The 128,998-nt window shown below is 38.8% G+C and overlaps 9 protein-coding genes across 10 annotated transcripts in view; 6 read left to right on the top strand and 3 right to left on the bottom strand.

Annotated features, from left to right (window-relative positions):
- Positions 1–2,581, top strand: part of LOC140311772 (uncharacterized) — a 6,845-nt gene extending 4,264 nt beyond the window's left edge. The window contains exons 5-6 of the mRNA XM_072389284.1: positions 741–787; positions 883–2,581. Of these exons, the coding sequence (XP_072245385.1) occupies positions 741–787; positions 883–1,038 (203 nt within the window). The 3' untranslated portion in view covers positions 1,039–2,581. The remainder of the gene's footprint in view (positions 1–740; positions 788–882) is intronic.
- A 10,929-nt stretch (positions 2,582–13,510) lies between these two features.
- On the top strand, positions 13,511–25,916 carry il12rb1 (interleukin 12 receptor subunit beta 1). The gene is made up of 15 exons (XM_072388787.1): positions 13,511–13,719; positions 14,309–14,432; positions 15,928–16,094; positions 16,196–16,353; positions 16,437–16,473; positions 17,485–17,607; positions 18,153–18,229; positions 18,594–18,822; positions 18,922–19,100; positions 19,286–19,376; positions 20,161–20,316; positions 20,425–20,580; positions 20,736–20,805; positions 21,140–21,215; positions 25,350–25,916. The coding sequence occupies exons 1-15, from the start codon at positions 13,614–13,616 to the stop codon at positions 25,647–25,649; spliced, it is 2,049 nt and encodes a 682-aa protein (XP_072244888.1). The 5' UTR covers positions 13,511–13,613; the 3' UTR covers positions 25,650–25,916.
- A 1,147-nt stretch (positions 25,917–27,063) lies between these two features.
- Positions 27,064–32,725, top strand: klhl26 (kelch-like family member 26). 2 transcript variants are annotated; one of them, XM_072389282.1, is made up of 3 exons: positions 27,064–27,311; positions 29,294–29,476; positions 29,878–32,725. In XM_072389282.1, the coding sequence occupies exons 1-3, from the start codon at positions 27,262–27,264 to the stop codon at positions 31,457–31,459; spliced, it is 1,815 nt and encodes a 604-aa protein (XP_072245383.1). In that variant the 5' UTR covers positions 27,064–27,261; the 3' UTR covers positions 31,460–32,725. The 2 variants fall into 2 exon arrangements, with proteins under 2 accessions (XP_072245383.1, XP_072245384.1); XM_072389283.1 differs by lacking the exon at positions 29,294–29,476.
- Positions 32,726–33,626: 901 nt separating this feature from the next.
- crtc1b (CREB regulated transcription coactivator 1b) lies at positions 33,627–48,555 on the top strand. The gene is made up of 14 exons (XM_072389281.1): positions 33,627–33,780; positions 36,673–36,789; positions 37,309–37,434; positions 37,881–37,942; positions 38,218–38,312; positions 38,813–38,898; positions 38,980–39,023; positions 39,531–39,754; positions 40,964–41,115; positions 41,252–41,482; positions 41,962–42,048; positions 43,693–43,779; positions 43,866–44,040; positions 44,935–48,555. The coding sequence occupies exons 1-14, from the start codon at positions 33,655–33,657 to the stop codon at positions 45,144–45,146; spliced, it is 1,824 nt and encodes a 607-aa protein (XP_072245382.1). The 5' UTR covers positions 33,627–33,654; the 3' UTR covers positions 45,147–48,555.
- Positions 48,556–52,215: 3,660 nt separating this feature from the next.
- On the bottom strand, positions 52,216–64,354 carry comp (cartilage oligomeric matrix protein). Its single transcript, XM_072389280.1, has 19 exons — positions 64,199–64,354; positions 60,881–60,954; positions 60,634–60,685; positions 60,161–60,315; positions 58,942–59,079; positions 58,614–58,691; positions 57,715–57,867; positions 57,422–57,526; positions 57,079–57,186; positions 56,841–57,000; positions 56,420–56,538; positions 55,573–55,625; positions 55,300–55,493; positions 55,032–55,210; positions 54,901–54,949; positions 54,225–54,421; positions 53,362–53,534; positions 52,727–52,866; positions 52,216–52,518 (listed from the first exon to the last, which is right to left on the bottom strand). The coding sequence occupies exons 1-19, from the start codon at positions 64,263–64,265 to the stop codon at positions 52,460–52,462; spliced, it is 2,253 nt and encodes a 750-aa protein (XP_072245381.1). The 5' UTR covers positions 64,266–64,354; the 3' UTR covers positions 52,216–52,459.
- A 2,973-nt stretch (positions 64,355–67,327) lies between these two features.
- tmem38a (transmembrane protein 38A) lies at positions 67,328–76,899 on the bottom strand. Its single transcript, XM_072389279.1, has 6 exons — positions 76,399–76,899; positions 73,234–73,390; positions 72,533–72,717; positions 70,675–70,762; positions 69,116–69,233; positions 67,328–68,062 (listed from the first exon to the last, which is right to left on the bottom strand). The coding sequence occupies exons 1-6, from the start codon at positions 76,523–76,525 to the stop codon at positions 67,856–67,858; spliced, it is 882 nt and encodes a 293-aa protein (XP_072245380.1). The 5' UTR covers positions 76,526–76,899; the 3' UTR covers positions 67,328–67,855.
- Positions 76,900–78,068: 1,169 nt separating this feature from the next.
- Positions 78,069–80,125, top strand: smim7 (small integral membrane protein 7). The gene is made up of 5 exons (XM_072389278.1): positions 78,069–78,164; positions 78,392–78,433; positions 78,512–78,564; positions 79,057–79,147; positions 79,614–80,125. The coding sequence occupies exons 1-5, from the start codon at positions 78,139–78,141 to the stop codon at positions 79,627–79,629; spliced, it is 228 nt and encodes a 75-aa protein (XP_072245379.1). The 5' UTR covers positions 78,069–78,138; the 3' UTR covers positions 79,630–80,125.
- Positions 80,126–80,483: 358 nt separating this feature from the next.
- LOC140311765 (uncharacterized) lies at positions 80,484–93,524 on the bottom strand. The gene is made up of 16 exons (XM_072389277.1): positions 93,389–93,524; positions 88,545–89,172; positions 88,025–88,127; positions 87,583–87,638; positions 87,386–87,423; positions 87,151–87,185; positions 86,426–86,558; positions 86,136–86,298; positions 83,916–84,066; positions 83,727–83,743; positions 82,714–82,774; positions 82,423–82,465; positions 82,048–82,210; positions 81,540–81,573; positions 81,109–81,146; positions 80,484–80,975 (listed from the first exon to the last, which is right to left on the bottom strand). The coding sequence occupies exons 1-16, from the start codon at positions 93,389–93,391 to the stop codon at positions 80,947–80,949; spliced, it is 1,695 nt and encodes a 564-aa protein (XP_072245378.1). The 5' UTR covers positions 93,392–93,524; the 3' UTR covers positions 80,484–80,946.
- A 28,468-nt stretch (positions 93,525–121,992) lies between these two features.
- On the top strand, positions 121,993–125,085 carry LOC140311763 (prostaglandin E2 receptor EP4 subtype-like). The gene is made up of 2 exons (XM_072389275.1): positions 121,993–122,943; positions 123,510–125,085. Exons 1-2 carry the CDS (start codon positions 122,056–122,058, stop codon positions 123,834–123,836), a joined length of 1,215 nt encoding a protein of 404 aa, XP_072245376.1. The 5' UTR covers positions 121,993–122,055; the 3' UTR covers positions 123,837–125,085.
- Positions 125,086–128,998: the final 3,913 nt, after the last annotated feature.

Genomic DNA, 128,998 nt, shown 5'->3' with positions numbered 1-128,998 from the left:
CTTCCCTCAGCTCATGCAAATGTAATCGGGCCTACTATCATTGTGACATGGGTGGAAAAAAGCTCACTTGCACTATTTTATCATGAGCCTGTTTTCACATCAGAGGCCAACCCCTCTCGCCTACTTTGAGTGGGAGCCCTAAGTCCCGCTGACCTCAGAAACCAACTTTGATGATTTCCCGTATGTGAATACACATGCAAGCTTTTTGCTGACTGTGCACTCCTTTGACGCTCCATTAAGAGCAGGTCCAATCATTGACATAAACCCAACACAAATCTCCTTTATTGTCTCGAAGTTCCTTGTTTATATCCTACTAATCTTGAAGATCTGTACAGTTTGAGTTTGCTAGTGTGCCCCCTGGTGGAATCCTCCAGTTACAGTTGTGTTACTTAGAGAGACAACAATGAAGACAGTTGCATGAGTTTAAAACAAACAAACAAACAAAAAAGATCAGCCTAAGGCAGGATTCACACAGATGCCGTGCATATTCAACTGTGGGCGGGTCTGACGGTTGGAGTTGTTGCATCAGTCACAAAATCAGCTACACCATCAATCAAATCATTTGCTTGGGTAATGCCTCTGTAGTCGCTTGAAAAAGTTGAACAATTCTCAAGCTCTGCTCGCAAAGTGAAGAAATAAAAGCAAATTAACAAGAAATTAAAAATGCTCTTCATTGCAAAAATGTATGTGCTGTGTTGATCCCCTTACTCAGTGTATCACCTGTTGCACTTCTCATACAGATCAACAAGAAGAAGAACCACAAAGAAATTCAAATCCCACAGTGCAGGTACGCACATTTCTCCATCTTTACAGACATGTGTGGATACAAACATGTAAAAAAACAGCACAGACCCCACAGTCTAACTCTCATTGCACTTGTAGGAATCTATTGAGGACTCCATTCACGTTCCTAGACCCTCGCTGGTCTACAGTGTGCTGGACTTCCCCAAAAGACCTCCGGCAGTTGTGGAGTTTCATCCCAGTGAAACAGAATATGCCTCTGTCAGCTACCTCCCAGAAAAAAACCCACAAATGTGACTCATACCTGAAAGTACGCTTTATCACTTTCAGTCACAGTTTAACACATGGACACATTTAGTCTAAAAATATATTTCTTGTAAGTATGATTAAGTCTGAGTTGAGAATCCTTTCAGGCTGTAGGTATTTTGCAATATTCTAGGAAGAAATTAGTATAGGGAATCAGAGTTGATGTCTGCATGGGTAAAAAGTATCTCATTTGTTTTGTCTTTGTTCTTTCTATTTCAAGAGCATTTGCCTACTAAACTCCTGATGATAACCGGTGACATTTTAATCTCTAAGTAACAAGACCCACTTCAATGAAAATCTTGTTTTTCCTATCTTGGTTTTGACATGCTAAATGATGTGAGCACATGCTAAAGAGAGTTTAGGCAGAGTCAAAGACAAGCAGCTGTTCATAAGTCTGTGTATACTAGATAAGGCAACAATGTTGAAACTCAGTACTTCTGGATATAGTGAACCATGCCATATACATTCAGAAAATGTAAAAATGAATAACAATTTCTGAAAAAAGAAACAGGACAAGGAAGAAAAGTAATAAAACCAGTATAAACAGGCAGTGGTAAGGGGATTACTAACCATTGGTTGACCATTAGTTCACTTAAACCCAAAGTTTAAGTCCTGCTCTGTGGCGGGATTAATTTCTGAATCAGGAATGACTAAGTTTTGAACTTCACTTTAATGGCATATGAGTGTTTCTTCATATACTCTTTTTTTTTTAACAAATGCCTGTTAGCTATTATTAAACTCCCTCTTAGTTTCATGTTTAGTTACATCTTTTCTGTCGCTGTTTCCATCGGTCTATCATCATAGTTTCGACCGTTCACCTTTTTTTAACCAACAAAACTGAGAGACTGACGTGAAACGAAAGTTTTGGCAACGAAATTTTGTGTGTTGTGACAGATCGATCTGTCAGGTCAAAAGTACTGTACGTCACAGTAGTGATTTCCGTTGTTTATCTGCATTTTACACATACAGATACTATCTGACACTATCTCACTGCACAATCTTAAAAGTTCTCTGTTTGCTGGTGCTTACTTACGTTTTTGATAGATTAGTCGAATAGACTCGTACTGATTCAGTTTTAATTGTTATTGTGTGTTAAAATTGTGTGATGCAGTCACACTCACCAAACTCTTAGTGGAAAACAAGCAGGTTGACTATACAGCCGGATGTTTCTCATTACTCAGGAAGAAGAGCAACTAACTAAGCTAGTAAATCATGTCTGTGGCTTTTGAAACGAGTGGTCTCGGTGGCACGCAGCCAAACTCAGACTGAAGATTCTTCTCGACTTTGAAAAGCACGTTGGTAAAATAGGTAGATTTTTATGCCATCTAGATCTAAACATCTATCACAAATCACGTTAGATTTCTTCTTCTGTCACCTCTTACTAATTTCTACTGAGCTGCACCTGTCACTGAATATTGTAGGTGTGAAGTTATTTCTGTGTGTAGATAATGTCTTGTTCATGGTTATAAGGTATGTGAGTGTTATGTGAGTAAGACAAGAAGATACATCGTATGTGTTTCATAGTTTGTTTTTGTTGTGACATGCTCAGTTTATGAGATTGTGAAATAAAGCTGCTTTTTCCACTTCTGTCTGCGTCATTATTTGTCCCTTTAATTATACCTCCACTCATTATTTTTCCATGTAACAGTTGCTCAAACAAAGTAATCTTGTTCATGTGCATATTTTTTAAGATAGTCATTTCTAAGTAATGCAGCTCTGATGTCATTGAGCCTTTGTTGTTGACATTTAAACCATGTCGAACAGAAGCACTGGTTTCAGTGCATCAGTGGGGCGTACCCTTGTAAATCTCCTATTAGCCCATTCACTGTTCTGTGCAGCATGCATGATGTTGTCTCTGAGATGAAATATACTGCTGCAGGTAAAGATGCTTGTTCAGCTGATAATAAACTGAATAACCGCTTTCAAGTTGACATAGAGCCCAACACATTAAGAAAATATAAAAACAGATGGAGGTGGCAGCATCATGGTGTGGAGGTGCTACCCAGCTGGAAGTGAGGGAAGGGTAAATGTAATCCTGCCTTGGAAGTGCCTTCTCTTCTAGTTACTACGTTCTACATGTCAGGACATCATAAAAACTCATCTGGTCCCCACTGGATCATTGACTTTGGTAAATAACACCTGTGAAGCAGTAAGGCTGAACTTAATTTTTCACACACTGCTTCTGCATTATGGCTAAGTTAAACAGTGACACAGTGTGAGTAAAATCTGATTTTGTTCATCTGAGGTTGTATTTACCTAATTTAAAGACCTGGGAAAGATGGGGTGACTTTTTTTTATGTCCCGAGTAACGTTTAGGGCATTGAAAGGCAGCATTTTATGCCAAGCCAGGATGTTTTCCTAACCCTAACCCTTGATTTGTTTCCAAGACTGAGCCAAACAGTGAGTGAGAGAGAAATACTGGTCTCACTCTGGACAAAAGTCTCTTGACTTCATTCAGTTTGCTCGTGCATATTGCCAGATCAGTTTCAAGACATGACAAAAGACTAAATGGAACATTTTTAAATTATGTTGGTCAGTGGAAACATAGCAACATAAATTGAAACTTTACTTATGAAGGTTATAATCTGTTACCGCTCCAAAAGAGTCTTCTATAAAGTACAGGATGAATTGTCAGAGAACTTCTGTAAATGACATATTTTCAGTTTGATTTGTCAAGACAGCTAGAGGAAACAACAGAAAATGTATGCATTGAAATTACATTCAAACAAAATGTGAAGAGCTGTCAATGCTGTCTGGATCCAGTGTAGAGCAGTGCAACATTTTTCCAATGCACAGTGGTTATCAAGCATGCATATGAATTAACAGGCAAAATTAGTCTGTGAGTGAAAGAGGGACTTTTGCAGCAACCTCAGTTTAACAGAACAATCAGATATATTTGTGTCTGCTCAGCATTTTAGGAGAAAAGGCTCCAGAGAGACCTGATGAAAAGGCTCCAGAGACCTGCTCATAACCTGCAGCCTCCCACTTATTTGAGGTAAAGACTTTGTTTTCTGCTTGTATGCATGTTTGCTGCTGCACTCTGTAGCAAATAATGTGCCTGCAGTTTGCAAACACAACGCCTACCTATCTTGTATCAATGTTTGTTATAGACAAACAAAACCTCACTTTTCCACAAATGAAATGCTGTGCTGTTGCATCCTCTAGCCGAGCAATATTCAAATTATGTATGCATGAGGCAGTGACAGACGGACACACGCTTACTTATTATTGAGGGTAATTAAATAGTATATCTTGTGCATGTCATGAAGTTGATGCTTTTTTCCTGTTTTTTCCCCTGAAGGACACTGCATTACAAGTTTTTTTTTGCACAAACAAAAAAACTGAAATAATTGTTTTACCCACATTTGTACTCTAATGCAATGGTCACATGACCACAATAGAGTAGACTTGCTTTAGTGGTTTAATTTTGCATATACTTTCCCAAAATACCAAATACTGATGACATCGGTTTAATGCCTTCTTTCATGTAAGACAAACTTTTACTATATTAACATTAGTTTTCAAAGAAATGCTTCAGTACGTCCTGAATAAAGACATTTGAATACTGAAAGAAATGATTTTAAAGATAGTACGAACTATCTACTACATGTGTCCATGTATGCATACATAATCTTTTCAGATAATGGGAAATATATCATATAACAAATCATGTTCAGATGATGGACTATTAGATACAGTTTGTTCAATAACTTCATATTTGATAGCATTTGATGCTGACGTATGATAAGCTTTAACACATAGCCCAATACTTCTTGGCCACTACTATTCTGCAGTCAAAATAGTTTTGTTCACCAAGTTTGACATTTTCTTCTTACGAAGGGCAGCACATTCCACTTTTTTTCTTAATCAAGTGCCAGCATGTATTTGTATAACCTTGCTAATACCAGGTTTTGCCTTAATTTTTGGTGACAAAAAAATTCAAGAAAGTACTGGAACTCTTCCTCCTGGTCCACATTAATTCAGTTGATTTTTAAGAGGCATCTTTTTAAGAGGCATCTCTATGATGAAAATATCTTGTTGTATTGGTGCATTATCCTACATAAAGTAGACTATGGACTCGTTATCACCCATTGAGTGTTGATGACCACGCTCATCCCTTTAACACCACAGGGGACTATTCCTCCAGTCTACAAAGAAGAGCTTTCCCACACAGTTACATCAAATGCACCTAAATTGATGATACAAGGCAAGGTGAACCTATACTACTGTGTTGTTCACGCCAAATTCTGAACACCTGAATGTCACAAAAGGAAGTCTGTCCAGCTCTGATGTGTTTGTCCACTGTAGAGTGGTGGAGTGGCACCTACAGCAGAATGGACCTCTGCTATTGCTCAGCTTCAAGGCTCCCTATCTTCTGCTGTTAAAAATGCCCTTTTGCATACTTTGGTTGCAACAAGTGGTTATTTGAGTGATATCTGCCTTTCTATCAGCTAAAACCAGTCTGGACATTGTTCTTTACCGTCTCTTGTCAACATGGCGTTTGACCAATCTAAAATGCTCATACCAGCATTTCTTCTAACAACAGCCATGCGACATTCAGACACCTATCTTCCCCACTTTTATGCGTAGTTTGCAGATTATTATATGCCTAAATGCACTGAGTCTCAGCCTGTGACTGGTTAATGAGATAATTGCTTTACAGAGCAGCTGAGAATGTTAATTATAAAGTGCTAGGAGAGCATGTTCCAGTAAATATTGTTGAAGATTAATAGATTCAATTGATACATCATTACATGCAGTAAAATGTGAGTAATACAATATGAGCGAAATGTGCCACGTGACAGATATATTTCATGATTAAATAAGTTTGACATGCAACAATTGTCACCACAGAAATGTATCAGCTGTAATAAAAGCTCTGAGTGTTGATGTGATATGAGTAGAAATGTCAGTTAGTACTCAGTTAGTAATTGAGATGGACCCCCTGTAGCTGCTCATGTGTGAACAGAGGACAAATGTACAGTAATGTGCGGGATATTTAGAAGCCTGAAGTAGAGAGAGCAGCTTGCATTCCCCAATAATCAGTTATTCTAATCATCATCATCATCAGCTTAACTAGCCTGAGGTTTATTGTTGACTGAAACAAACCACAGTTTGGGTTGAAACCAGAGTACTGTGACTAACTCTTCTCAGTACGAAAGTTTGATAATCACATAATCACATTGGCAGTGACCTGTAGGTGTGAACCTGACATAGATGCTGTTTTCAGCTTCACATTGGCAGAAAGCGTTATGAGTTGTCTGAATCGAACAATGGAAAAGTTTCAGAAGTCAACACGGAAAATACATGTAATTGTTTTTAGCTCATGTTCCACGCATTGTTTGAAATATTTTATACACCTTAATATACTTTTTCCCTCTTCAGAGCACATTCTCATGAACTGAAAGCATGAGTGATTGATCACTGTAGAGACAAAAAACCCTGCACCTGGTGTGCTTTTTCCTACCAAAACCAGAGTCTTTGCATATCTGAACACAACCAGAAGGAAACTCAACTTTTTAAAAAATGTACTCACCAAAAATCTCTGTAAACATAATATTCTTCAGTTGAAAAAACAAGAAGCCTAGACTCTTGGCCTCTGAAGCTCATTTTATCCTTGAACAAAGATAAGTTCTTGCAGGTTGTTTTTGCACATATTTCTCCATCAGTCTTAGACACTAACTAACTCAACAGATTGTTAGTTCTTCATGCAAAATGACCTCAGTTGCAAGATGAAGGCAATTTTTCTTGCATGCACTGCTGACCTCATAAAAGGCAGAAGAGCAATCGCCAAAGCATAAAATTTGATTCGAGATCTTTGTCACCAACGTTTTTCCACAAGGCGTTGCATTACGGTTAAACATTTTTGTTTGGTTTTGTTTCTCACCTCTGAGATAATGCCCACAATTAATTTCCTGCAGTTTATTAAAGAAGATATTAATCTTATAAATGAAAAAATTAACGGAAAATTTGTCTGTTTGTCTGCCCAACATGTTCTGTGGAACTTTCTTCGTATATCAAGTGTATTACCTTGAAACTTTAACTTCTTTGCTCAGTGGAATTTCCAACTTATCCTTTTCTGGTATCTGTTGTACAGAATATTTAGTAGAAAATTCCATCCATTTTCTATACCCCCTTAAGACAGTTTAAGGTTGCAGGTTGAGCTGTAGCCTATCCCAGCGGCCTTTGGCGAGAGGCAGTGTGCACCCTGGATGGATCTACCACAGGGCCATGGTCTGGTATATGCATAAGAGAATTTAAAGTAGAGTCATTATTTTGTCCTGCTTTTCTCTTGTCACAGGTTCCTCTTTCACCTTTCACTGCCTATTCTTTTGTTTTCTTACCATCCTGTTTGCAAATTCAATAAACCTCCTTTTGCTCCAGAGTCCTCTAACTTAAACCTACCCTGCAGTAATTCCAATCTGACTAATCTTCTGCTTTTTTTTTGTTTGCCTGCTCCGTTGTGCTTTGTTTACCTGATATTCCTGCCTACTTGTTCCACCTAAGCCTGTCAACTGACTGCACATCTGATCCCTCCAGTCTTACCTCTCAGCTTCTACTCGCTGCCGAGCTGACCTTCCCAATGAGGGTCAAAAACGTCCCAGACAACATGTTTCAATGTCAACATATTTTAGTGTCAAGCCAGCACTCTCAAACTCCTAATTGTTTAATGGTTATAAAACTTAATGTCCAAGTTTTATAATTTGGGGAAGTCAGCTATTGCACAATAGACATTTAGATGATACAGTATGTCCAAAACTGAAGGTAAGACTGCCCTCTGCTGGCAGTGAGACACAGCATCGAGTGCGAGCCCCAGAAATGGTCCCACAAAGTGGCAGCCTCTTCACATCTCAAATGTCCCTTCTTCACATTTTAGGCAAAACCACAGAGCAGAAACAGTTTTACTACAGTGATGTGATAAAGTAGAGTAAGGAAGAAAACTAGGTGTAAAGGCAAATTATTTGCTGCTTAATGATGAAAATGTGACCATTTCAAAAGTAGGAAAACATGAATAAGGGATTTTAATTTTTTTTTAATGCAGTCTTTTGTTTTATTTGTAATAAAATAAATAGATACAATTATGGACACAGTGTGAAATAAAATCACATATCAGCAAGATATGCTATTCTGCACCACTAATTCTATTACTTGATGGTTTTGAAGAAATTCTGTTCTACTTCCAGACAAAACAAATCAGCTATTCCATCCAACCACGTGTTGGGCAACCTGTGTTACAAAAAGTAATAAAGTTATTCTTCTAGTAATTTGAAGGGTGAAACCAGAAAGATTGGCTAAATAACCTCAATAAAGAGTTGTTGTGCTGTTGTCTTTTCAAGTGCTGACAGAAGACCAAAGCTGAGGGGTCACAAACAAGAACTTTATTAGGAAGGTGGAGAGTGTTGTGGAGAAAAACCAGAGCAGTCGTACTTGTCTGAGCTCTTTATTCAGAGCATGTTTATCAAAACTTTCAATCTCTGCTGATAACAGAGAAAATGTTCTGATCACTGTCTTTGAATTGGGTATACGTATAACAATATCTCCAGCCAGTTGTCAGCCCTACCTACAGCCATTTGTTCCCAAAACATCCATCTCAGACGCTCAGACATCTCAAAGAATCCATCATCAGAATCAGAATCAGAATCACTTGCTCTTCCATCTTAGGTCATAATCTTACCCAGGAAGCACTTAGATTAGATTCTCAGTTACAGCCTGTTCAGTATGTTATCAACTTTCATCTGTTTCAGCAGCCATGAGAAGAACAGCTTGGTGTGGAAAGAGGTTTCTCTCTGGTGTATGAAGAGATCCAGAACTTTACTCAGTTTGCTCTGTTTTTGTCATGTCTGTTATTGAACTGACATTTGAGCACAGAAGCCCTGCTCAGAAGCAGACAGGACTCATGCTGCTTGAACAAATACATCAGAGGTGCTACCTGCACAGTAGATCTTTAGATTACCATTGGATGTCAACAAATGCACTACTGAATGTAAATTTAGTCGAGATTATGAGTACAAATTTGCACTCAAGTACAAAACTAATGCTCTTGGTATGAAATCTTTATTTCTATATTTGTCAGTTTCTTATTTCAATATTTCATTGAAGTAAATGAGACATAATTATGGAAATGGAAAGCTATGATATGAAATCTATAACACAGATTTCTCTTGCATACATTTGCAGTCGTGTCTGCATCAATTATTTTATTTTGTTTATTGTTTTGACCATTATACGACCATCCTGTTGCTGCCTTCAAGATTTAGCATGCGTACTTCTCATTATTGTAACTCCTAAATGATTGGTGAAATCAAAATAATTTTTACAATTTCTGAAAGTCCAAAAGCTTTCTAATGATTTATGGTATGCTACACTCGAAATTACAGTAAGGATATGCTGAACGATGGAAGCTAATCATTGGTCGTAAGAGGATTGTTTTTGCAGTAGCGCCCCCACCAGCAGGTGGTGCCCTAGGCTGGATTTGAGGGAATGACAAACAAGTCCTTGCAAAGCAATGCTCTGCATTTGTGTCTATTACACATTTCATTTTCTTTTCTTTAAGTGTTTTTCATAAATTAAGTGCAAGTAAAATTGTCCAGTTGACAGTGACTGTCAATAATTGACCTGCTTTACCTTAAACACATAGAGACACCTAAAGTTTGTGGCTTAGTCAGTTTATATTTTGTGAATATTAAAGACCTTTTTGAAATGAAAGTTATTTGGTACGAAACTGCATAAATGGGAAATGCGAAAAGAATGGGGATGTTACCATTTGGTGGTGGTGGAGATAAGAGGATCCAAATGTAATACAGTAAACTGGAGACTTAACTTGAAGTTAATTTGAAAACTGACACCAATATGTGGCAGAGCTGGAAAACCATGAACTAAACTGTGAAAACAAAAAATAAACACATAAACTTGGCAGGATGTTTGGAGATTCAGGATCAGGGATCTCTTAGAAGAGAGACCTGGGCCTCCTCGGACAGCGGAGCAGGAACAGAGTGGAGAGGAGCATCCTTCTCCGGGATTCCCATGGGAACATGGACTGGCGATGCGGGTGCTGATGATGCAGAAGCGACAGGTGCCTACACAGGCGACTTTGACCAGGGCTGACTTTTTGATGGTGCCTTGAGGGAAGCACAAGGAGCTATGTCCAGCTGGACCTCCCTGGGAGCCACATCCGAATGCATACAGACAAGGGAGCCAGGCAATGAGGAATCAGGAGAGTCAGGCTGTGAGGTGACTGAGAAGCAGAACAGGAAGGAGATTGTGGCTGGCTCTGCATTGAACATCTCTGCTAAAACGACACTCTACCCTAGCTTCCACCTCCGCCACACCCAGAAAAGAGAGAAGTCATGGTCTGATGCGCAGCACCTCCATAAGCTCACCTGCCACCCTTAGTTATGTCCATGGTTAAGAGGGTCCATCCAAGCGGTCATAAAAAGCTTTCACAGCCACACGCACTGTTTGAAAGTCCACCCTTGATAGCTGATCTACTGGGTCCATGTCTGGTCAGATCCTACAGTTTGGTGGTGGAGGAGAGAAGAAGACCCGAATGCAGAACAGAATGGAGGTGGCTGGACACTTAAATTGAGGTTGTCACAGCTAGGTGCCTAGCAGACTCACAAAAAGACCTAGGAGCAGACGCAGACACCGGGAGTTTAGAGTTTATTTTCAGGTAGGCGATGTTGGAAGCCAAATGAAGGATCTGGGTAATTGGGGAACTCTAAGAGTGCAGGGAGACGTTAGTGTGAATCTGATAGAGTGATTTGTCCACACAAAGGTAATGATCTGTTCTCACGGAGTCCAGCTGGGAATCCAGAGTGGAGGGGAGGATCCTGGCTGTGTTGCAGGGGTTCTAAATCAGTGGCAGGGAGAGCAGGCAGGTGTCAAGGAATCCAACCGTGAATGCTAAGTCCTTTGCATGGGAATCCAGAGTGAGGAGAATGATGACGGAATCGGCACTGAAGACAACAGGAAGGCAAGGTAAGTACTGAAACCTGAAACACAGGAGTCGGCCTAATTACCACTGGTGAAGTGAAACAATCTGGTGAAGAGTGGTTGTTCCAGCAGATCCTTAAAATCGTGTCTTGATGAGGACATACGAGGAACAGGTGTGAAGGCAGGAGCAATCCAGACTCTGTCCTGGACTTCCTGGAAACCTGTTCAGCCCCGCCTAAGAACCTGAAACTACAAGATAGCCAAGTATGATTGTGACAGAGGTTTATTTGAAAACTGAAAACAAAAAACATGGCAGCGCCCGAAAACCGTGAACTAAACTGTGAAAACAAAAACTAAATACAAAGCAAGATGGCGAAAACATGCAAGCTATGAACAGACTACAGAGAATTGCTTACAAGATTATAACGGTGAGGATCTGACAATGAACACTGATAACCAAAGAGCATAAATACTGTGGGGAACTGATGAGTAAGTGACTGCAGTTGAGACTAATTGGCAAAAGGTGAGTGTGGAGCAGAGGACCAAACAGGGGAACTGAGGAAAACTACTTGTGAAGTACTGAATTAGAAACTAAACTGAGCTGAGGCAAGACAAAACTAAGAAAATAAACAAAAGCAACAATAACTGTGTTATAATAACTAAGCAACTATAACTATCTTCAGAGGTCTTTCATTTTACTCCATTGGTCCTAAAGCCTACTATCTTCATGACTTTTTATTTAACTTCATGGCCACTACCTCTGCACTACCTTTACATTGTATCCTCCCAATGCCATCATGAAAGCGCACATTCGTGTGTTGTAAAAGGTACATGCAATGAACGTGCAATGATAACCATTCCCAGAAATACCCAATCAATCTAATCAAGGTTACATACAGAGCATACATGAGCATGCATGATTATTCTTAATTCAGAACCGTTCCAGAGGATATGCATAAAGTAATCATTATGTCTCCAGGGCTCATTCTCAACATAAAAACAAAGACAAACTATGAAAGTAACTATGAAGAAAAAGACAAATCAAGACTATACACAAACATAATAAATACTAATTTAAATGATTAACTCAGGAACACCAACAAGAAAACAGAATAAAAAACCACAGAAAAACCAGGACAAAAAACCCCAAAAATTCATGAACCCTAACAGAGGATGCAAGGTAGTTAATGTTACACATTATGTTCTTTGTGCAGCTTTGAACTATTCTAGCATGTTGGAGATTGAAGAGCATAATCTGACATCACAAGCCAAAAGCCTCTATTTTCTAGTCCATACCTAAAGGTTACCCCTCAAGGGTGATTCATTTATTTACTCTAGAAGGTGAAGATTTTCAGCGTCCAAAAGGTTTGGTTTCAGTGTCTCTGTATGGATTATAGGCGCAATTGCAGGAAAATGTGTGGTCATTAACATACCTATTTGTGTTCACACCAGACCCAAGTCCAGCCAAGTAATGTTATAGCGTGAAAGTGTTAGCATATCTCATAAATGAAATAAAACAGCTGTCATATCACACATAACACACATTTCATGTAGTTGTCAGACTGCATGTAATACAGCATTCTAACCTCTCATAATTCTTTGTGAGGATTTTGTAGCTTGTTACACAACACAGTAACAGAGTGTGTTCAGTCAGAGGCTTCTTCAGCTCCGCTGCAACACAGAACAGTATAGGAGATCATTGCTTTCAGCAGCAATAACCACACACAACAATTGCTTATAATGAATAACAATTCTTTTAAAAAGTACTGCAACATTATACTTTCTCTTTAGGATTATTAAAGAAGTTTTCATTGATTTAAATATAATTTATTTTTCACTTAATTTTGTTAAAAGTAAAGACCTGAGAATGACCCTGCGTCATGAGCTCTGATGTGAAAATACTCATATGACTTGTATTCCTCTCCTGCTGCTTGTAGGTACAGTTTTTTACAAGATGCCTTCATAAGTTGTATTGAGGGGTATGAACAAATTACCTGTATGGCTGTATGGATTAGAGGGTTTGTTGGTTTGGAACTTTAAAATCAAATGTAATACATTAAACATGTATGAGGCAAAAACAACATAGGACATAGACAGAGTCAGTAGGATAGGATTTAGTATGAAAATAATTAGAGACACATTTACTTATAAAACCACTGATTTATATAGAAAGTCAAACATCAAGGAGAATTATACAAAATCTGTTTGATGCGGTTGATTTATGTGGTTTTTACTAACTAAGAACATTTAAGAAAAGTCAGTACTTTTCCCCTCCTCTTTCAAACTCATAATGTGTGAGAAAGGCTCTCTGTTGACACATTACACTACATGTAGGTGTCTGTATTCATTTGCTGTAGTTTCCTCCAAAGTTTATTGATAGGGAGCATGAAGAAGAAAAATGACTGTGGGGAAATGAGCACAAAAGAACTCAACAAACTACTTCAAAGAGTTGCATATAGAATTTCTGTTGTGTCTGACAGTCGGTATGACGAAGACAACCCCCACCCCTGTCACTTCTGGTTTTGGTGCAGCTCACACAAGCAGACACATTTGAAACTCCAGTGACATTTCTGAGAAAGACAATTGAGTTACATGAAGACAGGCTGACTACATCGACTCTCTTACACTGAATAATGATTGTTTTTCTCAATTTTCTACTAAACTTGAAGGAAACTCTTAGGTGCTGGAACGCACCACATGGATTTTTTATGTTTATGTTCCTCACAACTATCAGCAAAGGTAAAAATGTGTGAAAACCATTTAACTTGGATTATTTCTTAAAGTTTTTCTTCTCTTAAAAGGACATTTTGGTTTAAGTTAATCATTTTAAAAGTGTCATCATATTAAAAGTTGTATGAAAGTGACTGAAAAAAAATTCAAGGAAAATGTGAGCCGCAAAACTTTGGTTCGCTTATCAGCATTTAGTGGTTTCCACTTGCAGGTGACATCCGCAGTGCGCTGTCTGTGCAGCTTTAGTGAAGCACCACAATTTACAGTTACGCTGATGTTTAACTTGATGGCAAGTCACTGTTCTACAAACAGTACAGCATGTATTGAGAGGTCAGGATTGCTCCAATCACATCAGAATGCCAGAAGGTTATTGTTTATTAGTGCCATCTTGTATTACGAAGTGCGTCAAGTTTAACTAGGATAGAAGAAAAAAATTAAATATGGGTTCAGTTTAGATGTAGGTTGACGATTGGGGTTGGGGGGAACACTGATGCACAACATTTGTTAATCAAATCAAAGAGTCAATTTTCGAAAGTATTTCAAACTGAAAAAAATCAGGAATGACATCAATTTCTAAATGTGTATTTTTTTCCCTAAGGGTCAACCTGCGAGGCTCCTTCCAGTCCTCAGTGCTTCAGACAAGATGTTCAGGCGTCTGTTTACATTTGTGAATGGGGCTTTGAGACGAACGAGAGTGATGTGACATTTGATCTTTACTTTAAGTGAGTAATGCTCTGTGTTTCAGTTATTCGGTGAATATCTTCACTTCATAATTGGAAAATATTCATTCATTTCCTGTAAAAAAACAAATAAATAGAACACTTTGAAAATAAATTCCCATCAGTGCTCTAAACACTATAAAATGGATGATAGATCATCACATCTGTGCTGGCTTCACTTTTGTATAAACATAATTTGTTATCTGGACAGAAATAAGAGAGGAGATAATAATTGGTTTTGAGTACACAGTTCTTATGAGTTATAAATAGGACCACAATGAGGTTGAATAGCTTTATAATGAACAGTATAGTAATTATGGCACTTGTACTATTATATTTTCCTTTATATGATGTATGATGATCTGATAATTTTGTGGCAGTTAAGCTGAATTGTCTGCAGTAACTTTTACAGAGGACTAGGAACCAAAACTAAACAAACTGGGGTGGATATACAGTATTTTACCCCCAGATTAGCTTGTTAAATTCTTTACTTTAATGTGGAAGACCACACCTTCAATGAATTGTGCAAGACTTGAGATATTCAAATGGACAGTATGATGCTAATGAGAAGTGCAGCAGAACTGTGGTGTATGGGAAGCTTGTCGAAGATAAACCATCTGCACAGCTTGTAGATTTCCCGCAAGAGAGAAAAAAGATACTCAGAGGAAAAGAGGAGGAAAGGGAAGGTATTATTATTTCCATTCAATACAATAATACTTGGCCTTTCATGACCAGTTCAGCAAGCAAATACATCTGTAATGTACAAATGAAAAGGCTCACACCTGAGCATAGCCTTGTCGGAAAATGCCACATTGACAGATTTTTTGAGAGCAGCTGAAGCGTACTTCCTCCTTTTTACTGTGGTTGTCCTTTTTTTCCCTTCATACTGTCAGTTGCGGGATCAAAAAAATACCTTAGCTCAAGGTGTGAGGTGTGTTTCATATATCACTGACAACACAATCATTGTGTGTTGGAATTTAACATTTTTTTGCACTTTTCTTAAACGTTAACTTGACCTCTGACATCCCACCTCTGTACAGATATTGTGAAATGGTTCACTGTGAATGGTATAGAGTGCACACGTGTTGTTTATGAAGATGACAACCTAAGTTAAAAATGATTTGCACAAAACTCGTCCTAATGTGGCAGGATTTCTTGTACATTTGGGATTCTAAGTTCAACCTCTGTTGGATTTATGTGCAAGAACTTATATTGTGCACCTTTACTTGTGAAATATATATTCTTGCTCTCCTGTTTTATTTTTTTCATGCATCTGTGGACTAATTAGACAAATCACAGTTGGATAGATTCTCTGAAAAAAAAGTTCCTGGGACTGTAACTACTGTGTATTATTGGTCAAAATGCAGCTTTAGTATGAGACGTAAACACCGACACTTTGTCACTGGCTTCACTTTTTAAACATGGAAACATGGAAGTGGCTGTCTTCTTTTGCTGCCACTTTCACTGCATTCATATCTGTCTACATTTTTCTTGGTAGTGACTCTACTGTTATTGAGAGTAAATGTGAGAAACTCAGGGAGAAACACTGTGAGATCCTCGAGGAAAACCTGATAGTCGGTAATAATGTGGACTTTTGGGTTCAAGCTAATGTTGGAAACTCCAGCTGCACATCAACCAGGCGGACCAGTATACTCAAGAATACAGGTAATGGATGCTGCTCCATGGTCGCACTTTTCACGTTTTTTTAAAATGTTGCACGATAATAAAAAATGTATGTTAAGCTATTTAAAATATTTTCTTGACAGTTAAGTATGAAGCACCCCAAAATATTTTGTTGTCATGGTTAAGAAACAACCTCAGCTTAAGATGGCCAGCTGCAGAAAAGAATCCATCTTTGGCAGATGTCCGGTTTCGACGATATGAGCATCCAACAGAATCTTGGGAAAAAGTGCGCACAACTGCTGTTTGAACACCAAATTTTATATCTGAACATTTATTTGTTGACTGACTTGTTAACTATCTAAATGAATATCTTCACTGTTTTTTCAGATGTCAAAAAATACCACTTATGAGGCTTCCACGTGTGAGTAGACTTAAGTCCAATATTCTTTTAATTAAAGTCTTTCAATCACTTTTTTTTCATGTTTGCTGTGGGTGATATATATATGTCTGTGTGTGTGTGTGTGTGTGTGCTGTGCTGTCAATATATCTTCTTTTGAGACATGCCGTCAAGTTCCATTAAGTGCCAACCAAAAATGGTTCAACCAGCAATTGAGTAATGGGTCCCCAAAGTTCACAGATGCATGTGTCAAGTGGAACATAGTTGTTTTGGTCCTCTCCATGAGAAGAACTATGCAGTTGCTGAAAATGTTGTTTAAACTGTAGAACAGCCGTGTTGCAACACACTCTGACCCAGTTCCTGTAGCAGTCTGGTGCAAAAGTGGCACAACTCATAACCACATTACCCATTATGCCAATATCTTCAAAGTAAATGCCTGGCTGGCAGAGTAACAATGAAAAGAAAAATCCATAGAAATAACATACAGAGCAATGTGATTAAAAAGTTTTGATCTCTTGACAGCTCCAGTTTATACTTCACATTTTTGCAATATTCTGTTACCAAGTGAAACCTGACAAAATCACACATTAACCACATTAATTTTCACGTCAGAGTTTATTTAAAGATAACTGCCAACATATTGTAGCCTCTCTGTCTTGCTGACATGTTTGGAGTTCTTTTCACCTTGTTATTGTTACATCAGCATCTCTCAAAAAATGGTGTCATGGATGTTTTTTCCACCCCCTTCGCTGCACATAGTTATGGTGTAAGCATCATCATATGAGCACAGGATAACCAGAGAAAGCGTTTCTGTTACTCTCCTAGTTAGGTATTAAGAGAACTGACTGTCTGTGCGAATGGTAATATCAGAGGTGTTAAATGGGATTAATCTTTGTGTCAGTAACATGAATCATTTTGGAACACACACTGACAAGCAACTTTTCTTGTTATTCATAAATGTGCAAGGCATTTAAGTAAAACATACTTTTAGGTTTGTAAATAATGTTTTTCTTTTCTTTTTTTTCAACTGTACAGATGAGATAATCATTGAGAATCTTCTGAAGCATTCAGCTTACCAGGTTCAGATCAGACAACAGTCCACCAAGGCCAAAAGCCCCCTGTGGAGCAACTGGTCTTCAGTTATTATTGTTCCTGCAGGTAAACTCCTGTCATTTATGTAATCAAATGGATGGATGTTCCACTCAGGACTTTAAGCTTATTGCGCTACTGTAAATTATCATAAGACACACAAACATACACAAAAGTCATATTTAACCATTTCAAAACTACATAGATACAAATGTTAGTATGCAGTCATCCCTGTCTGAACTGTGATATCTAATCTGTGCACACCATCAGTGAATTGGTCCACACTTATATAACAAAGCACATTACATGCATATCACTTACACCTATTCACACACAGAGATAGCACTTTTTATTGTATCTATGTACTCTAATTGTGATTATGCAGTGCTGTTTTCACTACAATCACACACTGATGAACATATTGTGGGCAATGTGGGGTTTAATGTCTTGTCGAAGGAGACTTCGACACATGGAAATGTTCTGGATTAAACCCGCAATCTTCCAGTTGGAAGACAACTACTCTAACTGCAATTTTTGAATATACAAACTCCACCTGGAAACCACAGGAATGTCAAAAGTTAAGAGTCTGTAAACATTTTGTGTTTTTACCACAGGACTTGGACATAAACCTGAGGTAACCAACACAATAAGATCTGGAAATTACACGCGAGAAGTGGTGCTAAACTGGAAAGTGAGTGAGAAATATAGCTCGGGCAAACCAGTCAAGTGCATAGACACCAGAAATTCTACTATGATATGAAATGCAGAGAAATTCACCCTGCAGAGATTGGCATAGTATGAACACGGTTGAGCTCATGTCCCACACTGAAGGTTTTAGTACTCAAAACTGCAAATATATGCACATGGACAGACCCTTACACCTGCCCCTTCAAGACCCTCCGTCATTGTCTTATATTGGGGTTTATTATTAGTATTTATCTGCTCACACCAGAACAGTCCTGAGCATATAATAGTTGTGTACAATATTAAGTATTTCTTAGTGTTGTTGCCTCAGTTGGCTGTTTGTCTGAACTCAACTCTATTTTGCATTTCAGTCAATGCCACATGCAGCAGCAGTCACAGGTGTGATGTACAGCATTAACGACACACAAACCTTGCATGCATGTCCTTGTGAGGAGCATGAACATGTCACCAACACAACTAATTACACCATTTATGTGTCACACTCGGCTGTCAACATCACCGTCATTGCCAGAAATGCAGCAGGACAGTCTCCACCAGTCATCATACAAGTACCAGCTGCAACTGCTGCTGATTTAAAAAGTAGGTCCAAGTGTGTGTACGTGAGTGTTTGAGTGTGATAGAACCTGCATATTCCCTTAAATAAACTATAAATGTTGTTATTTCTGTTTTCTCCGACAGTTTGCGACAAAACATTACTGGAAACGAAAAGATTAAAGAAGGGAACGTGCCTTGAATTGTACGAGCTTCAAGATGCAGATTTAAAACCAGAAAATGTGATTATCTTAACAGCAAAGAACAAGAAAAGGATGCTCCAAAAAAAGAGTAAGCTGAGTCCTATGTTCTTTTACACTTCTTTTGTGACACAAAACTAATCCTTGTCAAGTGTTTGCACCAAATTTAACAGATGATTTCCTGACACAAAAATAATGACACAAATATTTTATATTCATGCCACCGCAATAAAAAAGACAATAATAATATTAATAAAATATGTCACACAAGGGGCCAAAACACACTTTCTGTTTCTGTTACAGACATGAAGGACTACATCCGCTACCTTTACTTTGAACACAAATGTCATCGTGGGAAACCACAGACTGTTAAAATGTGCCTCTTTTATAGGAAGGAGGGGGGTAAGTGTCTTCAAATGAGCTGTCTCTACAGTTAGATGTCCAGGGTCTCCGTAGACTCAATCTTTCAACTCGAATTAACAATCAGGTGTACATACTTATTTTCACTGTACCCCAAAACGAATGAGTGTGCAAAGAAGTGTTTTAAGTAATTACAAATTACTTTGGTAGCTACAGGAACCTGAAATACAATTACTAGATACATTTTTTTTGCAGAATCTTTGGCATCCATGACAGCAATAAAATGTTTCTTGTAGCCATCTAGAAGCTTCTTGCACCTGACTGCTTTTAGTTTCTGTCATTCTTTCATTTGAACGTTGTACAATCTCTTTAGAAATAACTTTTGAAATGGCAGATTTCTCCGTGGATTTTAAGAAAGGCAAAAGAAATGCACCAAAACCCCAGTTTTCAGACACTGGCTGACACATTTTGCTTGAAAAGGCCTTAGCCCTGACATACTTGGTAGTATGTGAGCTCTTTTGTTCAAATAGACCATTTTGTACTTTTCTGTGAACTATGGTGTCCTCCTTGACCATTGCTATCTTAAAGCCAAAGAAGAAAAGGCGAGACCAGCTTAAAAAGTCATGGAGTGACAGAGGCACAGAGCATTCCCGTAACCATAGAACCTCACTCTCATTGCTGACCATCAGCACACGATCTAAGAAGAGAGGGGGAGCTATACTGCTGAGGAGTACATCATAGTCTGTGTCTCTGCATACTGTCGATGGATATGATATATATATATATACATATACATATATTGAGATATTTTTCTTATCCAATTCAGTGCCAAACAGAAAACCTCAGGACTTCAAAGTTTCTGATGAAATGCAGACTTCTGTTGACCTTTCCTGGAAAGCAATTCCATATGAGCACCAGCAAGGCTTCCTCACACACTACAACCTGTGCAAGGTGAAAATCAGCTCACAAAATGAGTCAGAAGGTATCAAAGGCGCTGTGCAAATTTTTTGGTATTTTTCTTTTTGAAAATTTATTTTTACAACATTTTATAGTAACATGTTTATAAGAGTGTTTACTGTCATTTGTTCAGAGTGCTTCAACATATCAACATCAGTGACACATCACCATCTGGCAAATTTGACTCCGGCATCCATATACAACATCAAGCTAGCTGGAGTGACACGAGTGGGGAAAGGACCTTTAGCCTCAGAAATCGTCAACACGTTGCGAGAGAAGCCTGCAAATGGTACCAGACCTACAGAATCAGTTCTCATGTTGAAATTATTGATTTGTTCAAATTAATACAAGTCACTTAAGCAGTTTTCTTGTTTCCTTTTTTAAAACTAAATCATCTCTTCTTTTTTCTTATTACTCTTTCTTCTTTTTTTCCTCTAAAATCAGTGTGGTTGAGTTTAGGGTTGCTGTTTGTCTTTTTCTTACTCTCAACAATGTTCAACTTTATCGTGAAAAGGTGAGTGATGCCTCTTTTATGATTCAAAAGTTTTGGAAGACCTCATTAATAAACCAGCAATCTACTGTATGCACATGTATCACATTCTGACGACTCAGTTTTGGTTGAACAATGTTCACTTTATCCATAAATTGGGTTCACATAATAATGATGCACCGAATTTCCCTACACACTACACTATACGCTGAATTTTTTTGGATGCATCCTTTCTATTGTGCTAAAGCAAATGAATAATTTATGCGATTGTTACAGAGTGTGCGCTTCTTGGCGGTGTAGTCTAAGACAAACCCAAGTAGCTCTTTTGTGAATATTTTCATCTCTGTCCTGATATTAGAATAAAAACAAAGATCCTCCCTCCTGTGCCAACACCTGTGATTCCAGATTTCACCACCTCGAAACCAGACAGTAAGGTAAAAGACTACATTTGATTTGGAGCTTTTATTGATTTGGGACTCTTTTGTTTTGTTTTTACCTTTCTGTAAAACTCCAGCAGTTGAATGCTTCTTTATTTATACACTACAAAAGTTCCCTGTAGAATAACATATATAAATATGTTTTTGTTTTCATGATTCTAAATATCCTGTATAGCAAGTTCCACAGTTTACTTTGCATGTCAGGACAAAACTAGATCATGAAAAAGTTAATCTGATCTCTGCCGGTCTTATAAGACATCAAGAAAAACTCCAGGTAACTTAATCAGTGAGGTGACTGAGAGCTCTAAAGTCACTGCAACAAAAAAAATATGAAGTTCTCATAGATTAACTTGCCAAAAGGGCAGCAATTTTAGCACTACTTCATAAGCCTCAGTGCTTATGTAGATAACCACTACAAACCCAGTGGTAGATCACCACTGATATGTAGAGATCGTGCTCTGATGGCCATTCTCAGTAGCTAGGGTGAGTCCAAACATGGAGGGATCCTTGACAAAAATCTGCTGCATAGTGGAGCTAGTCATGGTTAACCTCACAAGACTTGCTTCCGACTAGTCTCTGACTTAACTTCTGTGGCTGACCTAAAACTCCATCTTAAATGGCAGCTCACAGACACTTCCCATTCAGTTTGAAAAGTCTTAAGGATCTGCCAGGAAGAATTAGATAAAACATTCTAAGCTGTTTTTACTGCTAAAGGTGCTACAAAGTATTGCATTGACTCAATACTTTTGTAAATGACTTAAATGATTGTAAGTGTTTTTGTTATGGCCCTCTGCATACCCTTTAGCAGTGCAGGAATCAACAGTTGCATGGGTCTCTTTACCATAATTGACACCACCTCTGTAGGGCGTGGGTGTCATGCATCCTATGATTTGCAGAGGGGTTTCTCCAGTCTTGATTTCTGAGCATATTATTACTTCATCCAAACATTTTAATCTTGATTTAATTATATTATGACATATCACACTGTGTCATTATTTACTTAACAAAAACTAAGCCAAAATGCAGAAGCAATGTGTGAAAAACTAAGTCCATCCCATGATTCAGTCACTTGTAGAATCACCTTTAGCAATAACAAATATTGATATAACTGTATGATCTTATCAGTCTCTTACATTGTTGAGGAGGAATTTTGGCCCGCTGAACTTCACAACGTAACTTCAGTTCTTGAGCTTTGCAGACTTTCATTAACAAGCAGCTCTCCTCAGGTTCCATCACAGCATTTCAATCAGATTGATATCTGGACTTTGACTGGATCTTAACAACACCTTGATTCTTTCCTTTTTCAGTTAATATGTTGTACATTTGCTGTTGGGATTGTTGCTCTGTTGCAAGACCCATTTTCAGTCAAGTCACAGTCAGTCACTTTCTGTCCGACAGATGTCGTCACATTTGCCTCTAGAATACTTTGGTATGCAGAGGAGTTCACGGCAGCAAATTGTTCAGGTCCAGTAGCTACAAAACAAGCCCAAATCATCAGCCCTCCACCACTGTAGTTGACAGTTGATATGAGGTGTTTGTGCTGATACGTTGTGTTTGTTTTTTTTCAAACATGCTGCTGCGCATTATGACCAAACATCTCCCATTTGGTTGTATCTGTCTAAAGGACATTCTTTCAGAAGACTTGTGGTTTGTTCAGATGTAACTTTGCAAATCTTAAGTGGTACTGCCGTGTCCTTTTTCGAGAGAAGAAGCTTTTGCCCGGAACCCCTCCAAGCAAGCCATACGTGTTCAGACCTTTTCTAATTGTCCCGAACTTTAACATTTAACTTGCTAAATGAGGACCGTAGAGTCTGAGGTGTAGCTCTTGGGGGTTTTTGCAGTTTCTCAGAGCACGGTCTGAGATAAACTTAAGCTTGGGGTGAACTTGCTGGGATGTCCGCTCTTGTGAAGACTGACACCTGTCTTCAGGGTTTTCCACTTGAGAATATTCTTGTTCACCGTAGAATGATTGACTCTAAATTGTCTGTAAATGGCCTTGTAACCCTTCCCAGAATGATGTGCAGCAGCAGTTGATTCTCTAAGATCATTGCTGATGTCTTTCCTCCTTGGTATTGTGTTAACAAACACTGCAAAAAAAATCTATTTTTATAGAGGCTCACACTGATAAAGGGCATTTGATTAGCAGCACCTGGCTGCTACATACCCTTTTTTTTTTTATTCCTATGGAAGCAGTAAGGGTGGAAAAAAAGAATGACATAGTAAAATATGTCACATATTATTGTTTATCTTAGGTTGTATTTACCAAATTTTAAGACCTGGTATGGACTAGATAGTTTTTTTGTTTGTTTTTTAGATTATGTCCTGACACGTAAAACCATAGAATTGAAAGGGAGAGCACTTTCTTTTTGACAAGACTGTATTTTCAGTTGGATGTTGATTTGAATATGTGTGTGTTTGGTAAGTGGAGGTGTTACAGTGTTACTCAAAAATGGAAAATACGTTGGAAGGGAAGCAGTTGGTATGACTGGATGTCTTAAACTGTTTTCTCCCCCCTGGAAAGCAGTTGAATTGAAGGAGAGTCCCGACCCAATCAGGTGATGTGAGATAAAGCAAAAAGACAATATAAAAGAGCCCCAAACCTTTCATTTGACTCTATAGCAGGACTATGATTGAATCTGAAGACACAGTAAACTGAATGTATAATAAATACGTCCAGTGGTTCAATTAATTGGTTTTCTTAGGAAAGTGCAGATTTTTTTGGATGACAAAATGTCATGTCATGTGTATGTTTCGTTAAAGAGAGACAGCCATCTATGTCATATGCTGTTGCAATGATTGAGCAAAAGAGTAAATAAATGAACACTTCAACAGGTTTTGAAATTGTAATAAAATGAGCAGTAATCTCTGAGACGCTGTGGTTGTGTCTGCTGAGGATGTTGATTGGCAGGTCTCAGATCAGCTTAAATGAACGACCGAGCATTTAACAGAACCAAACAAGCTCGCAGTTTACACTCCTGTGCCGGGCAAGTCCTGTCGGTGGACTATAGCGGGGAGAAAGAGTATGTAGTAGTAACAGCGGTTTATCCATCCATGTCACCAGAGCAAGCTGTACTAGAGCCACGTCCCTGAACAGGAGGGTATTGATGGTGTTCCTCAGCTCTCTGTGACTGTAACTTATAACCAAATCAGTGCAGTGAGCGAACCAGAGTTAAAAATGAGTCCACAGTGTTGAATTGGAAATTTTCTTAAGTGAGTCTTAAGGACAAGAGCAGTCTGCAGAGTGAGAGACAAAGGGCTGCATGTAGTCTTTTCACATATGAGCTAGGTAAGATAACACAATGGTAAAAGACCTTGTTATAAAAGTGGTTTTGTTCACACAGTGTTCTTCGCTGAGCTGAGATAATCGCTGACCAAACAAGTTGACCCAATAACAGGATAAGATACATCTATATGTCCCTATCTATTGAGCTAAAGTCATGAATGTTGAATACACATTGTGTAACTCCTGTAAGTGTTTGTGCATTCTGTCAGCTAACAACTGTCAAGCGTGATGGTTGTGTAAAGTAGGTGCGTAGACCTCAAGCATTTGAAGTGCTCCATTTCTGCAGCACTCTATGAAATTCATTAATTTCTTCCTCATCTTCCTCTGCAGTTTCAGCAGATAGCCCAAGCTGTTCTGCAGATTCTGGCATCCAGGAATGACAAGTTTGTTACGAAGAGGAAAATAGTTAGCAGGCTAGTTATCAGATATGAGGCTAGATTGCACTGATGGCCTGTTAAAGATGAAGGGATTTTAGAGGACCTGTTTATGACATTACAGGCAGATACGTTTTAAATCCCTCATGCGTCACAAGATTGGGAGTTCTGATCAAACAATGAACAGAAAAAGAACAAAATACTCTTCAACAGACTATCTACACAATTCAGTACAACATAATTCTCTGTTTTTTGTTATTATTTTGCCACACATTTGGCCACATGTTTCCAAGCAAATCTCTGAATTAGCTTTTGCCTGAGTTTAATACAAACAACTGCTATTTCTCTCCTGTCTCAAACCCATCATTAACATTTAACTATATGTCTGGAATTTCACAGTAGGCCTACATTGCAGTTTTTTTCTCCATAAATCAGAACCCTGACTCTGTTTTTTGGTAATGTAACCGACAACAGGAGATGTGGGAGAGGAAAGAGGAAGTGCATGAAATAACGCTGCATCGGCTGCTGCCAGAGAGGAAGTCTGATTCGGAAGAGGCCACCATCCTCAAAAGGGAGAGGGACGGTGAGACTGACACAGACCTGGAGAATGAGAGGAGTGACTCAGAAGAACCTAGTGATGAATGTGTGAGTCCTGACTCAGACCAAGTACTGGAAAAAGAAGAGATGACGGACTTTGAGCAGGTGGACACGGAGCTCGCCATGCTGACATACAGGAATGGTTTGGTGTTTGATGTGAAGATGATCTCATCTTGACCAGACCAACGTTTTTACTGCCTCACAGCACATAACTGTGCAAACACGCAGAAATGTGTTGTTCTTATAGTTTTCTAATTTGAACAACATCTGCAAAACAATCTTTTTTAATTTAACCAGTATTTTATTTTTACTGATCATGTATTTTTATATGTAATTTGCCAGTTACACGGACGTGAAAAGTGTAGCTACCGTCTGCTTTAAATGTTTTTGTAGATGGAAATGATTTTGTTGGCTAAACTGACATAATTCTTAACATGGGAAACGTTTTGCCCATTATAGGTCAGTTGAGTGCAAAACAAACAATTGAAAAAAAAATCAGGGTGATGATTGAGGAAAAACAAAGAGGAGCCTGGCGTGAGGTAACCAAGTCACAGAAAGTGGTAAAAAAAACAAAACACAAAAAACATCCATTGACCTTAAAAAGCTTGCCTGTGCCAAGTAAGAAACTGGATTACTCATTACCAAAGAAACTTCTGTCAAGTTTTGACCCATCTTGTTCACTCTGAAATGTGTCCTGTTGATTTCAAAGAAGTGAAGACCTTTTTCCAGCTCACCACCACAATGCAGTTTAGTTTCTTTACGTAGTAAATGCCTTTCAGCTGGTTCCTATTTTGATATCTCAGCAGACTCAACTCAGCATGGACGTCATCCTGTTGTATCACATACACCTGTAGTGTTTACCTCTTACGGCATCAAATTCAAAATGTCTGTTTTTACCACAGACAGGAGGCCAGTACATGTGACAAACAATGCCTGGTTACAATATAGGTATTTTGTTTGTGCATATATGAACAATAAGCATTGTATAGTATACACACATAGTCTAGGATCTGTTTTCTTTTAATGCCTTGCCTGTATCAAATTCAAAATGAGCTTTTTCCTGCTAATTTGTATTTCAGTATGTGTCTTTGTATTATTTTCAAATTGATATATGTTTCCTGGGCCGAAGTAGCCTGTCTTTGTGATGGTACGGGGGAAGAAAAAAATTAGATGACATGCATTAAGGGCCTCTTTACATGGGGTACACAAGAGCAAGTTGAGCTGCCAAGCATCCCTTTGCATTCTGTTAATAAGCAGATCTGTTATTTTTTTCTTTGGACCTATGTGGTGCTTTTTCTCCTTCTTTTTCTTTTTACTCTATGACACTTACAACAGATACCTTAAACTGTTCGGTCGCAGGTTAGTAATTAAATAAACTCAGTAGCCTATGAAATAGCATAATTTAATGATACCCTGTCAAGCTACAACAGAGTTGTTCTTAGTCGTTCATTTATCACATTGTTACTTTTACTCTTGTATTGCTACTTACGACTAAAAGGTGTGATAACTTCTCACTGAGGACCTCTCCACATGCGTGGACGTGCCTCTGGCGCCTCCCAGTGGTCAGATAGCGGTAGTACAGAGGAAGGTCGCGCAGCAGACAGCCGGTAGGCGGAGAGGTCACCACCGTGTTCACTGGAGGATCTCAGACAGACAGCTGTTCTCCATCCATGCCACAACAACAGACGGTTCCAAGACATTTAAAAACGCAATGAATGGACCAGTCGTGCCGGTGATCCCCTGTTAACATTTCTGAAAATGCCCTATGTGTGTCGGTGTGTGCTAGAAGATGGCGGAGTCGGATGGTGGCGATTTTGCCTCGAAAAATTCTCAGAGCAGGTGAGTGAGCCGGGGCTGACGTCGTTGTGCGTCTACTGTTTTCCACTGTTTCCACGGTGTCTCCGTGTTGGTAGTCTCCACGGCCTGTGGACAAGGACCGAGTACACGGTGGTTGCTCGCGGCGCCGTGACTTATATTCAGGAAACACCGAGGCATTGTTCAGGCCTCCAGGCACCGGGACGGCCGCTTCTTTTTAGTACTGTCATGAAGCACAGCTTGCGGCGCTTAAAATGATTAAAACAGTGTTACTGTCATACTTTTCCTTAACCCCTATAATAAACTGCCTGAATGCATTTTAAACAGGGTTCCTAAGCCTTAATGTTTCCTAATTTGCCTAATTTCTTTCCTTGTTGTTATCGCTTAACACTTCTAACATCATCAGTTCAAAACCACATGACTAAGGTTGACTTTCTGAGTCTTATTCTTGTATAAATTGAAGTTACTTTTACTTTTAATCAATTTTAGGACAAGACACAACAGGTGAAGCAGATTTTTAAAGCAAAATTTGATTAGTATCACCATAAAAGTTCCCCAGTTGAAAACTTATATTTGGATACTTCTTTATATAGAAAGTTTTTTTTTTTTTACATCTTAGCTATGCAAATGAGATGTAAACTAATAAAATATTCATTTCCAAAGCAGAAAACTAAACATTGGATCATTTAGTTTTAGCTTGGTATAGTCAAAATACTAACAGACAGTGTTTTTGTCTCCTTTTTTTTTTCATTGCTGCACAAATCGGCATAAAAAAGGAATCTATGTAACCGTTAATACGATTTTATACAAATGGGATCCAAACAAACATAAAGTATAGACAGCAATCAAACTTTTAATCGGGTAGAATATAATTTATACTAAAGTGAAGATTACTGAGTGAAATACTCAAGTCTTTACAGTCACTAACTTTTCTTTCACCATATCACAAATCTTTTTAAATGTCTTGGTAATACATGCAAACAAAGTCGAACATATCTCAGTATGTGGTGATTATGCGTAACTGTTCATTAGATAAACTGTAGGAAGATAAACAGTTATTCTTTCCTCTTAACATACATGAAGACATGAAACATTTTTAGATCGCTTCCCTTTAGTTGTTACGTGGTTTTGAGGGTTTTTCTGCAAAAATTCAGACCAATCTCTTGTGCATTATCAAGAAAACAGCCTGAAGTGAAACAATATGTGGTTAACAAGCAAAATAATGTCTAGAATTAATTGGGCATTTTTTAAAATTAGTTTAAAGAAAACACAGATCTACATCAAGATACTTTTTAGCTTCAGTTGTGAGAACGTTTCGAGTTGTTAATTCAGGCCTTTTTTTTCCAACTTGGTATTAAATGTGATACAAACGTGATGCGTTTTGGATATTTGCAGTCTGCCAGTTTTGGCAGATGTGATTTTTATATGTTTTACTTTTGGGGGGTCTGGTTGACGCTTGACATTGAAGCGGTTACCGTCCAGTTGTTCCACACATCTGGTGTTATTTACTCTTCAGGCTATTATGTCTGTTTCCACCTCAGATGTCGGTAGTGCTTTTTAAGTTTTAACCCTCAATGCGAAGACTCAATCTTTTTTTTGTACCACCAAGTGGTGTTTTTGCTAAGATGTTGTTCTTACAGACAACTAAATTTGTGTGCATCAGTTAAGTGTCAAAGAAGATTTATAACTTCATTTTTAACAGTGATTGTGTCCCTGATGAGTGTACAGACACATTCCCAGTAATGCCAAGGCCCTGTACACTGCAAAATGCATTTCCCCCTGGCTGAGTGATAAATTAAATTAAATTTCCATCAGGGTTTCAACATATCTCCACATTAGTGGCCTATAGAGCACAATTACCAGCAGGTACTTGCTTCTAGATTTAACTGAACAATATCTTAAGTTCAGCAGAGATTAAAGGCAGGAGAATATTTGTACATTTTAATTGAAAAAGTGGAACTATGTCTAGAGTCACTGATTGTGACAAGGCCTTTTTCTCTTTCCAGTATGGCTAACAAGAACAGCACCCTGCGCTGTACTTTCTCAGCCCCGAGCCACAGTGCCACGCTCCTCCAGGGCTTGTCGGTTTTGCGGGCTCAGGGTCAACTGCTTGACGTTGTGCTGGCCGTCAATGAGGAGCGCTTTCAGGTCCATAAAGCAGTGCTGGCCGCCTGTAGTGATTATTTCAGGTCAGTTTGGACTTTACATGCATTTTTAATTGGAAACACTTAGCTAATGTTCTTATCCAGGGCAATGGAGTGAATAAATAATACATTTACAAAGCATGTTTTTGCTGTTTTGTAATACACTTTTAATTGTACACTGGGGTAAACACAAATTAGGTAGCTGAATGAAAGGATGGCATGAAAGTACAGCCAAATTTGCCACTTTTTAAAAAAATTTTATTATTATTTTGTCCTCGACACTGCACCTAACATTTGCAACAATCTAGGAATAAGACAGCTTTTCGTCCTTCTAGTATTGTTCTGGTTTAGTCATGAAATTTAATTTCTAAATCCATGCTTTTACTTCGTAAGAGGTGCAATATTCAAATAACTTGAAGTTAACTTGCATGCTCCTTGTGTTTCAGAGCTATGTTTACTGGAGGCATGAGGGAGTCAAACCAAGATCGCATTGAGCTGAAGGGTTTGTCTGCCCGAGGGCTGAAACACATCATCGACTTTGCCTACAGTTCAGAAGTCACTTTAGACCTGGACTGTATTCAAGATGTCCTCGGGGCTGCTGTGTTTCTCCAGATGGCTCCTGTCATTGAGCTCTGTGAGGAGTTCCTTAAGTCGGCGATGAGCGTGGAGACCTGCCTTCACATCGGGCAGATGGCGACCACTTTCAGCTTGTCTTCCCTTAAAGAGTCAGTGGATGCCTTCACCTTTCGTCACTTCCTCCAGATCGCAGGGGAGGAGGACTTTCTGCACATTCCCATGGAGCGCCTCATCTTCTTCCTTCAGAGCAACAAACTGAAGAACTGTAGTGAGATCGACCTCTTCCACGCTGCCATCAGGTGGCTCCAATACGATGAGTCCCGCCGAGCTCAAGCCAGCAGTGTCCTCTGCCATGTGCGCTTCCCGCTCATGCGCTCCTCAGAGTTGGTGGACAGTGTTCAGACGGTGGATATCATGGTGGAGGACGTGCTGTGCCGCCAGTATCTCCTTGAGGCCTTCAATTACCAGATCCTTCCCTTCCGACAGCATGAAATGCAGTCCGCGCGGACTCTCATTCGCTCTGACGTCATGTCTCTCATCACCTTTGGCGGGACTCCGTACACTGACAATGACCGCACAGTGAGCTCAAAGGTATTTTATCTCCCTGACGCTGCCTCCCGCCAGTTCAAAGAGCTGACTGAGATGGAGATGGGGTGCAGCCACGCTTGTGTTGCCGTACTCGATAACTTTGTGTATGTTGTCGGTGGACAGCACTTGCAGTACCGCAGTGGGGAGGGGGCGGTTGACAGCTGTTTCCGCTACGATCCGCATCTGAACCAGTGGCTGCGCATCCAGTCCATGCACGAGGCCCGGATCCAGTTTCAGCTCAACGTGCTTCAGGGACAGCTTTACGCCACGGGTGGCCGAAATCGATCTGGCAGTCTGTCTTCTGTCGAGTGCTACTGCCCAAAGAAAAATGAGTGGTCTTCGGTGGAACAATTAAAACGCAGGATTTGGGGACATGCTGGCACTCACTGTGGAGACAAGCTGTACATCTCAGGGGGTTACGGTGTCTCAGTAGACGACAAGAAAACGCTTCACTGCTACAACCCAGTATCAGACCAGTGGGACTTCAAAGCCCCCATGAATGAACCCAGGGTGCTTCATGCCATGATCAATACCCGTGACCGTGTTTATGCGCTGGGTGGTCGTATGGACCATGTGGACCGTTGTTTTGACGTGATGGCAGTAGAGTATTACATTCCAGAGAACGACCAGTGGACCACCGTCAGTCCTATGAGAGCAGGGCAGTCCGAGGCGGGCTGCTGCTTGCTGGACGGGAAAATCTACATCGTAGGAGGTTACAACTGGCACCTGAATAATGTCACCAGCATCGTTCAGGTGTACAACACCGAGACAGATGAGTGGGAAAGGGATTTGCACTTCCCAGAATCCTTTGCAGGCATTGCTTGCACACTGATTATACTTCCACAAAACACCACACAACGCTAAGCTTCTGACCTTTGACTGTGAAGATTTTATTCCACGTGCTTCGTCTGCCGACCATTGATCCCTCTCAAGGTGTGAACATCACGTATGAGTGTGTGTACGTGTGTTAATTTGGGAGAATGACCGGAAAAGCTACGAAGCCTAACTACTCAGAATTGTGTGTTTCTCGCCTTCTTTTGAGAAACACGCGTTTATCCAACAGACTGACACTCATTAACACTTTTTATATGAAAACTCTTTTGAGTCTTTATTTTGAATCATTTAATTAAAACTATGAAAGCTGACCTATGAAAGATCAGAGTGATCTCATGTATGTAGTGAACCAGACGTTATGATCTTTGTACACCTGTCTGTGGGGAAAAGGTAAGGTCAGGGCAAGTCAAGAGGAAATGTACGCTTTTAGAGTTCTCTTCCAGAGTAGCATTGCCTAATTTATAGCACTTTCTATTACAATTATTAATAACTGTTAAGTCTGTAAAAGTGTTTCAGTTACCATTCAAGGGCATAAGTTACAGATGGCACAAATAGATTTTTATATAATCAGAGTGGCTTTCACTTACAGACAGAACGTTAGACATTTTGATTGTAAAGTCGTGATATTTTTTTCCTTTTATCTCTTTAGGATTTTATTATCAAAACAAACTTGATCTTTCTCTTATTGTGTGCGTTGCAGCTTCGACAAACCGCATATCAGAAATGATTGCACAGAAATGAGTGTTGGATGTGTTACAGTTTTGAATCAGTAATCTAAGCTGTTAGATATTTTTTAAACTAAAAATGCGATTCCTGAGCTGAAAGTCACACTGTTTTCAATTTCTTTCTTTAATTTCTTAATTTACATGAAAAAACATGGCAGACCTCTTTATGGCAGCTACATAAATAACCGATGCGTGTATCTATAACCGTGTTAGTGTGCGTTTGTCATGGAAAGCGGATTTCTTTCAAAAGTTGTTTGCTTTAAAGCTCACAAATCCCTACTTAAACACAACGAAAGTATCCATTTTTTGGTGCACTTTTTAAAGTGATTTTTATCAGCTATTTAATGTCAGTATAAACAATGAAAATAAAGCACTTTTTGTGTTTTCCTTTTGAGCGTGCCCACTGTAAAACTGTCTTCTGTCTGCCTCAGTGTGTCTTGTTCTAACTGTACCTGTGAAAGCACACTATATTGTTGAAGTTCAATACAAGGAAAACTGCTGGAGTTGAAGGGGAATGTACACGTTTGTGTAGCTTTATGTGTATATTAAAGATTTATCATGTTTTAAAAAATACTTTTATGTTTTTATTATGCTGGGATGATACATTTGTATGAGCTGAGCCTACTGAAGTACGAATCCATACTCTCCCTCACACACTTGCAGGGAAAAACCATCCATTTTATGCACCCACCTAATCAAATTCAGGGTGGTGGGGCAGGAAAAATCAATCTGCAGTTTCTAACCGACACTGATGAGACTTCTTTCATTCATTTTTTGACAAATCACTTGTTTTTCATTAGATTTAAAAATGTTTTTGACTTCTATATTTTTGTGGGCCGCTTGTGTTGCAAATCCAGGCGTTGTCTTTGAACAGTCTCTTAGTTTCATGTATAAACAGAAAAACAGTTTGCGTTAACATTCTCTGATGGAAATGGGAATTAGTCATTGTTTTTGAAGTCCCTACAATAATATATATATATATAAAAGAGGAGAATTTGATTAGTGCACCAGTTGTTTTCCAAAAGGGATTACTAAATATCTAAGGGTGTTTTTCATCTTACATATTATTTTCTCTTGACCAGGGTCACATGAATTTTGCAACTATTATTTTCGAAACTGTATAAGGATTGACCTACTTTGCTGCAACTGATGTGAAGCTGAAATCAAATCACTGGGTTATTTTGAATCCAGTCCAGTCAAAATTGGATCCAGTCAATCAATTTTTTTGCTGCTGGTATTTTTTTCTGGTTGTTAATTCTATTTCAATTCAATTTCCATGTTTATTTATTTATGCTGCTATTCATAGCAAGCATCTAGGGCGCACAATTCCCCCTGTGGTGAATCTTATTTTTATCTGAAACTCACCCTGCCTCAAACTCTGGCAACAGTTGAAGCAGAAAGCAACAACATCAGTAGACACGTCAGCTCTGCGTAATGACGACACCAGAAGGCCCTGGCGCGGTGCGTAGCGTAACATTCCATTGAGAAGAAGAGGGAAAGATGGCGTCCTCTAATAATCCTCGCAAATTTAGCGAAAAAATCGCTTTGCATAATCAAAAACAGGCTGAAGAGACAGCTGCGTTTGAAGAAGTGATGAAAGACTTGAACATCACCAGAGCTGCACGGGTAAGACCTCCACACCCCGGCTGTTCACAGTTTGTTGCACCGCTGTGTGGCAGTTAACGAACACTGCGGAGATAAAAATTTAACGATGGGTTGCGAAATGGCTTAAGTTCATGTTGACATGCTTAGCTGCAACAGCGCAGCAACACCATCTGATGTTACCATGGTTGTTGAAGCACGCTAGCATTTTTCAACTTGCAACTTGCGTGTAGCGTTAATTAGCCTAGCTAGCCCGCTGCTGGGTCTGTTATGAACGTGCACCTGCTCTCTGTCTGTGTCTGGTTTGAGCAGCAACTGCTCACATTTATCTCGCTAACGGACACTAAAAACCACAGCTTCGTTGCATGTCAGGACAGTTGGTAGCTAGAAACTAAATTGGAGCAGTACTGATGGGGATCTCTTAGAAGAGCTAAGGCAGCCTTAGCTAGCCAATCAGATGTTAACCAGCCTCACCAGCTGTGGGTTTCCCCCCCGCCCCCGGTCAACTATCCACTATTTACATTGAGTAATTTTACCTCTGTGGCACATTTACTGATATTTTAAGCAACAGTTAATCTGGTATAAAATAAAGTCCACTGTAACCCAATAGCTCACATTTCCCTGCTTTTAGAGCTCCATTTTAATTTGTAGTTAGTTATTCCACATGCATTATTGTTGATGATTTAAGAAGTTTTGATCATGTCATGCCTCAAATGTTTAATGTGCTACAGCAGTTGTTAACACTTGATCTGAAATGACTAGTCCTGATACACTATAATTAAAGGTGATTATTAATGATTTAAGACTGTTTACTTTGGCACAACATATCCAACATGAGGATTTGGAGCTTTGATCGAACAGCGATTGTGATATTGAATATTGATATTTACAGTAACACAGCAACTTTCACCTGATGACTTCAGAAGCTTTTTTTTTTTTTAAATAGAAAATCATCGAATAAGGATTGGAGTGATTTTGTAGAGGGGTACTTTTTAGACTTGTTGTTTAGGACAAACCATCCTTTCTTGAACTGAATAGCGACTTTAATCTGAACCAAAGGGACCGTCATTATTTCGCCCTTCCCCTTCCCCTGAGGTAGGCTGCTCTGGAGAGCCATGTGCAGAATGGCTTAGAAAAGTGGTGCCTACAGTCAGAGGATGGCTCTTTCACTGAGGGAGGGCAGCACTGGCCAGCAGAAAGGCCAGGGGGTATCCACTGTGAGCAGCAGACACTTCACTTAATTTCTCTTAGCCCCAAGTGTGACTTTAAAGTAACTATGTTAAATCTAACAGGAAGCTCCATGACCTGGCTTGTTAGATTAATGTTTTGGCTCACCTCTCTGGGCAGTTGTTTCTTTTTCCAATCAAATTTTTCTTTTTAGCACCCCCCCACCAGATTCGCCCTTGTTTTGCCATAACCCACTCAACGCCAGCATATCGCACGCTTAAGACAAATCCTGTAAATTGTAAAAGCTGCATATCCAAGAACAGTTAAGTTGGTGTAAATGATTTAAGATCAGAAAGTCTCTCTTATACATGAACTGTGCCAACTGCTGTTTGCATGGTGCTGCAAATATGTTGTAAGGTGACTTTAATTGAGTACGGAGCATCCTGAGGTGTGAGTGTTGCACTTTGCAGTGATGATGCTGAATAAATTTCTCGGGCAGCCCTATAAACTGACCGTGGCTAAGATGGATAAGGATATTTTTAAAAACAAGGGTTTATCTCCTCTGTTTTGTTTGAAAAAAATGAATCATGCCAATACAGCACCACTTACAAAAAATTGCCATTCATTTATAAATGTAAAACTCAACCAGAGCAGCACAATACCAAGATGACTGCTAACTTTTCATAATTTTTGCCTTTTTGTGGTCAAAACTACTATAAGTGACCATCCAAAGGAACTTTTACTGTCATACACACATTAAATTTTTTCCAACTGAATGAAGCGTTCAAGAGTTATGATGATTTACATCAAGTTAACAACACCCCAAATGTTTGTTAGCCAACCATGTGCACATTATACATGATATGTCAGTTGGGATTAACCAGATGTGACCTGTACCAAGTTTGTTGAAGATGGGATGATGCACGTAGAATAAGGAGTTGACAGAGAATGATGAAAACAGTCCTATCTGAAATATCAAATAAATGAAAAAAAGCTTTAAAGCAGCTTATTTTGATCATTTGAAAGATACATTTATTTGATTTTCTTTCTCGGAAAATATGCTATCACGTGCTTACAGGACTTTCTGATGATTAATCAGCCAATGACTCATCTAATAGTTTCGGCTCTGTTGACCACAGAATAAGGGTTATGTTTACGCCTGGAAATATTTGAACTAATTGCAGGAAATGATGCGCACTTATGTTGAATAAGCGTGTGCTTAAGCTTTACTGTTACTTACTGCAGAAAGGTGAAAAAATACTGCGTTTTATGGTCTTTGCTTGATTTTTTTTCATGTTCCATCCATCACATTCCCTTTGATCATCATTTATCTGACTGCATTTTTTAAAAATTTTTACTGGTATACAGCAGCATCACAGTGTTTATAATTACATACATGACTTTGAGACTGATTTTTGTGTTTCGACATGTGCTAATGTAATAGCCAGGTGTTACATGAGAAGTCTGACTGTAATTACACAAGATCAGATGTCATTCTCATCTGCTGATTAGATTTTATTTATTATTTTATTTCCTTTATATGTGTTGTCTGCCCCTCCATTACTCATCACAGAGAAGCCACCATGTTACATCTGTCAGTTAATGGAATGATTAATATTGCATATCACCACTGTAGATTTGCATGGATCATTCATTTTTAGCCTTATTTTCCTGTTTTTTTTCTTTTTCTTCTTCTGTGACTCGAATCAATCATTCACTCATGCTTTCATGCAATTTTACTTTGCACAGTTGCAGTTACAGAAGACCCAGTATTTGCAACTAGGGCAGAATCGTGGACAGTACTATGGAGGCTCACTGCCCAATGTCAATCAGATTGGAAATGGCAACATTGACCTGCCTTTTCAGGTGAGCCCTTAGCCTCTATCGGTTGGTGATTTAATTATTTGTTATAGATCAGTGTACCCTTGTCAGCTGTTGGCGAATTATGGACACACGTAGGTTGCAGTTGTCTGAAGTATTGGTGAAGAATTGGTTCAAAACAGACAATCCCTTATAAACCTCTCTAAGAGAGTCTACAAGCTTTTGTTTAGCTGTGACAGCAGGACAATGTTTAGAAATTACCTGCTGGTCAAAGCTGCACACTCCAGCAGGTTTTATCATGACTCTAGAGTGAAAGGAGAGGAGGTGTTTTACAAGTTCTTTCCTAGCTCTGCAATTTGGTTCCAAAATTTTTAAAGTACACCATTGCTTTTCATGGCTTTCCATCTTTAAATACATTTGCCAACTCAAGCATCAGTACGGGGGGACCCATGGCTTGACTCATTTTGAAAAGAGCACATTTGCACCATTTATCCTCAAACAAAGTTTTGCTCTGTAAGTGAGTGTTTCTTTTCTGGCCTCATTCACCTGGTGTGTTTACTCTAGAACTCTGTACTGGATACCAGCCGGACAACCAGGCACCATGGGCTGGTGGAGCGCGTTTACCGTGACCGGAACCGCATCACATCTCCTCACCGCCGGCCGCTTTCTGTTGACAAACACGGTCGCCAAATATCCTTTCCGTTGAAGAGTGTGATGAACAGGATGTTTTGGCTTTGGTCGGGTTTTAGTGTGAAGTCCTGCTTTGAGTTTGCTGTAGTCTTAGCACCAGATTAATGATCAACTATGTTGTCAAGTAATCATAAAGCGAGATCGCTCAACTCTGAATGAATTTCCAACAGACATTGAGCAATGAGTGAGTGAACTGCTTGTTTCAGGGCACCTACTAACAGTGTGGTATTGTGTGTTTTATGCTGCCCTTCACAGGATTAATCATCCAGATATAATCCAGCATTAGATCACAATTAATCCAAGTACTTGTACTCCAATATCACTTGTGTGGGGTTATTTATCATATTTCAAGTTTTAGGCTGGATCAGCTGAGAGAGATGAAAATATAGATTATCTCAGATCTATTTTTTAATCTGCCCAACCTTATTACCCTTGACTGGAGTCACATTGACAGCTGTCCTTACAGCTCAGTTTACCTCTCCCCACCGCCAGACACTAGCTGGAGAAGGTAAGCCACCTCCCTTTGTTCACTTGCCAAGATTACAAGGGTAGGGCACACAACCACACGCGTCTCGCTTACAAAAATGAAAACAAGTCCACGTCTTTGGGCAGACTTGTAAACCCAGCCGACCACAAAGACGCCACATACCGGACAGCTTGATTACAAATGACGTTCAGTGTCAGGAGTGTGATCTTTGATGGATGTGCTGTAGAGCTGGCACTCTGCCAGTGTTTGGATTTGGCAGGAATTTTGCTGACATCTCATCTCTCTAACACACACAGGACAAATTCAGACTCTGCTTTACACCAGAGCGCCATGAATCCGAAGCCTCAGGAGATGTTTTCAGGGGGATCACAGGAGCTGCAGCCTAAACGAGGTAAAGGAGTGTTGAGTTACAAAGACACAGAGCTGCTTTTATTTATTAATGTGCGGTGCTCTAATCCAATCAGCAAACCTCAAGTGGCATAAAAGGGTTGATGTGTCATAGAGGTAGATCTAGACCTTTAGTGAAATATTTATGGAGTAAATGGATACCAATCTCCAGAGAAGTGCCTCAACATGCAGGTACTATACTCAGGTAGAGACAAAACATCATGAATGGAACTGATATAGGATGTCCTGGAGAGCACGATCTATAACTAACTGATTATCCATTGATTATGTCTTTCTATGTGTAAGGTTCATATATAGTGAAAGCAAGATTAGCTGGCATCCTTTCAGTCTGTCTGGTGGTCACCTTGCTATTTTTAGACTTAAGAATCTAGTGCATGGCAGCACTATATCTGCATGACTGTCTAAGATATTGATGACTCATTTCTTTCAGTAATGTGTGTATTTATAAAAGCAAGCAACCGTGTTTTGTATTTCACTAATTAGTGCTGCTGCTAACGGTACCCGGAACGGAGAATTCAGAGTCAAATGCAGACGAGGAGGCACAGAAACAGTTGTGGGATGACAAGAAGGTACTAATGGGACAGTAATGGACTACAAAGTGTACACTTACGATGCACAATTTGCAGCTCATGTTTACATTTTCTTCTTAGGATGACGCATCAAAACACAATACATGCGATGTCCCAGGAATCAAGTGAGTTTCCTTAGTTTGTTTCATTATTCTTTCAAATGAAACACCACCGGAGAATAGCAACCTGTCAGCCACACCACCCAAAAAAAGTCACAATACAGGTTGGTTGGAGGTGTTCAGGGAAGGCACATTGTTCTCTGTTACTGTAGTAACTAAAGTGGTTGAATATCCAAACAAAAGGCTAAGAACCTTTTTCTGAGTTGGCCTGGATTGCTGGATCCAGACACCTTGTTGCATTTTATGGAGGATGTTGTATCAGACTGATATTGGACATTCGCCACAAGTTTTTCTTTGTTTTCTTTGAGGGTTAGATTATATTTTTCAGTTCCTTTTCATCGCCACTGAAATAAGGCCATGTTAAGGTTTTAGTTATCTGTGGGTCAAGTTACCAAAACTCAGAAATATCTTACAGTTCTTTTTTTTCTTTTTCATTCATCTGTTAAAGCTTTTCATGTATGTTGATGCTGTAAAAAGTCATGGATTGTGTTTTATTTATTTATTTTTATTTAGTATATTTCCATCACCGGACCAGGAATTGAACCCGGCTGTGCTCCCAGCAGCACACAACACTGGTGGGTCGCTTCCTGATCTAACTAACATCCAGTTCCCTCCTCCACTGTCCACTCCACTGGACCCTGAGGACACCGTGTCCTTTCCCTCCCTGAGCTCAGCCAACAGCACGGGCAGCCTGACCACCAACCTCACCCACCTGGGCATCAGTGCTGCCAGCCACGGTGAGACGCACCATTTCATCTTCATTTGGTGGAGGAAGTAAATTAAACAAAGCAAAGCGAAAGCATGCTGTGTTCTGTCATCTAGAGATACACTGTATTGGATTTTTGCTAGTAATGGATTTTTTCATTTTAAAGCTACATCATTGTTGATCCCAGCTATCAACTCTTGATATATTTTACTTTAAAAAGCATAACACAAAAATATTTCAAAGGAGTTGTGTTTGTTTCTGACACAAAGCTCAAAAGTATGTCAACAATATCCTCAAAATTGTAGCTGTAGTGCAATTTCATACTCTCCTATCACCTCCTCTAGTGTAAGCACATGCAGTGTTGGCATGAGTGTCGAGTCTGGATCAGTAAGCTGCTGGCGGCCTTTCATAGTTTCTGATTGCTCATCCTTTCTGAACTGAACAAGTTTGGCCCTGCAACACCAATTACTCACTGCCTCTCATATTGGAATACCTTGTCTGACTCACCGGATGTCGTTCTCTGCTGTCAGCTCACCACCTGGTTGTTAATTTCGAGCTACATTCTCCTCCCTGTCCGCTTCCTGCTTTTTGCCATCTTCAATATCCCATTTGCTACTGAAGACAACTTCAGGTTGGATTTGATTGGCTCATGCAACAATGGAAGCCTATCTGGAAAGTTTTGTGAATGGTTGTGAAGATGTAGAAAAAATACGTTGATGACATTTATCATCATACAGGAATTTTCTTGTATGTTTAACCACTGTATCCAGCAGAACAAATTCTCCCTCAGCACTACTGCACAGGTGCACCGTTGCTGCATTCTCTGCTTACCGTAGCTCCACAAGAGACTATTTGGGTTGGTTTAAAGAAATAAAAACAAGTCAAAGTCACTTTAATAAGGTCGCACAACCAGATCATTCTCCACTGCCAACACTGCCCTTTGTCAAAGCAAGACTACTGTGTCAAAGTTGTCAAATATTGTTTGTCACATTGATGTCATTTTACTGTCAGACCATTTTTTTTGTACCCCAGATGTTTGCGATTTCAGGTTTAGTTTATGTTGCACATTATATATATATAAAAGAATTAGCTACCCTTCGAGCATCTTCTGTTTATAACTCAGTTAATCTGTGTTTGTCAGGGTTAGGGTTTGCTGATTCTTTCCCTTTGCTCCACATCTAAGTTTAGTTTGACTTAAAGAAAGAAACCATTCATGTCTTCATCTGTATTTTCTCTTCAGGGATCCCCACCTCCTCTCAGCCTACCATGACTGTAACGGCACAGCGCCGGCAGCCACCCGTGGTTCCACTTACTCTCACCTCTGACCTCCACCTCCAACAGTCCCCACAGCAGCTCTCACCCACCCTCTCCTCACCCGTAAACATTACACAGGTGAGGACTGAAGTGTCACAGCTGATTTTTAAAAAAAAAAAATTTCTATTTATTTATTTTTCCATTTCCCGTAACTGAAGTAGCCATTGGATATTATTGACATGTATCTCATTAGTTTGCATCCATCTTTCTGTAGGCTGTGCCAACTGAATCACTAACCCTGGAACAACAGCTTTCCCAGTACCCTTTGTTCAACCAGTTGACAGCTCAGGCCCAGGCTCAGCTCATCAGTGACCTCCAGAAGCAGCAGGCCCTCTCTCAAGGCATCCAGCTCATCACTCTGCCAACTCTGGCCTCCTCTGGTACAGCCACTGCAAGCAGTCCCTCCCCAGACAGCCAGACCACCGCCAGCATGAGCATCAGCTCGGTATGAAACAATCATTACGCTTTGGAAGTGGAAGCAGAGTCATTAGCTTGATAAAAATGACTGGGATCATTTTGCATATTGTTCATTTTGCAACTTTGTTGTTCAGAAAATTCCTCCGCTCCATAGCAGTTAATTTCTGCACATCCCTTTTACTACTTTCATGGCAGAAATTTTCCTAGTGGTATGATCTTGATTGATATTTCTCTAGCCCAGTAAAGCAAATTGGCCTTTTCTCTGATTGTTTGGTTATTGTAATGGGAAATACGCCAGTAATGATTCTCTATAACTCAACATCCATTCATACCATTGAATTTGAATAAGAATAGATAAACTGGCCAGCCACAAAGTTTTCCCACTGTCTGTGGAGGTAGTTGGTAGCTGGTAGTATTTCCCTCTACTCATTGTTTTATATGATCCTTCAAAATTTGTGTGTGACAGGCATGAAGCTTAGTGCTAGCTAACCCTCTTCCCTCCAACAGTACCGCAATCAGACTGGCTCACCAGCCACTCAGTCTCCAACCTCCCCAGTCTCCAATCAAGGCTTCTCCCCCGGAGGCTCGCCTCAAGTAAGGGCCCACCCACCGAGCTAGCTGCTGTCTGGGGAAGGGCTTTGCTCCTGGGGGAAGGCTAATTCTAGATAGTCAGGCTGCTTTTCATTCTCTGTAGCAGTTAACCACTCATGGTGTCAGCAGCTGCATAACTCATTTCTTCATCACCACTATCACTTTTCACTGTGTGCATGACAACATGTTGATGGTTTGTTGATGGAGGCCCTGACTATTACTTGGCTTTAAAAAGTTAGCTATTAAGCCTCAAGTCTTCAGTGTGTACCACAAAACTCTAATCTAGTGTGGTCACAGTGTTTGCTCCTTGTATGAGGACAAATAGACCATTAATTAAATGTTTTACCATGATTAAAGCAAACCATTTACTTTAAAACTTATTTCTACGAATTGTTAGTGCCCTTTTGCCTTTTACATTCAGAAGACCTCACTTATTTGTACAATAGCAGTTTAACAGTTTGTGTATAACACAAGAGTTTGCTCCTCTTAAAATCTGCTTTTTGCATTCTAACAAACACATGTGACTCTGCCTCAGAGCTTCATTTGGTTTTCAGCAGAAGAGGTAAACGCCACTGCATGCGTTCTGATAATCAACGCTGAAAAAGAAGAAAATGCTCAGTGTTAAAGCTTTTTTTTTTAAAAAGACAGTGTAGCATTTTGAATTCAGCGTTGTTTCGTTCTTCTTCACCGCCTGAATGACACATTTTTGCGTTACAGTCATCAGTGGATAAGTGTCACGGTGTGACATCAGTATTTTTTGTTAGCTCATTCTCCCTTTCCTTTACAGGATAGACAAAAAAAGTTCTCAAATTATTGTAAACTGGTCACATAAAACCACTAAAGGCCACTTACTTCACAGGAAAGCACTTCTCGCCAAACACAATGCTGGACTTTCATAGATTAGCCACCAGTGATGTATCATTGGTAAAGAGGCTGTTGGAAACAGTGAAAGAGGGACTCCATCACTTCAAAAAAGCCATTCACACAGTGTTGACTATGTTCAGTGGTGCTTTTCTCATTGCAAGAATATTATGAAGGGAAATTCCAGCGCTTATCACCCCTGGGTGTTATTGTGATTTATTTATTTATTTTTATTTTTTGTGTCCATTTAAACCTTCTCAGTCATGCCAACTTTTTATTCGCCACTCCTGTTATCAACATTTCCTGCCGGAGACTTTGTTTACATCACAAAGGTGGTGAGTTGTGTGTCATCATGATCCATAAATATCAGAATAACACCCACGTAGAAATATCCAGGTTTCCCTTTAATAAGCAGATTTCATCATGAACAGGGCTGCCCTGGTCCACATACATCTCATCTTCAACCCAAACCTCACGTTCACACCTCTTTTCCATTTGTTATTTGAGTTCTTTATTTTTCGTGTGCATTCAATTTTAAAATTTGTCCATCTGCTCTCCTCTTTTGTTTCTGAAAAATGACAGCCCTAGTCATGAACTGTATGCTTTTCTTCACCGCTCTACCAGACATTTGTGTGATTTGGTGTTTTGCTTGTGTTTTTTGTTACTCCATCGCTGAAATGTTTGCTTGTGGACCTGGATAACCTTCCTCTCTGCTAATTTTGTGTGCATTGCAGCCACTTTCAGGCCTGTTGTTTTGAAATGTGTTGCATGTCTCTCTTCCCCCAGCACATCCCTGTGGTGGGCAGTATATTTGGCGACTCCTTTTATGATCAGCAGCTGGCGTCGAGGCAGACCAACGCTCTCTCTCACCAGGTGACTGAGCACACAAGCGAGCAGCTGACAGCAATGTTTTTCTCAAATATTTTCTCTAACGCTACTGTACAATTCTGTGCCTTCAGCTCGAGCAGTTCAACATGATTGAAAGCCCCATTAGCTCCTCCAGCCTTTACAACCAGTGTTCCACCCTCAACTACACACAGGCAGCCATGATGGGCCTCACTGGAAGCAGCCTGCAGGACACGCAGCAGCTCAGTTACAGTAACCATGGCAACATCCCCAACATCATCCTTACAGGTACATACTCTACCACTAGATGTGCTTTCACCTCATTACACTCTTGCTGCACATCTGGTGTGATCCTCATTGGAGCTGGGAGGCAAACATTCAAGAGAATTGTGCAGCGACTGTCTACAAAACATTAAACAGACACTCACTTTTAAGTGAAAGTTGGATATACTCCAATTTCTATTCACTTGGATTTGGTTTGTACAAACAGCTCTGTGCATCTGATATTTAGGGCCCCTTGTTTTGAGTTTTTAAGTGTGAGCGAGTCCTGTTGAAGTTCTGAGAGCAGTTTAGTTCTGAGAATCACCAGGTCGGACTTTGAAAATATTTGGTGCCATACAATGACAACGAGCTGCCTGCATATTCTATGATTTCTGAAAGTCATAAAAAAAAAAGGTAATGCCAGCTCGGCTTTTACAACATGGTCGAATGTACTGAATTCTGTCTACATTTCAGTCTCTCAAATGCTGCAGATAGCCCCACTACAGCTCATCCTCTTAGTTTATGCATCTCGCTGTTGTCTCCTTCATGACTATTTCATGCTTTAAGTTCATTCTCAGGGAAGCATTTGTGGGTAAACAAGCAAACTAGTTTTACCACAAAAGCCGGGCCTTAAAGATGGTGATACGTGAACTAATCAGCGTTCCTTTCTTTCCTTTATCTCAAAAACTATAATTCTTTCATGCCGAATTGAATTGAGCGATGACGGCTTGATATGTGTAAGGATGCAGCAATGCTGGGCTGAGACACCTCAGTTTGGCATGTGTGAGTTATGAGGAGGACATCTTTTTTTCACCTATAAGACGCAATGCAGAAGTACTGCTTGAGGTTTAGCTTGAGTCTGTGGAATGCTCTCACTTTGTGCCAAGCCCGCCTGTGTTCCTCACATGTCACGTTTCTCAGTCACAGGTGAGTCTCCGCCGAGCCTCTCGAAAGAGCTGACCAACTCTCTGGCAGGTGTTGGTGATGTCAGCTTTGACGCAGACTCTCAGTTTCCTCTGGACGAGTTGAAGATTGACCCACTGACGCTGGACGGTCTTCACATGCTCAATGACCCTGACATGGTGCTCGCTGACCCCGCCACCGAGGACACATTCAGGATGGACAGGCTGTAAAGTAACTTGCTGACTTTGGCCTGAAACAAAGAGTTTAAAAAAAAAAACTAAAAAAAAACCCCCAAAAAACTAACTTGTTAATGAAGAGAAATAAAGGGCAGGATGAAACCTCTCCCTCGTTGCATGGCCGTCCAGCTGTCCAACCTCGCCCGCGACTTCGTGAAGCCCTTTGAAACGATGCACCACCAAAAGACAACGGGGAAAAAGACATCCAGTGGCTGGTCGGGGAACGGGCTCGCCGTAGTTTTGAATGAGATTGGTCGCTCAGCGCTTACGCTAGCCTACTGCGTTTACAGTGTACATTACATGCCACATATATTCCAAAAAAACACACCTTTGACTTGTTATCTCTTTTCATATCCACTTTTTGTTTTGTTGATGCTTGAAGCAGGAAGCTGCTGAGCTACAATGCACCTGTTTTAAAAAAAGAAAAACAAAAGAAAAGAAACTGCCTGTTTTCTCATCACCCTGCAGTGAAAAGAACAGGTTATCCCATCATAGCATAACGGCTTTCTATTTCACACTCAAAGCTTTATTTTTGACAACCAAATGTTATTTTCATCTTGTACTATTTGTTTTTATGCTTCATGTATTTATACATTTTATTTATTTGGTTTTAGATTTTATATTCCATTTCATGAATTTGATGCCTAATTGTTGTCTGTAGGCATAGTGTAAAATTGCACTGATGTAATTTGTGTCTATTTATTGATTACTAACATATTTATATCTGTGTTTGTTAAGCTACTCGGTTAATGAAGGAGTGCAAAACCTCCCCATAGTTGCTCTTTGGTGTTAGATGTGCCATTTTTTTGGACATTGATGTGCTGCAGCCCAACAGTCAAATCCAAATATTACAGTTTTTAGCGCCACTTCAGAAAAAGCTGCGTGCTCCAGAAATGGATTGGCTTTAAGCCACTGGGATTACCATTTTCTGAGAAAATCATCAGGTATTTCTATTTAACCAGAACGCAAGAAAAATGCAACAAAATTGATTTATAGCCAGTGAAAAGCCAATAGACATACATATATATATATAGATCTATATATAGCTATATAGATATATACATGTATTTAGAATGAACTCCTTTCAAATGAAGGAAGGAGTCTGTTTTTAAACCATAGAACACTAAAATCTTAATCCTTTTAAGTCGTCACTGTGAAATCACCTGATTTTGCCTTACAGTAACAAGCTACTGTTCAACTTAAGTGTCTGATGTGACAACGTATTTTCGTAACTTATTGTAACATTTTCTTGTATTTGAGAGGAACTTTTGGTCAGTGATATCTGTGGTTATGTTGTGTAAGGTTTGACAAATCAATGTACTGTATTTTGTAGCGGTACACTTTATAGCCAAATTGTTGTTTGTTTTTTTTGTTTTTTTTAAAAGTGGGGCAAGAAAAAAAAAACTTGAAGAAAAAATCATGGAGGCTTTAAAGTATTTTAGAAAGAGTGCAATTATGGGGAGGCTTTTTGCTCCTTGACAGGGAATCTCTAACAAAAACGCAACTGACCTTTGACACATCAGTTCTATAAATGAATGATTGATGAAGGGACAGTATCATTGCCTCCAATGATTGTTTTTATGGTGCAAAATTGAGATTTTATGTGAGAGTTTATGAAAAAAGGATATTTTTTATTGAACGTCTATAATCCTCCATTTGGATGAGGTACATAACGACTAGCTGAAGATTCTTTTAAAGAAGGAAGTATTGATATATTAAATGTTGTGTGCAGTGTTTCAACAGCACTAAGATGTCCCCTGTTACATTTAGTCTTATAAGCGACGCAAATGGCCATAAAAACACAATCTGGGAATTACTAGTCCTAACTTAACCGTCACTGATGCAATCTTTTCAACCTAAAACTGTTTACACCCTCACGACTGTTGCCAAAATGTGTCCAACTTGAGAACTGACATAATTAGCAGTGACTTTGCATTCGGTGCCAAAAAGTCTGCCTCAGCCTTTTGTCAGAGTTTCCCTGAGAGGCTTGTTTAGGTGTGTGGGATCATTTTTGGTATATTGCAATGTTTGTGTGCACACGTGCTAATATTTTTAAGCGCTGATGGGAAGACTGTCTAAACACCCCCACTCCCCTCCCCTCCCCTTACCTCCAAAAAATGAAAGGAATCACGTTTGGTTTACCTCTACAGTTGGACAGTTTGTTTCACTTGAAGTGTTCATTGGCTTCTGTAAAGCTCCATCAGCGGTTTTTGTTTGCCTTTAACACACCTGTGATTCCTATGCAAATGAGACCACTAAGAAAGAAAGAAAAAATAGACACTTAAAGGAAGAATCCAACACTTTCCCCAAGCTCAGCTGGGTTCATTCATATCACGAGAGGTGTTTTTACTGCTTTGACCTCTTCAGAAAGGTCCCCTCACATGGGATCTAGAGACATATGATCAGCTTGAGCTGCTTTAATGGTTTCAGATATTGGTACAGGTCAATTTTCCAAAAACTCCAACTCCAAAAAAAATCTGAAAAATGGTACGTTGTGACAACATGAAGAGATTATCTTTGACATTTTGAAGGGCTCCATAAATAGGTGTTGACTAGGTCTTTAGCAGATAATGATGCAGATTGATGGTGTAGATCTTTTGTAGAAAAATGTGAATGAGATGGGAATGAGATGAGTGCAGGAAATTGAGTGTTGCGGTGGCGATATGACAATCAGCGAGTGAAATCGTACCCTGAATTATTGAATAAAGAAAACGCCATCAATCCCAGTTTACTTTGACATTTGAGCTCTTCTCTTTTTTTGAAGTAGTCACCCTGCCTTTCATTTTCTAAGTATTCCTTTCCACATTTATTTTCAGTTAATTTATGTATTTGTTGCTGTTTAACATTGGAGCAGAACTGCTGCTTTAGATGGACATCTTTTCTGTCTCATCTTAAAGGAACAGATTTCAGACTGCTGATGTTTTAGATCAGTGATGCATAAACCACCTAGAACAAAAAGAAGAAGAAGAGACTCAGTATTGTAAGACTTTTTTTTAACCAGATATTTTGGTAAATGATGGATTTTTCCTTTAAGTGTCTGAAATAAATGTCTACGTATTTCATGTTTCCAAAGGGTGGCATACCTAAAGTAAAAAAAATAGCATTGTTTTCAGACTTGATTTGCTTATTTGCTTTCTTTCATCCTGCTGAAGCTCAGTCATTCACACTGACTTTGTACATACTATAGTTGAAACAAAATGCATGACTAAACTGACAGTCTGAACCTCTAAATGAAGGCCTTCTTTAGCTTTTCAGGTTTGATTTGTGTAACATAACGCTATCACAACGTCTAAAGGGATGCATGTATGGGTTTTTCCTGTGCAACACTGAACTCCTGTAAAGTGACGCTGTTACCTCCATCTCTGTACAATGCTACTTCACGAATGATAAACGAATGTAATTTCTGTGACAGTGTCCTAGTTTTAGCCTCTTGCCAAATGAGTGGATGTTTGGAGTATTTGGTCAGGCCAGGACTCTTCTCTCTCTGCTCCTCAGTCGCCCCCCCCCCCAGAATCAGACTGTTGCTTGTTCCGCTCTCTTCCTACTGTAGCATCGCTCTGCATACGATTGCAAACGGTCAATACTAAAAGACCCTGCAGTCGATCCGGCCCCTCCTTATCGTCAGCACAAACTGTTGGCTTTCTTGACATAATGGAAGGTCCTGTCTTGTAAAGGTTGCATTTGTTTGCATTTGTGGACTTCTAAAGATTCTGCGTAATGCAGTCAACTGCATGACATGATGGACACATTGAGCAGATTCTTATCCCATGTTATGTACAGGACTTTGATCTTGCTATGCTGAAGTGGAGTGTGTTTTAAGACAGATATGTTTTTGTTGTTGTTACCGATCATGTCAGGTTCTGGGCTGGGTAAAATGTACTGTTTTTGTTGTGTTTTTTATTTTTTTCTCTCTGTTTTTGTGCAATGTTTAGTCCACTAGTTGCTTCGCACTTTATTTGTGACCCCCTTGCTTTTGAGCAGGGACAGTCCTGCCCGATGTGAATGCTGACTGTTTTACACCAGAGATATTTTAATGTAAAAGAAAAGATGAATTCTCTATTTTCCTTTGTAAGCTATACTTTGGCTTGTCCTTTTTTTAACTGTTAAGATCTTAGGGGATGCAAAATTAGAAAGGGCTTACTCCAGTGCAGCTTGCGCTCCAGTGTTGGAAAGGAACAGAGGGGGTCACGCCCATGTTCCCACATCCTTTGTTCCCCAGTTCTATATGGCACCTAAAGGGTCCCTGTATGTCCTCCGATGTGTGGAATGTGGAAAAACAGGTTCCCCACCTCTGTATTCTGTTCACATGAGGTGTTCAAAACTCGTCAAAGGGGATATTCCAGCATGATCTCTTGCTTATAAAGGGCACTTAAGACACATTTTGCACGTCATTTCACATTTAAACTTTTTGCATGTCTTTTTATGTTGTTAAGATAACACAGAAAAAGGTTTGCATTCGGGCAGAGTGTGCTGTGGAATGACTCTAAAACAAAAGATACCTACATGACATGGTGTGGGACGTTATCACTGCTTTTTCTCATGAGACCAGGCTGAGTTTTTGTTTCCCTGAGCTGGTTGGGGGTTAGAGTCTCTTCTGTTAAATATGGAAATGGATATTTTGAAATATTCTTAGTGGGACTGAGTCCACTTTCTCCCAGACACGATACATCTAATATGTGTAAATAGAATATCGAACTGGGGAACTTGGGATGTTGGAAATGTAGATGTGCTACTGAACAGCTCAGAATGTATTGATTTTTTATTTTTTTGGCCCAAACCCCACATAAAAATCTTGCAGTGACATATTGGCCTTAGCTGTTCCCTGCAACCTCAAAAATACTGAAATGAAGCAGTTTGTATCTTTAACTACACATACTGCCACTAACAGTACTGTATGACGCTGTAACAGTCTCACTTCACAAAAGTAGCTGAAACCCTGAAATGCAGGTTACTCATATTATTCAACTACTCTTCCCCAGATGCCTAAAATCTGCAGATGGGATGGAACATATTTGGTGTTTAAGCATGTTGTACTGGAGACACTTGTCTACATCTCTGGTCTGCATTCTCAGTGAAGAGTGTGGCGGGCAGTCGATGACTCCGCCATTGTCACCCATTTGCTAAGAGCAAATGTAACACTGGGAAATCACTTGATGTCAGATTAGGCAGCTAATAGAACCTCTCCTCAAAGTTAGGAAATAAAAAGGCAAGATCTGTGCATCAGAGTCCAGGTTGCATGTCTTTGCCTGACTGAGTATTGAAGTGTGAAAGGCAAACTTGAGCTGGTGGTCCATTTTCCAAACTTGAGATGCACAGATCATCTAGTAAACATAGTAGTTTGGACTCTTCTGCTTTTATCACTCTGAGACACCAATTATCTTCTTGCACTCCTTGTGTTGTGCTAAGAAGTGGTGAAGCTGGAATGTTTCTCAAGCCGAAAAGTGAGTTTGAAGATGTGTCCTCAGTTCTGGAAGAGCGAGAGTTGCTGCTCCGTCTGTACTGCAGAAAGTTTTAGGTGTCCATAACACGTCCCTTTAATAGTGTAGGGTTTTCTAAATGACTACATTTCATGGAAACTTGTAAAAGGCTCTGGACATGCACAGTTTAAGTTCCACTTGAAGCTTATAGTGAGAAAAGCATTATATCACTGTTGTCCTGTAAGTCGTAGTAACAGACCTGTAGTTATTTATTTGTTGCCATGTGATTCTCTTTATGTGACCATTTGTTTATAAGATGAAAGAAAACTGTCAATTAAATTGATTGTGGAAGACAGATTTTCCTCTGCACATAGTCTTGATTTGCAGAAAATGCTGATTTAAAAAAGTTGTCCGTTATCATTTTACATCGCAGCGTGTTGCTGTGGACATGCATGATGTTTCGATCCTGTTGTATATTGTCTTTGCTATCGTTTCTATTTTGTAATCTGTATTTCCAAATGCAAATTTAAAAGATTATTTTGGATATGTGCATGCTTGTGAAATGTTCAGAATGTTGATTTCCACTAAAAATGTTTGAGTTTGAAAAAAAAAAGAACAAAAAAAACAACTCATGTCTGTTACTTAAAGTCAGATGTTTAGCCTCGTGTGGAGCATAATTCATACATGACGTGCAAAGGTTTAGGCACCCCTGGTCATTATTATTTAAATTTTTTACTTCTATCGTAGAGTTTTGAAATAAGGCCTACGTTTTTTAAACACTTGCTGTGGCCAGCTTGAATGTAAGATACGCTTGTCCTTTGAGGTGTATCCATAGATATTAGATAATGTTTAGGTTTGGAGGTTGTTAAGACCAATACTTCAACTTCACCTTCTTGAATTAAACCGTTGTGGATCTTGGGGTGTGTTTAGGATCAGCCCTGAAGTTGTCTTTTAACTTCATTAATCCTCAGGACGTTTTAACAAAAGCATCTATATATAGCATATATATATATATATATATATATATATATATATATATATATATATATATTTATTTATTTTTATTATTTTTTTTGTGGTGGAAGACATTTGCAAAGTTTCCAAAGATCAGGGGATTTGAATTGCATTGATGCAATCCTAAAAGCTCTGAGAGAGTTTTCTTGGTTGGCCTCCACTGTTTTTGGTAAACTATCAATTGTTAGTTACATTTCAGAGGAAGGAAATGGTCACATGAAAACACTTATCTTCTTATAGCCTTCTTCAACTTTCTTCTTAATATTCTTAATATTTAGAAAGCTTTGAAATCTTCATTTACTCTCGTTTTTTTATTGATAGCCCTAACAGAATAGTCTTGCTTCGAAATGATGAAAGAGATCAATTCATCCTCTTTTGAAAGTGCAGGCATTTTGACCAGTGGTGCCCCCACCTTGTGCATTTCACTGTTTATATTTGATATTCTATAACAGATCTGCAGCACTCTTTGCAAAACATCTTTAGGTTGAGACCATTTCACTCAAGATGATGCATCTGATATTTTCAGCTTAAAGCTACACTAAAATAAGCTGCTTTGTTTTTGTGCTAATCAGTCAGTATGTTTGAATGTTAAAAATATTAGTTTTCACATAAAAACTTCATGCACAACAACATTTAGCTAAAATCCATATTTATTCATTAGTGACAGTTTGTTCTTTGCAGAGGACAATATTTTGGAGCAACATTTTTTAAAACAGAAATTTTTGTTCGTTAACAACTGAACAATTGAAACACTTAATGTTATGTGACCGTTCCTCTCTTAAGAGTTTTACTGCTGTGACATTTCTTCCTCACTCTCATCAGTTTTCATCTTAAAACTGAAGAAATTTCACGCCTGGTAGAGCTTGCTTGTTGTCATCAGATCACTACCTGGACTTGCTGGGCTCTGTAGGTGTCAAAGTCCTCGGGAAGAGTGTCTGAAAAGAGGCAGAGCAGAAAGTCCATTCACAGTTTTGTCAGGAAAATCTCTTTTTGCATTTACAGCAGAATTCTTCCAGTGAGCACAAGAGAGTACTGCAAGATTAACTGAAATATGCTAAACCACAGACACACAGTTGTGTGTGTGGAGGAGAAAAGGAAGGACACTCAGTGCAGTCTCTCACCCCGTTGGAAGACATCACTCACCGTTGCAGCGGTAGCGCAGGTTGGCCCAGATGATGTTCTCCTGGGAGAAGCAGAATACCCCGAGCCGGCCTCCTCTCATTGTGGCGTCTATGATGACGCCTGTGTCCGCCACCATCTGAGGACCCTCATAGAAACGAACTCTAGACATCACCAGACAACAGGAAATCAGTCAAAAACTGATCAATTCTGATTCAATTGTTTTCTCTTTCTGAACAAGATAAAAAATCAGACAGATCACGTATTTTAGTCGGTCTTTAAATATTTAGGGACATGTGACAGTCTCGAAAAAAGGAAATAAATGGGTCCAGTTTTATTGATATTTATTCTTCAAAGTTGAATCCAGCTGGTTTTGGTGCTTTTCTTGCTTTCCTCAGATAGTCTTTTACTGATACATCTAACATCTTTGCCAAAGTACAACCTCAAAGAGCTGCTAGCACGACAGCAGTATGACAGCATCACCACATACAAGTTACAATTGAACACCACTACAATCAGCAGAAAGTCATTGAGGAGTAAACAAATATGTTTGAAAGTGATTATTTATCTCTTTTTCTATGAGGCTACATTCTGCACCATCAGAGCCAAATTTTACTGGACACACGTTTCGCGTTCTCATCTAAACTCAAGTACAGTACCTGATGTAGCCATCAGCAGGCCGGTGCTGGAGGAACCAGCGGTACGAAGTCTTGTCCTTCCAGCCAACATTGCGAGCATCTTTCCACAGGAGTTTCACCTGATCACTGGTATCACCGGTGTGCCACAGGGAGTTCCTCAGATTCTCACCTGGGCCTGTGTTTGACTTTACGGCCTGTTTTAAACAAAAGATGACAACTATTCTTGAGTGTCTAAACTGGTATCTTTTACATTATATTTCCCTTATCCTCCAATATATCATAAAGTCTTTTTTGTTTTTTTCTTTGTCTTTTTGTTTGAGTGTAGAAGGTCTGCAAAGTTGCTGTAACTTGGAACTCTGTGAGAAATGCTTGTGTTTAATTGCGACTTTTTACTACTAAGCTGGGGTTAACAAGATCATTAAGGCTTTATAGACAAGTAGCAGGAGGCTATATCCCTGCAGATGCCAGTTACTGATCCAACCAATGAAACTGAGCGGCCAGCTCTGGCTAATGAGAAGACGATACTCATTTGTCGATTGTCACATCTATTGTCTTGGCTGGACATGAGCATGGAGAGTCTGGCTATTAGCACTTCTAGGCTAGTAACAATTGTGTTGAGGCTGATAACTTACTGATGATAACGGGAGTAATAACTCAGTTGGCCCTTTTATTTTCTATTTAGTGGCAGGTTGTACGATATGCTACTGTCACCTACTGCTGACTTGTCTATTACTTGTCTATTACTGCAGTGTGTGGCTTCTACCATAAACTAAAAGTCTAATGCTACACAGTTTCTCTTGCAAAATACATGATTGATCTAAATGGGACTTCATTTTGGTCCTTTTACTGTCCCATATTATAAAGTGGACTTGTGGGGTACCTACCTTCAGTTGGATGCCTGGTTCTGCAACGGCTCTGAAAGGATTTGCCTGCCAGTAGATCTGTTCCACCTGCTTCCACATCACCACGTAGAAACTGGAGCTGTCCTGGTAGCCGAAGATGAAACCAGCGTAGTCATCATCCGTTACCGTATTTACGTGAAACGTCCCTTCAAAATCCACTCCGCTGAAAGCAGTGTAACCTGCAGGACAGATCAGATCACACACAAATATCAGATGTACAATGCAGGACAAATGAAAACTCTGATCTACATTTAAATCTGTCTCACTCATATTTCCTGATATGGGCCTGAGAGAATTAATTTTTTCTAAAAATGCCCTTGCAGAGAGAATCAGAGAGGAAAAACCCATAGTCTGCTTTCTACTAATTTGTAACAAAAATATAGTTCATTCTGATGTTTATTGTCACCTGAATTCAGATGCCTCAGTCTAGTTGCCTGTTTAACTACATAAAATAACTATCTTAACATTGATTCTACATTGATAATTAACTTTCAAAAAGATGTCCTTTGAAAAGAAATGTTCTCAAAATTTAAAGTTTTACCTTGAATAGTCAAAGGTTTATATGATATATATTTTATATAATATATTTTCCCTCTGTTCAAGGCAGAAATCTTAAATAACAAGATTTTCCAAAATGTAAAATTCCAGACATTCTTACCAACAGCCAGCCCGGGGTCACTGTTCATAGTCTGGACTATCTCTCTTCCCTGTGCAAACCAAACAGCGGATGTTAGAAAAAGTTAGGTTGACAGAAAATTTTGTGGCACAAACTGTTCTGGTAGTTCTGACCTGGTTCAGCACCACCCAGTTGGGGTCAATCTGTGCATCTCCTTCAGGGTCTAAAACGATGGTCTGGTACTCCCTGAAGTCAGTGAGGGTGACCTCAGCGTTTTCCGGGCAAACGTCAATGGTGTCGACGATGGTGTCGTTGTCAAAATCCGTCTCGCACACATTTCCCACACCGTCACCTATGAGGAGGGATAGATGGATCCTGTGGTGTTTACTGGATAAAAAGAGAAACGCACATAAAGTTTAATATGTCTGGAGTTATACCCACCGTCAGAGTCCTCCTGCAGCGGGTTGGGGATCAGACGGCAGTTGTCAGGACCAGGTGGCAGCAGATCTGGAATACCATCGTTATCATCATCATCATCGCACTCGTCTCCCTTTCCATCTTTGTCGGTGTCCAGTTGAGAGCTGTTGATGACAGCTGGGCAGTTGTCCCGAGAGTCTTGGTGACCATCGCCATCACTGGAGAAGGTTAGATTTCACTTGTGTAAGAGAGAAGTTGGAGATAAATGTGCGAATGTGACCGATAGAGACACAATACCTGTCCTTGTTGGTGTCACATGGGTCTCCGATCAAGTCATTGTCTGCATCCATCTGAGAAGCATGACATGTTGTTGTTGACATTTCTAAAGCTTGTGTTACAGCATATAACAGTGATGATAATCCTCTCATATGAAATATGAAACTCTCTCAGCTTTAGATATACATTATACTTTTGTGACTGTGCTCAGTTTGCTGACAAATCAGAGGATTTTCATGAAACTTGGAGGAGAGGTGGAGCATGGACGCAGCAAGAATTGAGGAGGTTTCTTAGCTTTTTCCACATCACTATCCATATACACCAGTCAGCCATTACATTATGACCATCAGCTTATGTTGAATAGGTCCTGCCAAGATGCCAAAAGAACTCTGTCCAGTAAGAGCATGGACAAAGAACATCTGATGGTGCCCTGGAGTGTCCGATAGCAGGGCTGCCCTGAAAAAGTGCTCAGGTAGGTTTTCCAAGCAGAACATTGCCTTGTAGTAAGATGAGTTACTCACTTTACCTGTCAGTGATTGTAATGATATGACTGATCAGCAGAAGTTCCCATGAATTAAAATACTACATCCTCTTAGATACAGATGCAGCATTATACTGTAACAAATACTATTTTCCTCATTCATTTATGTTTGTTTTTGTCTCACATTCATATAATATCATAACATCTTTAAAAGCTACAAGTCTGAGATAGCAATGATATTGTCAATAAATTGAATAAATACATGCAATGGTCATTTTAAACTATAACTCTCAGGTCAACCACAGAGCACAGCGCCACAGGAAGCAGACATCAACTCCAGTAGCTTTGTGTCCTGGCTTAAATTCTCTCAGTGATCAATGATTTTACCTGGTCAGGGTTGGGAACATAAGGACAGCTGTCGCAGGCGTCTCCCACTTTGTCTCCATCTCGATCTTTCTGATCAACATTTGGAACCCTTTTGCAGTTATCCAGGTGATTGGGGATTCCTGACATTAAAGAGAATATCAATTAATGTTAAGAAACCTTAAAGTGTACAATCGCATGATTTATGCATGATTTCTATGAGGGAATTCATACATCAAATAAATAAATAACAATCAGTATCTATAATTCATAAAAATAAAATAAAAAATAAAAAGGTTTTTATTTACTTTTAAATTAGCTTTGGCTAACTGGGTGTCTGCTGCTGTTAATAACCCAGAAATGTAACTACAAACAATTATTGGAGGAAACGAGGTGGCAGCTTTGTTTTGTCTTTGAAGATATAACTGATGCACGAGGCTCTCACCATCCCCATCGATATCCTCATCACATTCGTCACCAAATTTATCCACATCCGTGTCTTTTTGGTCGTTGTTTTTGACTGCACGGCAGTTGTCGCAGGCGTCGCCAAAGTCGTCCTCATCAATGTTACTCTGGTCCACGTTGGGCACCAGCACGCAGTTATCCTAAGAAGAAAATGTTGTAGTCGCAGCAAGAAAGTATGTAATACATGCTCTCCAGTGTGTGTATGTTTGTGCATGAACCTGTGCGTTGAGGATCCCATCCCCATCTGCATCCTCATCACAGGCATCTCCAATTCCATCACTGTCAGCATCCTCCTGGCCCGAATTGGGCACAGTGAGGCAGTTATCCTGCAAAGACAAGCACCTAATGTTAGTTTAAACAACATTTAAGAATCTTACAAGTTACTCGTGGCATAATTTCCAGTAAATTAATCTCACTTTACTTTCAAATCTAAAACTTTCACATAGTAATAGATGTGCTTCCAAGACCTTTGAATCTTTGTAGCTACAAAAATAATTGTTAGGACTTATGCTGATGACTTTGTTTTTTTGTTTTTGTGTCTGTAATTTGTAGGAGACGCACCTTGTCGCAGTTCCTCTCAGGACAGTTCAGCTTTTCATCGGGAACACCATCGATGTCAGTGTCAGGACCACAGAAGTAGCCGTTGCCAGCCCATCCGACTCCACACTGTGTGGGTGTAATTGTTTTAGTAGCTTTACACTGTTTTTAATGACCCTGCTATGTCCCACAGACAGTATCAGTGCTAACAAATACCTGATATTTAATAACTGAGTCAAGTTTTTACACTCAAATGCTTTGATTGCTTTAATCAGTGAGGTGAAAATGGGACAACTTGAAAAGTGTGATTGATTCACCTGGCACTCAATAGCCCCCTCTCGATGGACAATGCACTGGGCACTGGCGTGGCAGGGATTGGGTTGGCCGTTCCCACAGGCTCTCTCAGGCTTACAGCCACGTCGTTGATCCCCAGCATAGCCAGTTTTACAGGGACCACACCTGAAGGAGCCCTAATTATAAAAAAGGCAATCAAAAGTAATGCACAGTCACAGGGTCAGCGTGTCATTTAATTGAGGGTCTCTTTGAAAGTTTATGTTTTCCTGTGCTAACAGAGATACTGAAGGGAGCACTGAAGCTCCTTTCCTTAGTATTCAGACTTCATACAGCTCTTATGGCTGCAGCTTAGACAGTTTCAGGTCATTTTACTCAGTTAAGAACCCCAGAAAAGACTATTTGACCAGACCCACCATATAAAGTTAAACAATAAGAAAATCTGAAGTCTCCCAACATCTGCCACATGGTCTGGTTTTTACATGGAATGTCTTTAACTGTGGCTTTGATGTAACCATTTTTTTTTTTTTAAATTGTGTTTAACATATGTGTGGCTGTTTGTCTCGTTTGTCTCTGTGTGGCCCTGTGATGGACTGGCGACCTGTTCAGGGTGTACCCTGCCTCTTGCCCGATGACCGCTGGGATAGGCTCCAGGCGACCCGACCGACGGATTAAGCGGGTATAGAAAATGGATGGATGGATAAATTGTGTTTCTGTTTTTTTAACATCTTTAATTATTAGGATATCCTCCTTGATATATTCAATGTTACATCAAATGGCTTCTGGCATAATTTTGGATATGTACGATAAAATCCTGCAAAATTTTAAGATTTGAGATTTCTGAAATCTTTTTTCTCATACTTTATGTGTGCTAAAACAAACTATATTTGAACGAGATGTGACAGTGATTCGGTGTTATACTCACAGGGGTGTTCATGCACAGAGAGTTCTCCACACAGCCTCCATTGTTGGGACCCACACACTCATCGATATCTTTGCACACCTTGAAAGGACAAACAGAAAGACAAAAAGTAACTTCGGCTGGTTTACATGTTCACACTGATATAAGAGGCTGAGAATGTAAGACAGTTCTGTAGGATTAAAGTGGTGTTTAGTCGGTCCACCTTTTCAATTAGATTGAGTTTAAGATGAATGATTCATATCAACAGACAAGTCTTCAGCTCACAGTAATACAAGACAGTGTACACAAAGAAGAAAACTATGTGGTAACAGTGCAAGTCATCAAAGCTGACCTGCTTGTTGGCGGTGGCGTAGGCGAGGCCGACGCCCTTGACCTGTGGTCCGGTGTATCCCGCAGGACACGAGCCACAGCGGAAACCAGGGGAGGTGTTGATGCAGCGAACACCCATGTGACAGGGCTTGACTGAGCACTGGAGGTAACAAAGACACAGGCAGTTCACTTCAGCTCTGAACCACACAGGTGTGTCCACATCATCATACTTTTGCTCAGGTGCTGCAGTTTGATTAGAACAACGGTAGCCGTGACAGAAGTATAAATCTCCCAAACTGAGACGTACAAAAGATCCATCAGGATGGAGAGAAGGATGCCAGAAGACCTCTTTCACAGCAGAAATGTAATCATATCATAGCAGGAAAAACAAAGATGTAAATAATAATATTCACAATGGCTTCATTGCTTAAGTGAGACCCTCTCAGGCTCCTGGTATTCTGCAATGATGACAGGAATGATTTAATAGGGCACTTAGAGCTCTGCCTTTGAAAAGGTTGGTACACAGTCTTCAGAAGAGGTTTAAACAAGCAACACCTGTGTGGCTGCAAAACTAGACTTTTGGAATGCATGTAACAGGCTGATGTTCTCCATAAATGCTCTAAAGTTCTATTCTTTGAGTATTTTTTCATAAACATGAATATGATTCTACAGAATCCACAATAAAGCTGTTCTCATTCACACATAGACAGCTAAACTCCCTCAGAAAGAACCTGAGGGACTGTTTCTAAAGACACCTTCAAAAGATAACAGTCTGGCTGCTTAGAGGAAAAATAAACTGAAATGAGGGGTGGCTCAAGACTTGACTTTTCCACAGTACTGTGTGTCAGCTCATTTAGCCTCGTTTGTAATTTTGTTGCTTCATTTAAAGGTTGTCATCTGCGTTTTTTGTCTGGTTACCAACTTCTGATAGAGCAGGTGTTCTGCAATAGAAGCTGCTCTAAGGGCAAAGGTTGCTGAATTGTAAGTAGATGAGGATGTTTTATTTAAAGAAAAAAAGGATTCTGATTTTGGCTCTGTCTGTTTTTTGTTAGGGTGGTACATGGGAAAGTTATTGGGGTTCACCGTTTATCTTCCTCTTAATGAGGCTTTAATGGATTGAGGCATTCAGACGAAGTTGTCTCCTTTCCATTGGCTCAACCATAAGATTTAGAAGTGATCTACTCTGTTAAGTAATACGAATTATAACACTATCACCTTTTAAAGAGCATGGCTTTGCATACCTCATCCACATCAGTGCAGTGGGTACCGTTTCCCTCCATGCCATCGGGGCAGGGTCCACACTGAGCACCCTGAGGAGTCTCCATACACTTCACCCCAGGGTGGCAGGGATTTGGTATACAGGAAGAGGAGGGAGGAGGCTGGATGCCACCCATCCCTGAGGAGAGAGGAGATCAACTACTTTCTGGTTCTTTGTAAACAGGCATCTTATTTAAAGATGTTCTGTTTTTTATGTCTATCACCTTCTGATGGATTCTTTACATGTACATAACTTCATGTGATGACTTATAACTTTCATCAAAATACATAAATTTCTTTGCATTCTGACCCAGTGATATTCTTGTGTCCTTACGCAGGTCTTAAATGTCTGGAAAAACTGGAAAATGAGCTGAACCTAGTCATGGTATTAAAGCATATTCTCCATTAAAACCATTTATTCAAGTAAGTTATTTTTTAAATTGTCTGGTTAACTCACCACAGGCCTCACACTCCATCACTGTGTTCTTCAGGAATACAATCTCTTTAATCTGTAAAATATCATGAAAGTAATTTTTTTCTTTTCCCATAACAGCAACCGTGACTGTACTTGATTAATTTCTCAAGTTTATCTGATAGTGTGTTTGTTCATGACTAATTAAGAATAAATTTCAACAACAAATGTTTGTTAAACTGCAAAAATACAACATATTTCAGTCCGTCATTTGACTACAAAGGAGGTGTACCTGTTGTTTCAGCAGCTCTTTAATCTCAGCCAGGGCGATGTTAGTCATTTTAATCTGACTGATGATCTCTCCGTCTGGATTTGGACAATAAGAACAGCTATGGAAAACTTTTATAATGTAACTACAGATATTCTCAACAGTTTCTCTCATTGAAGCAGCCCACACAAATTCTTCACATCTTTGATGTATTAAAATGTTTCTTTGTCAGATGTTGTTGAAGAGTTTTTATACCTGCAAGTTACCAAAAATAAATGAATGAATAAGCCTTTTTATTCATAAATGAACTTCAGGTTGCTGTGATTTCATTCTCAATCTTTGTTTTCAGCTGGTTTTTGACAGACTTACTCCACATTGTATCTGCATTATCTGTCTGTTGTCCGATTATTTTACTGAAAAATTGGAAACTGCTGTCATGAATTGTCTCATAAAACCTTAACTTTCTAGGTGATTTTTATTTATTTTTTTACTTTTCAAAAGAGGAATATTTGCATTATATGCAAATATGCATTTATTTTGTTAAGTTTCTGTTTTAGACTTTAGCAGAGTCACAATTCTGAGATGGCTCTTGTCATGGTTCTATATGATATTCTTTAAGAAATATTTATAATTTAGACTAAATTTCCCTTTTTGGCAAATATTTCTATTTGGAAACACTTGAAAACTTGGTTGGCGTTACGCACAGAGCAAGATATGTGGGATTCTCCACAAATCAATTCCTTTTTTTAACATTACTTAAGTCAGATTTTGACTAATAAACTATTATAATTGTGTGTGACATCTGAGTGATGAAAGCTACATAGGTCATGCTCTGACAGAGAAGACAACAATTAAAAGTTTTGGTGAATAAATTATTCTGCTGTTAAATTCAGACAAAACAGACATAATGTTTAAAACTGAAATTAATTTGAGGATCGGAGTTTCTGCTTATCTTGACCCTAAAAACAGAGACTTACTCAGTCAGTTTTATTGGTGTAAACACAAGAGGGCAGCATTTAGTCATTGAAAATGACAACTGGAGCTTTGACAACTTTGAAATTTCCCTTTTATGTTTTCAGGTTTTTGATCAAATTTTAAAATCTTCATTCACTCACCATGAGCCATGCTGCCATCCTCTCCCGTATTTATGTGCTCAAAATGTTTTTTTGTTCTTTAATCGTCATATTAATCTATTTGTTCATTATGTAAAGCGGTTGGTTTGAACAACATAAAGCATATTTAGTTTTTAATCATCACCTTTAAAGATAAGAGACACACACAATTGCATCATATTTGCCTGAAAATACAACAGAGAAAAAGAGGTTATCAATAACAAAAAGTGCTTTCATATTGAAAACAAGAAGTTGAAGTCATACACGTATACACACAGGTTCTGGTATTGAGCTTTGTGTCTAACCTTTTCATTTTAATTTCCAACTGAGATCTCTCCTCTGATTCTAACTGCTCCCTTTTTTTACTTTTTCACGGTCATTTTCAACAAAAGGTTGATAAATGAGAGCCCAGGCTTGCTTCCAGATTCTTGTTTTTCTATGGAGGCTTTGTTGGCTTAACGTATGGGACCAGAAACTCATGGGGGAGTGAATATAAATGTGTGTGTGTGGTGGTGCTGGTCTTGCACGAGGTGATCCTCTGTCTGATGGCACAGTCTAATACACGGCATTCCTCAGCCACCACAGGCCTCGTTTGAATCACGACCCACGCATTCACTTGAGTCTGCGATATTTTGATTCCAGCTGCAAAAATTATTTCCCAGATATGGATCGACTAAAGATTTTCTGGAATATACATTTTTTCAGGCTCACATGCTTACAGGAATTCAACTTTGTGGGCGTCCTGGTGTGTTTACAAGGGTTCCAGGATTGAATATGATCTGGGTTTTCCACACAGATTACTCTTTTTTCAACCATCTTCCAACTATCCAACAGAAACCTCCTTATCCAGAAAAATGCTAAATAAATCATCTTTTAAGTGAGGCTGAAATACATACTCCTTGTCAGATTGGAACATTTTTATTTATACACAAGAAAATACAAAGAAAACGACATTTCATTTAGCAGATGATTTTTCACACATTCTGTAGATGTTAAAGATTTTTTTTCACTAGAAGTTGTGTTTGACCTTCTGACAAATGTGAGTCCAATATCAATTTCCTTTTAGCTCTATTTTTGGTTCTCCACCAACTTTTGTGAAAAACATCTGGCAAACATCTAACTGCTCAATACTCCACAGCTTGTTGTTAACTGTGTTTGTCTGCTGTTTGCTACTGAACATGGGAAGAGGGTTTTAAAAGCTTTTTCCTCTGAAACTACTACATGCTGCAGCCAAAAACAACACCACCATGTCTAAGGTTACAGCCGTGGAGCCAAAGTTCCAGATGAAATCTTCATATAGCTGGGAGGAGCTGCATTTTCAGGTTACTCTGCAATATCCTCTTTTATTATAGAGATGTGAATTATAGCTGCTTTAAAATACCTTTAAAATGCCAGATGTGCTCATGTCATGATAAGCTGCTGTTGGGGTTCAGGTGAGGTTCTACCTATACTGGTTCAGCTAATTATATAAGACCCCAACACTGCTCCCCTAACCCCCTCACGTCCGCCTCATTCAGCCACTTCGCCTACCCAGGCACCACCACCTCCCCCGGAGGAGCTATGCAGGAGCACAAATCTCCTGTGCAAGGAGCGCAGGAAATGTGTTCTTCTCATTAGCAGCAACTCTGTTTACCGAGTGAATTCCACAGCAAAAAGAAAAGATAGTGGAAATAAATCACCCTCCCTGCTAATAGAAAGGTCAAAACCTGGACGACAGAGGGAACACAGTGATTGTTTTACCTTACTGTGTTTACTTTAAGCTTTACACAGAATGTTCAAGCTCTGGGGTCCCCTTTACAGGACAATCTTGTCAAACCTTGCATGAGGAGGTGCTAATTTTGACAAAAAAAAAAGAATAAACAAACAAGCAATTATTGCAGCTCTTAAAATGATTATATCTTTAGCACCTATTTTGTCATTATTTCTCTTTTTCTTCTGATTTCTGTGATGAAACAACCAAATCTTAGTTGTGCTTACACACACACACACACGTATTTTAATCATATTTAATATTCAAACTAATCTCAGAGACTGTCTATGACAGCTATGACCAAAGATTGATGGGTTTCATTTAGTTTCCCAGCTACACAGCCTAAAGCAATGTTTGCTGTACTTGTTGTCTGAAAGCATCAGTCTTACTTATTGCTGGAAGTGGTTAAACACAAGCAATGACCAGCTAATCCACAACAGATAGTCAGTCTAAAATGTGAAACGGAGACATTGCTCTCACCTCTCTGTCCTGCCACAGTGTGCCCCCCCATGCAGAGCGCACAGATCAGCCCCAGAAGCCACAGCATGCTTGGATCACTTCAGGTTCAGCAGCTTCGTCTCCTGCCTTCCTCCGTCCTTCAGTTCAGTCTCAGTGCTCCTCCTGCAAGCTTGTTTCCAGCAGCACACCAGGAGTGTTTCCTCCCCTGCTTTGGTTTCCCACCTCCTTCACCATCACCCCCCTTTCCTGGTTTACATGTCCATCCCTTCCTCTAAAGCTCCAACTTAACTCAACACACACAGTGTGTGATTGAAGCATAAAACGCTTGCTTTATTGAAGAACAGCATGGTTTGTGTATGCTATGGTTAATGGCTGGCTGGTTGGTGTTGGAAGTGTATCAGACAAATGGTGTATAGTAAAAACGGGTTGTGTGGCTGCTGCTTTTGGCATATTGGACCTTTTTCTCCCTCGGTTGGTTGTGAAGATTTTTTTTCTCATGCTGCTTCTGCATTTTGCCTCAGTTTTTTCTTTCTACAAATCAATAATGATATGGTGTGACATGTCACGTGTGGTTGTTCCTCTGAGGTTCTACTCACCTCATTTCAAATCTTGGTGTGAACCAGATGACTTTTTTGTATTTTGTCTCGTTACATAAACCATATAAAGAGTCATCAACAATATTAACTGTTTTCCTCGATATCACGAACTCCAAAATATCTTTAGAAGCACCGACAAATTTCATTTCAAAAGTACTGGTGTACGTTTGACAAATCAGACAAAACCCCTCCAACATCTAATTGGATTTCACTTTAAGTAGTTCAAAACTTATGACAGACAGCTATTACAACCTTACAGTCTTCTCCTTTGATTTTTTTCCAACTATTCATTCAGGTGTCTTTTGCTAAAATATTTCAAACAGGGAGTTTAATTTGCTGTTGTATAACCACTAAATTTATTTATAAATCTATCTATTTATATATAAAACTCTGTTTGAGTGTTTGTTATCTTTAATATCACCAATGCTGTGATTTAAGTATTTGTCTTAGATTGTAATTGAGTGATTTATTGCATTAAAAGAGGAGATAAGAGAAAAAAGAAAGCTTTTGTTAATCACAAATCAAAGTATTTTGACAAAAAGAAAAATCCTTTTTGCTTTAATGTCTTGATGAGTGAAAATGAAAGTAACTTAAAAGGCATTTTTTACTTTATAATGTAAAGGCACAGGCTTCGGGTTCAGTGGGGGCTTTTACATAAACCTGTGTTTACTGAATAATCTGGACTGCATCTGAATCTCTGTGCGTGTGTCAGCAATGGCATCAGCAGATGTTGCTTACATTCTTTATGCTGAAGGTTTTTGGGTTTTGGTTCACGTCACCTTGGCAACACTCAACACCTTAATGCCTCTCTGTTCTCTACACCGACCGCCACTGCAGGGAAGTCTCGCTGGGGAGGCTCTGCTGGTAAATCAAACCTGTTCAGGACTCAGGGCGCTTCACCGTGTGTCTGGTGGAAATGACATTATATGACTAAATCAAAAGGTAGAAATGGCTCAGGCAAGTTTACTTGAACAACTTTTGGATAATATCTTCTTCTAAATGGTAAAACATGATATTAAAGAGTTATTGTTCAACTTGTTCCAAAATACATTTACCCAAGACAGACCTTTCAAGTACAAAACTGAGTTCTTTTTACTTTTCTCTTGTTTTCATGACAGGTTCTGCTTCTAATCCACATCATTTCACTGTGCTGCTACAGTTTTAGGTAGAATTTAGGTAGAAAATCTATAACACTTTTCTTGATAGGTAATTTCCAATGCAACCACAGACTGCCCCAGCAAAGCTGTCGCCTTGATGGTAGCATACGTCTCTCCAGTGTACACCTCAGTGATACCTTCACACATGTGCAGGTGACCTATGCCACAAGCACTGATGCATCTCCATACCATCCACACATGCTGGCTTTTGCACCTTTCACTGATAACAGCCTGGATGTTCTTTCCTATTTTTGGCATTTTACAATGTTCCCAAAACACTGTTACTTGTATATTTTATAAACTTTTTCTTCTTTGTCTTTGTCTTTCTTCCTTCTCTCACAACTTTTTGCTGGATTCAGATCATTGTTTGGTTACATTTTCTCAATACAATGAAGTTGTTCTGAGATACTAAAATTTTTTTCTTTTATACTTGTTTTTGATTAGAACAATTATAAAAATTACAGATGTAAGTGTTCTTGTACTTTGTACTTTCTAACTTTTATGGAAATGGGATTTGTACTAAAAATTGTGGCGTCATGCAAATATTTTTGGGCCATACCATAACCACAGCCCAACCACTGACAGCACTGCAGTCTGCCACACTGCACCAGCAAGTCTTCAAACAAGCCAAGAAAGGATAAACTTAAACACCGGCCCTATGGATGTGTTTTCTCCCTCATTTTCAGCAGTCACTGTCATATCTTCCTACACTCTGTGAATGAGTGCTTTGTATATTGCAGTCTGTATCTTTGTCACCAGATGTCACTAAATCTCAAACACTGTTTCTTTGACGAGACCAAGGCTGAAGAACACAGTTAAAGCAAAAGCCTGTCTCAGGACCAACTGGAGTGTTTTTTAAGAGTTATACAAAGTACAAACATTTTACAAGTTACCTTTATTAGCTCTATTAGCTCCTAATTTGCCATGTTGACATACCTATAATGCAGCTGCAAATGCTAACAGCTGTTTACTTACCAGTAGGAACAATCTTTGCAAAATAAGCAAAAACGTATCGTCTGTCTGAAACATTGACGGATCTCTCACATTTTGCTGAAGTGTTTGCTTCCAATTTTTCGTCTTCTCAAGTTGGACACGGGTCAGACTAAACAGTAGTGACTCTAGTACTACAAAATGATATAACAACAAGGCCAAATCACCTACTTTTATTTCTACAAGATGATACCTAGACATGTTGAAAAAGAAACAACAGCTTAGTAGCTATTGTCTCTAAACACTTTTCTAATGATTTGTGTCATTGGCTCTAAACAAAGTTCACGTTTCATCTAAAACTGGATCTGAAGAGCCACATTTTTAATTCACATGAAGTTCATGTTCATGAAGTTCAGCTGACAGTTTCTCACCAAACATTGTAAAAATGACACAGACAGAACCAGGACTCATTATTTCTCTTAATTTTATTCAAAGAAAGGAAGTTGTTGTTTTTTTATCTCAGTGTAAAAAGCAGAAATGTTCTTTCACATAATGCTTTGTTCACATTTGAATTTCTGAACTCTTCAGATTACTTTATCTTTGCTGTTTTCTTTTTATGAACTGAAATGAGACTTCACTTTTTATGGTCTAAAGAAAAAAAAAAAACCCAACTACTGATGTGGAGCGAGAGTCGTCCATGCAGCTGCTGAATGTGGATCACCACACAGCATTGAGCACAGATGCAGGTGTTCACAGACACATAAATAAAAAGGTTTAAAACATCCAGGTTGGGTTTAAGTGTGAAACATTTGCTTTGTATTTACAGAGTCCTTGTGCTATGTAAAATGCAAAAAAGCACCATGTTGCTCCAATAGAAAGGGTCACATTTGGCAAAAGATCAAGCTGCCCCTTTCCTTAGAAAGGAATGGGAAGTTCCATCATGCAGAAAGCACGAGGGCGAGTCAGATGCAGTTTCATCAGCGGAGAATGGTGTGCTACTCGGCTTTCTTGGCTTTCCTCTTGCGTGCACCTTCAACCTGCTCCTCCTTCGTTTTGAGAGGTGAAGAAGGAGCAACAGCAGCGGCAGCATGGTGATGGTCCTCTTCGCTGCCGACCAGAGGAGAGCCGAAGAGCAGGTGGCAAATCCAGGACTCAATGAGGGTGAAAGGGGAGCCATGAGAGTGTCGGGCGGTCATCACCACCTGAAGAAACAGAGATGCTGACGGTTAGAACACATTCATCTTGTTTGTTTATCTGATTTGGGTTTTCCAAATCAGTTTGTTCAATTAGTCCGACTAAAACCGGACAGCATCGTAGCACCCCCAGATAATGTTGTTCATCTCATTTGTAATGAAAAATAAAGCTTTAAAGACGTCAAGCTCACTGCTCAGCATGGTCCTAGTTACCACCAGCTAGTTTGTAAAATGTTTTGATTTGTGATGTAATAGGTCAAGTCCTATATTAGCTGAAAGGGAGATAATCGCCACCTACGGCATAGAGTCTGACATACATCTTGTGCTTGTGTACTGGGACATGGAGAATAGTCTAATTAAATGACCCAGCCCGGGGTATGACTGTAGCTTGACTTAAGAGTGCATGTGAACTTTCTGACCGAGGCTGTAAAATATAACCTTATATAACCAGAGTTACATCCACTAACTTTTGTTTTCAGCAGAAAACCCCTCTGTTAACTATGGCTTTGGGGTCAGAACTGCAGGCTGTTGGAGACACTCGTTGCACGAGCATAAATACTCACATGGGCTTATGTAATTTACAGAGGCACCCCCACAATCTTTGTGTGGGTCTGGCATTAAGGCATATATCTCACTTAAGCCTATCCTTCAAATTCCTGTGCATCATTAAATATTTTGGGTATTTGAGAACTGCTTCAAAAAATGTCCTTAATAGCTACTGTAAAGCAAACTTTGACCCACATGAAACAGCACAAACTGCATGTGTTTGTAGAGGTGGGTGGTTGGAAATGATAAACTAAAGCTTTTATGTTTAATTTCAATTACAAATTCATGACCACAGATCTTTTACAAAGATGAGTTACACCCCTCTGCATCTCCACTGGCCTCATGCCATGCTCATTTCTGTCTTGCTTTCTTGTCTTTACTTTACCTTTTTTAAAAATTTTCTCTAACTCTGTGTTCATTTTCTATCTAATTAAGTGGATCACCGCCTAATTGTAACACGAGGTACAAATGACATCACCTTTTCCCATGCAGCACAGAACAAAATCTGTATTTTACCTTGCTTGTGGCCATGAAGAGTGTGAAGATGATGATGAGGGTGCTCTTTGACACTGGCAGCCAGTGAGCCTCCTGCAGGGTGAAGAGGATGGCGCCATACAAGCTGGCTTTGGTCGGGCTGCCGAGACCAAGAACAGACTGTCAGTAAAACATGTTTGACCACAGGTTTGATGTGTTTTAATTCAAGGAAAAAAAGAGTTCATGTGCCTTATAAAGTCAGCCCAGTTAAGTTGAATAAATCATAAATCATTTTTTCAAGATGAAACACAGGCAGTTATTATCTTTACAAATTAAGGGTTCCATCTGATAGAAACCATGTGTGTATACTGTGCAGTAAGATTTGCTCAAGTGTTCTTTCAGATGCCAGAAGCAGAAGCAGAACATTTTAATAGGGGCGGCCAGACTGAGACCATTGTTCCCATTGAAGTGGCAAGAAACAGATCATAACGTCATAATTGTTTTGCCGGTGCACAACTGCATATATTTCTATATATATGGAAGGTGTTCGAACGTGTCCCTTGGGGAGTCCTGTGGGGGTGATATGGTTCTGTTAGCGTTGTTGGGCCGTGACCTTCGCAGCCGAGTGTGAAGTGGCTGGGATGAGAATCAGCACCTCCAAATCCGAGACCATGGTCTCCAGCTGGAAAAGGGTGGAATGCCCTCTCCGGGTCGGGAATGAGATCCATCTCCAAGTGGAGGAGTTCAAGTATCTCGGGGTCTTGTTCACGAGTTGTGGGTAGTGACCAAAAGAACGAGATCGCAAATACAAGCGGCCGAAATGGGTTTCCTCCGCAGGGTGTCTGGGCTCTCCCTTAGAGATAGAGTGAGAAGCTCAGTCATCCGGGAGGGGCTTGGAGTAGAGCCACTGCTCCTCCGCATCGAGAGGAGTCAGATGAGGTGGCTCGGGCATCTGGTTAGGATGCCTCATGGAAGTGTGTTCCGGGCATGTCCCACTGGGAGGAGACGCCGGGGAAGGCCCAGGACATCTGGGCTTCTCTGCTCAAGCTGCTGCCCCCGCGACCACATCCCCGGACAAGTGGCAGATGATGGATGGATATTCATGAATTTATCAACTTATTGCTTTAATTCAGAACACAATTTATCACTGTTCTGGGCTTGGAGCCGTGGTTGCATAGGGCATCATAAGAGGTTGGAAAGTATTGTTTTTAATGATTCTTTTCATTGATTCTACTGTTTTATTTGTTTGTTTTACTGTAAAAAAAAAAAAGCTGTGCTACATTCAGTTTGTATAGAAATTGCGATGCAAATTAAGTCAGACGGACTGATAAAACAGGGGTTTCTAGGTACAACTCCAGTCGTAGGAATACATGATTAGCTCCATGGCCACCCCTTTACTCTGCCTGCTTTAGATGCTACCTCTGGGAGACATTAAGTCAAAATGTCACTTACACAAGCCTGCCTTGATTTTGTGTTTTGTGTTGAATTTCATGTCTCCACAGTCACTTTAAAATCTTATGAATGAAAGTTTTCTTTACACACCCCCTGAAATAAGCACATGCTTGAGGAGGCAGTGATGAGCATATTTTCCGCACACTCACAATGACATGTTGAGGATCTCGTTGGTGTCGGGCCTCCATACACCGCGTAGCAGCTGCTCAAAATTGGAAATAAGAGCCACTCCAGATCCTGGGAGGATAAAAATAGACAAAGGTGGGAAAAAAAATGAGGACAAAAGAAAAAGTTTGTGTTTCGTGTCACTGCTTTTAACTCGATTCAGCTTCTCTCTGTATTTTTAGCACGAAGGCCTGCAGGGCCTCTCTAGTGTAGACAGAGCAGTAAGAGCCCAAGCGAGGAGAAAGCTTGACTCACATTTTCTGAGACCATTTTTTTATCCCTAAAGTAGTTTAACAGTGAGGAAATACAGGGGAAGTGGGATTAAGAGCATTTGTACAGCCTTACAGGAAGTGACCCATCTGATCTAGAAGTATTAACTTCCTCAGAACACAAGAACATTACTTGGTCATGGGGGCATTTTTGTCTTCCTTTCGTATATATAAAAATAATGACAAAGCAGACGGAGCTGACCATTCATCTTTTTTGATAGGATTTATGCAAAATCAGTGAATGTTCCTTGTGAACACATACATATTTTAGATTCTGATCACTTCTACTAGAACACAATCTGGCCCCTGGTTTATTGTGTTCACTTGGGGAAACGCGCAATGTGAGCACTAAATAAAATCTTAGGTATTCACTTCGAAGTATTTTTAAAAATCTAATCAGTGCAGACAGGCTGAAGCCAGAGCTTTCAAGGCGGCAGTTGCCATGTTGGTAATCCAACCCTGCAGGCGTGCACATGTGCAGCTCATTCATGTTTAAATCTAGCTGCTGTGCTGATGGTGTTACAGTTTGTCACTTAATGCAGCTGTCAGCTCTGACAGACACAGTGAGGAGAGACCACAGATTCACCAAGCAACACTAAAGACTGCCTGTAAAGTAAAATGTATCTGTTTGGATTGGATTTGTACATTTGTTTATTTTCAGCCTCTACCACGGAGGCAACAACAGTACTGACAAAGGCTTTATTTCTTATGAAACCAAAGCAGGAGACACTTTTTTTACATGTTTCCAAGGGTGGTACATTTACTGGTAAAGCTAGGATGAAAATTGATTTAAATGTGTTGAGCTTTATATCTCCTGCTTCTGATTTGGTAGATTTGCAGCTGATCATTTTAATTAATTTATTAACTCAACTTCATTTATAGGCTCTGACATATTTCAGGCTCAAATTAAACACAAAGTGGTTTAGAGGGGAAAGCAAAACTTACAAAGACACAAGAATGAAATACGACAAAATGTAAAAGACTTTAAACACACTAAACCTGTCCATTGGCTCATTGTTAGAAGAATTATTTAATCTTCGTCATTGTATTAAGATGTGAGCCCTTTAATTTCTTGAGCTGCCACAAATCAAACCTTTAATAACACTTGATTTCAGCTTTTTAGATCATTGTATTGGCTTTTTGGGAGGGTCTACAACTGAAAATGTGTATTTTTTTTGTTATGTTATTAAAGCAGATATTTTCTTGTCATAGCAGTTAAAAAATGAGGGTTTCACCAACTCCAACTTCTCTGCTCCAGCCAGCAGCTTCTCCAATAAATGCGGAGATGACACACATTAACTCACTGTCTCAACAAAACATGCTTTGTTCTAATTTGAGATAATGAAACGATGAGCTTAAGACCTCAGTCTAATTGCATTATAGAATCAAGTCGAGCACGGCCACTCGTGCATAAAGACTTACTTTATTACAACAATTTCCAAAAGGTCTCTTATTCATAGAGCTGAAGATTGCTGATTTAGGACTCACAGTTGTGGAGATGTGAATGTGGAGGTAATTTGCAGTATGTTCTGTTACACTGTATAAAAACTGCAGAACATCATACAACACCGACCTTTGACGTATCCAACAATCACCATGATGAAGAAGCCACTGTGGTAGGCGTGGTGGGCGTGGTGAACACCCGCGGCGATCTTACGGCTTCGGACGACTTCCTTCAGGGCAACCAACACCAGCTTCACGGGCAGGAAAGCCACGCATTTGTAGAAGAGGTTCAGTGGGCAGTAAAAGATGAGATACCTGTTTGTGTTTGACACCAAGACAGAAAAATGTCCATAGAAGGAGACATTAGAGCGGAGGAAGGTCTGTTTCTACCATAATACGAAACCAGTTTTGATCATCTTGTTGAATTTTAAAGGGTCAGATCACCAGTGGACACTTGTGCTTTGTCTTTGTAAAGCTGAGACTTCTGCTGGGGTGAATGGCATCTAGAAATGTACTTTCAAAAGCTACAAAGTCAAACATTTACAGATAGAAACAACCCACAGACCTGGAGTTGAATGTGTTTTTAGAAGTTTGGCTCAGAGGAAAATTTGTAGTAGTTCCCAATGACACTAACTAACAAAGACACCCTAAAGATAATGTTTCAAAAACTTCTACCAGAATGTATAAATCAATCATCTCAGTATCTGACAGGAGAACAGATGGCGGAGTGGGACAGTTTTCTTACACATACACGTGTGAACATTTGATAAAAATACATTCATTCACATTTGAGTGGACCAGGAAATCTCTGGGTATTGGGTATTTTCTCACCAGACAGCTGAGGCCAGCAGGATGTGGCTGTTGTGTTGGAAATAGTCGATGGGGCTACTTCCAAGCATGATGTCTGCCAGGATGTAACTACCAAAGCAGTAGAGCATGGCACATAGCCAAGAGGCCACGGGACTCCTGCGAGAAACCTCCACAGAGCCTGAAACACAGTAAACGAGCCGTCAGCGTTGTAAAAAGAGGCTTTCTGGGGTTTAGAGAGGCTGGTGAAGAAGCTGACATTCAGTTTATCGATTTACAAATCACTTATTTGAAATTATTCACTGCAAGTAAGTCCTTCTCTCACAAGAAAGTCAAATTTAGAGACTCTTGATGAAATACATTCACTAAACCCATCAATAAATAATTTCTTCTTAACTTGAAATAAGAAATGCCACTAAATAAATTACATGTATATGTAATAATGAAGTGTTGCTTTATCTTAGAACTATTACTTAAAGCTTTCCTCTGTGTAGATTTATAAGCCTAAAATATTGGTTTTGAGGAATAATTCGTTGTGAATGCTGTTGTAGAAGCATTTCCACTCCGACCGTGACAACATTCTGTGGTTTTATTCATCTTTTTATGAGAATTGCAAATGTTTGATTGGGATTTCTGTAAGAAACATACATCTGTGAAACCTCCTGTCAGCTCCTACAGAGCAAACTGTTACAGGCAACCTTGAAAATGTATTATCAGTGGATCCCGTATGTGTCTGAGCGCTGTATCTTCGTCTCCACCCAGTCAAGCAATTTGGGTCACGCCCTGATAATATTCATTTTTATCATAAACTAATATTCACTTGAGATGATGGCGCTCATTTATGATAAATGAGTACTCAAAGGATACAGACTCGATCAGCTCTTTGAAATTTAAAAACATTTTGGCCTCATTGTATTTACTTTTTGTCTCTCTATTTCCATCTTTTAATTTTATATTTCTTCATTTGTCACTCATTTTGTGTCTCTTTCAGGCCTGAAAATATATTTGTTTGGGGTGATATCTGAGGCTCCCTGACTCTTTCAGCACCTGGTGGAGTGAGCCTTTTTTAGTAATCTGGCCACAGTTTTATTGCATCTGTATGAACATGAACCATGATTATTTAAGACAAGATATGTAAATGTTAAACATTTATATGCAAAGTATGATTTACCTCTGAGACTGCTGTTGTTACAACATTGTTAGACACATGCAGTAAATCGAGATGCGAGCACAAACCTTTGACAACAGGTGGGTGAGGGTTACGTGGTGCGACTGGCGCTCAGTGTGAGAGCAATCTGATGCTAAGAAATGTCACCCTGCCTATAAATACATTCTGCTAAAGTGCTCCTCCTGCCTTCCAACTGTCAGGCCTGTCGCAACCTCTGACCCCACACTTGCTTCTCCTTTCTCCAACCTGAATTCTCATTGATATGCTCTTGTAGTATGTGGTGTGAACTAGCACACTCTACTCTAACACATGCTTGTAGTAGTGAATATAAGGCAATCTGGCAAATACTGACTACATGAGTCATTTGACAGTCAAATGCCAGGTATGAAAATAAGGTAAATGAAGGCAGCCACGTGCTACAGTCAGGCTGAGCTCAGAAGACAGGAAGACTTTAAAAAGCAAACCTCTACCTCTGTTTTGAGCTGTTTATGTGGCGTACAACCATTACAGTTCCTTTGAAAAACCTGGACACAAGGACAGAGTTACGTCTGCTTTCTAACACATGTAAAACTTTCTGAAAACATCGTAACTCCATTCGTGTTTTCACTCAACTGCAAATTACTGCTGCTGGGTCAGTTTGTCGAATTTCACTCCTAAAACTTTGTCGATTCCAAATGGACTAGTTTGCCTCTTCCATACTTCATACGTTCAGATGAATCTATTCATTAACCATGATTGCAAACTTGCAGTCTTTAGCCCTGTTTGACTCAAGTGACCTCCCAAAAGGCAGTTCAAATCGTTGAATATCAATCAATGGAGTTACTCAAGGTGAAAATGTTTATGTCAAACAAGTTTGATTCATTTTTTACTCACTCTAAACAGCAACATCACCATCATAGTCAACACTCATTAACACACTACTGCAGATAAATTAAAGAAACTAAGAACATTTAGTAACTTCCTCCAGATAGATGCTCTAAAACAGGTTTATTGAAGATACAAGATTATATTTTGGGGGTCTAAAGTTTGTTCATCATCATCCTACATGTTTATAACAACAGTCTGAGGAAAATATGGGAAAAGATTAATCAAAGATCTGTCCTCTTAATATACAAAAACTTTATTGTACAAGCTGCTATTAAGAGACGCAGTGAACATCTCAGCCTCCTTTTGTACCACCTTGTCTGAAATATGCTTTGCATTAACTCAGCTGAATGTTTCAGTAAAATAAAAGAAACAAGACAATGCCTTAACCTTAACATCAGGTAATGTTGACTACAGGGTGAGAAAAGTAATTGGACAGTTTATGGGTGGCTGTTGGTGCAACAGCTCACTTTATGTTTAATCTTAAATATAAATAACAAAACCAACTGCGGCCTTCAAGAAGTGCAGCAGAGAGGCTTTGGAGGCACTCTAACTTGGTCTATTTCAGGCTCTTCTATTTATTGCTGGTATGCACCGGCCTTCTCTCAGGTTTCATCCTCATTCAGGCTCTGTAGCTCAAAGGAGTGAAACTTTAGAGAATACCACCCAAATCTGAGAGGTTAAATCTCCTCTGATGGCTTCCCCCAAAAGTAAAGGAGGTCAAGATGCAGCCATAAGACACAGTCCCTCACAAAACCAAGCAGAGCTGCAGAGCTTCTGCTTGACTTTATGTAACAGGTCATGCTTTAAAAGGATGGAGAGAAAACTGCAGTGCAAAGTGCTTGTTGGGCTATCCAAGCAACAGAAAGACTAATTATCTCACAAAAATGGCATGAATGAACAAAACCGCAATTAGTTGCACACATTATTGTCTCTAATCATTTAAGTGCTTAAATGTATGTTTCAATACGTCTTACATGGATTCTACTTTTTAAGAATATTTGATTATCTGTCTGGTGAGTGTGGCGCCATGTAGCTGCCTCGCACTTCGCTGCATGGCTTCTAGTTTATATTGATCAAGTAATAAAGTAAAAACATGGTCACCCTGAAAGCCAACACTGACTGACAGCAAACATAAAAGTGTCAAACACACTCACCTGGCTCATATTTGAGGTAGAGGATGGACACGATGTAATAAGCTAGATCAAACACGGGAAACATTCCCATTTTGGAGAAAGCCTGGGCAAAATCGCCCAAATTAAGAACTCCAAGCACGTTATCCATGTTGCCTGTCTGATGAGCTGCGAATCGCTGTTTTTTCTTTTTATTCCAACTGCGCAGTCCGTATCAGAAGCTCCCCCCCAACCCGGTAACCACCGACTCTCCACCAAGCCCCCCGGTCTTAACAGTGAAAGTCTGTGACACTCAAGCCCTCCTATTAATACCCCTCATGTCCACAGCCTCGGGAGCATCATCATCATCCTCATCTGCGCTCCGTGCCAGCTGCTCTGCTGCGTTTTAGGCAACGTGAGGTTTCAAAATACACAATGCTTTATCTCCTATCATAATCCCCGTCGAAGTGGGCCACAAGACGCTGTTCGAGGTTCAAATCACCTCTCAAAGCCCGAAGCCCGTGTCCACGTTTAATACGGACAAAGGTGGACATTCATAATCCGGATCACATCCTGCATGGAGGTTGCGTCACAGCCAAATGATCGGCATTATTCCCAGTGTTTGGGGCCGACATTCCTGCGGATGATTCAATAAATATTGATTTGGAGGATGCAGAAACACTCAATCTGCTTAGTGAAACAGCGACTTAATTTGATGTATTTTTAACACGAATTATTATTATAATCTATTTATATTTTTCGCTCCTTTTGCCTATTTCGTATGTAGGCTGTGATACGCAAATCAGTGCTGTCTTTTACCACAAGGGGTGCCAAAATGGATAAAACTAAACTCTCGTTTAGTTTAATCAATCAAAGATTGTTATTGCTTCTTATGAACAAGCATCAAATTTTCGTCCAGAGATGGCCCGTAAGTTTTTGGCTTTATTTTTCAGCACTTGCCTTCAAGATTATTTTTCTATTTATTTAAGAAATGTATTAATTGATTGATTGATTTGTTTATACATTTATAGCATCAGCTGTGCCTTTGATGGTTATAAAAAGACTGTGATTCACTTATTTGAGAATAGATATTCTTATAACTGTTGGTGGAGCCTGTGGAGAACTAATTATTGAGTGCTGCAAGTAAAAAAAAAGCCTATTCTTCTGATTTTAATTGTTTTATTCAATTTAAGTTTAGTTTCAGCCAAACACCAACTTTGTGGTTTAAACCAGCTTTCACAATTTGTGAGAACAGATAATGTGGTGTAATGATAGTAAAATTAGCCTTTGTTATCATTATCACTGTTGTTGTTGTTGTTATTGGCAACTTTTTCTTTTTTAACAGAGATATGTTGTAATATAAGCCCCTTGTTATATCAAAGACTATCTTTAGGAAGTAATTATTGTTGTGTATGACTGAATGAATGCCTGTTATTGAAAATGCTACAACCATTACCATCCTTGGCTTCAGTAACTCACTGTCCTAATGTATTACACTGTATTCTTTTTCTTCAAACTAAAGTTTTCAAGGCACAATTTTTCAGCAACTTCCATGAACTTTGGCCCAAACAGCAGCATCTACATCAGTTGTTGTTGACTCTAAAATGATCTATGGTCAGCTGAGACACGCTTCTCCATCCTTTTTCAGTAGGGTATATGTACCTTACAGTCTAAACTCAGGACACCAAGACAGCGGACAACTAGATGGCGTACTGAAATGTCATTGGCCACATTCCTAATTACGTCAGGAACACGGAAGAAGGACATATCTGTGATGTGAGCAAGATGATTGGAGATCTCTTAATATTCGGGTAATTTATTAATTATTTAACGGATTTTGTAGAGGAAACCTTTTTTGTATGTGACACATACATCGTGTGTTTGTGTTGTTGAACGCTGTTTTAGTTGTAAGATAGAGGCGTATGGCGCGAAATGCTAACTCGCTCCGTGCTAATGCCAGCTCAGCGGCTAACTACCTTAGCTCTTCAGGTGAATACAAACATTACCTGTGAGCAAACACTGTGTTTCTGCTCTTTAGGACATTACTGGTGAATGCGGGGGCGGTGCTGAATTTCAAGCTGTGAGTATGACGGTCAATTACCTCTTAGACTGAGCTTTTGAGGTGAACAGTTTGAGTTCAACTGTAGATATTTTGCAGAAAGAGGAAGGAGACGCAGGGATTTGGAGATGAGTCCGGAGCACCAACAACAGGTGTGTATTATTGTGTTGTGGAAAGGAATTAGAATAATTTTCTAAATATTTGTCACTAGTATTTTCTACTTAAATTACCAGTCTGCCAGGCAGTGATAAACATAAAGATGACCAAGTGAAGTTTCTTAAAGTACTGAAGTTTTCCAGCCAGCTGTGTTGAAAAGTTGTCCATTTTCCAAGCCTTTAATGCTCAGTAGTGCCACCTGTTGATTAGCCTTGAGTTTTGAGAAACGGTGCATCATATATAGTGCTGAGCCACAAACATATAAAGGGGACATAATATGGAAAAATCACGTTCTTCTTGCTTTAGAGCATATATTTGAGTGTCTGAATTCACTTGTAGTTGAAAACCAAGGGACAAAAAAGCACAACCGGTCTTCACTGCAGTAGGAACCGTCCTCCAGCAGGACAGCAGTGTGGCACTTTGAATTGCCTTGTGTACGAATTGTGCTCTACAAATAGACTTGCCTTGCCTTCCACCTTTGCTTTCAGGTGACAACATCAGGGAGTTCCTCCTCAGCCTGCGATACTTTCGGATCTTCATCGTGCTGTGGAATATCTTCATGATGTTCTGCATGATTTTGTGAGTAACCCACTGTTGGTGCTGATTAACGTGCTGACGACTGACCATCAGTCACACAAGCTTCCTCTGTTCTCCAGAACTTCCATAACTTTCTATAGATCAATGAGCCAGACTTGTCTCTCCTCCTTCAGCATTCTGTCAATATTATTTGATCATTTTTATCCTATATTTTTGAATGATTTAATTTAGTTTTAATTTGTGATTCAGAATCTTTCACATTCACATCTTGATGCATCTAAGATTTAGTTGTTTCCCTCAGCCTTAGTATTAGTTTGTTGCTCCTGATTAACTGCTCAGTAAGTGGCCTTTCCAATGCAATTCACAAGATGTTTTCTTAAGTATGTAGTTGTGTTTTGTAAGCTTGGACATATAACAGATGTTCTCTATCTTAGAGACAATCTCTTAAGCTTTTCTAGAAGTGGGCTGTAAATATTTGTAACCGACTGAATGTCTTCATTCTGCACAGACTGTTTGGATCATGATCGGCGCTTTGCAACGAGTGGACCTCCACGAAGATGCTCACTTTTCAAGACAAATGCAATCAATTTCTCCTTGATTGGACGTCTCTGCTCTTTTGGCCATTTTATTTTCAGTCTTGCTCCATTTTGTTTACATTGCAATAATCGTAACTGCTTCAGGCTGGTTAGGACTTAAAGAGCCATTGTATTTATTCTCTATTAAAGCAGTTGTCACATTTCTATTCTCTTTGTTTCGGCTGTAACTGTCATCTTGTCACCAGAACAGCCTTTTATTTATTTTACATACCCGGCTGTTCCTTCCAAACTCTACACTTCGTTTGTAAGTGAAAAATGGGACAAACTCTCTCACTTTTAGCCCTCTGCTCTATGTGTGTCCTGTGTTACCTCTTTGTTTAAATCATCTTTCTTTATTGTGGGTCACACATGCTGTAAGTAAATATCTATGTCCACTATATTGTAAATTAGTCCCCATTCATAATAAAAACACAGTTATTCTGAATGCAGTTATTGGACTGTTGATGTAGTCTGGGAAAGTGGATCTAATTAGGATTTACTGTGTTATTATTTATATCTTGCCTTAAAATCAAATCAAAATTCATCTGGCAACAAATATTAGCAAAATGGCTCTCCAGATGTTTAACTCATGCTGCTGAAAGAACTGTCTACACTTTCAATGTGCTCTTGCTCCAGTGTTGCTGTGGCTGCGCATCACAGATTTTCCTGTAAAGCACAGCTGCTTCACCATATTCTTTCTGAAAAAAAGGCCCTCTGAAAGTTTTCTATTTCTCCTGTTACACAAAACACGTATTTTTATGTTTATTCTTTTATAAGGAAATAACAGAGATACAATCATCAGGAAAAAAAAGATTCATTTTTATTTTAAATTAACTTCAATGCTTAGAAATACACAAATCAACAGTAATAGTGTATTAATTTTCTATACAAGCAGTTTGAAAAGCAATGCAATGAAAGTAAGTTTGTTATATTCTCAACCTATCTCTATGTGTGTCACACGTGGATAAAAATAAGACTACATCAACATGGGCCCTTTAAAATATTGATTTCAGTTTTTTTTTACATACAGTTTTGTTTAGTAATAAAATGGGATGTAGTTTGATCATTCCAGATCAGTTTGTTTGAGAATCGGACAGAAATTCTGTTTTTCTCATCAGTAAAGCACACTTCAGACAGATGTTTGTCTTCACCGGATTTTTCTCTCCCTGCGTCCGGTCTTATAGTTTCATCGGTGTAGCTTAAGTTTTTAGTTTTTGCATAGTTTGTTCTTCACTGTGAAAGTGTGTGTGTTTAGTTTGACAAATTTTAATGATCTGCGTCGTTGTCATAGATATCTGAAACGAATAAAAAAATGTGTATCCTTAAAATCCTTAAGACAAACACATGGATAAACATTTTACATCAAATTACAGAAGTATGGTAAACTTCATATGGAGTTTATTATAGAGCGAGAAAATTTGAACTCACCATCAGGATAGTCAACATCATCATATATAGATCCTTCCCTGAAAAGACAGAATCATTTATATTTATTTGTCTTATAATTTACTGATATTCAAAATAAGAACAACACATTTTTGTGAATTTGTAGAAATTGCTTTTAGATTTCTATTTAAAAGAATTGTTGATTACATTGAGATGGATAAATGCACAGCGTATTATAATTAACTGTTTTAGTAGAGCCCCATATTTTATGTTTACATTAATTAATTTAATTACATGAACAGCTCCAGTCACACAAACTCTGAAAAAACAAGAGATCTACAATCTAAAGAGCTAGTTTACTTGTTTGTCAAGAGCTACAAAAAGTTAATTATTATTAGTTACTGCAACACTTGGAATGTACTAAATTATCAACTGTGGAAAAGCCACACACGAACTGATGAACAGATGCTTACATCGAAAGAAGAAGACCTCTTGATACGTAACCATCTGTGATAAAGGAGATAAAACGCAGATTAGCATTACCGGAAAACAGCTTATGCTCTATTCATCATAATATCAGATGTAATTTATGCACTGCACTGTCTTATTATCTGGAAAATAGAAGTTATCTCCAATAACTGCAAATATAGAGGTTCCTAATTTGTTTTCAAAAGGTTTATTGATAATTTTTTATCCACATGTTGAACAGTGAAGTCAGGATATGGAGGCCTACAGAGATAAAATACACCCACATATAAATGCAATGAACAGGGAAAAAATAAAGAGTTTGCGTAGTATGTTTTATGATGTGTAAAGTCTCTGCTGCTTCTACTCTCAAACTCCTGACCTCCTCTTTGTTTTTAAAAACTCCCATCTTTTGATAAGTGCTCCTTCTTTTCTAAAGCTGCTCATCTTGTCAAACTGCTCCTGCTGTACATTAGAGGAAATTCAATCTGAGAGGGATGCAAATGGTTTACTTACATTTTCCAAACCTGTTTCGACACAAAGCTTTCTTGCTGCTCGTGAGCTGGATGACATCCACGACTTCTCCCTGAGTCACGGGAAGATAATGGTTTCCTAGTTTCTTTATGATGCAGTTAGGATCCACCATCATGCTGTGCAGCACCGTGAGAGGCCCGTCGTACTGGGAAAGAGCAGTCGCAGTGGTACATTTTTAAAATATATTCATAAATGGATGCATCTCATCTTTGTATGGCATATGTGAAGTTTGTCAGGGTCCAGTCCTGGGACCAGTTCTCTTTATTGTATTTAGTGCATGTTTCCCTTTGGAAGAAAACTCAGACATACTCTCGTTATCTGCCACTTAAATAGTCTGGTGGGACGAAACGATTTTACCTTGAATTTTTTTCTTAGGTCCTTTTCCACTTTCGGATCAATGCTGAAAACATACGAGTTTGGCTGTTAATCAAAGTGGTTCACAAATGCATTTATTAGCGAGACATTTTCTTACACGAATGAAAGGAACTAATCAGAGGAAACATTTGTTTTCCTCTTTTTGAAAAACGTCTGGTGTCAACTCTTCACACGTCTTAATAAAATGTTATACTACTGTGATTCTACAGCGACACAGCTGTCTGAACCTCACATTTCCTGTTCCCTTTCAGTAACCCAGATATGAAAATCTACCTAATTTCAGGTGGAGGTTGGGGAAAATCCTCAGGAAATGGCTGAACATCGTCATAGTCATCTGTGGACAAAACACAGTGAATCTGAAACTGAAATTATTGCGTCTTCTTTTACACAAACAACCAGCACGGTGGAACAAATAAGCCAAAACATTTTTCAAAATATGTGCGGGAACTAAGTGTGACCACGAATTTACCACGAATATCAACCGTTTATGAGTACATATTTTTTCATTTATAATTATGTTTGGTATTAAATGCTCAGAGATACTTGCTGTTTTATATGAAGAAATAGATTGATCAAACCAAATTATAGTTTGGTTGTTGTAGCGTGTGATTGTTTTATTTATGTTGCTGAAAGATGAAATTTGCTGTGTCAGTCTCGCACTTCACAGATTTTAAGTAAACTACATCTCAGCAAGAAATATCATACCTTTTCCTACATTTATCTGAGAGCTTTCATAACAAAATACTTTATAAAATCTCTACAAACATTTTTGCAGTGATCACAAAAGAGAAACATATTATGATGTTTTGTTATCATTTTAAATGCCAATAAATGCCTGCAAATTTATTCTGTACAAGTACAGCATCAATGAGTTCTCAGTGAATCAAACCGTCTCTTGACGGTACTTTCGACTGATTTTCTAAAGATTAGAAACAAATAAAAGATAGACAAGATCCTGAAAGATTAGTGGAGGAAACAGTGAGCAAATTGAAATATAATAAAAATAAGAATTAGGTGCAGATAAAGACAAAATGGATCAAAATGAGCTTTTTCTCTACCAACAGCAACAGTAAAATATTGTTTTACAGGTGGGCGTAAGTAATTATACATGTATAAACTATATGTGTCTGCTTAAATACTTTACCATAAGTACTTTGTATAAACAATTCATACAAACTTTTACTCAAGTAGCTATTTTCTAACTGCAATATTAATACTTTTACATAACGATACCTGTTATTAATTCTAATGTGCTATTAATGTTTGTGTTTGTTGTAGTTACTCACCATCATCTTCAAGCATGCTGCAGATCAGAGGAAACACAAAGAACATGTTGGTTGGAACAAGTAAAAAAGACAAACAGACAGATGCAGCTACAATGTGTCAAATCACTGGTGCACATCCATGGAAAGATTTAACTGAGACAAGTTTAAATGTGTTTTTCACACAGCACAGCGGGATTTGGGTAATCATACCTGTCTCTGTTGTTGGACTCCGGATAAAACATCTTTGGGGGGTCTGGAGGTGGTGGAGGTAACTCTGATGTGTTCTTTTTTCTTGACTGGAGCGCTTTTCTCTTTACTGCCTCATAGTCAATATCCACACACATGTTGCTGATGTAACCATCTGTAAAGAAATACAGATGGATACAATTTTTCTAAATATGTTGGAATTTACTCCACAAGAACCAAGTTTGCTGTTTAAGTAAATTACATTAACAAAAAAAGCTGAGCGGTAACACAATTTAAAAACATTTCATGCTTATTATCTGCTGCTGACAAAGACTTCCCAGAATCATTATACTGTAATTCATAGGAATAATCATTTTCCTAGTAGAATCTATAAAACCCAAAGTAAACCAATCAAAGTGAAGATAGTGATGTGTTTATCTAGTTTTTTGGATTATGTTGGCCTATAAAACATCCAGAGGTCATGTGTGCAAACAACATATTATGACCCCTAATTACATTTTTCTATGACCCACCCATCAGCAACCATAGGAATCATGACAGGTGCAACAGAGGAAATGATGGGATGCAGCAGAGCGGCAGTGTATGTATATGGAGGAGGATGGGTGGGAGGAATAAAAATTGAATATTTTTGAGAAGATAATTCTCTCCTGTCTTTTAAACTAGTAGAAATAGTCTGCATTTCTTTGAACCATTGCCATTATCTAACCTCAGAAATCTTCTGTTTTAGCCCAGACCTTGATCATTCCCTCAGTTTAATAAAATCAGTACCAAAGCACTGCCACAACTTTTCAAATGAATGCAGCAAACAGAGGACTGACAGTGGCACCAACGCCAAGGCCAGCGCGACAGGGGACTGTGAAGTGTACTGCATTTACATAAAATTCCAACAGTGAATTAGGGCAAATCAGATTATATTCAATTTATCACTTTATACAACGTATTCTATATTTTTGCTGCTTGTACATTGCATGTCTGTATCTTTATAACATGTATGATGTCTTTATATTGCTAATTGCTTTAGGACAACAAGTATGAATCAGTAATATTTACACAATTTGTGTGTCTGCTGTTATTTCTCATGCGTTTTTGCCAATTTAAAGTAAAAAACATATTCTATAACATACACGTTATAAATTATTAACATTGGTACATAAGGGGCTTGTGTCTTAGTTCCACTTGAAATTTGAACCACTTTCACAGTAAGTAACCACAACACGATTTTTTTTTACCTCCCTATCAGAAACCACAGCTACTACGCTGAAGTACTAATCACAAACAAAGTCTAAATACATAACCTTGTTTTTCTTGCTGTCGAGAAAATGCATCTCTGCTTTGTATTGTGGGTTTTCTGTCTATAGCTTGTGTGCTGCGCTACTAAATGTCCAGCCCATTTTCACCTCGAAATGTGTAACAAGTACATTTGTCCATATCTCCAAAACATGTGTGTCACAATGCAATGGATAGAAATTGTTAAATGACAACATATCCCTATTGTGTAGTATATGGCAGCATCCTCAAGATATTATGCTAACCCTGCAGGTATGTATAATTTTCTAACCCCAATCATGTTTTTTTAAAACCTTAAGCATTTGCGAGTGAGAGAAAAATATAAAAGTGAGAAATTGGAAGTGGTGGGTAAGTCGAGAGGGAAGACTTTGGAAAACATTGTGCGCGATGGTTATTGATGCGTCTCTCTGCCAACCTTCTAAATGCTTGTGGCTCAGTTAACACTGCTGAATGTCGACAGTCATGAAGTGATATGAGGAGTGTCTGTGTCATTACTTAGTAAGGCATAGACAGACAATGATCATTCAAAACACAACATAGCAAGAAATCGAATGTCACTATTATTGCGTAAAAATGTATGTGGTAAGAGAAATGAAGAAAAATATTTGTGAATGTCATGTAGCTACAGTGGCATGGAAAATTATTCACACAAACAATTTTAGCTCAATCTGATCTTCATTAATACAAAAGCAGGCCAAAGAGTCCGAACAGTAATCCACAACCTTGCCCACAAATCCTTAAACTATAAACATCTCTGCTTACAAATTTGAAAACCAGAATATCATCGCCACAACAACAATGATGCAAACTGCACATTATCTCCCTTTCTGTCAACAGACATCCCAGATTTTTCCAGTTGCAATAAAGCGAGAGAAGAAATGTTCAGATTATAACATTTCCCAACTATCACTGATTGAAATTGAGGTTGAAACTCACAGTTTCCACTCAGAGAACGAGCCAGCCATTTGCCTCCAGGGTTATCCTTCACACGGATGATCTCCACACTTTCTCCTTGACGAACATTCAGGTCCAGTTTTCCTACTCCATTCCAGTCGAATCGAACTCTGGCTGTATGAAGAACCTCTTCCTCATCTTGCAACTACAGACAGACAAAATATGGTAAGAATTTACAATTTATTTTATCAAAAAGCTTGTGATCCAGGATAAGCTACGAGTCAAGTCTCGTTAGTCTTATTTCTGGGTGAACGGATGCTTTGCTTCTCCACCTGAAAGTTTTTTTTCAGTTCATTCTGTTTTTTCTGACGCTTCTGCTGCTCCTTTTTTTCCTGCTCCCACTGCCTCTTCTCTTCTTTCTTGTTCATCTTCTCAAGAGTCAGACGGTTTATCTCCGCCTGGTCCCTTAAAGGAAAAAGTCAAAACAAAAATATGTTACCTCTTCAGTTAATTCTTCACTTATCGCTGTCTCTTCAGGTTTCATTCCTTGAACAGGAGTAGTATATTTTCAGTGGCATAAAATATTCATTGATATGGTCATCATTCTATGCAATACACTGAAAAAAGATGATGATAACTGGTTTCAAGAGTCCCAGTCATCTACCTAAATTTCTACAACAGAATACCATGATTTTATCCATTCATTATTGCTATCCTGCTTTAACAGAAAACACTGTGGGTCAATCACAATAATAGCTACCAGTGATAAATGCAGAGCAGTAACACAAATGATTTATCAGTTGAAGCACTATTTGAAGCTCTATATGAGAAATTCAACATCGATATTTAGGCCTTTTTTTCCAGTAGCAGCTGCTGCATCAGCCCTATATTACAAAAATAACAATAGCTCTGACAGAAGCAGTAGAGACATCAAGCAGCTGCAGCCACACTGAGGACTTAAAAAACACAAACCAAAAGGTTCAATGCTTAGATCAAGCTTAAACTTATAAACAAACTTATTAACTGATTAAATAATTCAGAATTATTATAAACTTACTCATCAATAAACTCATACAAGTCATCATCGTCATCCTGCAAGAGATAAGATTTTTATTTGGACTTTTGAAGAGCAAAGAAACAGTTGTGTATTGAAATATCAGCCTGAATACCTCGCAGTGTGATGATATATCGACAAACGCTTGATACACGACTCAAAGAAAGCACCACTCGTGATGCTCGGCTGTTATTTACATGAATTTTTAATTTTTATAGTCTTAATGTGCTTTACTCACCCCATCTATACACTGTGAACTGTTTTCACTGCAGGACTCTGTGAAGTTAGAAAACATGCAGATATGACCTCTACTTGAAAACAGTGCATGTTCTTTTTCAAAAATGGAGGAAAATGTACAGCCTTTTTTTACTAATTGATTCAAATGCGTCAGCAGATGAGGTTTAAGAACAAAACAAGTTGTAATCTTTTCTTTACCATTTTTATCAAAGCTTCCAATATCATCGTAGGTGTCCTGTTCGTTCTCAAACTCCCTGAAAACAATAGATAAACTGTAAATATTTTGCAGCGACAACCTGAAATGGTGAATTCCGTGCCACAATTACATTAGAGGAAGGGAAAAATAAATCAAAAACACCAAAAAAAGTTGTGCAAAGAACAAATAAACAGTTCGTTATTGGTAAAGTGTATGCCCAACTATTACGATATTTTGTCTCTCTTTAGGACTCTGAACCTCAAAACATTGCATTGAACAAAATTAAGAATTTTGACAAAGACAAAAATCTCCTATATTTGTAGTTAAAACTAAAGTGTGTCAGACATCAATATTATGTGGTGTGGATCTTGGACAACTTGACACCTAGACCTTGCAGCAGCTTCCAAAAATGTGCTAATGCTATTAAATTTCAGTAACACTCACACAGAGGCAATCTGACGTGGTAGTCTGCTGGGCTTGTTGCATCGCTGTGGAGGATTTGGAGGAGTGATCACTGATGGTAAAGACATTCTTCTGTCTCCTGAGCCTGACAAACATGTAGGAAGAACCAAAGAGAAGAATGAGAAAGGAAGCCAAAATCCTGTATCCAGCAATAGTGGGGAAATATCTCCCCGTAAAACGACAGCAATTGGACGTGGAGATGAAAATGAGGCAGCTTAAAGGAACTCAGTTATGATTAGCTTTATCGTTCTCCTCCTTTTCTAAGTCAAAATGTGCCAAGTAACTATAAAAACAGAAAGTAGTTTGTCACCTTGTCATAGTGACTTAACTTCCATTTGCACCTGCCATTGTTTTTTCAGACAATTACAAAAAGAAACAAACAGAATCATCATTGGTAATTAAAGCAACATTATGCCAGCGGAGTGAAACCAAGGACACTCCTGCGCACTTAGGAACTCCTGAATATTTCACCTGATGACCTTTTTCAAGAAATGTGACCTACCTTCACTTTTCCTCAGGGCAGGGAGTGCAGGGAGGGCAGGTCCTCGCTTGGACCTCAGAAAGGGTTCCAGGTTGACAAAAGGAGGTCGTTTTGGTTTCAAGGGCTTGAACCCCTCAAGAGGCAGGGGCCTCCTCAGTGGGGTCACATCTCCTGCACTCCTCTGGCGGGGCTGCTGTCGGAGAAGTAGTGGCGTGGAGGTGGGAGATGCACCAGGGCCTTGAATCGGAACTGGAGCTAGAGTTGGGATCGGTTTGGTGCCTGGTGGTCCATGTTGCCTCCGTATCATGTTCTGTAGCAGCTCCCCTGTCTGCTTGACCTTACTGGTGTCTGGTGGCTGGAAGGGTGCTCTGACAGCAGAAATGGGAGGTGGTCGAGGGAAGAAAGCAGGTCTGGAGGGGGCGGGAGCTGCCACCGGCTCTGCCCTCGGGAACCTCACTAGACCTGGGCTCGCTGCAGGTGGAGGAATAATGGGTCTTTGGGCCCACTCGTTCACTGTCACAGGTAGGATCACTCTCCCAAACCCAGGCCTTGGAGATTTTGGTGAGCTGCTGTCTCGACTGCTGTTGTCCGAAGTGTTGCCCTGGTTGTTGAACCTGGCTCTAAGAGCCTTTACGTCAATACTCTCCTCCTGAAAATAACACCAGAGCACACATTCAACTGCAGAAGCTCTGTGTCTGCAGCAGGAAGTTAGCAGCGCAGCAGAGGGCAAGGCATGCCCCAAAGCTGAAACACAGAGCAGTCATGATACTCCTACGCTATCTTTACAAAGTGAGAATGCACTGTGCAATAAGTCAGTTTCCTGGTTTTGATCTTCAAAGAGCGGATAAGTCTGCAGCACACAAAACTTAGAAGCACACTCTAAACAGCAAGCAACCAAAAGCGGTTTGTTGCAATTGTGAATTTAAAAAGGAATCACACCATCATAGCAAATCATTCAAAACTTCTTTGTATTGAAACAGATTTCTAAAATTCTTAGGACTTCTTTTTTCAAACTCACACATGTGCTCTGCATATTCAAAATTTTGGAACTTCCCTGCACTTGACATTTTCTTGTGTGAGTTCAAATGATGCTGAAGGTGCCACATTATGACCCGACTCACCCAGCATGAGAACACAACACTTCTTCTTGCTTTTGCATTTAGTTCAGAACAAAACCAAACTATTTTAACATCTGTTTATGATGTTCAAAGAAGGTAATGCTCTCCTTGAACTATACACTCTTTTCTTGTCTTTGAACAAGCTCCTGACTTGAAAATACTCTAGTTTTTCACTGCAACATCACAATATGTTTGTCTGTTTGTGAACAGAATTTGACAAACAGCACAATGCTTCTGAATAATATTACAAGTTGGTTAGTTTTTCTTAAAATGTTGTTGGCTCTGGTTGCCTTTATTTCAACCGCAGAGAGGGCTGTAAACCAGGCAAAAGAGCAGGTATGATGTGCAAAGGGCTGCAATGAGGACTTTCATTATTTCACTGTCTGAACTGATCATGTCTCACTCCATCTGATTAAATCTGAGTCAGCTGCAGAGATATCAGGGAAAATGTTAAAAGGAACTGAGTGCAAGTACTTATAGGCTAAGACTGATTCTAATCTTTCTGTTGGAACTCATTTTAGAAATCAAGTCAGCTGGTTTGTTTAATCCTGAGTAGCATTTGATTCATGAGAGAGTCGCTGAGCTTTTTTGATCAGTAACAGCTAAAATATCCAGTATATTAATGGCTCCGCTCATCGCGCAGAATTTCTATAAAACCAACTGAAATCTAATCTAATAAACTTACCCTAAGTTTTGCATCAGAAACTCAGCAGCTTTCACAGGTGTTGTTTTTTTTCCTGAATTATATTTCTGAGCTGTGAAAACTCAGATAAAGAGGTGACTGGTTTCCAAACTCTACCACATCACCGCTCTTCACGTCACTTAAAGAGCCTGTTTTATGCTAATTTGCTTATACAAGTTATTCATTATTATACATTACAGCAGCAGCCTTTGTCACATCACAAATTTGGGTTACAAATGACAGAATGAAAACAAATGTAATTTGTTTAAGGTGTGCCAAAATAACTATTGGCAAGCAATATTCAAATTATATATAAATAAACCCAGGGCTGCAAACAAGGGTGTTTTATGCACTTGAGAAGCATTGTAATCTATGGGAGAGATAGCTCCCTTCTATTTGTACTAATGCTTTGTTTTGCTTTGTATTAAAGCTTTATTACTCTGTAGTCCTATTATATGCTGTAAATGCTATGAAACACAACAAAGAAAAGGAAGGCAGTTGGCATTCTCTGTAACAGTATATGATGAGAGACATCTATTGCCAGCTCATATTTGAGAAATACTCTAAGGGATCAGCTGTGGCTTATCAACAATTTGAAAATGTATGTAGCAAGCTGCCTGACTTTTCCTGCTTCTTTTTTGTTTCAATAACCACTTACCGGACTTGTATCCTTTTATAGCTGGGTGTACACTGGTTTGGGTATTAGTTGAGCATGTAAAAAGTCCTGGGCCGAAAACAATATTAGATTTGACTTTTCAGTGCTTATACGGCCCAAAAAAAGTTTAAACAAAATTAAATGTACATCTCATCAGTTTCAGGGCAAAGTCAATGTAACACAACCAGGAGAAACCAGATGAATATCTTCCCGATACCATCTGTTGATGTTGTTGTATTTGCAGAAAGGCTGTTTGCAAGCTGAATATTAGCTGATACTGATGTTAGGCCAATTTATCTGTGCACCCCTGTCATTAGGGAGGCATTACCAGCCATTTTACTGTAAGCGTTGGTTGTTTTTTCAAGGTGAAGATTAGCCTACAAAGATAACTTAGACTAATTTATATTCAAATGTACTTTTGATCCACAAAAACTTTCCCAGTCAAATGAATGAGATGCTTCGAAATCTGAGTTTCTGGAGGCTTCAGTCCACAGTGAGGAGCTTCTTAACAAAGACTTCATCAGTTATTCAGTTTAGGTGAAAAAGACAAGTGTTGAAGATTTTTTGAAGAACCTCTAACAGACAGCCCTTATAAACTGCATTTACAGATGTTTTTCCTGATATTTTTCAAGATATATTTTGGTAAACAAAGTCATGATGGCAATAACATGCAAATTTGAGATAATATAAACGGACATGACTTCATGCTTTCTACTGGTGATAAAACAGGTAACTTTCTCTTTATTATGTAGCCGTGAATGTTCAGAAGTTCCTTTCAGTAACATACATAAAAATATATATAAAAGTAGATTATTCTGGTGATTTTGTTTGTTTGTTTTTTGTCCATGAGAGCAGCATTTTAACAGTTATTTGAATTAAATTACAAACAGATGAGAAGCTTAAATTAGATTTAATTTATGTCATAATACTTACTCTGAAAGACATTTATTTAGTTTTTAGATATTTTCAGTGATGTTTATTTTGGGGCTTAATGTTATCATTCTCACTTTGACAAATTAATCATGAGAGAGAGTAATGTGCTCACAGAAGTTTTACAAAACTTAGCTGAGTCAATAGTTTTTCAGAGTTCTCATATTCATTTTTAAAGTGGATTTTATTTCTTATCTCTGCTACTCTACTTACAAGTTTAATTGGAGTGCAAAGCCAAACAGAGGATCACAAGCAGGAAGTGTTCACAACCACACATTTCTACCTCAGCCAGCATCCTGCACTGGTTACCATGGAAGCGCCTTCTGCACCAATAGGCTGCAAGTTCTGCTTGCTGCTGTTTTTCTTGCAGTTTCGCTGTCATTCTTATTGCAGGGAACAAAGGAAACATTGAAAAAAAATTTCTACACCACGATACGTTCACATACAAGCACATGTGGTTCCCCTGTCAGTCAGTCAGAGAGCGCCTGCGGCAGAGGCGGCATGCATACATCCACAGAGGGAGTTAATGTGTCTCTGTGACACATTAACCCACACAGAGATCTGTAACTGTGCAGGTGTGCCAAAGAATACGAATAACAGCCATTTACTACAGTAACAAAATGACGACATAAATAAAATGTGACGAAATTGACAATTTTTCTCACTGATTTAAGAATATTTCATATTTTCTTCAGTTATGTCTGCTGATCCTTAAAGCTGCACCAATAATCAGAGGAGCTATTGTTTATAGTGTCTTCATTCAGGTCATTGGTCATCTAGTAAGCCTTTTGAAGTACAGAAAACTGTCCAGAAAGTGCTCTACAATTAATATATGACTAAAGAAATTACTTTTTCAGGAGTCTCTCTCTGCAACAGAACAGACAACTGCTACAACTACATAAATTAGGCTGTAAGTTAGTGGTTTTGCCAGCTCCTTGGAATCTTGAGAAGCCAAAAACAAATACAAAAACTGAATGAGCAATCACTGACACTTTTCTCTATGCCATCTTAACAATCCCTTAACATTCTATTGCAAATAGATTAATTGAAAGTAGCAGCTATCTTCTCTTTTCACAACAGATTAATAGATTGACAGAACTGAGGCAACACTGAGAACACCGTGAATGATTAACCAGCAACCGCTGTGTAATGAAGCTTTCTTTCATCAGCTCCAGCATGAACGTTTTTTTTCCCAACTCCAACTTCCCCTTCTTACTAGTATACATGTCTACTAGTAAATACTATCTTACTATATAAACAGTTGCATACCAGAAGGAACTTATGGTTAGACCCACATCGAAACAAGAAAAAATTCATGAGGCTCCTTGTGCAAAAGTTGTATTTTTAAACAGTTTGGTGATCAGTAGGAAATGGTCAGAACTGACCCAACACGCAAAAGAGAAGTGTGAAAGAACATGTTAATCTGTCTATACAGTGATTACATTAAAGAAAAATAGCATTGTAATTTCAGTTAGCTCACCATGTTTGCCTTTAGCCTGGATTTACAGATGGATGAAGGGCTCCATGTCCAGTTCTCAGTTCCCAGGCTGATGGTGCTGCTCAAAGAGTGGCATGACAACTGTCACTACATTTACTGCAAAAGAGGAAATGTGCTGTTGCTCAGGTTAGGCAACAGACAGACCAACAGCGACATGAAATCAAAAGCAAAAACATCCACGTGATGTCAGCCAGGTGGTGTCTTTTCTTCTTTAAAGGTCATATGTGATAACATGCTGAATGAGTTAACAGGCAAGAAACGATAACACAGAGAGTACTAATTTACTGTCCTCAGAAAATTTTATTATCTGTATGTGAGTGCAGAACGTTAAAAGAGACAAATCACAGGGCAAAATGACAGATTAAGAAAAAAAAATACAATTAGAGGAAAAGTGAAGTGAGAGAAAGCAAAAATGGGAGTTTCCTCATAAAGGAATTGATTTAACTTGTACGCTTCATGTAAAGTTAGTTCTTGTTGTTCAAAACATGATGAAACAGCTTGAAGGTACCCTTTAAAAAAGAAAAGCTCATTTAATCTAATTTGATGTCTTTCGATATATTTAGTATAGTAACTTGTTGAAACCAAATGATGAAAAGATTTACACACTGAAAAGTCACACTGAAAACTGAACATAGTGTATACGCTGAATGATCAGTTCTATCCTAACAACATTACTTTTTTATCTATTTATAGAGTAAATATACATTGCAACAGGAAATGATCAAACATGATCAAGCATTTTCCGGTTTAATCAGACACTACATGTTCAAAGCACTTAGATCACATATATAGGTTTAATTTTTCAGGTGACTTTTAAAAGTTTCTTAAATTCCTGATTATGATTTATAATCAACCACTGGTTCTGGATTCATACAAATATAAAATTTGCTTGGTTACTTAATGAGCCACTGCTTACTCTGCAGCCAACCATAACTGATAAGTGTTAGCATTCATAAACTGAAAAAAAGCTTGTTGGAAACATTTTCACTGGAGAAAGAATTCATTTTTGAGTTCAGATTTTCCCACAAAGGGTTTTTATTATAACCAGCTCATCACAGGAGGAGGTTGTTGTCCAAGCTAGGGGATCCCAACGCTCCTGTTGTTCCAGTGGGGGTGTGGGCAGAGTTTAAAGGGGTGGGGTATCCGTAAATAGGTGAGGGTGTAGCAGGAGAGCCTATTGTTCTGCCCCCTACCATGAATCCAGGTTGAGGGTTCACAATGGTATGAGCCTGGGGTTGGCCTCCTGCAGGGTTCACTGTGGGGCCTGGTGGGGCCCAGGCTGGTGTACTGCCAGGCATGGTGGGCCAGTGACCTCCCCATTGGTTCCCCTGAGGCATCGTAGTGGGAGAGTATGAGGGAGAGGAGTATGGAGAGCCCCCTACTGGTTGAACAGGGAACATGGAGAGAATCTGAGCGGTGGAGAGTGTTTGCTGTGCAGACTCTACAAGAAAAGATCATTCAGTTCAGTTATTAAAAGTAAAAAAGTATATGAATAAATAGAAATTATTCATACAGAAGCATTTTGATAATCAATAATGTTTGAGAAGTAAAAGGTCACACAGAAGTTGTATTTTTCTTTTATTGTTTATTGATGAATAAAGACCAGTAAAGGCTTCTATTTTCAAGTAATCCCACCTCACCTTTAGCACCTGAAATGTTCACACAGTATTGCAGATTAAACAAATCTGGTCTCAGATAATGTAATAGCTACACTGGTTCACAGCACTAAACTTTGCAGTTTCACATTCTGTTGTAATAATTGTGCAAATACTGTTTTTCTCTCTCAGTTCCCCTTTGTAAATTCAGCAAAATGGCCCCATAGGTGTGGATGTCAACCATTAGCATCTACAATTGACTTCATCACAATTCCTCATGACAACGTAGAATTTTAAAACTGGTGACTGGAGCAAAAAGATTTCAAGATTGTGGTGGTGAGTAGCTGGTCCCCACACCAGTGACAATACTTTTCACTCTTCATTTACTTTCTACGTTGTTCTCACTTGTGAAGAGTTGGGGCCAGCGATTAAAATCACGTGGTCAAATGATAAAAAAGTTAGACATGTTTAGGGCTCACACATTTTACTGTTCGTGCTCGTGGTTGAACATGATGTCACGTGGATGCTGCCAAAAATAACACACCATACTTTGCCATCTCCTGGCTTTTTACCATGAATTGTTACCTATATGTTTTGGAGATGAGGACAAACTGAAACTGGGCTTTTTAAGATATTATTATTTCAAGCATGTGTTTACAGTTATTGTAAACTTAGTATTTTTGGGTTTTGAAAACCCACGTGGCACAATAATCAATCAGAAGGAACTGTTTTTGGCTGATGTAGAGTTTCAAAGTGTGTTGTTCCTTAATTCATTACTAAACAATTAACAATACAAACAAAATCACTGATGAAAATTAACATTGGTTAGAACTTTGCTAACTATGAATCCATTTTATCAAAGTTAAATAATTCTTAAAGTTTTTCAGCTTTCATCGTTGGACTTTTTTAAAGGCATTTAAAATCTTGTTTTTATTCTATTCTTATCTCACTTTATTCTATCATACAACAGTTTGTCCATCAATCCATCACTTTGTGCTTTAAAATCATGCTGGTTGACTATACTATATCTTGGCCTCATTATTTTCTTGTACTGTCAATTTCTCCGTGTTGCACTCCTTTAATGACACGTGGTGATCGTTTTCATTTTTAGGATCTGACGACTGTTCTGACACAGATGCACAGTAAAATACAGTCAAATACAGTAAAAAAAAACAGTAAAATACAGTAAAAAACAATAAAACCTTTCCAACTGAGTAAGACATCAAAGCATGACTTGAACTCGTCTCTTTATCATGATTACTCAGCGCCGTGGGAAACAAAGTATTGTGACTAATGTATGCATTTAAAATATCATGAACATAGACAGTGTGATCATCGGAAGATACTTCCTGTGCTTTTACTCAAGGTCAGAGTTCAGTTATGGAGCCGAGGTCCAACTTTGGGTAATGTATCTTGTGTACAAATAAACACATTGACAGTTACTTGCAAAAAAAATCTGTCAAACTGTGATGAAACGTGGGAATAAGAAAATAGGTTTCATTGCAGATCGAAAAGTATCTGCTATCTGGCAAGTATAATTAGTTTTCAATAAAGTTGTAAATTGAGTCTTTGTGTGTAGGCTCACATCTCATGTGAGGAAAATCTGCCGCTCTTTGCTCAGGACAGAAACATCTTCATGTGAGTGCTTTGCCGCATGTTACAGTACCACTAACCTGGTTGACTGGTACATGAGCTCTCAGTGGGCGACAGAGGCTCCTCTAGCTGAGTGGAAAACACTTCCATCAGTTCATTACTGGAAGAACCCTGCAGACAGAAACACAACATAATACTTTTCAAAGTCTCACTGACAATTAAACAAGAATAAGGTGTTTTTTTGTTGGTTTGTTTTTAGGGGAAACTACATGTTAATTGACCAGATAAAATGAATGACAAATCCTTACTGTGTACAAATACACGTGTAAGTAAGTCACTCATATTCAGTTGGGACGTCTCCTTGGTAACTAGATTCATAACTTTCATCCAAAGGTGAACTGAATCTTACAACTTTACATACAATTTTAACCTTTGTTCTGGCAATTGTGAAAATAGAGGTACAGATTGCTGGCTAAGTAATCAGTTGGCTTATGAAACTGTTGCTATTATTTTTAATTATCATCAGTACACAATACATAAAAGCACACACGACAAATATTGTGTTTTGGCACCTGGTTTGATACTCCTGATGAAGTGTCGGGTCGTGGACTAAACACGTCCTCAAGAGCTACTTCCTGAAATATAACAAGTGACATGTGACTTCCATCATTTGGGAAAAAATACATGATCGGTAATTAAATGATGAACCCCAGAAGAAGATTTGGGAATTTCCAAAGACTTAAATGTAAAACTGAACCCGTTATCCTTCATTTACCTCAGCTGGGGGGACTGAACTTTCATTTAGAAGAACTAAAGAGATGTTCTGTAAAAGCAAACAAGCAATAAGTCTAGACAGAAAACAGACAACAAAATCAAAACAAAAACCAGACAGACAAAGACTCGTGGAGTTGCTCTTTTACCTGTCTGTCTGCAGGTCCTTTTGGGGTCTCTTGCTCCACTCTCTGACAAACCTCCTTGATGTCAAGAAGAACAGGATCTGCCTAATAGACCAAAAAAAAACACACACCAAACACACTCAGTGTACGATGGTATAATGACAATCAAAACAGTACAATGGCAGTCATCCAGTTCATTAACGGACTGACTGTGTCATCTCTTGAGCTTCTGGGAAGGACAGAGTTTGTTATTGTTCCCCTTGAGTTTGTGTAAAAAATTCTTACGGACCCCCACAAACAACATGGAAGCTTGTGCTCTCAACTATGGGAGCCCATTGGAGGAAATACTGTTGTTAAATTACAAATATAACCCTTAAAACGGTATTATACTCGTGTGTGTCACAAACCCTTTCTCTAATATAATTTGCTGCTCAGAGATGCTAAAAGTGTGTATGAATAATACCATTCATATGTCATGAAGGATAAGCCTTCTATTCCTCTGCTAGTGCTGTGTGTTGTCACCTGGTTGGCCGTCTTGATGTAGAAGAGGACGTATGTATCTTCATGTTGGTAGATGTAGGCCAAAGCTCTGGTGTCAGATTCATCTTTTGTCAAAGAGCTGATCCTGCTTCTGTCATGGTCATGAAGAACAACCTGAAAAATAGTGTTAGTACGGAGGACCTTTTCATTTTGAGTGACTGCATATTTACTAAACACACACACACGTTCAGCCACAATATGTGATCACTAATGATAGAACTGAAAATGTCCATTAGTGCAGCTGAAATGACCATATCAGAGAAAACAAGAGGGGTCATCTTAACAGGAGAAAACAGCTACTGTTTCTGTAGTTTGTGATAGAACGTTTGGTTTTGGGTGTTTATGAATCTTGTTTCTTCACAGGTAACCCGATTGTTGATTCTTGGCCGCAAAATTAACAGAGTGAATGCTTGAATTACAATACTTGAAGACTGTGATGTTTCGCTGTGTTCTTTCTGTCACTGAAACCTGCCATTAACAGGAAAGTCAACATAATATTGGATGGTGAGAAACAACACCATGTTGTTTAACTTTGTACAGAGAGAAACAAAATATTAAATGAAGAAAAAAAATGTAGCCTGTAACTGAGGTGAGATAATAAACCAATCTGCTTTTCTCCTGAAAGCCACTGATCCATCTAGTTATTTAAAACAAGCTCACATCCCAAAGGAATCCTTGGAATTGTCAAAATTTGACACAAAAATTTGAAAAGGCATTAAAAATGTCCTCTAGGAAACCACAGTGGCTGCTGTTGCACACAGGAAAAAAACAGAAGCATTTCAACACTATCAACAGAGGGTGACGCTATGACTTTGTGGCAGCACAGTAGGAAGAAAGGCAGCTGGGACAGTGTTGATTTGATTGACTCACCCCGGTCCTCTCATCCACAATTTTCAAACCACTGGAGGAAATTTTCAGCCAAAATCTCAGTTTGTGTCTCCCTTGTTTCCTTGCTGCAGCCTCAAAGCCCTTAAACACACACACAAACACACACACACAATACATGTGAAAGGAATTGCAGTAGATGAAAATCATGAAAATATTAAATGTAAGAAGCTGCATCACATTAATAGAGTTTGAGCCAAATATGTTCCAGTGGGATCAGATGACCATTGTACCAAGTGCATTTTTAAGCCTGAAGTCTGCTAACTTGTATTTAATGTGACAATGTAAGAACAGTGAGCCAGTCTGAGCATTTGTGGCTGATCTGAACATGGTATTATACCATAGATGTGATGCAAAAATAGTTTTACCAGCTATTACTCTGAATATGGATAAATACGCAGTTGTGACGATCGACTTTTTGTTTGTTTTATTCTCTTGTCGTGCAAATGTGCTTTATGATGCCAAAGTGGCATGCAGTGGGTAGCATAGTTGTTTTAGTGAAACACTTCAGTCCAGCTGAAAGAGTTAAGGCCATTTCATGAGGTCTGGGTTCGTATGTCTACAAGAGTGTATATGTGTTCAACAAAGTCCAAGCGGTCCATATGATTAAAAAAAAAAAAAAGGAATGCACATCCTACAAATAACTGAAATAAATGGCAATAGATCAGCAACAGACTTTGTTGCGTGTTTCAGCATTTTTTTTTTCAGCATCAAATTCAAAATGTCTGCATATTAAAAGGAAAAAAAATCAATGATATTTCTCAGTTTCAACACTTGACATGTTGTCTTTGGATAATGTTAATTTGAAAAAAAGGTCTCCCAAACTTTGCAAATGATTGCTTCTACTTTTATCAGCGCTTTACACAATAGCAGCATTAATCCACACTGTACTGACAAAGTTTAACGGAATAAGTCAGATTATTGCTCCATTTTTTAAAAAATCACACTGATTCATCTCTGTCTGAGAATCCTTCAGCCTCTGAGGACTGAAGCTGTTGCATACTGCTGGACATGAACTCTTGTTGGATTATGCAAAGTCCCATGAGACTGGAGGTTCTGATGTTACAGCTAGGAGTCATACATGTGTCAGATTAGCAAAAGCAAATTTTTCTAAAAGCAGGAAGTTTCCCACATTTTTTGAGGGTGGTGGGGAGGGGCAACCATTTCCTTCCTCTAAAGCTCCTAATCTGCAAGAAAGTATCCATATTTGAAATAAATATACTATTTATCACTGCAGCTGGTGTGACTTATCTAATGTTACTGTGTTGTTTGTATGTATCAATGTTTAAAAATCAAGAAAAAACTGAATCTTCAACTTGACTTTCACCCGTTTTTGGAGACAGATCCTTGTGTTTTAAAACTACATCTAAAGAAATGTTTTTAAAAAGGAAGTATAAAAAAGTATAAAATGCACTTTTCATATCAGCCCCTCCTTTTAACTGCAGGAAAAAAATTAACTTGATTAATGTTTTTACTGTAAAAACCAAATGAAATGAGCAACTAATTGAATTGGTGGTAGATAAAATGATTGAGAAAATAAGATAAAAACTGCATTAATTTCCTCTAAACTGTGAACTATCTTGTGTAGGATCTGAGCAACAACACAAACCTTCTATGCATCCCTCAAATTGAAAAAGAAATTGCACCAGACAGTTTTTACCTCCTCAATTTGAACACCTGAGGGGATAAATTTGACTCACTACGATGACACCCGAGATATAGTTAACCTAAATGTAACAAACCAGTGTCAGTGCATGCCTGGTGTGAGTAACGAATCTACTTTTTGCTATTTTATGACAGCAGTACAGTAAATGAAGTTAATTTCAGTTTTTCCACAGACTCAGAATTAATCTGGAAATAAGAAACACGCCCGTTAGTTGAGGAGTCACAGTGTCATTTTTTTATTTTCTTTATCTATGTCATGAGGCTTTAAATTGTAATGTGTTTTTCACAGCCAATGCAGACTTTCCTGCACACTTACAAAAGGAGGGTAAGATGGGAGGTTACATTTTGCAATTTACTGTAATTTTACGCCTTGATGTCAAAGATATCAAAGTCAAAACAACATTTCGATGTGATGGACTGCACAAAACTATGACCCCTAAAAAGGACTCATTCCATGTCAGATTTTATTCTCACTTGTCATCTAACATCAAACTTAGTGTTTATCTTTAATTTTCAATCTGATTGAATGACTGCTGAGGAGAAAAAGAAAATGAAACAGCTTTAAGACAGATTAGACAGGGTTAGGTTTATTTTGGCAGTGGAGGACTGGCTACCTTTAGTTTCATCATGGAGTCCAAGCACATTTTCTGTCCTTGTGCTTCGGGCACTGGGTCCATGCCTATTAGCTTGGCCTTGTAACGAACCCCATCCCCATAGAAACGGGACAGAGGGTCACTGGATGCTCCTGGGAATCATGTGGACAGGAGATAAACATAAAAAAATGACGAGAAATGTGTGCACGAGAAAGGAAATATGGGTTTGTATATATCTTGCCTTATTAGTTATTTCTGCATCATAAACTGATTCAAGTGTATTTGTACTTGTGCTGCAAGTTAATTTAATTCACTGTAATGTTTATCATTGTGTGTGTTCTCATGGACTGTAAAACATGCACTTTTGTGTGCTATAATAGTAAATATTTGGGTATCCATTCAGCTGACCACCCTGCACAAGTATGAGTGTGTTTATATGTTCTGAGTGTCTTTTCTGTCTTTAAGCCAATGAAGACCAAGTGTTTAACTGATCTCTGGTCAATGTTTTATCTCATTTCCTGCATGAAAACCGGTAATCTTGTGACTATGGAAATGTCAGTGTGCTTTTTGTTGCAAAGGTCAATTCTTAAACAGTTTCACTTGTATTACACAATAGTCGTCTACAGATTTAGTCATGGTGTTTAACAGCATTTAAATAATGTTAAGTCAGCATGTTACACAGAATTATACAATTAAATGTCAAGCCAGTAAAATGTCATATAGTTTTCTTTGACAATTGATTTCATATATACTAGCTAGTGGGCTCATAAGCTGTTGTTGGCACATTCACACTTTGAGCGAGCTTCAGGACACATGTTTGTCACTGTCCCACTCACCCATAAACATCCTCCCTGGATGGGCGAGTGAGTCTGTGACATATCTTCACGATTCACGAAAATAACTCCTGTTGCCATCTATTTAAGCACTTAGAAATTCAACTTTGGCCTAATTTTGGCTTCAGTGTGCCACTTGGGAAATCAGCTCAGAAATTCCCTTCTTTATATTTTCATTAGTTCTAACACAGTTCCATTTAAGCTCATCATCCATCATGTTGGGTCATTAGTTTGAAATGATTAACCTCTAGAGTACAATACATGTCTTGAGGATACAAAATACTTAAAACAGAAGAAACCACTGTAGAACTCTGTTTAAATTTGTTTTGGATTTAGCTTTTTTATCAATTGTTTTTCCATAGGTGCATTATCTTTTTTAAAGTTTCATTATGGTGTTGGTGAGACACGGGACGCCTGCCTCTGTCTTCACGTTGGTCCGTTTGACTGAAAATACCAAGATAAAAAATAGATTAAATCAAACTAGTGCCAAGCAGTTCCTCTGACAGTGACACAAAGAGAAAATACAGTACTGAATGAATGTGGCTGCATTTGAAAAAAATCAGGAATTATTAGCTCAGATGTTTGAAAAGGTTCAGTTAGAGGTCACCCATGCATCCCTTATAGGAATCCAGTTTAGATATTTAGATATCAGGAGCAACTTAATGATTTATGAACATGATTTGAAGAGGTATTAATGAATCCTGATGACATCTCTTCAGAGTGAATTTGTGAACTCACTCCTGACTCACAACTGAGGCAGATAATAATGTTGATGTTGTGACTAAGGTTTTAAGACTCACTCCCGCTGTTTTTAAGATTTACGATCTAAAGCAGCATCAAATACACCCTTGAGTCAACTTTCTATGACACTTTTGTTTTATTTAATCTGTTTAATATCAGGCAAGAGATCGGGTTTAGAGAGACTTATAACCATCATGTCATACAACTAAACAGTTTTACAAATTATGTTTAGGTGTAGCTTAATCACTAACTGGATTAATGAAGCCCTATATTTCTGAACTCATTGCAGGAGGTGACTGGCAGGTGCACAAAGTGCATGAGAACCTAAACAGAAAAATGGAAAGACAAACAATGCTGTAGTCATGAAAATGTTGTACCTGATACTATACTAAGAAATAGTCAATCAACCCCCAGTATTACAAATATGTTTGATATAGCTTCATTTTTGCCTATAATACATATAAACACTTTTTTTTTTACTTTACTTATTGCCAATTTGCCCACATTTTGTTTAAAGAGGATGTAAGAATAGAATTTGCTACTGAATTTTAGTTGTATAGAAATGTAACCTCAATGGGACAAATTGTCAGTAACTGTTAACTTTACTTTCAACTCGCTATCCACCCACAGGGATTCAGAACACATCATCACATTCTACACTTTATTAGGTTTTTATAGTGCTCGCTTCAGTGTGTTATCGTAAAGTGTGACTCCAGCAAGTGCACTTTGTTTTATATGAAACCATTGCTGTTCTGTAATGGTTAAAGTGTGAAAGACATGTTTGAGACGGATCCTTCACTTTGTTGAACTAACAGTCATTTTTGCAAATGGACATAGCTGAAGGAGCTGTCTTTTATACACCCAGTAAACAGACCTGAATTCACTTAACATGAAAGTTTCACAAGCTTGGAAAGATGATACAGGATTTCCAGGAAGACATTACTTACATTAAGATCGCTGTGCTATACAATGTTTCTGAAAACAGCTGGAAACTTTCCAGAGCTACATTAAGAAGGAACAAGGAAGGAGAACACAACAACCTTACTTGATTCTTTTATTTCCCATCAGATTAACAAACTCCCTGTCCAAGGACTAACCGCAGGACTTCATTTTGTAAGCTTTCTTTCCACTATTTCCATTTTTGGTAAAATGTGATTTATTGTCATTATGTTAGAATACATTATATTTCTTTGCAAAGCAGGTCACTTTCACTGAACAAATATTTGGTTACATAATGATACGATTGTGTAGTACGATTCCTGTACTGCAAATTCATTTGTGTATTCAACTCTTTCAACTTGAGCTAAAAGCTTCTGGGTTTTCTCAGGTTTTTTTTCACATCATTTTCAAACCTACACAGGGGAAAAAAAACAGACGGCACAGACTGTGCAACAATTAAATAAAGGTCAGTGACGCAAGGTAACAATTCTCTTTGTTCTCTGTCTGAACACACTTCATCATCTTGATTTAAATTTGGATTTGGCTTAATTTTCTCTCTAAATATATTCAACTGCACTGACATAATTTTCCTCTGAGAATAAACTATGGCAGTTAGCAGAAACAAAACATAAATACCTCTTGTGTTGGAGGGCAGCCCGACTGCGACAGTAGTTTGGCTTGGTGCCGGAGAACTCCAGGCCACTTGCTCCGATTCCATCAAGAGGACAGCTGTTTGGAAAGTTAAAGCTTGGGGGCTTGGGATCCTGTGAAAACAAGGAGCTTGTCACACTGCCTGGCTGCTGGAGTGCATTAGCTGAGAAGGTTGAAAAAAAAGCAAAGAATAAGCAATGTATTGGTGTCAAAGTTCAAAGGTTAAAAAAAAGCTATGAAGATTTTGTATTTTTGTTGTCTAAAATGCTGAAAAGAAAGTGCTTGATCCGCCTCACCTGCTGGCAGCGTGTCTTTGCTGTGAGCCTGCTGCTTGGCTCATCTCATAGCCTAAGCTTCTCAGAGTCAAAGGTCAGGCTGCAAACTCACTGGTGACATATTAACATCCTCTGGGAGGCTCAGATGCATGGGAAATCTTGTCTGAAGTGGCCCTAATGACAAGTGTAGGCCGTAGATAGTACTTTCCCTCTCAGAGGATGCATGTGAGGTTGTGTGTTTCTCTCAAGGACAGACTTTTGGTCATTTTTTCCTGAATAAAAGCCCAATTTAAAGGTTCTTGCCAACATATTTGGAGTTTGATGAAAACCTCTCCAGGAGTAATGGTGGCTAGATACCACTAAAAAGTTATTTTTTTTAAAGTGACTACTGGAAAGGTGTGTGAAAATTTTATTAAGGAGTTTGATGTATATAAGCACATAAAGAATCAACCACTCAATGATTTTATGTAATGCGTCATGTCTACTACTTTAAAAATTATTGTTAGTAGCTTCATGGCACCATGTAGCACTAATCTAGTGTTGAGGCATCATTTACATTAAATGCAAGAGTTTACAACTTAATACAAGCATCATGCTGAAAAGCTAAAAAAATGATAATTATTATATACCAATGTGACATATTACTGTGTGTTTACCAAGTTCAAATCTGTGCAATCGCTTGGCAGAATTTCTACATCAAGATTATTCTGTCTGGTGTGGATGATCGAATAGATCCAAATTTTCTTGTAAATCTTAAAAAATTGTCATGAGCAATAGATCTCAAACCTTTCTTAAGGTCAGCCTTTTTTATCAGAAGATTGACTGCTTTTTCACTTATCTTCAGTCCAATTCATCATCATCAAAATGTTTTCAGTATTAGTCACAACTTTTTTTATCCATTAGTCAGCCTCTGTAGTGCAGCCTCATTACGTTTATCTAACTTGATCAGCGCACAGTCTCATGAGAGCTACTTTTGCTCATATCGTCTGATGTGGGCTAGATTAAATATTTTGTGAGGAACCAGCATGTCAGATTCTTACTTAGGGTACTAAAGGAGTGAGAAACCACAAGAGAAAAAGACACATTAAAGTAACATTAAACCAGTGGGACCAAATCCTGCAGAAGACATTTTGCTTCCAGAGGAGAACCACCTCAATCAACCAGGCACATGTTCAGCCCCATACAAGCCAGGAGTCGTCAGGAGTCACGGTGGGATATAGCTTTTTGAGGCCATGTCACCTCAAAAGTGCTCGTGATTGGGTTGATGTAAGAATTTGACTGTACTTAAAAAAAAATTCTCCTATTCATAAAATTAAAAGCATTTCATAACTTTGAAGTTAATCCTCTGATGGGATCACATCTATTCTCTTTTCACTAAATGTCATTCACGCAATTCCATTGTTTTAATATGTTGTTTTAATACTTAATGCTTTGACTTTTGTCTGTTTTGAGCAGTTGGTTCATTTATGTTTGTGTTTAATGTCCCGTGTTAGTATTTCTTATGTAGTAAATTCTCTTAAACTTGATAAAAATTCTTTTAATCCTCATTTGTGATGAATAATATAGATAGTTGAATAATCAATAATATTACTACTAAAAAAATGTGTTGTGTTGACAATACTTATGATGATAATGTGATTTGATTTAAGGTGATAAAATCAGCAAATTATTGATTGCATATTGGGATTTTTTTTTCTCCCCAGTGCTTTACCTCCTATTTTATGTAACTCATTTGCCAAAAAACTTTTTTTTGGCCATAATAATCATGTAGTATCTTTAAGTGAGCTGTCACCATCCTAAATAAATAACTTTGGACTGTATTATCTGCATAATAAGAGGCCATAATATATTTTACTTTTGTACATATGCAGTGTTTGATGTTTCCCTTCTGGGCAGTTCAAGTTTCATGGAATAAAACATGGAAGAACAGCAAAGAAAACTATTTACAAGGCTTTTGTTAATAGTTGCAAAGATTTTTGTGTGTTTGTTTGTTTTTTTTTTTGTCCTGGTATTTCTCTGGTTTGCGTCACATTCCATTTTCACACCAGTTCCCAATTGTCACACCTGCATTGTGTTTGTCATTATCTCCATCAGTATATATAGTACCACGTCCTCTTTGTTCATTGCCAGATCATTGTCTAAGTTTCTGTTGAGAGGTTAGCGTCCCAGTTCAGTTCCTTAGTTATTAAGAACTATTTGTTCTACTGTGAATTAAATATTGGTTTAGGATATTTGCGAATCATTGCAGTCTATTTTGTGTTAACATTTTACTCAGTGACCAAACATTTTTGGAACTGAGCTCGTAGTAACGTGAATGGACTGGGAAAACCCTACACAGCTGGTCTCATTCTTCCAGTCGAGATACACATAAGAGAGTCTTCAGTTATTCTGTCCAAGCTCCCTAAAATAGTTTCGAAGACAAATGAACATGAGGGTAAAATAGAAAACAGACTTCATGGTGTATGAACATGGAGACATAGAATGTTGTTGAGCTGATTAATCAAAATTATCAGTGTTAGGAACAATGTCATTGTAAAGTGTTTTTTTTTACTCTTTACTTTGCATGACTTTTTCACATGAAATGTCATGAGATCAGGTTGCTCCTTGAATTATTGTAAAGACTCCCTTAAAGCTCAGTTAAACTCAAACTAATGTCCTTTTACACTAGAGATGTTCAACAACTTCCCCCAGCATCAACTCCACTGTTACAGACATGTTTGAATTAACCACAACTTCAGAAATCGTCAGAAATTCAGAAACAGTTTAGATTTCACTCTAACCCGCTACGTAAGTTATACTCTGTCCATTATATAGAGAGGAATGAGGACCCTCTTCACGTCAAGATGATGGCATCACTATGACATCATCAGGGTTGTTTTCTCAGACTGAATAAATCCCCTCAAAATTCAAAGGTCATACTATTCAGCTGTATTCACAAGGAAAGCAGTATGACTCACAGTGAGTCCCTCAGAAATTACTAATAACATTTCAGTAGCTTGTTGCTTCAGCTTGATGATCTGGAATCTGGAAACATAAATGGCATAAATCAGGAAACCTTCAATACTTGAACAATTTTGTTGGGTTTTGCCTTTTTAATTTAAACTCTTGGCCTTAGTAGAATATACAACAAAGTTAAGTGACATGTGTCACCAGTTTTTAAGTGTTGCTGGCTTCTGTTATTTCATTCATGCAACATTTTCTAATTGCCTTTACTCTCATAGAAAAGTGGTTATTTTACTGGAGAAAACCTGAGACTCTCTTTGACGGTGCTTTCTCTCCAACTAAAAGGCTACATGCAGACGTATTTTCTCAGGATGGCTAGGACTAATTTATGAAGCCTCCCTAAAACAGGAAGTGTTTTATCTGAGATTAGAAGCATTTTTCCCAAGATCTCTTCAAAATTAGAGGGATTCGCTCCAAGTCAAGATGACATACAAACTCTGAATTTTTAGCTCAGAGCAGCGGAGCGGTAGAGACTTTAGTAACCTGAGGACATTACATACCAGATTTAATCAAATTTAGTCAAAACAGAAAATCCACAGTCAGCAGAAGGTCATTCAGATTGCTTTCATCTCAGCACTCAAGAGGTTCCAAATTTCCTTTTAAATAAGAACAGCAAATGTGGGATAATTGTTATGCTCACATTTCCCATCATTGACAGTGAAAGGTTCAAAAGAGATGTACGTACACACTTCACAAGGCTGGGCTCTGGGAGGGCTGCAGACCCTCACTTGAACTTGATAATGCGTTCATCACTTCGTCATCAGTTGCCTGTTTTGAGAGTTGCGTCATTCAGTTTGACGGACAAATTATGTTGCATGAACTTGTCCAATGTGTATCAAGAGCATGCCACTTCACGCTCATTCCATGTATCATTTCTATACAATAACATTTTTGCACATAATTTTAAGTCCTAAGGTGAAAATGAAAGATAATGTGTCATAACTTGACAGTGTGATGTGAAGTGACACACCAGTGAATAGAATGCTTGACATTTCCAGACGCCAGACTGAAGGAAGCAAAACCAACATGTCCAGAAAAAGCTCTAAGACCATTTACATGTTTAACATTAACATGTTTTGCCTACATTTTCCCAAAGGTCGTGTTTTTCGGTTTAATTCTTTTCTATGAAATATTATTTCAGTTTAATATTTTGTTGTTTTCTGCATTAATTTGTTAAATGTCTCACAAGTTCGGGGGGTTGTTGGTTGTTTTTTTTCTTCTTTTTCTTTTTGTCTTTTCGTGTGTTTTTGTTTTGTATGTGTGTGTATGTACTTTTTTCTTTTTTTTTTTACTGTTTTTTACTTGAAGCAAACTGCATTAAACCGAGATCCGCCTCCCAAATACAACTGTTTGAATGCTCACGCAGACAGGTATGATTTATGTCTCATAATGCTCAAAGTTAAATACGCAGACGCATACAGATGGAGCCTTCTGTCCATCCTCTGCATACTTTTTGCGCATATTTTGGTCCGTTTACATAGACTTTGTGGATGTGTACCGTTAAAATGGCAAAAGGAGCAGTACCACCAAAAATCATGGGGGCGGTACATGTTTGCACAGTATAGCTCATGTGCGACCAGGGAAAGGAAAAAACAAGAGGATAACAAAATGACGGAACTCTCTCACATGCCACGATGTATTTACGTTCATAAAGGGAGCATAGATGAGTCATTATAATTGCCTTTGAAAATATGCCACCTCTAGAGGTCATGAGAGGAATAGCATGTGGCATGTAAAACTGATGACGTTCATGTTGATCAAATGTTTGTATTGTAGCCCTTACCATGATCATTTTCTAACCCCAAACCAAGTCTCTTTGCAGTCTCAACCAATCTCCACCACACACTTCAAGGGAAGCTTGTCAACACACTGCATCCCTGCAGCACATTCCACATCCAAAGTGAACTACACTACACACAACCAGAACCCCCTCCTTCTCCCTTTCCCACCTTCACACCACATAACCTTACACAAACAACAGATTCCCCAGGTCTATGCATTCACAAACTCCACTGTTTGATGTCGGGGAGACCAAGTGCCTAACACAGCACATCTCAAACTACAAGAGAGTGTTCCCACGGCCTCCTGAGTCACTCCCAGCATATCACAATACATACAATCAATCCCCAGGGCCCTGGATCAACTTGATCTCGAGCGAGCATGCATTTCCTTAATCTCCATTCCAAACTCCAGGTTATTTATTGAGCAGCGAAGGGAAATTACTGTGTTAAACTTCACTCAGTCCTGAACAAATGATGCTTTGACCTAAACCAAGCCTAGGAGGGACAAAATGTTGTTCTAATGTGTTGCTTTAACATGTAATCAACATTACAACCGTTAGCGTAACAGCCATTTGGTAATAGCAGTCATATGGTGCTCTTGAATGAATGAACATGTTACCCTAGAAGCCCTCTTTCTTCCTAATGAGGATTTGATGGGTCCTTAAACAAAAATACTTGAGAATGGCATGTGGTGCGAAAGTGGAAATTTTCTTCTGCCAGTTGTGGGGGTGGTACTTTACAACATACTATTATGGGCCACAGTTAAGGGTATGAACAAATAACTTATATGTTTTTTTTATTGTAACGTGTAAAACTAAACAAAAATGAAAAACAGGCAATAAGAGTCAAGCATGCCAAACCTACCTTAGTGTCAGACTTTTGAACCCTGCCAGGCTTGCGATGAAACAGCTGTCCACTTTCAGTTCAGTCCAAGTGCTGCTACCTGGAGCTGATTATCAGCTTAAGTTAAGTCATTATTATACAATAAACGGTCATGTTGACTCACTGAAAATTAAATATTTTCCAATTTACCTATTTGAGACCTTTTGACCTTTTAAGCCATGTCTCGTGCTATATTGTGGCTTACTCAGTTAGATCATGTTTAGATCATAATTATAATGCGATGATCATATGTAGATTTTTCAAAAACTGACAACAAATACATGAGAAGCTTTTCAATGTCGTGATCTGAATGAGCTGCAGTTGAGTGTTTCCCACATCCCACTTCCACAAATCTGCCGCAGATGCATGTTTCCAGATAACACTTAAACTGGAGGATTACGTGTTCTTCTTTGTGTGGTGGAATCATATAACCTCTTGGTCAGATGTAACAGAGTCAAAACCTCGCTTGTTAAACGAAACAGATAATCTGTAGCAAAAGAAATATGAGGTTTGCTGGGATGCTTTTATCCACAAAAGATATGTTTAATATTTATTGCACATCATTTCTTTATTTTTGTTCTTGTATGTGTCCATGTTAACTGCATTTACATTTTTTTTCACGTTTCTGTAATTATCCCCTATATGGACAACTTTTGTTTGTCCATTATATCATGAATTGTCAAACATGTTCAGTTCCTGCTCAGTTTGGAGTTACAGTAAATAAACAAACAGTGCCACAGTAAAAGAAAGTGAGCAGTCAGAGTGTGGTAAAAGACCAAAATCCTGCGCCTTTAAAACCATAAAAGATTTATTTGGCAAAAACAAAAAATACTAGATTCACTAGATTGCTGCTTTTTAATCAGTGCTAGTTAAATTGAGTTGCTTCTGTTTTGTCTTGAGCTGGAAATCAGAGAGAAACTGATACCAGACTTTAATGTTTTTATTTAAACACAAAGTATGACCACTTTAACACAGTGTGTGTGTGTGTTATTCTGCAGCTAAGAAAACAACATTTGTTCCCCATTGAAAAGTGCATTCCAATGACTTTGTAGATGTTTGCAGACATTAAGTGTAGGAATCATAGCTTCACATCCATTTGTTAAAATCCCATTAGATTTTTATAGCAACCATTGGGTTTTTAATCAATATCAGTTCACCCAAAGAAGATCACAATTAAAAACTGAACTTTTGCATTGTATCTGATTTTGTGTGTAACACACTTAAATGGTTTGACTGAGGTCACATGACAGACTTTGACAGTCAAAAGCATCTGTCTGTAGATCATTAAAAAAAACTCCCTGTCTCCAACAGCTATTATGTCCAATGTCCTTTTTAAGCCCTCTAAAACATATTAAGGAGTAGAAAAGTTTGTAGTACATACCGTATATGCTTCTTAGCCTCTGTGGATGTGAATCCACGTACCTTTGTTAGAGAATATATCTTTTTGATTGCCTCATGGATCATGTGAAACTTAGAGACTATCTGTGTGAATTAAGTTTACGAATCGACTTACATATTTCCAAAAGGGGCACAGAACACTTGGCATGTTTCACTTGCAGGATATCACCAACCAAATTTGAATAACCTCAACATTTTTAACACAAAGATCATAATAAAGCTAATTGTAGTCTGAATTGCATGAACATTTCTGATGTTGAAATCCTCAAGGTGAGGGTCAGCTCGTGGCTTCCGTGTATGTACATTGTAAATTTCATCATCTGTCCGAGTTTATTTGGGCCCACATACCAAAAATGTACAACTGTTCTGATTGCGCCGATTGCAAGCACGCCAGCTGCACATGTGCCTGAATCAGCCTCCCATTCAAAAGGTGCCACACATGGAAGACAATACTGACACATATTTGAGGAGAGACTGGGAGGAGATTCTGTTAACAAGCTGTTCCCCAATCCAATCCATTTTATTTATAACACACAGTTTAGGTAAACACAAAGGTTTCCAAAGTGCTGTACAATGAAATAAACACAATAAAATAATGATAGATAAATATTTTGACTGCCCACCCCAGATGTAATATATGTGCACATAAAATCAACAACCTTCGTAGTGTTAAAAGCCAAAGAACCCACACCGAGTTGTGACTCACACCTAAAAGAAACAGCTACATCAGTTACCTGGTACAGGTGAATTTCTCACTAAATAAGGGTTTTCAGTAAACTCATGTCATTTGCCTCAGATATGCTCAGTTTTACCCTCAGAAGAAAACATTTCAAATGATTGTATCTGTGAACGGTGGCCATAGGTCAGGGTTGGAACGAAGGTGGACCTGTAAATCAAAAGCCCAGCCCTTCAGCTCACAGCTTTAAGTGATATAAGTAAGGGTTGCATTTTATAGGTGCATACAATTTACAGTATTTACATCAAACTAATGTTAAACCAGTCGAATAACAAGAATCTGTCAGAGCTTTTCTTCTTTATGGGCGTGACCTGCTTTTCAGTCTGCTGACTTCAGAGTTAAAGAGTAAAAGTGTCAGACAAGAAAATAAAAAAACTTTATGCAAACATATTAAACTATTTCATAACAGTGTTCTTGAATGCCCAAGAGATCCTGCACACTATGAGTAGTCAAAATAAACTCACAGATTTGAATTTAATTAAAGTTTGAACTTTCACAAACCCTGGGTTTAATGCGTACAAATTCTTTTACCTTTTTTAAATCTAGTAAACAAAGACCTGATGAGAACTACAAGCAACTGGTTAAAGAAAAGGGTAGCGGGACAAAAAAAGCATGAAACTATAATTGTGAACCACAATGCATAAAGAGCCTTTTGACCTTTGTCCAACCTTGCCTGAATCTCTAAAATCAATGAAAAATCTATTTTGAAAAAAGCTAATGGCCCATTTGCGAAGTGATGGTTTTCATGAAGAGTTTAATTCTGCATTTAGAGTACATCATACTGACACTGCATCAGTCAAAGTAACAAAATACCTCAATTCCTCACAGATCTCAGAGTTATTTCCCTCAATCCCACTCATTTGTTTAAGTCAGAAATTGATCATCCTTCATCCCTCTTAGCATTGTCCACCTGTGTTTTGACTCGGTCCGTTTCCATGTATTAACTCTCATGTCACATTAATGCTCTTAGTGTCTGTAATTAGTTTTTTTGTGATCTCTATTGATCAAATTCTGCTTTATTTTTGTAACTAAGGTCTGACTAAATTCTGCTTCTGAAATTCCTGACCAACCCTCGTGACTTTGTATGTCTTTGGGCTCGAGGACCCTGGAGATCACATTGAATCACTTTAGGAAACAGCAGAGTTCGGGACTTCAGTTATCCCTCCTCCATCAAATCCCTAAAGACCTTGTACACCAAAACCCTTCACTTTTTTTGTGTCGGGACAAAAATATTTCTTTGAATGCATTTGTTGTTATTTCTGTATTCACCCGCTGGAATGTCAGGCAGACTCTCTTCAGAGCTTTAATGGCATCTGATTATACTTTATCTGTAAGAAACCCACAGCAGAAGCTGCACCAGTTAACATGCACATTGTTGCTGTTAACATGTCCTCCTGCTGTTGTGTCATTTGTGAGTCATTAGTAGTGAATCCTAATTTTTTTTTTTTGTTCGTTTCATTTGAGCAGCAGTTTGATTATTGAAGAAGGTGTGGTTGAATGCTTGTGTGATGTTTGCTCTGCTTTAATCAGGTGAACAATTGTTCCTTTATATAATTCAGACATGGCTAATGAAGCATCTTGAGTAATTCCATTATCTTCAATACTTGAATAGAAAGACTTCTGTATTTCTTTTCTTTTTTTTTTCTTTAGACATTTCACCTCTGAAATGTGTAGGTTAGTTTCAAGCGAACAAGCTAATGATGGGACATTTGAAGTTTGAAGAGAGTTATTCATGTCACATGTGAGTAATTGATCCACCTGCCCATCATGTGGGCAGTTCATCACCATGGGTTATCCTGTGTATGGATGGATAACTACCTGGGGAGGAGAGTTAAGGCTCAATTGTAAGTGTTTGATAGGATATACATATGGCTACCCCCTTGTTTAAAGTTGTTTTATCCCATTTAACATCAACTGCTTCTTTTACTCCTCTCAAACTCTCTGTCTTCCCTGTCCAGAACGTGTACAGTCCAAAAAAGGCAGCTTATTCACTTGATAAACACATCAACATAGTTGACAGCAACATTTCACCAGGGAGAGTTAGAATAAGACCAGAAGCTCCCAAGTTTTTATTGGAGAATGTTGTACACATTGTAGGAAAGAAGGTTTACTGACAACCTACGCACACAGACCAGTAACTGCTCTTTATTTTACACAGCCCACTAAAACACAAATGATCATCAGAACTTTGTACCAATGGGTTGAGACTGTCCCTGCAAAAGTTGGGAAAAAAGAAAAAGAAGACAAACAATTTTTTTTTAAATTCACAGCAGTGAATACCCAAATTTGGGCTTCGTCAAGTCAGCAAAGAATCTGGAAAAAGAAAAAAAAGAAAGACAATACAGCAACGAACAGAAAGGGACAGAAGAACTGGCGCGAGAATATTATCATAACTTATCTGGCAGAAGTTTCTAAAAAAATCAGAGGGATTTTCTCCAAACACAACATCTTGGTGCACTTCTAACACCCTCCGACAGAAACTGGACTATGCTGGACATGCAGTCCAGACAAAAATACTTGAATCCAACGTTATGGGCAACGGTAAACAACCGCTTCACAAATACATAAACCAAGCTCCTCAGCTCAGCACAGTCCACCTGCATCTCAGGGGGAAGGGACACAGTTTTGAGGACAATAATGTTCACATTCTGGACAGGACAGCGAGATGGTTTGATAGAGGAGTTAAAGAAGCCATTTAACACTTCTTCAACAACACATAACATGTTGGTAGCACTTATGAGTTTATGACTTTTAACCTAAAGAACATACACTTTATTGCCAAAGGTATTTGCATATCTGCCTTAACACGCTTATGAATTTAAGTAACATCCCATTCCTAATCCATGACGTCGCCCCACCCTTTCCAGCTATAACAGCTTCAACTCTTCTGGGCAAGCTTTACACAAGGTTTAGGAGTGTGTTTATGGGAATTTTTGACAAAGTGCATTTGTGAGGTCAGAAGGCCTGGCTCGCAGTCTTCGCTCTAATTAGTCCCAGAGGAGTTCTGTGGGGTTCCAGTCAAGCCTCTGTGCAGGTGAATCAAGTTCTTCCACACCAAACTCGCTCATCCATGTCTTTATGGACCTTGCTTTGTGCACTGGTGCGCAGTCATGTTGGAACAGGAAGGGGCCATCCCCAAACTGTTTCCACAAAGTTGGGAGCATGAAATTGTCCAAAATCTCTTGGTATGCTGAAGCATTCAGAGTTTCTTTCACTGGAACCAAGGGGCCAAGCCCAGCTCCTGAAAAAAAAACCCACACCACAATCCCCCCTCCACCAAACTTTACACTTGGCACAATGCAGTCAGACAAGTACCTTTGTCATGGCAACCGCCAAACCCAGACTCGTCCATCAGACTGGCAGATGGAGAAGTGTGATTTGTCACTCCAGAGAATGCGTCTCCTGCTGCTCCAGAGTCCAGTGGCGGCTTGCTTTACACCACTGCATCCGATGCTTTGCATTGCACTTGGTGATCTATGGCCTCAGTGAAACCCATTTCATGGAGCTCTCTTGAGGACTATTCTTGAGGTAATCTGATGGCCACATGGACTTTGGAGGTCTGTGAACTTTGACTCTGCAGAAAGTTGGTGAGCTCTGCGCACTATGCGCCTCAGCATCCGCATCAACATCTGTCATTTTACATGGCCCTCCACTTCGTGGCTGAGATTCTGTTGTTCCCAATTCAATTCAATTCAATTCAGTTTTATTCATATACCGCCAAATTACAACAATTGTCATATCAAGTCACTTAAATAATATAGTCCAATTCAAGCCAACTGGAAATCAATTCATTGTAATCATAATCCAATGAAATCCAGTTGATTAATTTCAAAATAATCCAATTAATTCATGTAGAGCCAATTCAAAAACAATATCCTAGCTAAGGAAACCAACAGATTGCACCGAAACTTGTCTTCAGTCCAATCTCCCGTCCTGATAATGCCTGTGGCGACTGTGGAAAGGAACGACTCCCTTTTAACAGGAAGAAACCTCTGGCAGAACCAGACTCAGGAAGGGTGGCCATCCGCCTCGACCAGCTGGGGTTTGAGAAGACAGAAAAGAGGGGGAAAAAAACACCATAGCACCATTCAAAGGATACCTGTTGGAACAGGGAAACACAAGTTAATAACCACAATAATGACACATGTACATAATATCATTTGAGAAATTAAACAGGGGGAAAAAGAGAGCAAAGTGAGGAAAGGTGTGACAGATGAGGTCCCCCAGCAGTCTAAGCCTATAGCAGCTTACCTATGGGATGTTTCAGGATCACCTGAGCCATCCCTAACTATAAGCTTTATCAAAAAGGAAAGTTTTAAGCCTAATCTTAAAATTGGAAAGGGTGTCTGCTTCCTGGACATTTACTGGCAGCTTATTCCACAAGAAAGGGGCCTGATAACTGAAGGCTCTGCCTCCCATTCTACTTTTAGAAACTCTGGGAACAACAAGTAAACCTGCAGTTTGGGAGCGAAGTGCTCTGTTAGGAAAATATCTTACAATGAGATCTTTAAGATATGACGGAGCTCGGTCATTAAGAGCTTTATATGTGAGGAGAAGAATCTTAAATTCTATTCTGAATTTAACAGGAAGCCAATGAAGAGAAGCTAAGACTGGAGAAACATTAGTTAGTTCTGTTAGTTCTCATCAGAACTCTGGCTGCAGCCTTTTGGATCAGCTGGAGGCTTTTCAGAGAATATGTGGGACAGCCCAATAATAAAGAATTACAGTAGTCCAATCTTGAAGTAACAAATACATGGACTAGTTTCTCTGCATCACCCTGAGACAGGATGTTCCTGATTTTAGCAATATTACAAAGGTGAAATAAGGCAGTCACAGAAACCAGTTTTATATGAGCATCAAATGATCAATTCTGGGCAAAAATAACTTCAAGGTTCCTCACTGTAGAACTAGAAGCCAAGGAAATACCATCTAGAGTAACTATATAACTATTCTCCCTGAATTGTGACAATTTCTCCCTGAAGCGCTCAGGTCCAAAGAGAACAACTTCAGTTTTGTCTGAATTTAGAAGCAGACAGTTCTGAGTCATCCAGGTCTTTATGTCTTTAAGACAGGCTTGTAGTCTGACCAACCTATTGGTTTCATATGGTGTCATAGATAAGTACAGCTGAGTATCATCAGCATAACAATGGAAATTTATGCCATGCTGTCTAATAATGTTACCTAATGGAAGCATGTATAAAGTAAAAAGAATCGTGCCAAGCACAGAACCCTGAGGAACTCCATGACTTACTCCGATGTGTGAGGAAGATTCTTCATTTACAAGAACAAACTGGAATCTATCAGATAAATATGACTTAAACCAGCCTAATGCAGTTCCTTTAATCCCAATAACATGTTCAAGTCTCTGTAACAGAATGTTGTGATCGATCGTGTCAAATGCAGCACTGAGATCCAACAGGACAAGCACAGACACAAGTCCGCTATCAAAGGCTAAGAGGAGATCATTGGTAACTTTCACCAGTGCTGTTTCTGTGCTATGATGCACTCTGAATCCTGACTGAAACTCTTCAAACAGATTATTTCTATATAAATGATCACAGTCACTTCCACTTTGTTACAATACCACTAAGAGCTGACTGTGGAATATTTAGTAGCGAGGAAATTTCACGACTGGACTTGTTGCACAGGCATCCTATCATGGTACCATGCTGGAATTCACTGAGCTCCTGTGAGCGACCCATTCTTTCACAAATGTCTGTAGAAGCAGTCTGCATGCCTAGGTGCTTGAATTTATACACCTGTGGCCATGGAATGATTGTAACACCTGAATTTAATTATTTGGATACTTTCAGCTTTCAGCAATACAGTGAAATCATAAGTTAACATGCTACCTGTTATTCAGTGGGGAGGGGAGACTGCCTGTTAATGCTGTTAACTGTTTACCTTTTGTTTGGTTTGGATAAAAACGTTGGTTCAAATTATCAAATCTGATGTAGAAGGAGAGGAGACGGAAAAGTGACTTCACCAGAGAAGGTAAACCACAGTGCAAAGGAATGACATAAATGCTGTGGAATCATGCTCTGGACCGGATTGTGATCCCTGGTGCACCACCTCCAACGAACTGGGTTTTTTTCAACTTTTTTTATGCACTTGGGTTGTTCAAAAGAGCACAAAGCTGTTAAATTCCGAACAAACCATTTGAATATATTCCCATTGATTGCTGGCTGAACAAAACAAGTATCTAGAGCTCTACATTACATCTATAATCACAACCATAAGTAAATCACAAATGTGGGAAGACAACTGAACACATATCTAAACATACACTGTGCCAAATCTTTTAAAAATGAATCACTGATAAAATGAAAAATTGCTTGTTTCAATAATAGTGGGTAACTTTAGGAGTTGACCCATTTATCAGATATGGATAGGCCTTTTTTTATACAGAGAAAATGACATAATAATGACCCTTTAGTGATTGTGACTTGTTCGTCTGGGATGATTACTCATCCAGCAGCACAATTTGTATAACTCAGGATCACTGCAGAGGCCACAGACACTGATAATATATTTTAAGTGCACTTTACCTTTAGATATCGAAGTGTACTATAAACTTCACAGTGAGGGGCCTGAACATCCAGTGAGTCATGGTCAGCTGAAGGATATTCCAGTCAGTTTGGATTTTCCGAGCCCTGCAATCACTTTGCTGTTTATAGTCTGCCACCTCTCTTTTGTCTACAGCAGAGATGAACAGCAGTGGTTTACCTCTCAGAGAGGTGTTGTGTTTTGTCTTTTACGGTCGTCTGTAGACACAGAACGCTCTCTGCTGCTCCTCAATGTAAACATTAGTCACACTGTAATGAATGTGCGACGGCTGCAGAGTCGGAGTACGCTAAGTGCACTGACGTCCCATGTGTACCCGCTGTCCTCACAGTCATTTACAGTTACAGTGTTTGGGACAGAGATGTGCTCCTAATTTCGGAAACAGAGGTTTGTTATGGGGAAAGTATCAACCACAACAAAGACACAGAACAAACTGGATGAAGGCATTTGTGTAACTTTCTTTCAGATCACCACTGAAAAAAAAAAGCTTAAAGAAACCAAATCACCACTGCTGGCTTATTCTGGATAGAGTTTATATAGGTTTCTAAATAAATAAGTAACTTCTTTGGGATTTGGGACCGTCATCAACGTTTGTACCCAGGATTCCTGATACAATTCCAAACTCTACACGTATTGACTTTAATTCGTCAAAGTGAAACCAGATTTAAGGGGCTCTTTTCTGGTAGGTCATTGTTCACCTTCAGATGGTAACATTTCACTGTTCAAAGAGAATAATCCTAATGAATAAATCGACAGAAAACGTCACATAAATTGGAGTTAGCCTGTCATCCATTTGTTTTACACTGCCCCATCGTGATAATTAGTGAATATTACAGATGGTTTGTATTCAAATCTTGTCCATGAGCATTGGAAGAAACAATCAATGAAATCATTTTCCAGGAAATTTAGGTGTTCAGTCCAGTCTCAGAACTAAATATGTGATGGCTACATTGGTCAACAAGTTCAAAATGTGGCAGTCTCACAACTCAGGGTTGAAGAGTATGGCAACTTATCTCTAGGCAGTTGGGATTGTCCTTATTACATTATTGTAAGATAGAATAACCTTTATTATCTTACGAGTGAGAAAATTGCATGTTACAGAGCTCTGTGATGAAGGCATATATATATACAAAATAGATAAACAAATGCAAGAAGGTATGTACAAGATGTAAAATGGTATATACAACATATGAACATGCTAAGATGCAGGTGAAATTGTAAGCAGCAGTGATGATGAGTGAGTGCGCTCATGTAGTGTTATAGAGTGACAGCTGCCAGTAAAAATTTCTGTTGTGTAAATTCAATGAGATCTTACATGTTTTAGTGTGGACGCCGGGTTGGTCTGTTACAGAGCATAACAACAAAGCATCTAAGGCTTTTCCCACAAGAACTCACGCCCATGTCTGAAGAAATAAATCGAAACTATGTTGCAAGATCAATGCACTCTGGATGATTGACTACTGTGTTGAAATAAACAGCCTCCATCAACATCTGTGGATTTTCTCTGGAAATTTGTGTTGTCGTTATCAGAGTTGTATGAACAGAGGCATTTGTTGAGAGTTTAATATTACCTTTTACTATACCTATTTATGCATTGTGCTTATACAGAGTTGATGGGGTATGAGGCTGATATCGGACCAAGGACCAATCAAGAAAAAGCCAAGTCTAAACCACGGCTTCTTCCCAACTTTTGAACCAATAATATTTATATCATATTCGTATGGCAATATAAAAGTTTATTTTGTAAAAGAGTGGTACCCTTTTTCTGATCAGACTGCCTGGCAGAGAGAAGTCCACAATGCTGTGTAACATGAATCTAGAACATTTAAATTCTGAGCTAGACTTGGAGTTTGCATATCTTCTCTCAGACAAAGAACAGGACACATACAACAGTTAAATCACCCCATTCAAATTGATTAACATTTGATTAACCTTTGTCAAGTAACAAATCTTATAAAAACATTTTTGCAACCAGTTAAGTGTTATATCTGTGTTGTTTGGAGGATTTTGACTCGTTCTCTTGAAAAAGACTTCTGGTTGTATAAGAGTTTCGACTATCTTTGCATGCAAAGCTCTGTTGAGGTCTGCCAGTAGATATCCAATGATGTTAGGGGGCTTTGAGGATGATGCCTAAAGCTTTAGTTTGTTCATCTTGTGATAATTAGCCATTGTAGCCATCCTCTTCTCACCTTCATTTTCTCACAGATGCCATTATGTCTGCCTCAAGAATATGTTGGTATTTTGTGGAATTCTTCTTTACTGGAGGACTATTCCTCAAGCCACTAGCTGCAATGCAGAGCATGATTGATCCTCCCCAGAGATTTTATTTCAAGCATACTTCTGCTCATTATGCCTGAAATTTTTGATGTTCTTAATTCCATTGCAAAAGTGAAGTTGGCAACTATTTCGGGATGCCTTGTTTGTTAGGTTGAAGGTGTCAGTAGATTGATTCATATTTTAAAAATTTGCTTCACCTGGTGTTTCCTAATTCTGATCGCGAACAAGCAAAGTCTAAGTCTAAGACCAAGTCTGGTAAAAGATGTTTGACAGCTCAAATTTATTTGGGTAAAAAAAACTTGCATGGTTCTTCTTTCTTTTTTTTTTTGTCTTTTGTCTAAAAGTTAAATGTTGAAAATAATGTTTAATCTGTAAATTGAAATATTTTTAAGCTCTCTCCACGCTTTGCTTTGCATAGATACTAAGTAGATAGACGATAAGAAATCTACTGGAGCCTCCGTATTCTGTCGTTTCTGCCTCTACGCATCCACCCGTCAAGTTGACCTCCTGACGCTGACACAGCAAACACCAAAAGCCTGTGATGACGCTTGCACTGACCGGCAGATTATAGCTGGAGCGGAAACATAAAAATACACCCCACCACACATACTCCTCCACCCCCCCACACCCCTTCATCAGGCCTGTCAGGCTACTGGGTGGTTCTGTACAAAACGGACCACCTCTCAGTCCACAGCTGCGAGAAACAAGCCTACGTGCTTAATTTCTGACTTACTAGCAAGCAGAGGGGATGCGATTTCCACAGAACATTCCCCTGTCGATTCCTTATCATTTGTTATAGGGAATGAAAAAGGAAACGCTCTCCCAGGGACACAACAGACCAAAAGAAACATATCTAACAAACGCCAGCATATGGGAGTATTTGGCGATGGAGAGTCCGAACTTTACGCACGGTCCTGTTGCTAATGAGTCGCTGATACAGCATTCAAGGACAATGGGGACAGAGATCGCTTTGCCGATTTTCATGTTTGCTGGTGGGGCTATTGGAAATTTGATTGCAATAATCGTGCTTTCGGTATCACGACAGGAAAGAAAATCCTCCGCCTTCTACACGTTAGTGTGCGGTCTGGCGGTCACGGACCTGTTGGGCACCTGTTTGGCCAGCCCTTTCACCATAGCCAACTACTTGAACCCGCTTGTACTGAAGCGCACGAATGTCTGCGAATGTCACTCCTTTCTGTTACTGTTTTTTGGTTTAACCGGAGTGAGCATCATATGCACCATGGCAGCAGAGCGATACTTGGCCATATGCTGTCCGTACACCTATCACCGGTGGGGAGTGGACCGTCGTTTTGCGCAGAAGTTTCTTTTCTTTATTTACATAAGTCACATTTTCTTCTGCTCCCTCCCCATGATGGGTATGTCAGAAAGTAAGTTGCAGCCAACCGGAACCTGGTGCTTCATCGACTGGAGGACACATGAGCCGGTAGCTACCGCTTATTCCCTTCTGTACGGTGTTGTCAGCCTGCTGATGATCTTGGGCACCATCGTGCTGAACCTGGCGGTCTGCGGAGCTCTGCTGCTGATGCGCCGCAGGACCGTGCAACGGCCAGTCACCAGAACCAGCGTCCGGGACAGATGGAGGGCGCTGTCCTCAGCCGCTGAGACTCAGATGATCGCGGTGCTGGTGATGACCTCTGTGGTGGTTCTTGCCTGTTCAGCCCCACTAGTGGTGAGTAATTAGTAAACGTTTTACACATAAAGTTTTTTTATTTTTTTTATTTTTCTCTCTTTTTTGTGCTTTCATAAATACATACAACAGCAAAAGGTAGCTTTTGATTTTATGTAGTTTTCAAAGGTTGCTTGTCATATAATTGGTGATGATAAATAAGTCAGATATCAAAATTACATTGATTGTCACTGATGCATTGATAGGTTTGAAGAGGGCTATTATTATGGTGTAGCTGTAGTTAAAGTAAATATATTCAGATGCTTTGTTTAACTTAGTTTAACTATATGCTTAAATATTAGTCTGCAACCAAAACTGTACCTAAGTAAATTTGCCTCCTGAATAGGTTTCCCCCCTCATAATTTGCACGACTAGATAACAAATAATTTAACAAAACACTCATTAAAGTTTTGGGACCAGTAATGCAGTCCACAATTTAACATGTAGTTCATACACAGTGATGTATCTGGAAGAATAACTATAGAAAACATTATGCTGCATCCAACATGCCAATGCACATTAATGCAGGTTAAAATTATGAATTGTGCTGACTTCTTTTTGTCCTTCAGGTGCGTGTGTTTGCCAACCGCTTCAAACATGACCACAAAGCAGATCTGGCTGCCATAAGGTCCGCCTCAGTGAACCCCATCCTGGATCCTTGGATCTATATCCTCCTCAGGAGGTCCCTGTTTCGAAGGTTACTCAATTTGAACAAGCGACGCAGGAGCCCTGGCAGCATTTCCCCGCCTTCACCCCAAAGGAATCTGTTGTGTTCTGATATCATGAAGAACAGCCATGTGTTCACTCAGCTGATGTGCAATGCAAACATGATCACTCAACTGCCTGCTACTGTCAAATTCACCCCATATGATGCAGATGATCACTGCCAGACTTAAGGCTTCACAGACTCAGCACATGTGTGACATCTATGAATGTTACAAGAAGCAGCAACACAATGGGCTGCAGACTCAGTTTGAACTCTACCAGTGAGACCAGTGAGAGGGGATGACTGTTGAAGCACATCTGCAAAGGATGCTCAGAGCTTCTTGGATTATTTATTAAATGAAAGTGGAGTAGTGCCCTGATTGTGGCATCTGCCTCCTGCAGTAATGAGAAAAATAGTTGGTTGTTATTATTAAAGTGCAATAATCAGACACAAATTAGCATTTATTTTGTGCATTTATTTCAGTGTTCCACATAATCACCTTCTGGTTTTCACCTTACAGCAATGCTTTTACTCCAGATAAACCAACTGTAACAATCTCTCTCAGTTATCTATCACAGAGCCCACCTTCATCCTAGTCCTGTCCACCACATCAGTCAATCCTTTAATCAGCTACAGTTCCTGCAGGTAGATGGACAGCTTGTTTCAGCTTTCAGTGTTAAAAGAATGTTTTCTTTATTAGAATTGACCGTTTTGGACATCGAGGGAGAATTCCTTAACATCAACAAGGTTTTTAAACTATTGAGAACTGATGTCAGACCAATTACTTTGTTTGAGAAAGCCTTTAAAAGCCTGAGGGTTTTTCTACAGTTCTTAAGAATTTCCTCTGAAGTCACTAGAAGTATGATGACACTTAAGGGTGTGTGCTCAAAAGGATAATTATTGCTCACTTTGCATCAGGTCTGAATTGGTTCAGTTGAGTAATTGTGCAGTCACAACAACAGAACCACAACACTTTGAGGAATCTATGACAAAACTTAAAACAAGATATCAGAGAAGACGACAAACTCCAACATGTTCCACCAAACAAAACTAGAAAACAATACAAGATCACAGAAAGCCTGACAAAAGAATTGGCATGACATGAAATGTTTACAAGACACACCAAAATAGAACTCAGGGACCAAATCCAATAAAAACCCCATCATATGTTTGTCATGAAGTGTTTTGTTTCTGATTTCCAGTGTTTTGTAAGATGATGTCGTGTTTTTTCTTATGTTTTTTGGTTCATGGCTTATGTTTTCTGAAATCTTGTTGAGTTTTTTGTTGTGTTTTGTCCTTCGGTTGAGTTATTTTAGCATTAGGACTGACATTTCAAAGAAAATCTTATGCACTGACCATAACATGCTGCTAATACCTGTTTGGATTAAAGATGAATATTTGCAGGAAATCTGAAGCTGACTGTGTCGTCTGTTTTTTGCGTTATGTCCATGGTGTAAGTAAAACCAACACAAAACATTCATCTTTGCAGGTTTTTATCGCTCCAAACTCAGGGTATATATTTTGATCTCCATTCGTCATTAATAACTGTCCATGATTTTTCTGAACATCTTACAGCCCACAAACTATTAACACTGACATGTAAATAAGAGAACATATAGGTGTGAAAATAAATGCTACTGCAGGTGCACTCAAATCAAATTAATAATGGATCAAATAAGTACTCTTAATATGTCAGATGAATTAAAAACACAGTGCAGCTGCTGTAGACTGGATCACAATCATTAAGAGGCTTCACATATTAGTTCTAGCTTGTAGCTCTTGAGAGTTCTCAAGCTGTAAAGGCTAAAGATGGGTTGCCAGCGGTTTGGGATGTGTCTGCCATTCCTCCTTCCTTCATAAACAGGCGGGAGATGGAGACTGAGCTCCATCTGGAGGAGTTTCTGTCCAAGATGTTTTCAAAATCCACCAAAGACATTCTTGCTGATAGTTTTCCTCTTCTGAGATATTTCTCGAAAGATGCAGCCTACAGAAAACTTCTGATTTTAAAATAAATTGAAAGATAGTTAGATAAATCACTGACAGGGGATCGATTTTAAACACAACTTGTGAAAGCAAACAAGATCATGCATGGGAGTTCTCATTAATCAAATAAAATATCTGCCAACATTCACCACTCTCACAAAGAAATACTATCCATCCATCGGTTTTTGGCCACGAAGGGGGCAGAAAAACAAACAAAACACACGTCATCTGATAACCTGATGAATATCATGGGCTTTTAGCTTTTTAGCTTTAAGCTATGTCAACTCATACTGGATCATTTGCACAATGATATTAAAATATTTTAAATTTAAATCTGGCCAATCCTGTTAAACTCAAACAAGCAGCCAGAGAAGAACAGGTTAAGTTTATAGGCAGACATTAAGACAGACTGAGGTGAAGTGTAAAGCTGCCCTATAGACCCCAAGACTCAAAACTTAAAGTTGTTTTAGGATATCTTGGACACTGTATCATCCAGGCAAAAGAGAACAAGGATCATTTGACTTGTTATCTGTGCAGAGTTCAGCAGCTAGCATCAGGGATGGTGTGAGGGTACATTCCTATACGTGGTATAAATAACTTGTACATCTTGGAAGTTTCAGCTTCTCTTAAACGTGTTGCTGTAATTGAATTCAAGGAAATTATATTTGAGGGTAAAAAAAAACAAAAACAACTGCAATATCCCTCATATTATTTAGTTTTTTTTTTTAAATTTGATTAATCATATAAAGGTAGTACCCTCACCCCCCCCCCCCCCCCCCAAAAAAAAAATGGACAAAATAAATGTGAGAAAAGCACCTGCAGCAAATCATACAAGTCATAGAAAAAAAGAAAAGAAACACACGAGACTTCTTTGTTTTAGTCTTACTCATGATACATGAATATTTACCTTAAACAGCCTGTGTACTTATATATGAGTTGGTTTGACTGTAACTGGCTTTGTGTTTTTCTCGTTTTGGCCTTGGCCCATCCTGAAGCTTATCATTTAACTCCAAGTAAACTGTATTTCTCATACAAGCTGTAATTAAACTTACATGCTGGTACATCTTAACTTCTTCATGGCTGCTTGAGACCTGAGGAAGATGGGTCGTTTTCATGTTGTGTCCTGGTTAGAGCATGACAAACTTTTAAGTTTTTTTTTTTAAGCGTAGGGTTTGAGTTCCACTACTGCCTATAACATAGACCGTTTTTACACACAGTATATAAGTTAAGAAAAAAAAGACACTCAACACTGTCAATGTTCCATGATGCATTTATTCTCCCCAACATTTAAAAATATTTACTAAACATAAGCAGACAAGACCGTGCGTAGCTGCACCTCTGTACAAGATTTTCGTACCTTGACACCATAAATAAAAATCTATAAACATAGTTTAAGTAAAAATTCTTTCTCAAGATCCATCAAAAACACGCAAAAATAATACATTTTACAAGTTTTACAAAGAATTCTCCCCTTTCTACACTAATCATCATTTACATCCCAGTGAAAAGCTTTACAACAGAGAGCCAACACATTTCCCCGCAGTCAGCTCACTGCACAGAAACAGATACTGGAAAAACAACGTGCGAGTCCTGCATGTTGTGAAGTTTACATCTCGCCATCCTGCAAACAAGGCCTCGGTCCTGTGGCGCACCAACATGAAAAGGGCTACAACATGCTTTTGGCAACATGAGGAAGGACATGAAGAAAGAAATGAGGAAATACAAGAGCATCTAAAACCATCAGCCGCACAGGGTGATTAAATCACAAACCCTTAACATGCCACCATTATTCCTTTCTCCAAAATGCTGAGTTGAGTTGAACACCAGCGTCAGGCTGCTGTTAAAATATAACCACGGTACTCATCTGTTAATGAACTCTTGCTTTACAGCTGAAAAATGCTTCCCCATTCTCTTAAATGTTCATCTAATGACCTGAGGCTGCACGATATGTCACATTTAACTTGATTTATTGCATATGTCTTATATGATGAACAAGACTGAGTTTTAGATTCTTGAGATCTTTTATTTCTAAAAGTATTTGGTGTTTTTAAAAGGTGAAAACATCCCTCTTGATTCCTTACAAAACCGACTTTTCAAATAAAGAATTGCACGTGATTAGCTTTAATAAATAAGGAAATCATTGCTTAGGCATCTCCTCATAACCGTGGCAGAAACTGGAAAGATGTTACAGTAAAATATTCATAAATGTTTCTCACCAGATGACAAATTGCTTTCATTCATCTTTAAGTTACGTTTAGGTCTCAAAACCGTAGAAAATACCTGGCTCCAACGCAGCCAAACGCCCCAGGTATGTTGGGGGAGGTAACCAATCTGGTGTTCGTCACAGTTGCTTTTAAATGGCGGCATGCAGGAGCTGATCGGACCACGTTATACTCGAAGATGTGGGAGTATGAGAGGCTCTAAAATCAAACTGCTGCACACGGCGGCAGAGATCTGCCCCACGAGCAACACTGTCGCATTATACAGTCATTTTATGCCGTGCAAGTTAGAGGATCTCAGATCAGTGAAAATAATAATACAAATTTTATTTTTTAATTCCAGTGACTGACATCTCGGACATTTGAGTTATTCTTTTGTTTGTAATTTTCATGCTGCACTTTGTTGCGTTGTGCAGGACCAAATTATGCTTTTAAAAGGTTTGAATCCATACAGAAGTAAACTAATGCTTGACACGCTTTCTCACCCTCTTTCTTCAGACTGAATATTGTGACAGTGTTTCAGATGTTAGAAAAGGGACTCAAAGAGCCACATTTTTACAATTTAACAACAGTGCCCACCTAAGCTACATCTATCACGGGCTACAGCAGCAGAAACCAACTTGTAGGATGCAACGCTCACTAGACGCGGAAGCATCTGTGTCACAAAAAGAAGAAAACAATCAACACAAGTAAGTTTTGCAAATAGAAAAACATTTGTTTGCTTTACTTAGCAGTACTTAAACCTTAAAAAATGCTTAAAAAAAAAAAGGTAAGTAGTTATCAATTTACAGACTCTACAATCAATAATAGCAATGAAAATAAATTACAGTTACATGTCTGATTGCACAAAAATCAAACGTCTGATTTCATACTTTCCTCATTTTCAGTCTGTCTGGTGACACACGTGTTGCCAAAAACGCTTTTAACTACACAACGAGCAGCAAACGAGTCGCTTGACAAAAGATCGCAATGAGTGAAACACATTTTTGTTCTTTCAACATGTGCACACCTGACATGGACCTGTGTTTAAGAAAAAAACAACACACCAGAGCAGCTGAATAAAAATAATAGGATAAACAATTCCCGACAGGAGATAAAAATCTATCTCTTCCATGGAAGCTTTGCAGGTCATTAAATACCAATAATACCC

This window comes from Leuresthes tenuis, unplaced genomic scaffold (assembly GCF_036924035.1).
Source record: "Leuresthes tenuis unplaced genomic scaffold, fLeuTen1.0.hap1 SCAF_7, whole genome shotgun sequence".
Classification (NCBI taxonomy): Eukaryota; Metazoa; Chordata; class Actinopteri; order Atheriniformes; family Atherinopsidae; genus Leuresthes; species Leuresthes tenuis.
The sequence above is the reverse complement of the archived record's forward strand: the minus strand, read 5'-3'. Positions and strand labels throughout refer to the sequence as shown.

What these genes read in the sequence shown, in the direction of transcription:
- il12rb1 (XM_072388787.1), top strand. Translation starts at nt 13,614, where the DNA reads ATGATTGTTTTTCTCAATTTTCTACTAAACTTGAAGGAAACTCTTAGG. An exon ending in CTCACAAAATGAGTCAGAAG is followed by an intron (nt 20,317 to 20,424) that starts GTATCAAAGGCG and finishes TCATTTGTTCAG; the next exon opens with AGTGCTTCAACATATCAACA. An exon ending in GCGAGAGAAGCCTGCAAATG is followed by an intron (nt 20,581 to 20,735) that starts GTACCAGACCTA and finishes CTCTAAAATCAG; the next exon opens with TGTGGTTGAGTTTAGGGTTG.
- klhl26 (XM_072389282.1), top strand. Translation starts at nt 27,262, where the DNA reads ATGGCGGAGTCGGATGGTGGCGATTTTGCCTCGAAAAATTCTCAGAGC. An exon ending in TCGAAAAATTCTCAGAGCAG is followed by an intron (nt 27,312 to 29,293) that starts GTGAGTGAGCCG and finishes TTCTCTTTCCAG; the next exon opens with TATGGCTAACAAGAACAGCA. An exon ending in GCCTGTAGTGATTATTTCAG is followed by an intron (nt 29,477 to 29,877) that starts GTCAGTTTGGAC and finishes CTTGTGTTTCAG; the next exon opens with AGCTATGTTTACTGGAGGCA.
- crtc1b (XM_072389281.1), top strand. Translation starts at nt 33,655, where the DNA reads ATGGCGTCCTCTAATAATCCTCGCAAATTTAGCGAAAAAATCGCTTTG. An exon ending in CCAGACACTAGCTGGAGAAG is followed by an intron (nt 37,943 to 38,217) that starts GTAAGCCACCTC and finishes TAACACACACAG; the next exon opens with GACAAATTCAGACTCTGCTT. An exon ending in CCCCAACATCATCCTTACAG is followed by an intron (nt 44,041 to 44,934) that starts GTACATACTCTA and finishes CACGTTTCTCAG; the next exon opens with TCACAGGTGAGTCTCCGCCG.
- comp (XM_072389280.1), bottom strand. Translation starts at nt 64,265, where the DNA reads ATGCTGTGGCTTCTGGGGCTGATCTGTGCGCTCTGCATGGGGGGGCAC. An exon ending in CTGAGAGGAACTGCGACAAG is followed by an intron (nt 57,187 to 57,421) that starts GTGCGTCTCCTA and finishes TTGTCTTTGCAG; the next exon opens with GATAACTGCCTCACTGTGCC. An exon ending in ATGTTCCCAACCCTGACCAG is followed by an intron (nt 55,626 to 56,419) that starts GTAAAATCATTG and finishes CATGCTTCTCAG; the next exon opens with ATGGATGCAGACAATGACTT.
- tmem38a (XM_072389279.1), bottom strand. Translation starts at nt 76,525, where the DNA reads ATGGATAACGTGCTTGGAGTTCTTAATTTGGGCGATTTTGCCCAGGCT. An exon ending in CTGCTGGCCTCAGCTGTCTG is followed by an intron (nt 72,718 to 73,233) that starts GTGAGAAAATAC and finishes AAACACAAACAG; the next exon opens with GTATCTCATCTTTTACTGCC. An exon ending in GAGATCCTCAACATGTCATT is followed by an intron (nt 69,234 to 70,674) that starts GTGAGTGTGCGG and finishes TGGTCTCGGCAG; the next exon opens with CCCGACCAAAGCCAGCTTGT.
- smim7 (XM_072389278.1), top strand. Translation starts at nt 78,139, where the DNA reads ATGATTGGAGATCTCTTAATATTCGG. An exon ending in GCGGTGCTGAATTTCAAGCT is followed by an intron (nt 78,434 to 78,511) that starts GTGAGTATGACG and finishes GATATTTTGCAG; the next exon opens with AAAGAGGAAGGAGACGCAGG. An exon ending in GTCCGGAGCACCAACAACAG is followed by an intron (nt 78,565 to 79,056) that starts GTGTGTATTATT and finishes CTTTGCTTTCAG; the next exon opens with GTGACAACATCAGGGAGTTC.
- LOC140311765 (XM_072389277.1), bottom strand. An exon ending in GTTCACAGTGTATAGATGGG is followed by an intron (nt 87,186 to 87,385) that starts GTGAGTAAAGCA and finishes TATCTCTTGCAG; the next exon opens with GATGACGATGATGACTTGTA. An exon ending in TCGTTCTCTGAGTGGAAACT is followed by an intron (nt 84,067 to 86,135) that starts GTGAGTTTCAAC and finishes ATTTCTTTACAG; the next exon opens with ATGGTTACATCAGCAACATG.
- LOC140311763 (XM_072389275.1), top strand. Translation starts at nt 122,056, where the DNA reads ATGAAAAAGGAAACGCTCTCCCAGGGACACAACAGACCAAAAGAAACA. An exon ending in CCTGTTCAGCCCCACTAGTG is followed by an intron (nt 122,944 to 123,509) that starts GTGAGTAATTAG and finishes TTTGTCCTTCAG; the next exon opens with GTGCGTGTGTTTGCCAACCG.